We start from the raw sequence: 138,648 nt of genomic DNA on the forward strand, positions 1-138,648 counted from the left end.
GCGTCGATTCAAATGCTGCAACTAGTACAAGATCGTAATTCAAATGGTACATATTGAAAAATTAATATTGAAAACAAAAACATGACCAAACATGTAATGCAAAATTGATTTTTGAACCATGATAGTTTTAGACGATATCCTTACATTTTGATGTTGCGGGCGTACATATGAGCATGTTTAGCAGGGTGAGAATCACGCTGGACAATAATCTGCTAATGCAGCCATAAGATTCGAGAGTCTTATGGTTTTGTTGTTGTTCGAAAAATACCGAACTTATTTTAGAAAGTTTGTGTATATCGAACGGCATTGAAATCGTGGAAAATGATACTCTTGTTCTTCTGGCCAAACACAGTCGCCGCCGCCTTGCATTGGTTAATTTCGAATCTAAAGAAGTTGTGCGGTACATTCCACTCCCGGCTGGTCCAGACAACATAAGAAAGAGGAAGAACGGTGGTTAAACTTCAGACATATTTGTAGTCATAGACTTAGAAGCTGCCAATAATCAAGACAAGTGACGGGTTATTCGACGATATTAGAACTTGAGTCAAATATTATCTGTATTGTGTATTGATAAATGATATCATTAGTCAAACCTTGCATTATAGTTGATAAGTGAAGAAATAATCAAGAGTTTGACCGGTTCAAAAATCTTTCAAACTGACATTCATTTACTTTCTCATTCGGCTTAATAATCCCCTCTCTTCACACACCCACCTCTCACGACTAGAAATGGGTGTTATGACGTCAGGTATCCTGTGCCATGGCGTTTTATTACAGCCTTTGGTTTTATTAAGGTGTTTTTAAATTCAAGTTACTATTCAATCATTTTGAGTTATTCCAGTACCTAAACTGATCGTAACTAAAATTTCGTATTTTACTTTATTTGAAAGTGAAATGAAATCACAAACGGAATAGCCTCGGGCCTCATGTCGTCTAAATCCGGCCTTGCTTAGAAGATTATATGAACAATCAACTCACTTAACTTCAAGAAAATCAAAAGTCCAGAAAAAACATTAATAATTTGTGTATTAGTCGTTGGAATCAAGGATTAAGAACTGAGAAAGAGTGTGGGCATTCGATGAAAACGACACCAGACAACGGGTGGAAATCGAGTACGCATGTAAACAATCGAATGAGCGTGTGTTGAAGGCGCTAAGTAACTGGATGTGTAGTGCACAATGCTCTGCATACAGCGGTATAAATATTTGACATAATACGTAAACAAATAAAAAGTTCAAGAGATCAAACTGATATTAATCTTAATAATATAATATATTATAAATCATATTAATCAATCAATATTAAGCATAGATTGATATTTGATGAATCGTTTTTGGTACACATTGAATTGAATAATTTGTTCAAAAGTGATGCAAGAGAGCACACGATTTGGTGAATGTTACACATAGTAATTCTATTAAATGAAACGACAAAGAAATTGTAAATATTGGATGGCCAAAGCATAACTCCTAAGTTCCAGTTAAAATCAATTTTGGGCAAGCAAAAGATGAATCGGTGGTAAAAGAAAATTTGATATTCAAACGACATAAGTTTGTTGTACCAAATGTTTTGAGAAATGAATGCTAACACTAATGCACATGATGCATTACTTAGGTACACTAACATTGAAAACGCGAGCTCGTGAAATATTTTATTGGCTTGGAATGTCGCGCAAATTCAAGACGTTGTGACAAAATGTGCCTCATGTCAAAAATGCATGTCCAGTTAAAAAAAGACAATTTTGGCAAGCAAAAGTTGATCTAGTGGTACAAAGAACAATTGACATTTAAAGGATACAAACTTGTTATACCAAATTCTTTAGGAAATAAAATACCGAATGTCATATAGGGCCTATATATGTATCACCAAGATAATTTGAAATTGAAAACGAGTGCTTGTGAAATTTAAATTAGATGGCAAAGGGTAGTAGTATGTGAAACAAGATGGCGGACACCGGAACGTAGTATGTGTACCAAGTTAGGGTTTGGCTATGATTTCAGATACAAATGCTACTGGAGTCACTTGACTAATCCCCAAACTCGTAATAAAACTAGACTATTTCAGTTAGCATACATACTATTACAGCAAATTTTCAATACATATGTGATTAAACTAACAAACATGTGACTAAAGAGTAGTTTTCATGCTTAGAGACGAAATTTTGGTGACATATAATGTACCATATTATAAAGCAATTGGCAAAAGCAAATGATTTCGAACACGCAATATCGAGTCATTTTCTATATGCACATTGCACAGCTAGAGTAATTTTCTAATAGATTGCTTGAAACGACGAAAAATACTGAAAATCGATATTAGGCGCTGCTGAAATATCGAGATGCGATTGAGAGATTGAATTCATCACCGTCACAGCTTTTGTAGTATAAAAGATTGAGATCTATGGTGACAGTTTTTAAAAAATTACTGAAACCAGGAGTGCAACTGAATAAATATAAGAGTTTTCTAAACTAAAAGACATTTCTATGACAAAAGAGCAATAGCACATAGACGACACGGGTATATTAAAAATCAGAAAAAAAGAGGATGGAACATGGGAACTACCAAGATAAATCGAAAATGTGGGAAATGATAACTATGAAGTCTAAACAATTATAAATAATACAAGCTTGCATTGGTAAGCAAGAGAAAATCATTTTCAAATTCAAATAAAAAGAATAATCCCTCCTTCATATAAATGAAATCATGCAAGAGAGGTCTAATGTATCATAAGATAATCAACAAGACAATCCAGACAAATCATTAAAATATATCCGATACTGTACTGTTATTTTAGTACAAGAATCTTAGCTCCAAGGTACCAATATAAAAATTGAATGAAAATGACACGGTGTGCGCCAAACCCCCATCAAATACAGTAATAAATTCATGATGTGATAACAATAATAAACTAGAGAGCGATGCTCAAATATATGGACACGGAGACCACAGCAGTAGTCTACATTTCACGAGAAAAAATAACCTCTATAAATAATTTGTAATCATTTTCAAGAAGTCATCAAGAGGAAGTGAATAATAAATCTCATACAGCCTACGGGAAATTTAAAAGTAAATAAAAGTGATAGCCTTCTATGGAAAATTACAATGTTTAATCAAAGAAAATCTCGAAGCATTCGATCAAGAGAGAAACGAGAATAATTTTTGGGCTGAGTTTTTCGTGAGAAGCTAATATGATCCCAAATTAGTACCAATAGAATTAAGTATTGGAGGCTGGAACTAGCCTCATTCAGCTACGACGTTAAATATTGACCGGGAAATGTCGATAGGGTGCCATACAGCCAAGAATATGCCTATACCGCCAACCAAATATACATACCGGTATACTGCCAAGTCATATGCATATACAGCCAACTCAATATACAAATACAGCTATTAAAAGGATGTAGAAATACTGCCAGATTATTTCTTAAGAATACAATTTAGGTATATGCGGTTGCATCTACGAGTTATCAGCACGTTGAAAATCGTAAAAAACTCCAACGCGGCTAGTGATCGATACGGTATTAGCATATGGGGGTAAAGCTTTACCTTATTGTTGATTGCGCACAATAAGACAAAGAACTACCAGTGTGCGTAATATATGTTAACTATACAATAAGTATCAATCTATAATATCATAATAGCTCACAACATCTGGTCGTTGATAACAGGGGAGAAATGTGGTGGCTGAAAATCTCTCTTCATTGAACTATTCTTTGGCTACTGTCAATAAATTGTTCACAAACTAATAAAATTAACGCTTTATGAAAAATATACCGCATAAAACTGCCGGAACGCATATTTTTTGATAAATGCATAAAGATAGGTACCAATCTATGCTATCATAATAACCATCAACAGCTGATAACACACACAAGAAATGTGCTGACTGAAAATCCCTTTTCAGAGAACTATTCGTTGGCTATTAGCAATAAATTGGCATTATATTTCTCTCACGCATTATTTCTTTTAATGTTGGACGTGGAAAATCAAAAATTGAGAGTGAACAGTGGGTATCATATTTAAAAAATTTGTGCCTCATTTTAGAGTTAGACAATAGTTTGAGTGAGGGCAAACCAGTAACTAATTTGGCATTGGATAAAAATAACTTAAATCAAATGAGAAATAACCCTAATTGTTCTGACCAGTATACAATGAATATGGATAATCAATGCTAAAATATATTGACATCAAGATCGCGTATTAGGCCTTAGCTGACCACTGAGTTTGTTAACAAAAGATCGACATTGCTGAGCCCTGTCGTCCTATTAAACTAACCAAACGTGATTTTCAGGGTCTTAACACAAAATTTTGAAAACCATTTTTTATGACATCCACATTTCCATGATTTTTATTAATCAGGATTGCCGTAAATATAACCTATTTCATCATCACTTCCATGTTATCCTCTCCCCTCCCAGATAAATCCTATCCTAAAGGTGCTTTGTAAAACTAACCCAAAATATCTTTTTATTGACATTGGTAAAAAAAGATATGCTACCCGGAATCAAATTCATTTATGACTAGTGTTTGTGGTGAGATATGGACATAAATTTCACACCACTTGATCGTTAGATTTTATGAAAACTCTACAATTATTACAAAGCTAGTGCAGGATCATGATATCGAATGAATCTGTATCTATTATTTTACAGATATGGGTGCGACCATGGAATAGATGGATGGCAAAGTACAAGTTGCAACAAAACCACAGTGGCACAAGACCTCAGCTTGCGTGACTTGATAATACATCCTCAGTATCCATTTATTGATGCTTATCGTAATGACAAAGTAACTTGTGATTACTGTGGATTGGTGGAGATAAAGTGTCTATCGTGCTTGAACGAAAGCAACTTCAATACGACCCTATCAAGAAAAAAGATTTTGTTTCGGTGGGTCTGGTAGTGAAGGTTTCAGTCTAAAGTTGGACACCGATACTGCAACCAAATACAGTTGCCAATGAAACTTAGCAAGGCGTAATATTGCGACTTTGTGATCTGAAAAAAAAAATTTTTGATGGGTAGCAGGCTAGACGGTACAAATGGTATTCCTGGTACCAAATGTATCACACCCTTCACAGTAATTATAAATTATATTTAAAAAATAAAGCTCATCAAAAATGTATTTTTAAAAAACAATTGGTTTTATCTGCAGATACCAGGTTCATATTGAGATTGACCATTTCAATGCTAAATTTTCCTTAGTCAAAAGGCACACTTGATTCGCACAGATTTGTGAATGCGCACAGTACACCAATTTGTCTAATGTTTTGATTCAATAGGCAGGAGGTTGTGGATCGGTGCTGCTCAGGATGGAATATTTTTGCTTATAAATGCATATTACGTATTTCACATAAATCCATCGTGCTCAGATTCGACTGTTTTCAAGGTCTGAAGGCTGCAACTTCTTAATTTTCACGGTACACAAGAGAATTGTCAGTGTGGCATGCATGGCTGCAATCCTCTCGCATATAACTACCAGGGTGATCAGAGATGTGGTGGCGAGCGTATTCCTAGATGGCAAATTCAATTGAATTCTGGTTATTTTTTGCATGAGCACTGGCGTTAAACTTTAGTTATCTATTCAACTTTTCACACTTACTAATAGATTACCTGCTAACTAGGGAAACAATACCTTATGGCAATTGATGATCAATTCCTTACACCAGTCAAGTCTGCAAGTAGGCCTAGGTCTACCAATAACAGTAGTTTGTCATATGCTTTCCATTGAAATGAGGGAGCTTATGAATATTTGCAGAAATTGATAATGGCACATTATCACTCACCATCAACGAAGTTCTGTCCGCAAACAGTGAAACACAAGCGAGATGACTTCTGGACTTGTCACCAAGCTGTCCTGTCAATAGATCATATCCACATTGCGCGACGTTCCGGATCTTTTGAAAACTGTGGAATATAACTGAAGATCCATTTCGTTGTCTATACCAGGGCTACTCAACTGGCGGACGGCGGTCCAAATCCGGACCTTTCGACCATTTAATTTGGACCGCATCTGCTTGTTTATTTTGGCAGCATTAGCATGTTTTATAGTTTTAGATGATTTTGATACAATTTAAATATACAGCTATACAGTTTGTCGTACTGGTACCGATGTGCGATATTTGCGAGCCATTCATTGCCCTTGTATGTAATTAGGCTTCCCGCTGCTTGTCAGCAGGGAACCTATTGTATTCCTGTGTTTTGTTATTATTATTATTTATTTATTATTATTTATTTTTATTATTTTTTTTTCAAATTGGTCCTACAAACTTGAAATTCACCTCAAATGTGCAGAAGTTCTCAGCTAGCAATAAAATGCAAATTTTATGCATGACTGACCAAGCTTTCACGCTCCAGTGAGCAAAACGCGTTTTCAGTTTTTTTGCGATTTCTCAAAATTGATACATGCTATTGGGTTGAAATTCATAACAATGATTAATGGACATGTTCCGGATACGATCATTGAGGTGTATATAACTAGAGAGCGCATAGGAGCAAAATTTTTGTGCGGAATTGAAGGTCGCGGCGGCCATCTTGGTACGCGCGATTTTCTGCTTGCGGATGCAGTGAGTAGGTAGGATTTGCTGTGTCAGTGGTGCAAAATGTAAGATAATTTGAGGAAATTCATCGTTCTGCGCGTTGTAGTGGATTTTCACGCGATCGTTGGTGGTTTAGCCATTAACTTGGAAACGGATAACACAAAACGTGTATGCACATGAGTTGAAGAATCAAGTTTTAAAAGTCAGGTGGGTACGGTGCCTTACCGGTAGAATTTATATATGTGATTCGGTATAGATACCGGTAGTAATACCATGACACCTAATATACGGGAGCATGTTCTGTATATTAAGTCGGCTGAAATGCACGGTTTTGTCAGATTGCTGACATACCGGTACAGGTACCGTATTATTCACTAACTAGGTTGTGCTTGATTCTGATGTGTTTATACTTTATACATAATGCAATGGCAGTCTAGGTCTGAATCAATGAACAAGCTCAAATTGGAATCTGTTGAATAGACATTATTTGTTATGACTAATTTTGCTTTTGATTTAAAAATAAATTTTACCAGAGAAACAACATTCACCCATGTAAAAGCGAAATACCAGTAAGTCATCTAGCAAGCAATCTGAACCTAGTAAGCCATTTCCCTCCAAATTTGAATTATTAGATGGTTCTTGTTGTGTAGTAATCGCTCTTCTGTTTATCAAGCCTACAGTATCAGATGATTCGAAATTTTCAGAGGGAAACATTTTTATTGTCGCTAGAAGGCAATACGACAAAGACTTATCCCAATTTAGGCTTTCCGTATCAAAATATGTTGATAACAAAAATTCAGTTTTGATATCATATTCATGATTATATCGCATAAAAACAAGTAGTTGTGAGCATAACGCCACTGCCTTAAAAATCATTATCCATTTCGTCTCTACTTACATATGTGGACATGGGTTTTCTATACATGTTCAAATTAATACGAAAACAAGGAACAAACTTGGTGTGCAAGATCACTTGAGATAAATAAGTACATGTACGCTATTTTTGTTGAATGGCAGTGGCAGCTAATTTAAATGTCGTCTGAAGAGCACTATGCTATGTTATTCTAATGTTTTTTTTCCGGTTTGAAAATTTTGCGGTTTTGCAGATACTTCAGAGCAGCATAGGCTCCCAGCGGATAGAAGTTGAGAACCACTGGTTTAGTCATCTTGCTCTTTGAAGTTTTATCAGTAGCCCATAATATTGCTATATATTACGGCATTATTTTTACTACCTACCGTAATACCTTTTGCATTATGTTTGAAAAAATCTTAAACACCTGTATTGTTTTACATTTCAGTTCACCACTTCCTGACTTCACGCAAGCCCCAAGCTTGTCGTACTCCACCGTTGAAGCTGATATTCCAAAGTTGAGACTTGTGAACAGAAATATATTTCCCCTATCATCCATGACCATTCTTACAGCTGCGGTACAAGTCTTCACAGGTTTTTTGAAAGATTGGAAATAAAAACAGAACAACTAGAGACTGTCGGGAAAAAGCTGAAAGTCCCCAAGCAAAAGTCAGAGCGACTGTAAATAATGCTTCAAAACAACAGTGTTATAAAATCAATACAGGAAAAAAATTTAATCACCACTAGGAATGAAGAAGAACTTCTAGGCTGCAGTCCTGCGATTTTTAAACGAATACTTGATGGGCCCACCCACATAAAATTACTTTCCTGATTTGAAAGCATTTGGCCTTAATTTTAACTTTTATTCTGCTAATTCCTACCTATTTGTAAGGCATACATTTAATCTAGCTTATATCCTCCCATGTCAAATTTGGCACTTGAATTCCGAAATTTCAGCAGAGCCTGGGTTTACTTAGCTTAGTATGCCATATTCGCTTATTTCTCTTTTTACACGTACCTATAAATTTCAATTTCGCATATTTTTAGTAGGGGAAAGTGAAGAGGTATGGGCCACCAAACTTTGGAGGGCCACACCGCTTTGGCCCTTTGAACTAAATATTCACTTTTTTACCCACTGAATGTTTAACAAAACAGCTAACTATTCCCAGCATTGTTTTGGAGTTTTCAGAAGTAGTTTTGGAAAAAAATGTATTTTTCCACAAAAATGTAATTTACACAAAAAAAATTTATCATCTGAGGTATGGGCCAGGCAGTGTCAAGTATGGGCCACCATAAAAAAACTAGAACCCAGTGCTTATTGTGAAATACAATTTTACTCAATCCCAAACCCCATGAGTTAACACAGTTTCTACAATCAATAAAGCTGTTTTTTAAATAAGGCATAGGTAATATGTAACGAAATTATCATCAATCATAGAATAGCCAGTATTCATATATATCCTGGAAATTTGCAGCACAGCTTTGTCTCATTTGCATTCACAGTCCCCATAAATTTGTATGTCACTGCTCTGTCTCTAGTGAGTGCTGGATCTTTTAAACAGCGGACAAGATTATCCAAATCTATTTCAAAGATGTCACTTTCTGAGCTGTCTAACAATGCTACTGTTAAATCACTGTTGACGAATTATATGATTATTCCTGTCTTCCCGCTTTTTTACCTTGCTTTACTTTTTTTCTTAAATGCTTCTTATTAATTGAATTCTTTTCTATCTACCTTTGCAAGAGTTGTACTTTTGGACGGGGGCTTTTGGCAATGCCGTATAATTTCTGGGGAAACGACCATCCGTGATGATCCAGGCAGGTCATCTGATTTGTCAGGAGATATACATTACATTGCAGAAACATGAAAGAATGGCGAAAAATAAAGACATTCTTATTATACACTACATTTCCCTAGGTCACTATCCCCGTTCATATTATAGAATAGCCAGTATTCATATATATCCTGGAAATTTGCAGCACAGCTTTGTCTCATTTGCATTCACAGTCCCCATAAATTTGTATGTCACTGCTCTGTCTCTAGTGAGTGCTGGATCTTTTAAACAGCAGACAAGATTATCCAAATCTATTTCAAAGATGTCACTTTCTGAGCTGTCTAACAATGCTACTGTTAAATCACTGTTGACGAATTATATGATTATTCCTGTCTTCCCGCTTTTTTACCTTGCTTTACTTTTTTTCTTAAATGCTTCTTATTAATTGAATTCTTTTCTATCTACCTTTGCAAGAGTTGTACTTTTGGACGGGGGCTTTTGGCAATGCCGTATAATTTCTGGGGAAACGACCATCCGTGATGATCCAGGCAGGTCATCTGATTTGTCAGGAGATATACATTACATTGCAGAAACATGAAAGAATGGCGAAAAATAAAGACATTCTTATTATACACTACATTTCCCTAGGTCACTATCCCCGTTCATATTGATTAACACGACTACCGACATGGTATGGGCAGGCCCATACCTCAGCATCCAAAATGGCCCATACCTCAGACACCCTACCCGCCATGTTTTCAGACAAAATTTGATTACAAAAAAAATAAGCTGTTTCATTCAACACTCTCTTTAACAGGACCAAGACACAGGTTCCTAGGCCTTTGACAGATTTTATTAAAGAACCACAACTGATTGTGCTATCCCAAATATTCTAATTTTTCAAAAAAAAGCTTTTACTACAAGAAATCATTTAGTACCTCATAGCTGAGACACCTTGTAAGCTGCTGACCTGCAAATAACATGTGTTATTTGGTGGGACTTATGCAATAATCACACCAAGTTACAGATGATTGGGATATTTTAAAGCTGTTGAACTTGCAATGGCCCACACCTCAAGGTGGCCCATACCTCTCCACTCTTATGCCATAGTCGCTTATTTCTCTTTTTACACATCCCTATAAATTACAATTTCACATATTTTTAGTATTTGCTTATTTCTATTCTTTCACGTCCCTGTGAATTTCAATATTTTTAGTATGCCATTTTTGCTTATTTCTCTTTTTACACGTCCCTATAAATTTTAATTTTGCATATTTCTCTCATTACACGTCCCTATAAATTTCAATTTTGAGCATTTCAGCTGTCACGCTGCACAACTGGCAGCATGACAAAAATAGACCTATAAACCAAAAATCAATCAAGTTCGATATCTTACGTATTACTTAATTGAATATCTATTCAATTCTGTTTTTGCTAGAATTTACTATTAAACAGGACCTTAATTTAGAATATTCCGTATTATTGAATTTAAAACATCGGTCCAATTTGGCGGTTCAAGATTCTATAATACTCTCCTGATTGATTCACTAGGACAGTACTTTAGATTTATGGATTTAGATTTGAAAAAAGACTTAAAATTATCTACTCTAAGAAAACCCGGTGTATCTCAAATAGAACGAGAGCTTGCAAACTTTTTTTTAAGTTTTAATTGCATTACAAATTTTACAAAAAATAAACAATGCAGAAATGAATGTGCTTTGTGCTGTGTAGTGAAACTAGTAGAAAAGCTGGTTAATTGAAGAAACTGGAGACACTTCAGGAGTAGGCAAACAAATGACTCGATTCACTTCACACTTTCACCTATTAGTTAAAATATTAAAGCTGGAGGTAAAATGGCTTACTGGTATTTTGCTTTCACATGGATGAATGTTGTATTTCTGGTAACAGTTTCCAATTTGGGCTTATTCAAACCTAGACTGACATGGCATTAGGTATCAGGGTGGTCCAAGATTGGCAGCTCCGCGGGCCAAAAAATTACTTTTGCATTGTTCGCGGGCCAGAATGGTGCCAAAAACTTTGCTCGTTTAACTTCGCTAGTTGCCACAGAGGCTAACACTAGTCAATTCAGTTACATTAGTGATGCAAAAATATGTTAAAAGATTTTTTGGTTAATTTTATGACGAAACAACACGAAATGCGATTTTTTGATTCCTCACCGAATGCGACGCGGGCCACAGATAAAGGAGTGGCGGGTCACATGTAGCCCGCGGGCCTGGGCTTGGACCACCCTGGTATAGACCCATCAGTAGGTGTCATGGTATTACAACCATTATCTCTACCGATCACACATAAATTTTACTTGTATTTCACAAGCTAGACCAAATACAGCACCGTACCCACCTAGTTTCCAAAACTTGATTCTTCAACCTCTATGCATACACGTTTTGTGTTATCCTTTTCCAAGTTAATGGCTGAACCAACAACAATAGCGTGAAAATCCATTTCGACGCGCAGAACGATGAATTTCCTCAAATTATCTTACATTTTGCACCATCGGAACGGCAATTCCAACCAATGACATTAAACATTGTTTAATGTCATTGTTCCAACCCACTTACTGCATCCGCAAGCAGAAAGTCGCGCGTACCAAGATGGCCGCTGCCACCTTCAATTCGGCACAAAATCGCATACGTCTAGCGCCGCCAATGCGCACTCTAGTTATATACACCTCAATGGATACGATATGTCGGCGATACGCTCCAGTGAGCAATATAGGATTTTACATTTTCATCTTCTTCTCGAGAACGACACTACTTAGAGACTTGAAATTAACGTCACATGCAGATAATAAGTCCCCCATCATAAATTGCAAATTTTATGCATGACTGATCACGGCTTCACGCTCCAGTGCACATAGCATAATTTTCAGTTTTTTTCGCATATCTCAATTACTATTGAATATTAATAACTCAAACTTGGTATTTGAGGTCGGTTGATACACCACAACTTATGTTAGCCTTTTGGGGTAGCACTCCCGGTCACATGACTAAGTGACCTCGGCGATACGCTCCAGTGAGCAATATAGGATTTTACATTTTCATCTTCTTCTCGAGAACGACACTACTTAGAGACTTGAAATTTACATCACATGCAGATAATAAGTCCCCCATCATAAATTGCAAATTTTATGCATGACTGACCACGCTTTCACGCTCCAGTGAGCAAAACGCGTCTTCAGTTTTTTTTACGCGGGAAGCCTGTTAAAGCTGCACGCAGCTCTAGTTTAATATTGCATTTAAAGTTTCGTTTAATAAATGAAATAAATTTTCTGAAATGTCCGGACCCCCAGTAATTTTGAAGTTTTCCAAACGGACCTTTGGTGAAAACAGTTGAGCAGCCCTGGTCTATACTATACGTACAGCTAACGAAGCAATACGAAATAACCATTTTCAACAGCCAAACAAAACGGAAACGTATAATCCGACTTGTAACTGCACAGGAGCCAAATAGACGTTTTTGTTTTTTAGCCGTCCAGTAAACAAAGTCACGTGACCAGTGCAAGTCCTATATACACATACATATGGCATTGGCTGATTGTATACATTACTTGAGTGGCTGTATAAGTGTATTGTGCAGTCTGGTACTTCTGTAGTATGCGAACCAAGACGCCGAACACCGGAAAATAGTATGTGTACCAGGTTATGGTTAGGCCATAATTTTATTCCAATTTTCCTCAATTTAGTTCTATAACGAGTTCGGGGACTAACCAAGTGACTAGTAGTATTTGTACCTGAAATTATAGTCTTAACCTGGTACACATACTACGTTCCGCTGCCCTCCATCTTGGTTTACATACTACGGAAGTACCTGTAGTCTATATGAGTATGTACATTGCATTAGCTGTGTATGTACATTACTCGATTGGCCGTATATGTATATTAATTTGACTATATATGCATATTATATTGACTTTTGTATGTGCATAACTTCCACATGCCTTTGTGTGTATATTGAGTGACTATACATGCTTATGGTATTGAGAATATAGGCCAACATCACTTGAATGGCTGAGTATTTAGTAACAAAAAGTGCTGTAGCAACAAATACACCGCTTATAAGAAAAAAATATTCATGGACAATGGACAGAACATGCAGTGATTGTGACCGGAAAATTGTACACTTGTCCCGTTGCAATGGACCTTTCCCCGACCTTTGACCCTCGGAAAATTCTCCCTATACTTTACCATTGCAAAATTGTCAAGGCTATTTCGAGAGTGCTTTTGCGAGTTGGCGTCTGTAAAATGGGGTATGTGTTTCAAACCATCATTATGATTCATCGCATACAACAATCTGTTTTTTAAAAGTACCGGTAAAGAATCCTAATTTTTATTACTGCAATTAAATTAAAACTCCTAGAAAGACAGAGTGATCATTGAATTATCTGATTTTTATTTAAGTTCCCAAAACACAACTGAAAACTAACGAATAGAGTTCAAAAACGCGAAAACAAGGTAATGTTTACAATCACGCTTGAAAATCTGTCTGAGTGAGAAAAGTGTCTGAGCAGATGCGAAAAGGGGGCATTGTTACGTCACTTTTTGCATCTTGCTGATTGGCTAATGTCACGAAGTAAACAAGGAAGTTCATGCTCGGGGAAAGGTCCATTACTTGAAAAGCATGAAGTTGATAGAAGACCATATAATGGCTAGTTTTTCAATGAATTGGGAAAGCGAGAATTGTGGTCCAGGATACTGGAAATTTATCAACTTCTTATTATCGGATGAAAAATATAAAGAATCGATTCATCAGCTGATAGGGCAAACAATGAAAGATCATTCTCACGCATATGTTGAACCAAATACAATGTGGGATACTATGAAATGCATAATTAGGGGATCATTCAATATGCTTCAAGAGAGAAAAAAGAGAATCATAGAGCAAGAGATAATCTTGAAATAGGCATCAAAGATCTGGAAGACAAATCAGCAAAAACTAGCGAAGAAATAAACAGATTGAATAAAAGTAAAGAAAAATTTGAAACTATTATTGCACAATATGCCCAGGGAGCGATGGTTTGTAGCAGAGTTGAACATGCCGAATATGGGGGCAAATGCAATGCACATTTCTCAAGGAGAGAAAAATATAATGCGAATAAAAATGGTATTCCTCTTTTGCAGTAAAAGGGAGAACTAATTAAAGATCCACAAAAAAACAGCAAACATAGCCGCTGATTTTTATGGAAATTTATTAAATCCGACAGCTATTTCAAAGACAGAAGATATAGAAACATATTTAAACACTGTACAGATAACAAAACTTACCGAACAACAGACTAAGTGAGGGCTTATTAACTTTGGGAGAATGTGAACACGCACTAAGAGAAATGAAATCAAATACTAGTCCGGGGGAAGACGGGTTCACTGTTGAATTTTACAGACAATTCTGGGAACATCTCAAAGACGTACTACTTACTTAATGCTTACAACTACTCGGTGGAAACTGGCACAATGAGCAAATCACAATCTAGGGGAATTATAAAGCGGCTTCCAAAACAAGAACAGAATGGTTAAAGAAATTTTATCGAAAACTACAGACCCATTCATTACCTTATTGAACATTGACTATAAAATTACATCCAAGAGCATAGCAAACAGACTGAAAAATGTAATACAAAAATTGATTCATCATGATCAAAAATGTTTTATTAAAGGAAGATACATTGGGGAAAATGTAAGATTATTTCCATAACTTTCCACGTTAAGTTTGCTTTGCCAGCAGTACCTACAAATGACCTATTATTTAGATTAATAAGACATCAAGTCCAAAATGTACATTCTGTGAAAGGCATGTCGAAACTGTGTTACATTTATTTTATTTCTGTAAATTTGTGCAACAATTTTGGGAAATTTTTAATGCATAGCTAACCGTTGAATATGGGTTAAATCCTAATCTGACATATTGAGAAATTCTAATGGGGGTAGGGCAAAACCAAGGTATAAACTGTGTTTTACTAAGTGCAAGATACTATATTTATAAATGTAAACTACGTTATGAAAGGCCTCAAAACTAAATAAATAAATAAAAAACTCAAAGACTCTCTCAGTCAGTCGAGAACGGTTGTCATCAACGTGTGTCACAGTTTCGAAAGATTTTGCTACTGTGGTTGTGAATGAATCAGAAGACTCAGGGGTTCCGGATCGGTTGTTTATTGTACGGTAACTTCAATATATTACAAGCATATAACAGCCAAACAAAACATAACTGAAAACATGACCGACCGTCAGCCCAGCGGCCGGAGAAAGAGAACGAAAGACACAGTTTTTGCCTCGCACGTGGTGAGTGGTCAGTGTCCAAATCCGACAAAACAGCATTAATAAGGGTCAACCTAACAGTCTATAAACATGAAAAATATATATACACACAATATAACATGGCAGCATAAGTGAAAGAAAATCAAAGTTGGCACAAATGAAAGGGAACACACACTATAACGCAAAAAATTTAATCAGAGTCGCAATCTCTCGAGTTTAAGTCGCTTTCAAATGTAGCCAGAAGAATATAGCCCAGATTGTTTTCTTTCTGTGGCCACATGTCTTTCATCTCAGCAATTGGGGAAAATGTTCCCTCTCGGATTTACTCCCTCGCAGGGCTCCCGCTCCAATATGCAATGGTTACTTGCTCATACTGACCACACACAATGGGATTCTAACACTTCAGGGCTCCACTCCTGAAGTCAATATACTCAGTCCCACTTTCGAAAACCGGTCACAAAAGTCCAGCCAGCCTCAACCATCGCATGCAAATCAAGCTACCATCATTACTCAAAAGCTCACTCATGTGCCAAACACATTTTTCTACAGCAAGGGGGTGCAATTTCATTTCCCAAACTCTGCTGCAACTTGGAACACACAGTCTTTTCACTACTGGGCATTTTCGACCGGCTTATCGAGCTCACTTGTACGTGCATGCTCAAAACAATGTATGAAATATTCTTGTCAGCCATTACCACCCGGCTTCTCATCCCCGCAGTCAATCAGTGCAAAATAAATAAAAACGCATTACACAAGGTATTCAACCCGAAAGTCTTAACTTCAAAGAAATTTGTTTTTGACATCATTAATGGTCCATGATCTGCTACTGGCCAGGGTAGACTATACCGTGCATTCACCTCCACCGCCAAATGAAGACACAAGTCATGGTCCGGTTGAAAACAGTTCCAGAAGTTGACGTTTCCGGCACACAATTCCTCCATGCTGAGATTCGCTTCATTTTCTGACCTTCGAATTTGTTGTCAATGATTTCCGCCAAAACCGTCGCCGTGCTCGCCATTGACACAGTAACAGGATGTAATCCTGGCGTGCTCGCTATTGTCACAGTTTCAAAGGATGTTGGTTGCTACTGTGATTGTGGATGAATGAATTTAGTCTAAACGTGTCTCACGATAAATTAGGTTACGTAGTGAATATAATCTACTCCTCGAGCGTAGATTTTAAAATTAAATCATCGTCAAAAACGCCGTTTTGTCGCTATAATTCAATAAAGCGTCGCGGACCGGATCTAGCTCGCGGCCGTAGGTTGCCGATCCCTGGTCTGCGTGAACTACCTTACGTCGGGAAGTAGACCAGCAATCCTTTCGCGTGTGATTATCGCCCACGGGATTCAACGCACACAGAGTGCAGTAATCAAGTGCACGATGCGCCAGACGCCGAGCAAGTTTTGCGAAATCGACCCCCTATCGCCCACTTTGGGAATCACTGAATTCTAATCCATGGATAAAACCACGCACACATTGATAAAACAGACAAAGATATTCGCGTTGCGAGTTTCTGCAGCTACACACTCCAGTAGGGTCATTTGATATCGGTATACATTGCGCAGCGATAATCGACGACGGACCTGAGTAAAATTTTCAGACAGTAACCCTTTTTTCGAAAATCGATCTCGTCATACGAATTACGAAATAATAGAGAACAACGGGTTGTATTTAGTAAAGCTTCAAATTAAATTCGTCGTTTTCTATTATTTAATGCATTTGTTGCCAATGCCCGGAGAGTCAATGACCTCGGTTCTCGCTGTTCCATAGGCTAAAGCAGTGATTCCCAACAGGGAGCAAATAAATGGTAAGAGGCGATGGCGTTAATTTAGCATAAACCCCACCGATTTACCCCAATTTCAGTTAAAATATGAACAAGTTATGTTTTCCCAAATTTCTAACAAATACTTTTGTAGGAATCAAATTATATAACTTTAGCTTTTAGGAACATGTTGCGTCATTTTATTATCAAATCAAAATTCATTTACTCGGGATATTTTAACACAAATTAGAATAATTAAACTTAAGTTCCCATCCGTACGACGTACATAATTACCCATATAAGATAATTATAGCTTCTGTTTATATATATAACGAGAATCACAAGATTGCGTTTCCATTTCCAATATTCTTGACAAATCTTTCAATGGAAAGGTCGTCTATATAGAAGTTCTAAGATTGTATACTGTGTATCGTGTGAATTTATGAATACAATTGAATAAGGATTTTAACGTATATTCATTAACGTTTGCGCTGAGAGGTGAACTGAGAGGTCAGAGACGGTCCGCGAGTTTACAATATTCCTGGACATCCCACATATTTGCTGCAGGCGCATTTCGAGAGACAAGAATATCGACAATAGTCTTGAGTTAGGTTCCGTTCTGACCGGATTGTATACTATATATCTGTCTGTATTATGATTTTCACAGACTTGTATTGTATTGAATTTATCCTCATATAAATATTCAGTTTTTTTTTAATTTGGTACTAGAATGACTGACAAAAGACAATACGACAAAGCAATCGTTGAATAAACTAGACTGCAGAGCCCTTCAAACTTGGTCTCCCGATCCCAAGATGGGTCGCGAAGGTGCCCAATAGGTGTTAAAAATCTTCTTTGACACTGATGTAATGTTAACAAAATATCGATCAAATTTGAAACCAGTACTGAGACCCACCTTCGCCGAAATAGATCAGAGATTCTATCTTTTGTGCGAAAATAGCCACATCGGTCATATTAAAGGGATTATGCATGTTAATTTATTTTTTTTAAATATTATCTGTATTAATAAATTTTACTTTTTGGCCGTGCCAAGTGGGCCGTGATGAAAAAAGTTTGAAGAACACTGTGCTATAGAGCAGGGGTGGCCAACTTGCTTTCGTTCGCGATCGACTGAAATCTTCAACAAAACACCTCGCGATCGACTAATCGGTAATAAGGTCATAAACAAAAATGAATGAATACTGTATACCAAGATAACCGCACACACGCATACAAAAATTCCACCGCTGCTCGGTAATAATAAGCTTGGTTCTGCGGGCGCATTCTCAATGAAACTGCCTCAAAAATTTGCATTTTATATATTCCATTCAATTTGTTAATTTGAATATATAATTGTACCCGGAGTAAATGTTTCATTATTTATTTTAGATTTATTCAAATCATACAATTCAGATATAGGGCCTGTCTAATTTTTAGTCGTAAGAGTTTTCAATTCCTCCAAAAACCTTGAAAAATATCCATGTATTATTATCACAAACCTGCTCAAACTTCAGTATCTAATTTACAATTTTCTTCAAATCCACTTTTTTGCTTGCTTAGAATTCGAAAAAAATTGGGCATTCTGATGCCACTGCTACCGTTGCGAATAAAATTTATCACACATACTCTTGGAATGAGACAATAACTTTCGCATAGTGCAGAAATTATTGTAGGATCGTTTGCCAGTCAAGACACACGATATTCTGCAGATTCATTTCTAAACTTTGGCAGCAGTGAAACTTGCATTTATTACGTAATGTCGGTAATGATATGCTCTATCGGGCTTGTCCATACCAAATTACTGCATGTGTATATCGTATTTTGCGCATGTACAGTACTATATTCTTCCTGTTTAAAACATACAACAGGCGCTGTATTAAACCGGTTCAAGGCAATTTTTTGGGGTATGTTATTAAATTCACTCAACATCAGACGCGATCGACTCATCGAAACGTGGCGATCGACCGGTCGATCGCGATCGACTTGTTGGCCACCCCTGCTATAGAGCATACTAGTGCACAATGCGGTATACGGGATAATATAAAAGAGTTGGTAGATTGTGACTTTCTGTATAGCGCTGGGTTCATCCCGATCGACGTACTTAAATTTTGAGACCTCTAGGCTAGAGCGCCATCGATGATCCTAATTTTGAGACGAAGGGCAGGATACATCACCGCCATATTCTAGCACTGCAACAACAGTTTGAATTAATATACATAATGAAGTAGTCAGTTGTGCAAGAAATATTTTTTAATGTACACGTATATGTATACTGTATTAGGCTTGTCCATGGGACATCTTTTTCTGTCTCATCTCATCCCATAGCAATTTATGCCTGTCCAATCCCATCCCATGGGATTCCCATTGGAATACAATTCGATAAAAATTGTTATATTTAGGTTTAGCGTCTACTAAACAGGACTACATATACGAAGAGACATGCAAAGCAACAATATTTACTGACTTTGTTAACTTTGGATTCATAACTATTATACATGCGATCATCAGCCCCTTCCACAAGTATATTGTTAATGCTGAATATATTTTGCTCTTTATAACTAACAAGAGAGCTATACCCAAATATATGGACACGAAATTCATTACGAGTGTTTTATCATCATTTCCTAAAAAATCCTCCGTTATTTCTTGTCCCACGTTTCCCATGGACAAGCCTGGTATTATGTAAAAGTTGGCAAATAGAAAGATAGTTAGGTTGCATTTTAAACTTAACTCGAGTTTGTCCCAAATAGCCTATAATAGTCTCATCAATCTCTTATTAAAGACCAGATGCTACTGCATTGTCGACTTCATTCCGTCTCATATAAGTAAAATAAATAAATCATTGTTTTAAAAGCATGTGTCTAACAAAAGCTACTATGAAACACATTATTATAAGTATTGGGGGAACGATACATCCAATAATGAAGTCACGTCCAAACATCGGATCCAAACCAATTATCATTTCATTTATGGACTGATGTATATTGGAAGTGTTGAATCCTGATAGACCGACATACCCCGATAAATCTCCCGTAACCACTCCGTGACGTATCCTTTTTTCCACAGATTGCATTGCTCCTTGACTTATTACTTTTATAAATTTTTGTGGACTATGGATGATATGTGAGGATCCCGCGGCGTAAGAAACCATTCCCATCGTTGCCGTCCATGCTAAAAAGTCAATTAATACTTTATTAACGCAAACTCCGCTTGCATTCTTAAAAATTCAGTAAATATTAGAATACTGTACCGGTATTTACAGAAGAAGTAGTATCCAGCGTAATCACAGACTGCGCTATTTCAGTTATTCATCCTGATTTTAAGTTCATGAAATTTTCACATTTCCAAACATATGAAAACAGTCAAATGTAATTTACTTACTCGCGTTGACCAGCAAAATCAAGGCAATTTTTATGTGTCTTTGAGTTCTGAGCATTTGCTTCCGTGTTTTTGTTTCTCGACAAATTGTTAAAATAATTGGGATCATAAATGTCAAGCAGCTCACAATGGAAATCATCAGAAAAATGGCACAGAAAATAACAGAGCCTGATGACACTGAATCAAAGTAAATTAAGTTCGCTCATTATCAAGAAACATAACAAATAAATATTATAATAAATACCATTATATAACAAGTATTACCCAGTACCAGTAGCGACACTGAAGTTTGTGAGAGAATCGCTTGATTTCAATCTATGCGAAAATGAAATATCAGGAAATAATAATATTAACAAAAGAAACATGCTTGAATTTATAGACACGAAAGTCAAATGACTAAGATAGCCTATTATGCTATCTACTCATATATATACTTGTTATCTGATCATTCGAATACTCAAGTCGAAAATCACAAATCAAATCCGATAACGTAGCAATTCACGTCAATGCCCGTGTGGCCTCACTGTCTGTAGAAGAGGTGGCGGACTTATCGGAAATCGATGATGGAATGCTAACATTAAAAATCAAAAAAGTGTTAACGCGAAGTGAAATAAAACAGAAAGTTTTGGGTGAAATATCGGTTTCCGTAAGCCTCGGCAAAAATTAATCAAATAAATAACGTAGTCGCCTTCAATAAAATTTGATCCATAGATAACTCACTATTAACTTCCAATGATATACTCGTTAAGTCTCCGAATTTTACAGATAACTGGAAAAGCCCACAATGCAAGCATATTTTGCTTCCTCTGAGCTTCGAAACTATGTTGTTAAAACGTTCTTTCAAATCCTCATTGGAAACTTGCAAGGAATTGAGTTGTTCATGAATGGGGTCAAATGCAATGCATCCCTGAAAAAACGAAAATGGATGGTCTTGTTGTAAGTAACGGACTGTAATTAAATGGATGAGTGAAACAGACATGATTTCTTTAATAAAAACCTCTGTATTTATTTCCAGTACGGTCTAAAATACCATTCCATTAAAATGACTTCCTCAATAAAAACCTCTGCATTTATTACCAGTACGGTCTAAAGTACCATTGCATTAAAATGACTTCCTCATTAATGTGCGCACGGACTATGACATGTTTTCATATACACGCAGCATTATATATTACCATATGTTGCAGCAATTATTAGAAATTTTGAATGAAATAAAAGACACCACTATATAAAAATTACATATAAAAATAATAATATTAGGATGATAGATGCCCTGATTAGGTTACAAAAATATATAAATACTACTTAGCAGAGTTTTTAAATGTGGGGAAAAGCCACTGGGCGTCTGTAATTGAAATTATTTTGTAAACTCTTTTACGCTAATGTATATGTCGACGTATCATTTCATGTATACACAACCTTTCTAACATGCTTCGTTACGTGCAAACATAGAAGATTTATTAACTTACATTTATCCAATCCGTTGAAGACATGGCAAAAATCATTAGTAAACATGCTACCGATGTAAATGATACGGCAATAGTATATGATCTTTTAAATTTGTTCATATTTATCTCTGAACAACTTCCAACTACTATAGACATGTATATCATATGTATCTACAACAGTGTGTATATGATAAAGTAATGCAGCAAGTCACATACCAACATAAGTTTCCTAGTTTTGTACCCGTAACACAACAATATGACATCAATGGTATAAATTTTAATATATACGATACACGAATAAACGTAAATTTAAAATAATAAAACATTAATAATTCCTATACAGCAATATAACCGCCTTGATATTGCAAAGAGAGTGCAGTTACACTTGGATCATGCAATGATTTTAAAGTTATTAATTATCAAATCTCCAGGGATTCGATCTGTTTTGCTGAACGATCGCTGGACTCGGAATCCCCGAAGGCCAAACATCACAAAAATAGAAATGGTTTTGTCTGCACATGCGTATAAAGAACTTCAAAGTAATAGTGCGTATTTTCAACAGTCAGCGCTCGAGTTCATAACAGGTATACAAAAATACACGGTATCGGAGTTATGTGCGGTCCCATTCATCAAAATTTAACGGAATATGGAACTGCCTAGAAGGCTTATAAAAGAAAATGATTTAAGTGACTGAAATATCTGGTGTTTTGATGTTCACTTAGGTGTTACGCTTTTTTATTTGCACCGTTTTCTCATTAAAGTACGAATTTGGTGCTCGCCCTATTAAATAATCCGGAAACAATCTCCTACTCTATCTGAAAAGCACGTTTTGGTTTACAGTAACATATTGTAATTTTACCCCGTGTTTGGGATCATATTTCAAGTAAATGAATATTTATTCGCGGAAATTATGATACAATACGTTGCGCATGGGATTTCACTGGAAACGTTACCAGAATTCAGGCCAGTTCGAATACCAATAGTAGTATCATAAATTCATTTTCACAAAACTGATCTGACAAACGGCTTTTACCATTTTAAAAAAAGATCTGATGTTTCATTCAAAATCTGGTACGATAACAGTAAGTTAATGTAAAAAGTATAGTACTTTATTTTAATCAATACTAATGTTGTGAGTCGAATCATTCAGCATTTTATCTCACGTAGGAAAAGGGCGCATGAGTCATCAGTGTCACAGGACTTGGTACAGGTGACGGTACCAGTGAGTTACAATGGGTTCGCAAGTTTTGTTACCGTAAGTGCTGAGCATATCAAATTTCTAATAGTGAAGTGAAATTCATTTCATATACCAGTACCATCAAATTGCCCAACTTTGAACACATATTTTTTTTCTAAAAGCGCAGTATCAAGCATTATATGTGTAGACCTATTTGATAATAGCACCATCAAATTGACCAAATTCTAGTATATTGGCAATGTCAATCATTATAGCAAGTGCTGTGTGCTAACTTGTTCGAGTATTCGATAAAAGTTTCAAGTTATGTATTTGTTAATGACAATCATTATAGCAAGCACTGTTATGGTCTAATCTATTCCAGTATTCGACAAAAGATTCTAGTTTTGATACCACAAGTGTAGGTGCCGAAAATATCAAATGTCTGAGTCCATTTCGTTTTGGTCTTCGTGTCTATATATTTGAGAATACCTCTGCTGTTTGGTTAAGACTAGTATGCGTATGTAGGCTGGTGCCCGAGGCATTTGTTTTTGCGGTAGCCAGTAAAAAAATCCTTTTGAAATACTTACAAAAATATTTAATCCTATTTACATAAACTTGACCTATTCCAATTAAATTTTAAATGCAATGAATTGTATAAGGCCATTGCTTTAACTGGAAATGATTCGAAATTTTGGAAATTACACATCCACGAGTGAAGGAAATGATTGTGAATTACTACTACCATGTACTCTTGGTCGGTTAAATGTATTAAATGGAATATTGACCCAGATATCACGCACGGTCGCGAGGCAAAATATTTGATTTGATGTTGAACACGATGCCAGAGTCACACATGATCTACATAAAATGCCAAGAATTCAGAGTAGACTCGAGTAATCGTGGCCAATCACGCCAACGCAACAGAATTCTTGCCTCTTTGGTCATTTGTTTATAACACTGACGATTTACTGACAAATTTCCCAGATAAATTGAAACACAGGAAGTCATACAAATTGATATGTGTAGGCCGAACAGTGATAATGCGCAGTCCCATTGTGCCTCCCAGAATACTCTTGTAACACGATACGGCCGTCAATTCACATATTCGATTGCATACTCCTACTCATTTTCATGGCAAATCAACTGGCGTGTTGTATCACACATTTACTCCTTGATCCCTGTACAATAGTTTCAGCTGCTTTACCAAAAATGGCGAATGACTGTCAGCTATTTGATGAACATTGTTTTCACTTTTATAACACGCTTAGTTTTATAAATAATTCTGTGTATTGACAATTTCGTAGTGTGATTTGAAGTTCACTATTCAGCATTGATTGTATCAATAAAATGCATTTTTACGGTACGAACCAAAATGCACTATTAATCACAAAAAGGTGTGTTTAAACCAATTTATAAATTTCATGCTCCAGAATAATCTTAAACTTTTTAATGGACACCAAATACCACGGCTGGGGCAAATAAATTATGAATATTAATTTCCGGTGTGGACTCTTTATTGGGTTATCTTACTTGGGTACAACTCCGCAGTCGTACATAACGCAAAACAAATATTCCACATTGTTTGCTTAGAAAACGAACGAGTGACGTAGTCCTTACAACCGAACTGAGGAATGCGGTAAATAATCTTAAAACACTCTCGAGAATGGTACTTTCCGATAAGGATGTGCCAAGTCGGCCGTGAGAATTTCTCGTTATCTCACAGCGCGTCATTGCGCCATATTAAAGTAATAAATAAATTATCTACCAAAAGAGAATAGTGAAAACGCGTGCTCAAATTAACCCGCTACCCACATTTAATTTTTATCTTCGTACAAAGCCGGAGTTTGAGCCCACTCTGGCATTATGCATTATGCACCAATCATTAAATCTACGTCACAAGTTTAATGGAAAAAGGTAATTTGACAACATTGCGCTTTTGTACATTTAATTTGAATTATTCATTGTATCGTTCCGGAAAAATTGTTCTCTTGAAGAAACGTTCGCACGAACAATAGAGGGAATTTCCAAATCATACTAAGTGAGAATAATGTTTCACTCCGTCTTTTGTTGTAGTGAGTGGATAATGGCGCAATAATTTCTGCAATATCGAATGCTCGTAATAGAATGGTTCAAACTAAGCAATCAGGTTCATCGTTTTATTACAAATTTTGTCTTTCTCGAGTTACGAAGTTTTTTGATATGTTCGATTAATGATATGTTTTGTTAGGTAAGTCCACGGAAGGTTACGCTGACCATGGTAAAACTATGTAAGTGTTGTGAACTCTTAAATTCATTTTAGTAGTGTTTGATTAATGGGAAAGTGACCATACCAACTTGTAATTATCTGTGATAAGCAAATACCATGACATCCAAGAAAATGTTACCTGAACACACCACCACGTTACACCTGTGGAAAATACCACTAATTATTCACGTTTATGATAAAACTGTTCGAATAACATTTTGAGCGTGACAACGGCAATAGATGCGGCGTCAGGTCTGTTGAGGAAATACTTTTTATGACTATCCATCATGCGACCTTTATCATAACATTTTCGGCATATTTTTCCACCCACATATTCCGCTAGAAAAAAACACTGATTTTTGAGACGTGTAATAGAGCTTGATATTGTAGTATGAACAGCAAATATTTGCGATTGATTTCATTCCTCATAAAACATTGCTTTTGTGAATATCTATTAAAATTCAATACCTGATTATTCGAAGTTTCAGAACTGGATTGTATTCTGCTATCCCCTATTCACTTGATATTTATAGATATTTTCATTGTCTCTTGTAGTCATATCCAGTTACTATCACGCAGTGTTTGTTTGATTGAATATGAGAATTTCGTAATCAACACTTAAATTCATATTTGGTAAATATTAAAAAATCTCTAATTGTTCCATGGATGTGTGCATGCATTTCACTTATATTCGTAAGTGCTTAATATTACTAATATCACATAAATAATTGCAGCACGTAGTCGTATACATCTATACGAGACATTTTAAAACAATATATTATTTATACGTCACAGAAGATTAATTCATTTGGCAGCGACGACTTGAAGGAATTTGTTAAAGTATTCTAACGCGCAAAACATTACGCGTAACATCAGCCATATATATATATATGACGCCACCAATCGCGACGAATGTTTGTCGCATATTCTCAGGCGTGAAGGAGATGACTGAGTGCACTATGAGGCAAACGCAAATGCCACTTAACAAAAGTAACATATTCCATAAGCAAAATTTATTTGATGGTTACAGATACCAATTTACAAGCGCCGCTGATTCCATAAACAGTTTCAGTTTATGTTTCCGAACATACACAACGATAGAAACTACATTTAGAGCGGCCCACACACTAATGGCCGGGAGATGAGTTAACAAGGAAACAATCCAGTAAAATATTTTTCAGTTCAGATTCAATATTTTCACAACTTATACATTCTTCATACAGAATAAAAAATATTAGAATGAAAAAATGAACCTTTACGTCATAACAAAAATCGGCAACAGATTGAAATAATATCTGTTACTCAGTAAAATTTGAAACTTACATCGGAACTTTGAGCATTCAACATAACCTCCCTAGCCGCGGCAAATCTTGGAACAAATACAAAATTTAGTTCGTAAGTGAATCAAAATTGTGCAAGGATCGCCCGATATTTCCAACCGTTCAGCATATTTCAAGTTTGTAAGCTTGTCTCAAAACTAAAATAAAATTGGAAGAAGCAAAAAACGAATAAGGCAAAATTTAAAAAAGAATTAATATTGGTGTGAAAATATTATTCACTTAGAGTTCCATGGAGCTTGACCCGACATAAGGCTGTCTAAGTAGAGCCTGTTTTGCAACTCCAGTGAATATCGCGGATATGATGAAGAAAACCGCTGAAAGCCACCCCAGATAGAATGCGTATCCATACATTGGATCCATTCCGTCGAATATCGTACTCATCATTTTCTTCAGGCCTTCATCGAGGCCCAAACCATCAAGGCTGATATCTCTTTTCCCTCTTCCCCCTGGTAGTTGTTGTTGGAATACAGAACTCAAACTCTTACCCATGTTTGCCATGAACAGCAGAGGATTGTGAACAGTTTGAGCGGTTCCCCCTGTGTACGCGGCCATACCAATGATTGTGGACAGCGCTACAATAAAAAAGACCATATTATCTTAGGTGTAGGTATTTTATTGAAACCGCCACAACATCAGCTAGAATAGACTACTGTAAAAGAATATATTTTAAAATGCGCGAGGTGCTGAAGGCTTTGCGATTAACATTGGTAAATGAATACACGCTTTTATGTATATATTACCTGTCATCATGAGACATAAAAGCCCCAATCGAGTAAGTTTAGCCACTTTATTCTTGCTATCGTAAGAACCTTGCTCCCTGCTGATTGCAACTATCAGGATAATTCCACCAATCACTCCGAAAACAAGTGCTCCCACCAAATTTACAGCTCCGAACACGATGCTTCTTGACATGCTGGTAACTAAAAAGGATCAGAATTTTTACTTAAACTAAATATTACATTATTATTACGAGTATTTCAAATTTACGCAACTAGGCAAAACTTGTGTTGTGAATACTCAAAATAGTGGGTTCCGCTTAAAGCTAAATAAATGCCACTTACTGAATACTATTTACACATCTTATTAAAATAATGTTATAGCGTCCTCAGTTTTGCATGCACCTCGGAATTCCCAAATTTGGCAAAAGTATATTGTTGAATTTATTGGCCAATAATTCTCAAACTCACTGTTAATCCCCAGGTTCACGTTCATCAGATTTCCAGCTACCATTGTCAGTTTCAACAAACCATGATGTACACAAAGGTTCGTCCCTTTTACCATCTGCGTTCCGGAGTCAAATTGACGTTTTTGTTCCTCGGTCATAAATCCGCTGGACGCGTATTTTGTCGCTTTGAGAATGTTATCATATTTCATGCAGGCCTTCAAAATATTTTACATTTAGTAGTCACATGGTTAAGGGTGCAGAAAAGTGACTGAAACGTCTACACAATCTACCGAACTATTAATATTAATAAAAACTTACGACCATCCACGACGCTGAGGAAATTGCCACAATGAGCATAATACAACCCAAAGCAACGCAGGATATTGCAGAAACGTGAAATTTCTTCCAAGCCATGTTTGCTTCGAAGCAAAGTAGATACTGAAATAGCTATCGTTTACCCTGAAATTTATATGTGAAGTAGATGTGGTGTCAGATCTGTTGAGGAAGTAATTTTTATGACTATCCATAACGCGACCCTTGTCATAATATTTTCGGCATCATTTATCACCCACATATTCGGTAAAAAACATTGCAACACCTACAAATAACTGCGATTGATCTCTTTTCCTGAGTCATAAGACATTGGTTTTGTGAAGTAAAGTTGCGTAACTGGCTTGAATTATGCTATCCAACTCATATTTATAGCTATTTTGTTGTCCTTTGTAGTCATATTCGCTCACTATCATCGGATGTGTTTGGTTGAACAGGAGAAGTATGTGCACCAAGATGGCGCACAACCTGGTACACATACTATGTTTAGGTTGTGCGCCATCTTGGTGCACATACTTCGAGAACACCGAATTTTGTAATCAACAGTCAAATCCATATTTGCTACAGTATTAAAAAACCTCTAACGACATGTAGTTGTTCTATGAATATGTGCATACATTACACTTATTCATACGTGCCAAAGTGCTTATTAATATCACATAAATGCAACAAGTAATAGTATGCTAGAAATTTTTAAAACAATATATATACTATACGTCACAGAAGGCTAATTCATTTGACAGCGACGACCTGAGGGAGGTTGTCGAAGTCTGCTAATCCGCAAAACAATGCGCGTAACCTTAGCCATATATTTAATTTCTTTAACCTACATTCTTTAAAGTCATTGCTTTATTAACTCTAGCGATCGAGAGAATGTACACAGGCTACATAAACATATATGAGATCTTTTGAAAGTTTGCTGAAATGTCTCGAGATTATGTAGATTTTTCGTCAGTTTCTTATTATATTTTTTGATTGAATTTATTCAGATATATTTCATTTTGCAAATGCAAAAAGATGTCAATCGTAATGAGGAAGTAATCTGCATAACCATATCACAGTGACTCTTTAGGTGCGTCATTCCACCATGCACATATTAATTGCATCATACTGCAGCTACCGCAAATGACGCCACCAATCGTGAAGTACGAATGTTGGTCCCATATGCTCAGGTGTGAAGGAGCAGACCAATAAACTGACTGCACAATGGAGCAAACGCAAATGCCACTTAACAAAAGTAACATATTCCAAACGCGAAATTAAAATAAATTACTGATTACTGATCGACTGGATGGTCACAGATGCCTATTTACAAGCAAGCGTGACATGCACGCGCCGCTGATTCCATAAACGTTTTCAGCTTGCTTCTGAACATACACCACGAGAGGAAACTACATTTAGAGTAGCGCACACACTGATGGACGGGAGATGAGTTCACAAAGAAACAATCCAGTATAATATTTTTCAGTTCAGATTTAATATTTTCATAACAGAAACGTTCTTCACACAGAATGAAAAATACTACAATGGAAAAATGAACTATCACATCAGAACGAAAATCGGCGACAGATTAATATAATAATATCTGTCACTCAGTAAGATTCGAAACTTACATTAGAAACTGAGCATTCAACATAACATCTTTAGTCGCGGCAATCAAAATTGTGCCAGGTTCGCCCATCCTTCCAACCTCTCAACGTATTTCAAGTTTGTAAGCCTTGTCTCAAACATTAAAAAAATTGGGGGAAGAAGTAAAAAAAAAAATAAGGCAAAACTCAAAAAAGGATAAACATTGATGTGAAAAAATTATCCATTTAGAGTTTCACAGAGCTTGCCCCGGCATAAGGCTGTCTAAGTAGAGACTGCTTTGCAACTCCAGTGAAGATCGCGGATATCACGAGGAAAACCGCCGAAACCCATCCCAGATAGAATGCGTATCCATACATGGGATCCATTCCCTCGAACATCGTACTCATCATTTGCTTCATGTCTTCATCAAGGCCCAAACCATCAAGACTGATATCTCTTTTCCCTCTTCCCATTGGTAGTTGTTGTTGGAATACAGAACTCAAGCTCTGGCCCATGCTTGCCATGAACAGCAGAGGATTGTGAACAGCTTGAGCGGTTCCCCCTGTGTATGCGGCCATACCAATGACTGTGCAAATCCCTGCAATACAAAGTCCATATTACCCTGGGTTTGGGTATTTTATTGAAACCCCCAGAACATCAGCTAGAATAGATCTCTAGAAAAGCATTTATATGAATATGCGCGAGGTGCTGAAGGCTATTTCTTTTAATTTTGGTAAATGAATAAAATGCTTGCATGTGCTTATATTACCTGCAACCGTGAGAACTATCAGCCCTGATCGAGTACGTTGAGCTACTTTACTCTTGCCATCGTAAGAACCTTGCTCCCCGCCGATAGCAACGATCAGGATAATTCCACCAATCACTCCGAGAACAAGTGCTACCACCAAAATAAAAGCTCCGAACATGGTGCTTCTTGGCATGCTGGTAACTAAAAAAATCAGAATATTTTTTACCAAGACTAAATATTTACGAGATTATTTCAATTTAAGCAAATAGGCAACACTTGCCTAAAGCTAAATGATTACCACTTACTGAATATTATTTACGCGCAATGAAAATACAAACGCATCTTATTAAAATAAAGTTTTAGCGTCCTCAGTTCCGCATGCTCTTCGAAATTCCCAAATTTGGCAAAACAATATTGTTGAACTTAATAGCCAATGATTCTTAAAACTCACTGTCAATCCCCATGTTCACGTTCATAATATTTCCAGCTGCCATTGTCAGTTTTAACAAACCATGATGCACACAAAAGTCCGTTCCTTTTAGCATCTGCACTCCCAAGTCAAATTGATCTTTTTGTTCCTCGGTCATAGGTTCACTCGAAAAGCCTTTCATCGCTTTGAAAATGTTATCATATTTCATGCAGGCCTTCAAAAATTTTCACATTTAGCGGTTACAGGGTTAGGGGTGCAGAGAAGTAATTGAAAAGAAACGTCTAATAATAATAAAGTACTTACGACCATCCATGACGCTGAGGAAATTGCCACAATAAGCATAATACACCCCAAAGCAACGCAGGATATTGCACAAACGTGAAAAGTTTTCCAAGACATGTCCGCGATCGACTCTTCGAAGCAAAAGTAAATACTGAAATAGCTATCGTTTACCCTGAAGGTTATAAGTGGATGTTTTAACAATGCCGAACAATTTCTCATAAGCTGAAACTAAAACTTCAAAAGGGAAACAAAATAAAGTTGTCGCATTCAAAGGTCGAATATTGAAATAACATATCCCCAGTACTAACACGACGCGCCGCCAGATCAAAACAAGAGCTTCTCTGAATTTCAGTCGGCAATCAACAACGTCGACAAACTCTTTGCTGTGCGAAAAAAGCGAACGCCAGAACGAACGAAAACAACTGTCTGAGCGTCACGAGAGAATGATTTCTCTTCTTAAAGAGTTACGTTCATACCGAGCACGTGTTCGTAATAATTCGATGGACGTTTCTTTTTACACTCTTCACTCCACACTCTGACCGGAACCACGAAGTACCAATAGAATTAAATTTCGTCGCGCGTCTTGCGAAATATCGATACATTTTATACCTAAATTACATTAAGCGTCTTTCTCAGTCAGAAGGCCGCTTTAGCATAATGGTTATAAAAATTCAATATGCCCAGTTATAGGTCTTCAATTGATGGAGTATGTCAAATTTCTGGTGAATCTAGTAAATTTACAACAATATCTTCCAATGGGACATTTTTATGTTCTTCAGGAACGAAGTTCTGTTTCGCCTCACTGGACACGAAGTATACCAATGTATCGTTTTGTTGAATTGCTATTGTTTGTGTTCTCGTTGAGTTTGTTGTTGTTATTTTGAACAAATCTATTCTCCGCAACTAATGGACTGATGATTACAAATTTTCAGTTCTTAAAAGCGGGTGAAGGCAGCGATAGAAGGCTATTTATTACTTCTGTTGTATTTTCCAGTTTTCTCATAGTCCTGTGCAACTCAAGATCGGTTGCAAATTATAAGTACTGTATAACATTTATCATAGTCTACAAATCTTTCTGTCACTACAAGAAATTATGGGTACTCCTGAAGTATGCGCACCAAGATGTCGCATAACCTGAACCCTAACCTGGTACATAACCTGAGTTCAGGTTGTGCGCCTTCTTGGTGCGCATACATATGTCTATCCCTATTCAACCTTTGTTGCGGTCGTTTTTCAACAACGAAAAAACGCAAAGGCACCACAGCAATATATTGTGTGTCATAAAGAAGATTGGTATAAATATACAGACTCCTCTTTACCAGGGCCGGATCACGCCCGTTAAAGGACCTGAGCATCCTAAGATTTTAGTCCTTCATGTATAAAAATAATCATAATTAAACAAGTGTTCCATGCTATCTGAAATTAAAAAAATGAGTGAGGTTTAGTATTTATAACCGATCAAACACCATTTTTTGAAATAGTTCTCACGCCTACATATATTTATAGTGAGGTTTAAGACGATATTTGAGAAAGAAAAATAAGCAAAAATTTATTTCAACCGGGCCAATATTGAGGTCTGAAGCGTCTTACCAACTGAGAATGAATACATTAAACACTCAAGCTGAACACTGAAATACGTTTGTAGAATTGTGGAAAGTCCCCGCCCTTAATGCAAAACGAACGAAAACAACTGTCTGAGCGTCACGAGAGAATGATTTCTCTTCTTAAAGAGTTACGTTCATACCGAGCACGTGATCGTAAAAATTCGATGGACGTTTCTTTTTACACTCTTCACTCCGCACTCCGCCCGTAACCACGAAGTGCTAATAGAATGGAATTTCGTCGCGCGTCTTCCAAAATCGGTGGGGTATGTCAAATTTCTGGTGAATCTAGTAAATTTGCAACAACATCTTCCAATGGGACCCTTTTATGTTCTTCAGGAACAAAGTTCTATTTCGTCTTACTGGACACGAAGTATACCTATGTATCGTTTTGCTGAATTTCTATTGTTACTTATCGATCTTAAGATCGGTAAGTATGTTGATAGGTATTTGTCTGTTTGCTTGTTGGACACGTAGTGGACATAACGATCGTTTCAATATTATGTTGGTCTTGTTGTTGTTCTTTGAAACTTTTTGGACATCTAGTTGAAAATCTAAAAAAACGCTTTTCTCTTTCATTACTGGACCGATTGCTTCGAAATTTTTGCTGGTTAAAGATGGAATTTTTCTCCAGAAGGCTATTACTTTTATTTATTTCAAATATTTCTGTTAGCTCTGTGAGATTTGTTTTTGTTTGCTATGACGTCACCGAACGTTCTGCATACGCGTAGCCGACACTCCTCTTCTTTTTGATCACGTGCCATCGAACGTCGATGGTTCGCAACGAAGTCCTTAGGGTACTTTGCTACGATTTTCCCTTACGCCGATCGACGAAACGGTAAACCGTACTGTACTGCGAACAGACGTGTCCATATATTTGGGCGTAGCTCTCTTGTTTATCTGTCTGTCTGTCTGTTAGATTAAAATTTTGCATGTGCATTCATCATAGCTCGGATCAGAAGCCTATTAATTGAAGCCTATTGATTTTCGATGAATTATGTCGTATAATTAGCGAGTTATCAATTAAATAGTCATAGGACACACGGTGTCACTATGGAGTAAGAGCGCTGTTTTGGGGGATCCCCTAACCTTCGATCGATAAGTCTTCGGTATCCGACCAATATTCTCGTTGAGTTTATTGTTGTTATTGTGAACAAATCTATTCTCGGCAACTATTGGACTAATGATTACAAATTTTCAGTTCTTGAAAGCGGGTAAAGGCAGCGATAGAAGGCTAATCTTTAGGGCCGGACCATGCCCTTTGAAGGACCTGAGCATCCTAAGATTTTGGCCCCCAATATATAATAATAATAATAAAATTTCGCTTGAGAATAGCCCTTTTCTAACACCGATGTCGGAATTCATATTTGTTCAAATCACTGAATTTCAATGTGAAAATATTAACGTCAAGACGGTGCCAATATGAGAATGGCGTCCTTTGATTGGTATAAGAAGAATGGATTGTCTTGTCCAGTTAGGACCAAGCCAATGAGATGGGTCACGCTTTTTATCTAAACTTCGTACTTTAAGCTCTCGTTAAGTAGCCTGACTCCTCATTTGGAGAGACTTTTTGTGCCTTTATTTTAGTAAAAACACTCCTCTATTTTCAAGCGTTGGCCACGTGACTGCAGTGACGACCTCCAGAGCTGACTTAGCGCCACGTGATCCAGATTTTTTTTAGCTGGGTCCGAGAGTCCCAACTTAGACGGACTTAGTTGTCTTTGACAATAGCACCAGGCCCGCTCACGCTACGAGTAATAAAGTTAGTCAGATATAACGATTCATCATACAATGAGTGTAAATAAAGATGACCGAGGTAAACTGTGAGGAAACGTATTTCCTAACTCACAACGTGTCTGGTGTGTTTTTAAGTAATATCTGTCACGAAAGAATATAATTTGAAGCGACATTACAAAACCATACACGAAAAAGATACCTAAAATACCACGGGAAGCAATTTAAAAATAACTGGAAGCTTTATATATCTTCCTTCAACTGATTAGAACGTTAAACACTCATTTCTGAATATATTTAAAGCGAGTAAACTCGCGATGTTTTGATCATATTTGGGTTCTTCTCCCCGACTGTGGCCCGCGAGACACCCTCAAAAGTTTTGCGGTCTGACAACCCCGCAACCTTGGCCCACCCTGATCTACATGATATTTTTTGAAAAAAGTTCTCATGCCTACATATATTTATATTGAGGTTTAAGGCGATATTTGAAATAGAAAAATAAGCAAAAATTTATTTCAACCGGGCCAATATTGAGGTCTGAAGCGTCTGACCAATTACATTACCATTGGATTAAACACTGAAGCTAAACACTAAAATACGTCTATAGATATTTTTGGTGCACTTTTCCTAGGTGCCCCAAGCACGTGCTCTTGATTATCTAGTCGGATTTTTTTGTAGAAAGCCCTCTTCACTAATGCGAACTGTGAGCTTTGAGAAAAACGCTGTGTTTCAAAACTTACCGTACTCACGGTCAAAGCTGACGGGAATTAAACTTAATCTGGGTCGGTTTTGTGGTTGAAAATGAACGTGAGTGTGAATGCCCGCGGATGTGAATGTACGTGGCCGAGAATGTCCATAAGTGATAATATCCATTTGTGCCGACTGTAATCGACTCACTGTTAGAAAATAATGGGAAGTTGCCATGCTTAACAATAATTATAGATTTTTTTGCATTACATCTGACTCTGTTAAATTGTAGTAGCCACGGCCTGGAGTTACAGGGTCCAGGGTCCGCGTTATTTGGGTTTGTATGAGTTAGTATTTGTGATCAAGTAACTTTAATGTAGCTGTTCAATATTTTTGAATTTTCCATACGACTTTAATATAGTTATTTCCTATTGTATTACGTGTTCTTTATTTGTTCCACTGTTATATGAAGCTTTAGATGACTAGATCTTACATTCTGTTTTTCACTCGCTGTCATTGAGCTCAAATATTACGCCTTAACTTTTATATGTTATTTATCAATGTGCATCGACATACCACTGTGGTTATAACCCCGTTTTCGATGATCCCTTTTTTCGCGTGAAGAAATTTACGTTTTCCACAATCTAAACCCGACACGTATAAAAAATTGAATATATAATTCTGAAATTTTGGTACTGAAACGTATAGAGATAATTTTAATTCTGCATAAGAATCCTCATGAAATGAGACGTGTTACAGCATCATGTTGTTATGGTTCCATTACATTTGAACCCACGACAATTGCACCTGCATATTATTGCACTTATGGAGAAATTTCTTTGTTTTACGGATATTTAAACCCACACTGACCCTAAACCATGGGTTTTAGCACCCGCATATGGATTGAACCCGCGGATATACACATCGGTTCAAATGTACGGTCATTAACTCACATTATTAACCAACATCCCAATTCGAATTTTCAAAAACATCTAATTCATTCAATTCTAAGGCACACAAATATATTTTTTTATTCAATACACTATTCCTTCTACGACTCACATACGGCAATAAGTCTTGCATACCTAATTTTTTAAAACATGCCCTGATTTAAAATAACAATGGGATTTTATTTGTGCTTGAAAACAATGATTTCAATCTGTACTAATCAGTGTATTTCACATGTTTATTTATATTCATTCTGAAAAATTTTCTGGTCGGTCTATTTAAAAAATTAGGCTTGACTTTACTATAAAGTGGGTTTACAACCACAAAAGTATAAACGTAATTAAAATATGATTGGTGCATCTGACCACGATTTTCAGCGTCAACTGTTTCGACAGTCATTGTGTATCGCCATTTCCTTTTCACAAGTTGACATATGAGACGTCGGAGAAGTTAAGAGGGATAGTTTCAAATTGGCATAATCGATACAGGTTCGATGAAATATGCGTATCGGACAACGAAATTAAAATTGATTACCTAATTTCGTTATCGGTCAGGTTTTATATTATACATCAAATACAAACTTTCCTAATATGGATTGATTGTCCTGTACAAGCATTTATCTCTCCTAACATAAATATAAAAAAAAAAGCAATTAATCATATTTATTTTTGTTTGAATATGATATATAATTGTAACCTAATAATTTACTGTACTCAGTTATGGATTACCTGTACGCACGGAGGTTATAATCGTGGAAGGTCACGATTTAATTTAGCTGAAACGGAAATGTCATATTTTTATCTATATTTATGATATATATATCATCTGGCAAGCTACTATAGCATGATTACGGAATGACTTTGTGAGAATGTTTGTATGCGCTGATATAGTTAACGGCAGGTTATTTCACATTGCAAATGTTATAGAATTGAGATTATCATATTATTCAGCATTGTTACTATTTCGTTCCTATATTAGTTTTATGCATAAAGTTCTTTCAAAATAATTTGTTCTCGTCGATTTCACAGATAATTAAATACGTTTAGATGCGGTTTACATATACCAATTTTAATGTAATTCCTTTGTGAAATATAGATAGCGTAAGATGAATTTTGATAATGGAAACGATTCTAACGTTTTACCTGTTGAAAACGAATATGAGACCAACATCATGGACACTGATGATACATCAAATTATCAACAAGAAACAATGAACCAAAGTGAGCTGGAATATATCGTCGTTAAGTCTGTAAAAAACGTATTTTAGTTTCTCTATCTTGCATGCTGTTATCGAATGTGGAAAATGCCGGAGATAAAGTCCCAATCAGCTTATCATTCCACCTCGGTGTAATAATCTGAATATTCCGAGCACATCTTGAAGAATGACTATTCCAAATTCATCAAACCCACACATGTAAACAGCTTATCTCGTACGTACTTGGTTTCAGGCAAAAGTGTAACATACAAATACTATTGTCAACTTACAAAACCAGACTGTCTAACTACCACACCAAGGCCAATACGTAATACCTATTATAACTACTATCTACTATTAACTATTATAACTATTATCATCTTTTGCAGATCGTACAAAACCTCTATCGCCTCTCGGATGCGAAGTGAAAAAGAAGAAAAGATTCATCTGCGTCTTCACAATTTTCTTGCTGGTCGATATTCTCATCACTGCAATTTGCTTAGTATTTGTGATGCAGGTAGGATAAAAATCAAACATCGCTTACAAATCAATGTTGATTACAAAATTGTCTTTGGCTATATTTAATATAACGGAACGGATACAACCGAGGAGTTGACTATTAAATTGAACTCATCGAGTTTCGCATCGTTTATTAAATTTCTTACGTCCGTGACGCTACGGCCCCCATTTTCGTAGCTTTCACGATACACCAGCCCTTCAAACCTTCACTTTTAAAAGGCCCTATATTTCACTTTCATGTGATTGTGCTTTTGGCTGTGATCAAAAGTTTTCGAAACATAATAATATGTTGAATAAGCAATCGAGTTTACGTCTGTTCCGTTCCTGTTTATGATCAATATAATTATGCTATCGTAAACGTTATTGAGTAATATAATATTTATGTGCTTTTAGATTAGATATATATCCCTTATTGCACTTTTATACGTCTTCAGTAAACTGGGCTCAGAATAAAAGGAAAGCTATGATTCTCCAACTGAAACTCGAAAGTTTTCAAATTCCACTTTTTTGTATTTTTGTTAAGGCATGTGGCTTGTACCAAGTAAGTTGTTAAAAAAATATAGGATCAACTCACCAGCTATAGGATTTATCATATTACACGAAAAAAGTCCAATAAAACGACTCGAAAACGTTTTGTTTATCGATCTGTCTGTTGCTAAAATTATATTATATATGTTATTAGAACCAGAAAACAATTGACCGAAACTAATCGAAAATCAATAAATATCAGTGAATTTCGATCAAATACCGGTATCAGTCAACTTGCACCAGATTTTCCACAATGTGTGAACATGGTGGACTTGAAGGTGAATGTCTCGTCATATTTTGAAATAACTGTACTCTAAAAACACGAGTTCTTCCATAGATAGGCATCACCACCATATATGATTGTAAAAAACTCAACGGAAACAATTCAGTATGATTCCCGTAATATTTTATATGTATACCAAAATATCCAATCTCTAGCAGGTTGATCTTCGATATCATGTGTTTTGTTTATCACAGCAGGTGACCTGTAAAACATTTTTCAAGTATTTTTGGACACGCATACACCACTGATCATTGATTATTGGCGCCATTAATATAAATACATTATACCGTTTCCAATGGTTCAAGTGCTTTTCCACTTCGAAGTAAATGTGGTCAAGTCCATGATACTTGTCAATTATGTTGTATGATATGCGTTTCGATTCATTAGATTGATTGTACACCAAAATAGGTCATGTTAGATACTAATCGTCAATATATAATGTCAGCAAACAGTTATCCTCCAGACTTGTACCGCGGGTACACACATGAAAATATCCGAATGAGCCCAGTTATATATTTACTTAATTATTCTGAAACTAATTTTATATTCGTAATCAAAACTCACCCTCGATAGAAGGTATATTATCACATGGCCACCTCAACATGTATGGGATTATTACTAAGCATCGAATCCGTTTGTAAAGTTTGTAGTGACCTTCAGATCTTCTTGGTTCGGGGACTGTTTCCATTATTCAAGGGCGATGAAACATAATTTGATTTCTGTCTCTCATTTCTTCTACATAAACAATCATTCTCGTGATATTGCATAGTTGAAGAAATAATTAATATTATATATTTCAGGGGAAAGCGGGGGAAATTAATGAAGTTCGAGGTAATTATGGTTTTTGTGTATATAGGAAATAAACTAGACGAATCAAATTTTATTTTGAACTCCGCCCTGGTACACAGTGACAACAGGCAACTTCAAATGAGATTTAAACATGCAACAAAAAAGTACATACCTGACCAATCTCACCATAGAACATAGAATATAAGTGAAAACATACGATGGGATACTTCCTACTTGTGCGTAAATTTTACAAGAATAAACACCAGAACTGTTATTATAAAGTTCCTTCAAGGTCTTACATTGTCCTCCAAACGTAAAAATATAACACACGGGTGGTGTATGCATTTTATACTAAACCTAAACAGACATAATTAATCACAGAATGCAAAACAAGCCGATGAGAAATACTCCTTTCACACAAACTTAATTGACCAAAAATGTTTCCAGCGCTGAAACTTACCAATAAATGTAATGATTATTCAAATATTGTTTTATTCTTTCATGTTATTTAGATATTCTAAGGCTAAGCTGTTCATGCGAATAAAATACTAAACCTGCGAATTTTCATTTCCTATTTTTAATATTTTATTTTCGAATTGATTTATTTGTTTTTGCTTTCAAAAGGCACCTCATTGCTGTTATTAGAAACTATTCGCTCTACTTTTGCTTGGATTTCAATATAACATTAGCTATTCTGTTATCAGCAGATTACGCAGCCTATACAAACATATCAGAATTAAGAAGTGAACTTCCATCAGAATGGGGAAATATTTCTGATACGAAATTGCTCAACAAATTCGAAAGAATTTCTCATAAAATTGGTGGGTAGTCATTAATTTAAAAAATAAGTTTAGCTTGTGATATGTTTGCAAAGTGAAAATTGAGTCAGAATATATCTTTGATTGGTTTTTACAACTAGTGATGGCTTGTAGCTAATAAAAAGATTGTTTATATAATTTGATATTTAAATTTTGTTGATTGGATATAATATTGAAAATTGTAATCCATATGACTCCACTCACGGTTTTCAATTATTGCACACGCGCTAACAGAAAGTTACTATTTTACGCTTTTGCAACAGCTTTGGACAAATTGAGCAATTGCCTAGTTACCTGATTATAAATAGAGCACAACACCACCTCGAAAGAACAGAACTTGGTCTCTGCATTGTAGAGTTTGCACATCAAATATATGACTGAGTAGACTTGTACACGATAAATATCGACTGCTTTTGACATAAACTTATCACATAAAACACGGCCAGCGAAGGTGATTTGTGTGCGATGATATATAAATTATACGTGTTCAAAATGTAGTCGCTAAACAGCCTTATTCAATATTTTAGATCATAAGAGGAAAGTTCGTCTCGCCGGCGGAACAACAGAAAAAGAAGGGCGTGTGGAAATTTTGTACATGGGTGAATGGGGAACCGTTTGCGACGATACTTGGGGTACAAAAGAAGCTCAGGTTATCTGTGAAATGTTGGATTTCTCTGAGGCATTAGAGGCTCCGACAAACGCACGTTTTGGACCCGGAAGGGGTCGCATTTGGCTTGATCAAGTTAATTGCGGTGGAATAGAGACCAGTATTGGTGACTGTCTACACGAAAGTTGGGGACATCACAACTGTAGGCATGACGAGGACGCATCGGTCATTTGTGAATAAAAACTAACTCTTGATGAACCAAGTATTCTGTTTTCGATTTCGAAAAGACTGCCAGATTAAAAATAATTCTATCATATTTATTGCATGAAATCTTGTATTGCTGTTTCAGTTTCGGAATATCAGAACCCATATGCTCGTAGTGCCCAGAAATTTTGCGTTTCTGTGAAATAGGTTCTTGACACTGAGCATAACATTTCACGAAAAGTTCAACACAGAAAAACTCAGAACTATAAGACTACCAGTCTCAAAGGATGTGAATCAAGATGACGGACACCGGAACGTACGGTAGTATGTGAACCAGGTTAGGCTATATTTTCAGGTACAAATACTGCAGAAGTCACTTGGCTGGTTCCCGAACTCGTAATATAACTAAAATAAGAAGTATTGGAATAAAATTATGGCCTAACCCTAACCTTGTACACATACTACGTTCCGGTGTCCGGCATCTTGGTTCACGCACTTCGGGAGGATCGAAGCTCCAACTTCTGTAAGTGTTGAATTATCCTCCGATACATTAACGCAGCTAAACTCCACTGCGAATGCCAGCTTAATGTTCCATTGCGGTCCAAGAACATGTACACGACGTAAAAAAAGGTATTGCCCGATTTTGCATCGTGTCTCTATTTTATTGTGTTCTTTTGGCGGTTTTTGTTGGACGGGCACACTAGTACGTTTTTACCTTATTTATTAAATTATGCCAGTCCTCCAGGTCCTCTGCATTTTGTTTGTCCGTTTGTTGTTTTGTTTCTTTCAGAGTGACCAAAATAAATCGATTGATTGATTTACACACAACTACCCGCGTACCCGGTAGGAAATTCATTCTCGTTCGAAGCACTGTTCACCTATTCAGCCCACATTCAATATGCTTCCAATCATGAAACGCAAACATGCACTCAATAATTTATTCAAATTTTGCAAAACAAGGCAAATATAATCATGCAGACAGATGGCATAACACATATATGTAATATTCAAATGCTGCTAGCTAACATGGTGACAATGTTCAATAAAACCAAGTCAGGCAGACGCCGATCACAGCAAACAATTCGAGAGAAGAAATTCATAAAACTATAAGTTGCAATAATTCAATCTGAACAATAGGGTATCAGTTTGAAAGAAAATATGTCGAAATACATTACATAGAAACTAGTAATGATTTACTTTTATCAGTTTCAAGGTGAAATCTAAACATCCAAAAATAACTTTCCGTTACATTCCCTGGTGGGTTAAGGAGATCAGGGTTTTGACTTCTTTCTGCATTTAAAAAGTACATTAATTGGAGCAGATGGTTGAATAAAAATACTGTTCTATTCTACTGCGAATGTATTTAAGTTAAGAGTCAAACACACAACATTTGCAAGCCGGTAAACATTGATGCAAAATGAACGTTGTTCCAAAATGAAATTAGCCTCGCCCTTCATATAAAATTATATTGTTATGGGACGTGTTCGCTTGCTCGTTCGTTCAAAACCATTATCACAATTATGGCTTATAACCACAAATAATTTTGACCTCTTAAAAAAATTCGTGTAATGTACTTTTTCCAATACGTTGAGAATATGAAATCAAAACATTTGATGGCATAAGACAATAAGACAACAGTGCATTTAAAATCGGAGCCATTCAGTTAGAACTCAATAAATATGAAGAGAAATAATTGCCTAGTTAATATAATAATGCCAGAGTCTATTTTTAACCAAAAACAAAGTTTTTTATTCTGCTCCACCAACTGCCGCCTCCCCCCTTCAAGTTAGAGTTCGAATCAGATTTTTTATACTCTGTATCCTTTTCTTTTATAGTTTGATTTGAATCTTCTGGATCAGTTTCATCTTGAATTCTGGTTTGATAAGTTTCTGCATGAAACATAAAATTCATAAGAACCGTTTTTTTGTTTACACTAAAATATCCGAGGGATATCATATAGGCGAGCAATTTGGTGCAGCAGATATAATCATCTTATTCTACGTGAAAATGATTGGATGGAAGAGTCTGTCTCACAGAACTCATATATTGTGATTTACTGACTGATGTCATGTTAAAAAAAAAGAAATTTATTATCAGAAAAGAAAATCTGATACTGAAGTATGCCTAAGAAGTATTGCAGACGAATCAGGAGAGCCATTTTTTATCACGTAAGGAATTTGATCACATATACATTGAAATGCTAAATAGATTTAATCTTTACTGATTGTATATGCACGGGGACAATTTTTCTTTGGACTAAACTTCTATTAACATCACTAAATTTTTAAATTGATTGGATTTTTCTGTGAAAGCAATGGTTTTGTGTTACTACTACCTGAGGTACCATGTTTCCACAAAAATAAGACATACCCTGAAAATAAGACCTAGTGAATAACGCGACCTATTCATTTTTTTTGACCTAGTCAATAGCAAGAAATCTCTCCTACACGTTTTGAATGATTAATAATCTATGTTTTGCAGTTATTTTGAATAAAAACGTGTTATTTATAAGTAAATGGATATCGGCTCTCATCTTTTGTATGTTTGAAAATCTCGTAATTCTCTACTTTGTAATTTTATTTTAGTTAAATGAAATTTTAAGACATCCCCCGGAAATAGGCCCTGGTGCTATTTTTAGGAAACGCAGTATCTATGCTGGCATCACAAAAAAAGATTTCCAATTCGAAGCCAATTCTCATCCGCACCAGAGCTAAAATAAATTGGGTAGAAATGCAAGCTGGAAAATTCTGTTCTTCAAAACATAATAGTTTTTCTAGAAGTGACATTACTATATTACCGTACTAACTTTTTTTCCTCTTCTTTGTTCGTTCATCAGAACCTTCTTCGTAATCAATAGATTTGCTACCTCCATTTTTCTCTCCCGCAAATTCTCTAATTAATTCTTTTTGTCTTTCTGTCAATGTTCTAAAAAGTAAATTATTCATAGTTGAATAGGACTTATACAAACTCAAATAAAATTATGATAAAACAAGCATATCTGTGTTTTTTCAACAAGCTGTTTTCTTCCAAACAGACAAAGACAAGTTTATATTTTTGTTTTAAATATGTGTATTAAGTATTCAGCCGACAGACAAGTCAAAAAATACCAAATGAAACATGAATAAAATGTAGTGCTTATCATAAGATCTCAATTTGAGCTTCGAAAAATTTGGCATTACTGATACAAATTATTGTTTCAGGTTTTGGATAAATAAAAACCAATTTTGAAATATCAAGATGAAGCCAATATTGAATATTACAGGAAACTTCTAAATACTAAAGTTGTATGAAACAGACCCTATAACTCTTACTTTGGTGCCTCAATTTTGGCATGAACAAAATGATCCCCGAAACCGTAACTGTTTATCTTCTTTATGCCTTTTCCAGGATATTTAAAAGTATGATGAGAAGATGTTAACTCAGGAATCTTTAAAATATATAATAAAGTATTGGAACAAGTATTTGATAAAAAAATTCAGTGGGCCAATGCATCATATATAACAATCTCGTCAATCTGTACTATGAATTGAATTGATCCCTATATTATTTTATTCCATTCACTTAAATATTACTGAAAGAAGCACATGCTATTTTTTCAAGGGCCTGTCAAATACAAAATTGCAACATACTTTAACATTTATTTCACTGTGAATTCCTGGCACACAAACTGAGTCCCCAAGAATTGCTTGAGAAATTGAAATTTTAACATCTGAATGAACATCTGCTCCTTGACGACGAAATATAGGACTTGGGGCAACCTAAAAACAAATGAAACAATATCATTATGATTCAAACAAATGAAAATATCAATAATGCGGTATGTATATATATGACTGAAATTTACCGGCGCTGTGCACAATGATTCAACTATATTTACACCACAGGTTAAATATTTCTAGTTTAAACACACTGCTGTAGGCATTTATGTATGTCTGTGAGCCGAACTGTATATTCAGTCTTGTTTGGAACAACACCTCATGGAAAAACAACAGTTAACTTATAGATGAATATGACGATAAAAAAAATCTATAAAAACATTCAAACATACCCGAAATGTTATAAAAACTTCTCTTGTGCCAACCTGCATACGAACAGTTTGATTATTTTCAACTCCTAAAAAAAGATGTTAGTTACTGAGTTAGACTTAGAAAATTTGATTCTAATGCTGTGAATGCACTTGGAAAAATATAACCTCTGAAAACTATGCAAAATTTTTTAGCGCTCAAATATAATGTAATTCCTTATAATTCATTAACATCATTATACTCGCTTCAGACATATTTTGGTCAATAAAAAAATTTCTTCAACGATGGATGCTAAATCATGAAAGGTTTCAATAATCTAAAGCAGGATGTGCAACCTGCGGCCCACAAGGAAAACTTGTGTGGCCCGCGAAGAAGCGCCATTTTTTTAATGGCGTGCAGCCCGCGAGTTTTTAAAATAATCTAGTAGGCCTATGCGTGAGTAATTTTGATTCCTTTTGAGTTGCAATGCCTATACCTGAGCTTGTGCAAAGCGAACAACAAGATCAATAACCAAAATTTGATGTGCGTACTAGAGAGCAGCCGGCGGTTTTTATACAGTTTTTTGTATCTGGCTCTTGTGTATTAGAGGCTGCACACCAATGATCTACAGGATCAGCGTACTGCCAGGTAATGTTCATAATTTACTTTTATATTTAAGCGAATTTATAATGTTAATAATGATACTGTAGTTTTAAAAAAATAACCTGATTTCATAGTTTTGCCTATATTTTTATTTGTCTTCTACTAGTGAAATTAAATGACAAGCAATGGAAGAAAACAAAGAATGCGACATATATGCATTTCACAAAATATTATTTTACCAATCAATGTATGGAAATCTCTATTTACTTTATCAAAAGTAAAAACACAGCAGATTATACCTGCAGGAACAGGAACAGTGACTGTTTTAGTCTGCATTACTTGACCTTTGCTTTCACACATTCCACATGGGAAAGTGATTAGCTTTCCCGTTCCTCCACATTTTCGACAGGTAGACCGCATGACAAAAGGACCAGATACTACTTGTTCCTGGCAAATAAAATAAAATTATGTAGTGTAGTACAATTTTAATCCAATGACAATATTCGGTACTCCCGTAGTGTGTGTACCAGGTTAGGGTCAGACCATAATTTTGTTCCAATTTTCCTTATTTTAGTTCTATTATGAGTTTGGGGACTGTCTGTGTTAGCCAAGTGAATATACCCCCTGCCCATAGGCTTCCGTCCCTTTACACAACTTGATGTAATGTGGGCCAACAAAATTAGTTACCTTCATATTGGTACACACACTGGAGCACCCAATATTCAAATCACCAAGATATGGTTAACTATTGCAAATAAGTAGTCGCAAATAATTACTATCAAAAAATGTCTTATACCATGCCGGATCCACCACAATATCCGCATCTTGAAACTTTACTGCCTGGTTCATTTCCTTCTCCCTTACATCTTGGGCATGTATCCATTAATTTCAATGATATTGTTTTATTTGCACCACGAGCAGCTTCTGTGAACTTCAGATCCAATGTGACCTAAATTAAAATATTCTTATTAAAGCAGGCAGCAATACTTTAAAACTCTTTTCAAACAATCAACTTTTCAGCAGAATGCTAAAGTCTGTGAAGGCAATGCCATCAACACACAACAAAGAACTATAATTTGTATTATGAATGTATTCATGTTGCATTAAAGTCTAATTACGATTAAAGTTTTTTTGCTGAAAAAAAGAAAAGTTATATCTAAATATTTTGATAATATTAATATGCTCCAAATTTTTCGTTGAAGAAGCGAGCAAGAATAATTCACATAGAAAGTGACAATTCTTGAGACTTGTATTCCAATTATGTAGCCTATACCCGCTTTTCTGTATCGCAATATTACCTCAGTGGGAGCATATTCTCGAAACTCCTGAAACCCTGAACCTCCCTGCCCTCGACCAGTAAAATCACCAAATATTTTGCGGAAGAGTTCTTCTGGGTCGACATGCTGGCCACCGAATCCGCCACCTGGCCAACCCTGTTGCTGTCCTCCAAAACCAGTTGTACCTAATGTATCATATTGCCTCCTTTTGTTGTCATCACTGAGAATCTAAAATAAATAAAAACGAAATGGATAAGTTATCATTTTTTTGTAACATAATATTTGTATAGGCAACTGCTACTAGTATATTTGTAACATCACAAAAGTGGACCTAAAACATTCTCCACTATATAATGTGGTCAAATACATTTTTTTTCCAACATATTATCATTAGAAAATATATGCAGTACATCATTTCACAGTATCTTTTATATATCGAATTAAAGAAAGGAGCCAATGGTTCACACTTTCTTTCAAAGCAGATGTTACAGAATGGTATACAGCACATATATATTATGTGTTACCTCATATGCTTCTGCAACTTCTGCAAATTTTTGTTGGGTTTCCTTGTCTCCTTTGTTTGTGTCAGGATGATATTTTTTTGCTAACTGAAATATAGAAATATATGAGCATATTATCCATATTCATAAAACAAGAACAGTTACTTTGTCAGTGGTTCCCAACCAGGGACCCATTGCCCCAAAGGAGCTACAACACTATAAGTGCTAAAAACCTCTGAAAAAGGGCCACAAGGGATAGGTTGGGAACCCCCATATGCATTTAGAGCAGCGGTTCCCAAACTATGGGTCACAAAAGGAATCTTAGTGGGTCGTGAAAAGATGTAGAAAGCTTTGATTAATTATACTGGTTATTAGGATCGGTGGCGACTCGAATACGTGAATCTTCGAAAAAACAAAAGAAATTATATTGAATTTAAATTCTAATCTGTCAAAGTTTCCTTTTTTTACGATCTTCTCAAAAGAACAAAAATTTGCCACACAAAGAATGACCATGTGGCTTTTTTCTGCATAGCAGTTTTGTACTCTGTACAACACTTCTTACCGTGTTTCCCCGAAATTCAGACAGGATTTAGATTTATTTCCTTTTGAAGAATAACACTATGTTTTTTTTTGGAAGAGGTCTTTTGAGTTCATTTATCAAAAATAAAATTACATTGTAGAAAATCACGAGATTTTTTAATAAACATTATACAAAAACCGACATTCATTGTTTTTATTTGTATTTCCTATTTAAAAATCAAGTGACAAATATCATAATTGTGATTGTGACATCACACAATCTTGAATAGTGGTGCAATCTTCAACTTACCTTAGGTCATTGTACCTTTCCTCTCCCACACATTTTAAATTCATTTTAAGGGTTAAGTTTATTTAAAATCACTTTTAAAATTCAAATTAGGTCTTATTTTCAGGCCAGGTCTTATTTTCGAGGAAAACACGGCAGTTTTACGATGATTAGCCATTGCTGTGTTCTGTGTTATGTCATAAAAAAATTTAAATGGGTCGCCATAAGCTGTGGTAATAAATAGTGGGTCGCAACTCTGAAAAGTTTGGGAACCACTGATTTAGAGCATAAGTGGGTGAGGTTTTCGAACCTGGGACCAAAAATGTGACTATAAATTTACACTTTATAAACAATATTTACAGTGTTACAAAAGCAGAAGTGGAAAATAATAAGCCTCGTACCAAAACTAAATTTAATTGCAATTCAAACAAACTCATTGAGCTATTTTTTGGCTAAAACGTTAAAATTTTGTTTTAGTTTGGCTGTGGCAGCATCAGTTGGACCAGATTGAATTATCCAGCGAAGTTTGCCAATGTCAGATTTAGAGAAAATTACGGTATATGTTGGTTATACCTATTGCTGTTGCACAAAATTAAATATATTTCATATAATCCCATGCCTATCTCGTTGAATAAGGGTCTGTGCAAGTAGCCACTGATATGTGAGCGTTTTTGGAAAAAATCACCTACACACTTTATCACACCCTGGGTAAAGTTTGAATTCCATTCAATTCAGATATGCCAAAAATATGTTAATACAAACCTCATAATAAGCTTTCTTTATTTCTTTATGTGATGCATTTCGTGGTATATTTAATATTTTATAATAATCTTTTTGTGCGAGAATAGGAGAAGAAGTGTGGAAAGAACTTGAGTTTGGATTCACAACCATAAAACATGATTTTGTAGCACCTGAAAAAAATTCCAACATCTGACTTAATATACTAAAATAACCTTAATATACAGCTAGAGCAGGCCTGCACAACTCAAATTACCACGAGGGCCACAAGCATAAATCTGAAGTCCCGGCGGGCCGCAAACTTTGCCACATACATATTTCACAAGATGAACTACAAATCAAAATAATTTTGTAAAACACTTAAATTAAATGAACACTTTCATTACTGGGGAGCTTAAAAATATGAAGAATCTTATTTTCTTCATCTACCTTGAAAACCCACCCTTCATTTTCAATACTTCTTTTGTATTAGAATTAGGTATTGTGTGTTGCAGTATAAACTGACAGCAGAAAAATATTTTACTCGGGTTCAGTTTTGTAAAATCGTCCCAAATATATGTATGACAATTTATTTAGTCATATGTATCATTATTGGATATTTCCATTGTATGCTAGACTAGACAAACAATCCGTTTAGTAGCAATAGATTCTCCTGTGTTGTACTTTTTGACTGTTAAATTACAGATTTCTACAAAATCTGTTTTAATCCAATTTATTTGAAATTTTACAGTAAATAGCATTATGTTTTGTGCGAGAATTTCTGCACCATTCATAAAAAAGGTATTGTTTTTTAAGTTCAAAATTCGAATCAAAAGAAAACTTCAGTTTTATAAACTGCTAGTAAAAAATAATGGGGTTAATAATAGGTTGCTAATATGCACTAATGGGTGTGAGATTGTATACCGATATTGTTTTAATAAGCGTGATCCAGTCTGAATACTGAGATATCTAAATCAGGGTTTCCCAAACTGGGAAGCGAGGGATCGAGCGACGAATTTTAGGGGTCACGAAGGGCTCACCAATTTCACACAAAGTTCGATATTCATCGAAACTAGTGCAAAACATAAATCTCACGATTTTGAAATATGATCGGAGTAGCGGCGGGCTTGCATAACAATGCCGGCTTGAAGTGGCGTGTTTCCAAATCACCCGCGGGCCGCACAGAAGTATCAAGCGAGCCGCATGCGGCCCGCGGGCCGTATGTTGTGGAGGCCTGAGCTAGAGTCACAAGTAAATTTGTGATAGGAATGATTTTTTATTTAGCTGCCCAGATTTTAGGTTTATACAATTAACAAATGGTGAAGTTTCACATTTCAACACAGCATTGTCACTCAATTCATAATACTTCCTTTACAGATTTATCATAATACTTTTCGAAAGAAAACAGTCAAAAGTATGGCTACTACAGTCTGACAGTACGGTACTAAAATAAAATTGAAACAATCAATACAACCATTAATACAGTATTATGTGAAAAATATAATGAATGTAAAACAAAACTGACCAAGAATTTGTCTATTTATTGGTATGACTTTCATTGCTGTTCCAAATCCAGCTCCACTGGCAGTGCAAAGGCGAAATATCATTTTGCTTGATCTGAAGAATGACATTCTGAACTTGAACACAGACTATCTCTATAATGATTAGTATATAATATTCTGAAAAACATTCAAATATAGTTTTACATTAGATGTGTAGCATTAAAAATAGCAATGATTATACATAAACCGTTTTTTCATCATTATACTCTCCACATGCACACATGATCCAAACCTACGTCTATGTCCATGTGCGTACTACACAGCACGACAACGGTTGTGCGCAGTGGATTATGAGAGTGACGTCAGAAGTCTATAAATGCGCCTGCTGCGTTCCATGGACCTTTCCCCGAGCATCGACTTCCTTGTTTACTCCGTGACATTGGCCAATCAGCAAGATGCAAAAAGTGACGTAACAATGTTCCCTATTCGCATTCGCTCAGACACTTTTCTCACTCAGACAGATTTTCAAGCGTGGTCGTAAACATTACTTCGTTTCCGTGTTTTTGAACTCTATTCGTTAGTTTCAAGTTGTGTTTTTGATACTTAAATATAAATCAGATAATTCAATGATCACTTTGTCTTACTAGGAGTTTTAATTTATTTACAGTAATAAAACATTAGTGTAGAAATAGCTGTGATAGACTAGGCTAAAATTCTTTACCGGTACTTTCAAAAAACAGATCGTTGTATGCGACGAATCATAATGATGATTTGAAACACATTCTTCTTTTTACAGGCGCCAACTCGCAAAAGCACTCTTAAAATAGCCCCGAAAATTTTCAATGATAATGTATAGGAAAAAATTTTAGTGGTTCAAAGGTCGGGGAAAGATCCATTCAGTCACTTTGACAGTATTCAACCACGGAACCAAATGTCTTACATAATCGCCCTCCCTCAGCACTGATTCTTTCGGATTGTCTCCACGCTCTTAGAAGTATGGAATGTTTCATTAATTCATCTCACCATCTGGTTGCGCGAATAATTTATACACTTAATAATTTGAGAAAAGAAGGTAATAATGTCAAATACGTTTGGATGTACCGGGTACCCCGGTCAGGCGAAATGTTACAGAAATACATTTGTGTTAGTGTGCAGCAATGCTCTTGAATCAAATAGTACAGTCATCTTTATTCTTACCAGAGCATCCTTGCCTTACGTACACGCATACGGATCCACTTCCACATACCCCTAATGATAGTTGCGAAAATTATGTTTTAGTTTTGCCGCGGGACTCACATTAAATAGCATGTGACGGTTCCATTATCTTTGAACCCGCGTACATTTGAACCCGTACATCTGAACCCGTAATTTGAACCCAGAACAATTGCACCTGTATACTATTGCACCTATGGACATTTGCACCTACGGACATTTGAACCCATACATTTCCACCCATGGATTTTAGCACCCGCATATAGATTGAACCCGCGTACATTTGAACCCGTGTACGTTTGCACCCGCGTACATTTGAACCCATGTACATTTGCACCCGCGGACATTTGAACCCGTGTACGTTTGCACCCGCGGACATTTGAACCCATGTACATTTGCACCTGCGGACATTTGAACCCATGTACATTTGAACCCACGAACATTTGCACCCGCGGACATTTGAACCCATGTACATTTGAACCCACGAACATTTGCACCCGCGGACATTTGAACCCATGTATATTTCCACCCACAGACATTTGAACCCACGTATATTTGAACCCGCGTACATTTGAACCCACGGACATTTGAACCCGCGTATATTTGAACCAACGTATATTATATTTGAACTCGCGTACATTTGAACCCACGCACATTTTCACAAAAAATGTTTGCCCCAACAGCAATTTCCAGTCGCAAATAATTTTCATGTTACAGGCGCAAGCTCAATATATATTCTAAATTTCAACACTATTTCATTTGTAGTTAGTTTTGGTGTATATGCATTTACCCGCTTCTACGAAGCAAGCATTTTTGAGTGTCATTGTAGTCCCTAGTCCGAGGGATAAACGTCTCTTAACGATATAAACAACATTGTTCTGCCAAGGTCTTTTTTCTTTTGCTGTTTTTTTTACATTGACATTTGTAAATCCTTATCTCCTTCGTTAGCCGCGATCTCCAAAACAGACGATGACCTAGAAAGCGGTATTTCGTTGAAATACCTGAAACAAGGGCTAATACGGAACAAATATCTCACAGACCAATGAAGTCTTAAATGCGGGTCTTACTAAAACTAGCTTTACAGTAATATTTTTAGTGGTCAACTCCTATAAATTTGTTCTGAAATTATTGCACCGAAAACGCCTACTATGATATCCCGCCCAGCATGAGATTTGGGAGCTCTGTGGCCACTTCATGTTTTCTTGCTAGCATGTTTACAAAATTGTTATATGTATGCATACACGACCACGCTTTACTGTTGAAAATGAGTGTTGTCTCAAATCAGGTTTTGCCATTTTTCCTAAAATCAATCTATAAATTGAATACTATTGTCTGTATATAAATAAATAAACGCACAGATTCTTCGTTTCTAAGAAAATATGAAATTAAGATAATGAAACTATGTCATTTTTGTAACAACATGTTCATAGCCAAATGCCAGTTTTATTGAAGTATTGTTTCATTAGAATGTCAGAACAAAACTATACATAGAAATCGTAAGTCATGTAAATATGTTGAATATTCGAAAGTGAAGAAGTTTTAAAATCATTATCGTGGCCAAAAATGGTTTTTGCTGTTTACACTATTTAGAGTAAATCGAACATATTCAGCATATAGGGTCTGTTAAATATGATATTGCAATTTACAAACGACGTCATAGGTTACGGATTACATTTATTTTAATATCTCAATAAAGTTATCACTCACAAATTTGTGTCGAATGGGCGATCAATTTTGAGATAGAGTAGCTATGGACGTTTTACAAAATAGGAATTTATCAATTATGATACAATAGTTAAACAACAAATCAAAATAATGACGATAAACGAAATTTTACGATATCACGATCAAAGTTAAAATCAAATAGACTGCATTTGAGCTATTGAGTGGAGATACCTCAGCTTGTCGGTTTCAGTTCCATATCAAAAAACTTTAACTGACAACCTAACAGCAAGTTGTACATACTTTGATCTATGGTGGGCCGTAACTCCTACATGAGCATTTGCCGCAGTCAGTTTGTGGACCGCAATGTCTTTTCGTAGGCCATTCAGCAAACGCCATATACTCGGATGTTTGCATCGGAACATTCCTTGTAAGGCGTTGTGAAATCCTTCTACAGCGTTTGTTGTTCTTGGGGCCGAAGGCATCATTTCAATCTCTTTGGCATAGTTCCACAACCGAGGGGGAAATCTTGCTTCTCTTGGACGTGAACCCATTTGAGGTCCACGAATGTAGGTAGATTCAAATATTGCAAAAGTTGATTGCATTCGAGCGAATCTTCGAAGGTGTCGCAAAGCAAGGTGAAGACTTCGGCAACCTCGTTAATGGGAACAAAAGCCAGAGCTGCCAAACTTCTAATTTTCAGATTGAAAGAGGGTAAACATTCAAACTTCTCTTTTAATCCGATAGAACCAACTTTTCGAATTATAGCTTGTGACAGGTGAAAATAACATCCTTTAATATCGGCCAGAGGAAATTGTGCATGGAATGCATTGATAGCTGCTATTTCAAAATCAACAATGATTTTGGTGGGGTTAGCATTTGGGAAAATGATTTTCAACACTTCCCACATCTGAACGTATGTTTCATGTCGCTTGTCTCGTAATAGGAAATATACGCATGGTGGATAGAATGCGCCCACTTTACAGTGAATTGTATACAACAGGAAGAAAATACCGGGCACCACATCAAATGTACCGTCGCCAAGATATGTGTCACTATCTAGATGTGCAAGTAGTGATCGATCTCCAATGGCCATTATCCGATGACGATCCTCCGGGCCAGTGTCATGCAAAATGATATCTAAATATTCGCTCGGAATATCAAAGCTTGCACTTGTAGGATTCGTACGTGAAATTCGTAATTTTTCTGTCGCCTTACTCTGCGTATATTGACCTCCAGAGTCGACTTGCCTGGCAAGCGCATTAGTACATCTGTTGATCTATTATTCAATACTTCACCTAAAATATATCTTGTCGATGTATTTGATGGTGTTGATGCTGCTTCTTTTAATGTTGCACGGATGATCCCAACTTCAGTCTTAATGCTGTCGCCAGAATGACTGTGATATCCTAGTTCTTTTATTACATTTTCACCGATCGTAACAACAGTCGATTTACATCGAAATTTCCTAAACTGACGGCAGCGCCAATGAGTAGCATCTGAAACCCGATCATTTCGCTTACAATATTCGTGGCCTTTGTAAATCAGTAAGTCGTTTCCTCTTGTGGTCTTGGAAAATGTAGGCGCCATGTTTCCAACTTATTTTCGCAAAGGGACTTGTCATCTTCGCTGCTGCAACGTCCTGAAGAAACAGTTTGGAATTGTCTGCGAGGGAAAAAGGGCATTGATGCGAGGAAAAACTTTGCGCGGGATCGAACTATCTGCGAGGGAAAAAGGGCATTGATGCGAAGAAAAACTTTGCGCGGGATCGAACTAACACATCAATTAAAATCCTTGCTCGCGCTCTTCAAGAGTCGTCGACCGTTCAAAGCACAAAAAAAGCACAGGTGCAATTGTCATGGGTTCAAATGTACGTGGGTTCAAATGTAATGGAACCGTAGAAAATAGTTGTAATAAAGCCTTCGAGTATATAGTCGAGAATTCCATGGTAATATTGATTGTTTTCGCAACGTATGCATTTGGAGAAAGAATCCTAAGTGTACCTTCCAATCCTATATACCAGGGCTACTCAACTATTTTCACCAAAGGTCCGTTTACGAAACTTCAAAATTACTGGGGTCCGGACATTACAGAAAATTTATTTCATCAAATAAACGAAACTTCAAATTCAATATTGAATTAAATACAAGAGCAATGAATGGCTCGCAAATATGGACACAAATGTCGCACATCGGTACCAGTACGACAAACTGTACAGCTGTGTATTTAAATTGTATCAAAATCATTTAAAACTATAAAACGATGCTTATGCTGCTAAAATAAACAAGCAAACGCGGTCCAAATTTTATGGTCAAAAGGTCCGGATTCGGACCGCGGTCCGCCAGTTGAGTAGCCCTGCTATATACTATAGTATATAGCATGGAAGGATAAGGGTGTATATGTAAAGACGCTGATATCCGTAAATGCAAATGCCCATGGGTGTAGATGTTCATGGGTGCAAATGTCTGTGGGTACAATTGTACGCGGGTGTAAATGTATGTAGGTTCAAATGTCCGCGGGTGCAAATGTACATGGGTTCAAATGTCCGCGGGTGCAAATGTTCGTGGGTTCAAATGTACATGGGTTCAAATGTCCGCGGGTGCAAATGTACATGGGTTCAAATGTACGCGGGTGCAAACGTACACGGGTTCAAATGTCCGCGGGTGAAAATGTACATGGGTTCAAATGTACGCGGGTGCAAACGTACACGGGTTCAAATGTACGCGGGTTCAATCTGTATGCGGGTGCTAAAATCCATGGATGGAAATGTATGGTTTCAAATGTCCGTAGGTGCAAATGTCCATAGGTGCAATAGTATACAGGTGCAATTGTCCGGGGTTCAAATTACGGGTTCAGATGTACGGGTTCAAATGTACGTAGGTTCAAATGTGCTGTCACCGCATGTGACATATCTCGAATTATGTTTTTTGTGTGAAATATGGCGAATGTAAAGAATTCTTATGCTTTTATGAATACCGGTAGTACGATGTGGACATAAGGTATTTATAACATATTGACATAAAAATGACTGTTATTTCCTAACTTTTTAATATCGACTTGTACCTTTGATACTGCACACGGTAATTGGTGAGTCATATTATTGTTCCTAAGCCAACACCTATTTTCACTTTTGAGAGGAAAGGTTCACATAAATGAGTTATTCCTATTGTCACCGCAACATACATTGCCATTTGCCCTAGACTTATCTCCAACAACATAATTTTGAAAAAAAAAAATTAGCTTTCCAGAACGAGTAACTCAAATCCGTTAATGCCTGGGGATCAATGACTTCAAGTTGTATACATTTCACCTCTTCCATCGGAATGTTGAATGAACACATGAAAATTTTATATATATATCATGTGTGGACTGCTTGTATTCAATCAAATTGACAACCCGGGCGTAAATTCCTACTACCGATTAAATTATGCCCCAAACTCGTAACGGAGCGTAATACTACGTCAAAATTGCACGACAAACGAGAATGATATTTTTCCAAGCCAAAGAATATATATATATATATATATATATATATATATATATCTTATGCGAGGCAACGCTTGGAGAAAGGACGGGACTTTGAAGCAATGGACCTTTCCCCGAGCATCGACTTCCTTGTTTACTCCGTGACATTGGCCAATCAGCAAGGTGCAAAAAGTGACGTAACAATGCTCCCCTCTCGCATCAGCTCAGACACTTTTCTCACTCAGACAGATTTTCAAGCGTGGTCGTAAACATTGCCTCGTTTCCGCCATTTTGAACTATATTCATTAGTTTTCAGTTGTGTTTCGGAAACTTAAATATAAATCAGATAATTCAATGATTAATCTGTCTTCCTAGGAGTTTTAATTTAATTGCAGTAATAAAAAATTATTGTATAAATAGCTGTGATAGACTAGGCTAAAATTCTTTATCGGTACTTTTAAAAAACAGATTGTTGTATGCGATGAATCATAATGATGGTTTGAAACACATACCCCATTTTACAAGCGCCAACTCGCAAAAGCACTCTTAAAATAGCCCCGAAAATTTGGCAATGGTAAAGTATAGGAAGAATTGTTCGGGGGTCAAAGGTCGGGGAAAGTTCCATTGTTCTCGGTCTTTCATCACAGCGCGATATAATATGTGTCATTTGAACAAACACTTAAAAAAAGTTACGGGTTTTATTATAAATAGCTTGTTAGAGATCAGCGGGAAATATTTCCCGTGGGCCGCAAAAAAATCGTCCGGCGGCTCACATTATGCCATTTAAAGTTTGACATATGGAGAAATAATAACTGCTTATATATATATATATTGTTACAATTTTCATCTTGAAAAGCATAGTGTCTGATTAGATATTTTTATAAAGGTAACAAGCTTCTTGTATCTAATTGAGCATATATGCTATAGTATTCTGACACCAAATTGTCTTCGCGCACAGTAGGCCTACTACAAAGTGTGAACTTCCTCATTTTTTCAAATTTTTCAAACGCTTCATGTGATCCAGCACCATGTTAACGGGTATGAGGTCGAAAAGAAATATTATTATGCGATTGGGGGGGGGGGGAAATCAATTATATGGACTTCTATTTAAAAGCCGCAAAGGTGGAGATATTACGCGTCTTAAGGTGGTATAATCGCTATACCCCCTTTCTCCAATATATTATTCCTACGCTTCCAACTCGTCCTTCAAAAATTTGCATCCTCGTTACCGCATCTAAATAAATCTTCCATCCAGGCTTGATTGAAGCAAGAAACGATTGCATATAGGTATAGTAGATTCGTTGATTTTAAAAAAACTTTTAAATATATGAATTTGCAAATTTTGGATATAAATTGGGCATCAATCCCACAGGTTTTTTTTCAAATGCAGTGTTTCCAGTTTAGAAAATATTCCATATTCAAAAATATCATTTCAGAGCGTATTCTAAATAGTTAATTTTATATTCATCCGATCTCCATATTTTTGTAGTACCGTGTTTCCCCGAAAATAAGACTGGGTCTTATTATAATTTTTTTCTAAAAATTAACACTAGGGCTCATTTTCGGGGAATGTCTTATTGGACACGTTTAGTGGCCATAACGATAGTTTCAAAATTTTGTTGTTATTGTTATTTTCTTTCGTCATTATCATCAAAAAATCGCTTTTCTCTTCGAATACTGGACCAATTGCTTTGAAATTTTCAGTGGTTAAAGATAAAATTTTTCTCCAGAAGGCTATTACTTTTTTTTTCTCGCTATGACGTCATCAAAATTATTGCCATTGGGTGGCGCTATGTGTCCATATTTTTGAGCATAGCTCTCTTGTATTTTCATTTGTCAAAAACAAAATTACAAAGTAGAATAGCACGAGATTTTCAAATTTACAAAATATGAATCCATACTTATACATAACACGTTTTTATTCTAAACAAGAGAGCTACGCACAAATATATGGACACGTCAGACCAGAGCGAATCAGTCCTTACCGGTACCTTTGACGCTACCGGTACCCTCAAAAAAGTTCCAGTAGCAAGAATTTTGCAGAATCAAAACGTACAGCCAGTCATGACACTGACTAAAATCCGTGTTCCCATGGATAAAAAATAATACAGCAAAATTTTAGACGAAATATCAAATTTCATAGAATTCACGCAAAATTTTGAAATAAATAAAAGTAATAGCCTTCTAGCGAAAAAATTAATCTTTAACCACTGAAAATTTCAAAGCAATTGGTCCAGTATTCGAAGAGAAAAGCGACTTTTTAAAAACGTGTCAAAGAACAAGAACAAGAACAACAACATAATATTGAAACGATCGTTATGTCCACTACGTGTCCAATAACGGCAAAAGATTGTTATCAATCATTTAAAACGTGTAGAAGAGATTTCTTGCTATTGACCAGGTAAAAAAATTGCGTCGTTCATTAGGTCTTATTTTCAAGAGAGGGTTTTTATTAAAATCATTCTTAAAATTCAGCCTAGGTCTTATTCTCAGGGCAGGTCTTATTTTCGGGGAAACACGGTAGCAATGAGTGGCGATGCTACTTTTTATTCTAATTTTTGAAGTGGAAGTATTTATTTTTGAGAAAAAGTTTTTTGTTTTTCCTGTGGTTTTTACCTGGGTGCATCCTATTTTGCGGGAAGAGAACCCAAAGGTTGGTACCGCGACAAGGTTTCAGTCTCTGAGCTGCTATTTCTTATCGCATATCTGTAAGCTGCTGCTTTCACGGCATGAAGACTCTTCCTTGCACGAACCTTAATTACAAGCTGCATTAAATCTATTTCCCCTGAATCTGTATTGTTTTGAAAAATAATAACTAGTGTATTTATATACAACTACGTTATACACTTGCCAAAAAGTCTCAAACACAACATCGAACACAGTGTTTATCAAATTGCTGGACTAGAGCAATGAGCATGTATATATGCTCATTGACTAGAGTGATTACTACCGGAAAATATGACCTTTTGACTCGAAATGCGTTGGCGCACCGCGGTGTGAACAAGTTCAACACACTGCGTTTGCGTCTGCGTAGAAATCCTACGAAACGCATTGCGTTGGTGTGAATGGGCCTACGACGGGCAGCGTCGAACGGGAAATAGCCTATTGCGTACCGGTAGGGGTGATCAGTCGTTCTTCAGTTTTGGTGTTGATATTTTCAAAGGTATATTCAGGTAGTAGAGTTTAAGTGTCGGATTCCGTTGTTACCTGAAAGTTTCCATGGATGCCAGACAGTTGATTGGCCCTGGCAAGGGTCGTGGAAAGGGAAGAGGTCGATCCAATAGTGGTCAAATGGGAGGTTATGATGGAAGACGTGAGTACTGATAGACCTCTACCGGTATATATAAATATTATATACCCATATTTCTGGGGTCTCCTGAAGTACGCGCCGCAGGTACTTCAGTACTTATAGTTGGCCTGTCTCGACAATTTTTGCATATCTAATATTTAACCCCCACATGACTACGGCATCCGGAAATTACATCACTGCATCACCATCGCGTCATAGAGCTTTCTAAAGTCAGAAAGTATAGTTACGATCGTCCGAAATGGCATCTGTGTAGCGATCTCTCTTTTATCGCTGTATCGATATCGTTTCGATGAGAAATACGGTAGTCTAGCTTGCTCAACTTCGGATGATTGTCTGTGCAACCATCCGTATACTTTTGAGGGCCGTATTACGTCATTGCGACTTCGCAGTGATGTAATTTTTAGATGACGTAGTCATGTCTGCATGTGGGGGTTAGAAATTACACATGTAAATATTGTTGAGCCAGGCCAACTAGAAGTACCTGCGGCGCATACTTCAGGAGACCCTATTTCTGTATTTTGACTACCCCAAACTGCCAAAGTACTAGACCAGAAGAAGAATAGGTATGACATGAGCTATTGGTGTTGAATTTTTAAATGGATAAAAAAAATCAAAGAAGTTACCACATTCAGACATTCCAGCATTTTGATACGCACAGACGCTTGACTTTCTGACTGTGTTCTGATGTTATAGACAAAAGATTGATATAAAATTGTAATGTATATTAAGAGAATTTCATATTGCTGTATTGCTCTACATGCTGACATGCAAACATGTCACACAAGCGCAGAGACTCTGAAACATGTTGGCCTCACATAGTATGATAGTAGTTGATGAATTCAGGAATTTTTCTATTGATAATGAGTTAATGTATAACAGTATAAATTAACATACAAAATATTTTAACTTGGAAACTTATTTTTACAGATACTTCTTCTTCAATGTCCACTAATGCTAAAGCATCGGCGATCTTCGAAAACACAAGAATCCTACATGCACAGGTAGCCCATACAACATAAATGAATAAGTGATAATGATTAGAGAAATAGAGTTTGAATGTAAATAAATCCAGGGCTTGTTTACGTATTTTGCATATTGACTTTGATAAACTTTTATGAAGTTAAAATTATGTTAATTAATGCTTATGTTGATATTTCAGTTCTATATCCAGTGTTCAAAAAAATAGTCATATTTCTACTGCAATGTGGAGACATGTTAAAGTATCGCTTGTCTAGATCATCTTGAAACTTTTTGGATTTTTTTTATGTTTGTTTACTGAAATAATTCTCAATATGTTTATACTTCATGAATCATTTTGAGTGTTCTTTTTACTTTTTCAATTGCATTTGTTACTCCTAAAATTAATTTTGCTTCCAGGCATCTCAGCAGGCAATGAAAAATCAAGATATGTATGAATCTTCATCGGAAGAAGATGATTTAGACGAAGATCAGATTTTGTCACAATTGATGAAAAATTATAAAGGCATCAAATTAAATTACTTTAATATTATACTTAGAGCTGTAGCCAGTATTATGGTATTTAGTGAATGGTTTACCCCTTTTTACTGATCATTAATTTACATATAAGAATGAGCTGTTGTATGTCTATCATTTTTAATTTATGTTAATAAGAGTAAGAATATAACATAATTGTTTATCTTAATAAGGCTTTTCCTCAAATCATCAAAATCGCTAACTTTAATATTTATGTAAGAATAATTCTTTAAAAAAACTTAATTTTTATCTGTTACATGACTTGTGGCAAACTGTAAAAACTTGACAACCATTGATTTATCTGCTTTTGTTTTAGGTACATTGAATGGATCTGATGCAGATGATAATAATTCCATAAGTACCAGACAATACTTGTACGAAAGTTGTCAGTCTGGAGCAATAACATGTCTTGTTTGTATTTCAAGTGTAAAACGACAAGAAGCAGTAAGTAGCAGGGAACTTGAAGATTGTGATGATCTAATATTTTCAGATAAAATTAAAATTTGTATTGACTTAGTCAAGCATAGGTGGATGGGGATCTGATCAAAAAACTTTTTCTTTCATTTAGATTTGGAATTGCTATGGCTGTTTTGCAACATTTCACCTGAGTTGTATACAGAGGTGGATAAGAGAAGGTATAGCTAGGAAGAGTGTTTTATCTGATGAACATTTTCCTAATAAGGAGCATCCTTGGTATTGCCCCAAATGCAGGTAATGCTAATTACAATCGGTATATTTTTTAATGAAACATTTCCATATTTACTTCTAGTGAGGTTTTTACTGTTTGTGAGTCAACAAGGAATTTTTTGGGTTCAGCATTGCCGTTTCAAGTCATCACATTGTGGGTTTCAATGAGGTTTGAGCCCGATATATGGAACTTGCAGTACTCCCATAGTGTGTGTACCTGGTTAGGGTCAGGCAATAATTTTATTCCGATTTTCCTTATTCAAGTTCGGGGACTGTCTATGTTAGACAAGTGAATATACCCCCTGCCCATAGGTTTCAGTCCCCTCAAACAACTTGGTACAAAATAGACGAGCAAAATTAGTTACCTCCATAAAATTTGGTATTATTTGAAGTCTTACGAAAGGGACTGCCTGGCTGGATTATGCCTGACTCTGAGCAAGATTCAAAACAATTGATTGTTCAAATGCATTATTAATTCAGTTGTCACTTGTCAAGCACAAAACTGACTGCTATTTTATAGTTTTCCTATCTTGAATTTCCGTTTATCTAACATAATATTCTTATATCAAATGTAGGTTCGAGTACAAACAACATGAATGTCCGACTCGTTATATTTGTTATTGTGGAAAAGTTGAAGATCCACAATTCGATCCATGGTTGGTACCTCATTCATGTGGTGCAACATGTGAAAGGCTATTAAGGCCGACTTGTGGTCACAAATGTCTATTGCTTTGCCATCCAGGTAACTACTCAAAAGCTTGTGATGATCTGTTTTGAAAATAAAATTGTGATAATATGCTCCTTGCTCATACTATAGTGGGTGGCCGACCTACTTTCGACCACGGTCGATTAAAATCTTCAAAATAGCTCACGATCTACTGATCGGTAATACGTTCATAAAGAAAAAACAAATGGGTACTGAATATGTGAATCACTGCACAGTGCACACACACATATAAAAATTCCACCGTTTCCAATAAGCTCTGTGTGTGCATTCTTAATGGAATCGACACAAAATTAGTATTTTATATACTGTATGTTTATATTGTATTTTGCGCATGTACACAACGGCTTCAAGGCAATTTTTTTGGGTTATGTTATTAAATCCACTCAATAGACGCGATCGACATCATAATTTTTTTTATACTACTGATAATCACAAATCCAAGTTCCAACTTATTTCATTGTGATTCATTATGTGCATATATGTGATGAGCATGCATCAAAAGTATATAGACCACTGAGAATAATTATAAAAGGTGTTTTTCAGAATAAAATAAAATTCAAATTATTTGAGACTAAAATTTCAGTTCATTTCTATAATGTATTTACTTTTAATTGATTTATTATGTAAATACATGGCTTAGTGCAAAAATAATAGTGTTATTTAAACATTCGTGTAATCTATCCAAGGTCCGTGTCCTCCTTGCCCCAAAATGGTCAAGACAAGTTGCTATTGTGGGAAGAAACCTCAAACTGTAAGAAGGTGCGGAGCTGCTTCATGGTCTTGTGGGCAACAATGTACCAAACTGCTGAGCTGTGGAAAACATAATTGCAAGGTGTGTTTTGGAAGAAATATTCCTAAATGCTGCAAGTAGACCTTGATGTAAATCTGAAATCTCTGCTCGTTTGGAGCCTTGTTCATAGTAATTATGAGAAATTTCTTCTTCGTTTTAATAAAAAAAGTTGTATAGTTTGTTATATACAGAAGAAAATTTATTCAATGCAGATTCATGTACCCTTACTCTAAAGATAGATCTGATCTTTAAGGAGACGACTGAAGTGCCTGAAATTAATGAAACTATAAGAAATTATACCGTTAGATAGCGCACTAGTAAATAGGCTACCGTTTGATGCGTTAAGTTGAAGAAGTTCAGGTTCAGGTCACCATTTGCAAACCAATGTGTGGTATAGTTATAAATAAGTGTACAGTTGAATCTTAAATCCGAGCATTTTTCTTGATAAGGATAATTGCCATGAAGGCATTTGCGCAACTTGTCCACACACAAGTCTTCAATCTTGTACTTGCGGGAAACACAAAGAGGAAAGACCTTGCTCTGATCCTAGGTGGAAATGCTCTGATGAATGCAATAAACTACTTTCATGTGGAATTCACAAATGTGATAAGGTTTGTATGCGAGTTTATTATTTCAGGCTTTTTAATTCATTAACTGTATATGAATTGCATCCAGATGATTACATCGTATTTCGGTATTTTTTTTTCAATGTTCAGTGAATTCGAACTGGTAATCGATCTAGATTCAAACAGTTATTCTATTAAAATTTTTCTTCATTTTGATTAATCCATTGATTGACTTTACAAATTACAATCATGTTAATTCTTTGTAGTTATTTCTGTTGTTACTTCTTGTAGCATTCCTGTTTCTATATTGTCGGTAAAACATCATTATTTTTTTTCTAGGTCTGCCATACTGGAAATTGTGGGAATTGCCCTAGGTCAGGCTGGAGGACATGTCCCTGTGGTAAAAGCAATACCAACGATCTTCCATGTTCAGAGGATGTTCCTACATGCAATGATACATGTGGCAAAAGTCGTGGATGCTACGGAGGACACAAATGTACACGAAGATGCCATTATGGCAGTTGCGGACCTGTAATTATTTTTCTCAACTAATTGAATCATTGTGTTCGCTTTGTAAACAGTCTCTCAAATCTCTTTAGTGTTCGGTTGTCATTGAAAAGCAATGCAGATGTGGGAAGAGAAAAAAAGAAATGCCTTGTCATAAAGAATTCACATGTGACATGAAATGTCAAAAAATGAGAGATTGTGGAAATCATCAATGCAAAAGAAAGGTACAAATTTCTAGAACGTGTTTGCAAATGTAGTTTAATGAAAATAACAATCCTATTAGACCCAGATGTTCTAGAATTTGTTTTCATTGAATATCATTCATGATTGGACAATGTTCAATTGATGACCTTCATTTCTCTCAGATATACTCTTAATACACCCCAAGTTTAAACTTCTCTATTATATTATAAAATGATTTAATAACCTTTTTTCTCTCTCAACCTCAAATTTAAACTGAATTTCAATTATATGGGACTTCTACTAGAAATCAGCATAGAAGCAGTTATCCATAATGGTATGTTAAAGTATATCACTTCAATAATTTTATATATACCATTTATACCAAACTGGGCACATCACTCGTGACGCCATGCTGTATGTTTTCAATTGGAATAAACTTCAAACATAAGAACAATATCCCGGAAATATTTTTCAGTGTTGTGAGGGTGATTGTCCAAGATGTGAACAAGTTTGTGGACGTATGTTACAATGCAAACGACACAAGTGTCAGTCAAATTGTCACCGAGGTCCTTGCTATCCATGCATTTTAACATCTCGTGTCACGTGCAATTGTGGCAGTACAGGGATTACTGTTGTATGTGGCAAGGAAAAAACAACAAAACCGCCAAGGTACTACTACTACTCATATAAAATAATATGCAGTAATATGCAAACTTAACATAAATAATGTGCCAGAATAGACCTGGGCTTCATAAGCAGCGTCTGCCTCCTTATCATACAATAGCCTATAAGGTTACCAATATAAACAATGAATAATTGTGAATTCGTCCTACTGGCACTGATATTTACATGCCTCTTTATCATACAATATAACGGTTACCAATATAATTAATGAATAATTGTGAATTCGTCATACTGGCACTGATAAATTTTTAGTGTTTTCATTGTGTTTCCCGGTAACGTATTATTCTTTATGTGTTGTATAGTTATGTTTCATACTTTTTAAAGCCTTTTATAAAATATCACAAAAATAATTATTGTATATTGTGGAAAATTCTGTGATATAAAGCCTTCGGGGTGGGGAGGGAACCTTGTTAAATTTATAAGATCATCATAGGCCATTTTACGCAGATATATCGTCTGACAATTCTATTTTTCATTGCACTAATCAATTCTCTTACTTATTTTTAGGTGTAAGAAACCGTGTAAGATTCCATCATCTTGCCATCACCCCACAAGACGACCACATAACTGTCATTTTGGTCCGTGCAAAAGATGTACGCAGGTAATTGCATTTGCATGTTTGATCTAAATAAAGCAGTGGACATGCAGAATTAAAGGTATATTTTTGCATTAGTTTGAAAAATATTTGCATATACCGGTATATATATTTATATTGCACATAATTCAATTGCAATATTTTGAGACTTTAGTTATAATTGCATTATACATTTTCCTGACAATGATTAGATCACATATATATATTTATTATTTTCATTCTGTCTCTTTTTTCCATCTACTCCTCCATACATTCGATTATTTTGATCTTTTTTCGAAATACTGGTAATTGTTGGAATTGTTCTTGGAATGATTTGAAATATCTTACCAGTTGATCTTCACTATCAACATGTGAAAAAATCTACTTGCATTTCTAGGTTTGCAGTATTGTGATGAAATGTGGACATTCCTGCCCTGCTGATTGCCACGATGAAGTTTTAGTGAAAAATGAGGTAATTTCGGCATTTCAAAGGTCATTTTAGAGAGTGAATTGTTGATAGTAATATAATTTCATGGTCTGTTTTTTTAAGCAGGTCAAAGCAGCCGGACCGTGGGAATTGCCTTATCAATCTGAAACAACTATTAAGTGCATACCTTGTCCTCCTTGTAAGTCTCCTGTTCCCAAAGTTTGTCTCGGAGATCATGAAAGGTCTAATTTGCCATGTTTCGAAGCAAGGAGGTATTGCTGTGGCCGGAAATGTGGTCGTCTCTTAAAATGTGGAAATCATACATGTTCTCTCTTATGTCACACAGTGGAGGGTTCCTTAGATCAGAAAATGGTAAGATGTTATTCTCAAAATCAATTATAATAACTATCAGCAACAATCATACTTACATTGTCATTCAGACGTTATACATATCCAATTTTTTTTATCATTTTTCAATTTTCCAGTTGGAACTTTTATAAAAACATTTTTACATTTTTTGCAGGCTGGTAAGAATTGTGCTGCATGTGAAGAGCCATGTACAAAACCTCGGCCAGAAGGCTGCATTCACTCGTGTTCACAGCCTTGTCATTCTAACCCCTGTGAACCTTGTAAAAAACGTATCAGAAAAAGATGTCACTGTGGCCTTGTTATATTACATCACCTTTGCAGGTTTATTTTTGTTAATAAGTTAACATGATAAAATTCTGTCATTCACTTACTTTTATGGAGTGTGGAAAGTGTTTGGCAAACATTGTTTTTTGGGTACTCCTGTAGTATGTGTACCAGGTGAGGGTTAAGCTATAATTCTATTATGATTTTTCCTAATTTAGTTCTACTAGGAGTCTGGGACAGTCTGTGTTAGCCAAGTGAATATACCCCCTGCCCATAGGCTTCGGTCCCTTTCACAACCTCATATAATGTAGGCGAACTAAATTACTTACCCCATATAGGTATACATACTTCTGGAGCACCGTTTTTTGTTTGAATCATGATCACAACTAAAGATTTCCACTCAGTGGCCTGGTTTTCAACTTTGTAGCAAAGAAATATGATTGCACTCAAAATGTTGAACAAAACTTCAGCGTAACTGAAAGGGGATTCTATCCAGAAATATAGGAATCACCTGTCAAAGCTTTCAATACAATAAACAAGTTATTCTAACGAAGCAAAAACGATTATTTTAAAATCAGTGGTGAACAATTTAATTCGTCTATTTTATATCACTATTTTATCATATGGTATAGGAAACAACTTTCATTTTTCAAGGAGTACCTATTTGCCCGAGTTAGCTGAACTAAAATATGTTATTGTAATTTTCTCATTGCATTTTTAATATATCTTTTTTCTTTGCAGTGAATGGACAGCTGCCGATGACCTTACGAAACTTGAGATTGAGTCTTGTGGCAATAACTGTCCCAAACCATTATCATGCGATCATTATTGCACAAAGCTCTGCCACCCAGGACCTTGCCCTGGTCCAGAAACATGTACCAAGAAAATGATTATCAAATGTCCGTGCAAACGAAGAAAAAAGGTTTATTTTTAGATTCACATTACGATAAATCAAAATTTTTGTGAAGAAAGATTTTTTAACCTGAAGCCATCTTAAAACTGACAATCTTTCTTTTTTGTTCCTTTTCTTTTTCATTTGTAAATAATTCACAGCAACGCAGTGCACAACTTTCTTCCACTTCTAACAAAAGTGCTGCATTGACAAATGTTTTGTGTTATGGTCGTATGGTTGGGAAGCGATTGTTCATTCTGGCTATAAAAGATGATGATGTGACAGCATCGTAAACATTTATATCGCTTATTGTACTTCAATGGAGCTTGACAATATTAACAATTTAATTCCTTATGATTTGGTTTCTGCGAGACTAACTACTTATGCTTCTTCTATGTTTTTGTGCCGGTGGATCCGTATGCATATAATACAAAGATGCTGTAGCAAGAGTAAGGATAACTATCCTAATAACAATAATATGTTGTGTTTTGGTGTTATAGTTGCAAAATTTTGCTGAGTTTCATATTTTTAAAAATGTGGAAGAAATAACAACTCGTAAAAAAATGTGACTATCATTGATGAAATAATTGCAATGATCTTTACAAAAAAAGTTGCTGTATAATAACCATATAGTTTTCATACTGAATTAAGCTCAATTGTTGAGGTATATGTTATAATACCACTCAGAACATGATCGACTTTTTCATTTGATTATAAAATCTATTGACTGGTCTTCTTGATATTTTGGTGACAGATGTTTTCTTTTTCAGGATTTTGTTTGTCCAGAAGTTCGAAATGGAGCAAAAGTGGAATGTGATTCAGTGTGTGAAGAAATAAAAGCAAAGTCAAATGCGGTATTTTTAACTAAAGATTTTGTTTAAGCATTTATTTGTAAATAAATGAGGAATCTGGATCGAAACAACTGAGGTCGAGGTGCAGAGCTTCTGTTTTAATCAAACCTGGGGTTGTGTGTCTAGCATTATATTTGAGTTGTGGTAGTATATACCCCCATTTATTCATTGTTGTTTGTTGATCTAGGTCGGTGTTGCTAGTATCTTCTATCTCAATTTTATCATTTTCAATTACATAGGTACCCGCTATGTTTTTGAAAACTCCAGCTGAATTTGTCACTTGCATGCGTCACTAGAAACGACGTCGTTTTAGGTCAATATTTTAAATCTTCGTTTTCGGGTCAGCGTATAGTCTACCCAATTATGAAAAGTATGATATAATCAATCTCCCATATCTTATTTGTCTGCTTACATTTCTGTGGTGTTTGGGACATTTTTTATTTATAATACTTGCGCGTTAAGTACAATTTTGAATAATTTTTGTAGGAAAAGGAGGAGAAATTGAGACAAAAAAAAGATGAAGAGGCCAGAATTCGGCAAATAGAATTAGAGAAATTCGATCGAAGAATGCAAAAAACCTCAAAATCTCGCAGACGAAGAAAGTTGTCTGATCAAGTCGATGATGATAGCAACTCATCTATCATTAGAAACAAATATTTTCAAATACCGATGTTCCTCATTGTGATATCTGTTTTAGTTGCTTTTGCATATAATCTAGTTTTGCAATCCAAATGATTTTCATTGTGTATTACTCAAATCGCTAACTTGCATAGCGCAAACTTCTAAATTCTTTCAATCAATCAAACCTAACATAGGGTCAATCTACATAAAGTACATCAGCAGATGATGTCTGGTGACAAAGTAACAAGAAATATGTTTTATTTAGTGTTGTATTTTCTTTTCTCTGAAGTCAATTTATGTGTTATTTGAAGTTTAGTTCGTTGTATTGTTAATATATGGTGTTCACTATTTATCATAAAAGTGTAGTGTATTTCACGTGTGAATGGGGTGGCAATATAAATGCCCAAGGCTTAGCTGCCTCTGTATTTCATCTGGGAGAACTGAAACTGGCCAATTTTATACGCATTTGTATTTCTTGAATACCATCTAACTACCCTATAGAAGACGCATTTGCTTGAGCAGTTAGGAAGGCTATAACCTGTCCTTCGCATCATATCAACAAACATTTCAGTTTTCTTTCTGGAATGGTATGGAAATATGAGATAGATTTTGTATCCATCCCAGGTATGATTAAACTTATTCGTTACAGAAGCAGACCAACGGTCTATTTGGACCACCCTAGAAGATACCAGGGAGTCGAGGAATCCTCTGGTAGACGAGGTTCCCCCATAGCACGATGCTTTATGTAGAGCAAAATTTGGTTATTCTCATAGACAGTATTATTTATCACTTTGTATGTGTACCAAGTTAGGCCATAATGTTATTCCCGTTTTTTTTTATTTTAGTTCTATTACGAGTTCGGGAACTGTCTGTTTTAGCCAAGTGAATATACCCCTGCCCATAGGTTTCATTCCTATTACGCAACTTGATGTAAAGTAGGCGAACCATTGGAACAAAATTAGTTACCTCAGAATGGCACATTGGTACCCATACTTCTGGAGCGCCCATTTTTTCATGAAGACCTGAGCGGCCATTTTTTCATGAAGACCTAAGGATTGCAGTAGTGTTGCCATTCTGACGCCAATACCATAAAATTACTGTGATCTCTCAAAAAGAACCTATGACAGACCGCATGTTAAAAAAATTGTAGGTTTCACGGCAACTAGAAAAACAATTGCTGTCGATCAGGTGCAAACTAGGTATGTTTAAACTTATTGTTTTCTCTGTGTACAGATCGAATAACCTTTTCGGCTGCCTCATATTTGTATACACGCCCACAAACTCTCCCAATTACGACTGACCAAATATAAAATCTATGTAGGACCTACAAACCGGTTTTTCAGATTCAAAAAGCTTCCCCTACAATAAAAAGTGAATCAATCAGAACCAATTATCTCATTTTATCAACGAATAAAAACAACCAGAAAGTAACTGCTTGAATGACGAATGGGGTATAATAGTCCATTAGCCAATTATGAATGCAGTACACTCCCTGATATTGAAAACAAAAAATGAAAATATTGTTACAATATGTACATAAAAATATTATAATGGTCAGATGACGATATTAAAATATTGTTTAGAGAAAACAAAAGAAACTTTAGTAATAAAAACAAGGAACATGAGCTTTTGTTATTCTTACATTGACAACTGAATGTTTTCATTTATTTTTCACCAAAGAAATATGGAGGGGGGGAGGGTCATTTTTAAACAAAATGGCAGTAGTAATTAATTGCAATAAAATATACCCAACTGATGGTGTATATGGTACTTAACGATTCAAATTGATTGCGAAACTTCAGTTAGCAAACAAATAGGTTTGATAAGATGTCATCACTTCCGGAAATTAACTGCAGTAAAATGACTGGGACTGGTCGGTTTTTCTTCATCAGGAACAAACAGAACCAACAACAATTCAAAATACAGAGTGTTCATCAATTTAGCTACAATTTCAAATTTTTTATAAAGCCAATTCTCAATATATGTTAACCAGGGTTGTTTTAAATTTAATCATTGCTCATTTATGTATTTTTAACTGCATTTAATGCTCCGGTAATGCCTGGCGGTGTCGATAAATTTCCTTCGCAATTTAAAGGTTTCATGAACACTCTGTATATTGGTATTGCTAAACACAAGAATGGATATTATACCTAGAATCTTTCACTTGTCAGAAAATTTTCTGTACAGTATATTTTGCAGAGAAAGTAGTTTTGTTTTTCACATTTTTCATTCACGAAATGGATAGAGGGATAGCAATTATATGTATTAAGAGATGCGCTATACCCTAATTTGAAAAATATGTTTACATATATATGTATATAAATAAAAAAAAACATGGTATATCGGGGTAAAAAATTAATGAAATGGAAATACACTGTACATACTTTTATGTACATCAAAAATGATACACAGTACATTTAACAAAAAAAGAAATTAACATTTCAACCATGTAATGAAATTGTGTTTTAAAAATAAATGACAAAAAAATTTCTAACACATTGTATTCCAGGGAAAATGTGTAAATTTACATGTATTCCAAAGATTTAGACCAAGTATGACCTGTTGATACTTCTTGAAATTTGAGAGTCCATCATAACAAACAAGAAAAACTAAATGTTGCATTTAAATTTATGATAGGATGATGGAATCATTTTCATATTATGGTTCAAAACAACTTGAATAATAAATTCTTGTAAATATTTCGCCTTGAATTTTTTGCAAATTGAAATCAATGGATAAGTAATCATATTTTTTTAAAGATTGGTAAGGTGTAAATTGTTGAAATAAGTTATCCTTATTTCAAATATGCCAACAGAATTGAAGGAATAACACAAATAAAATACATGTCACATTATATCCATTTGGTTTCGGTTGAAAAAACCCTAGGCAATCATCATCAAAAATTGGTCAATGACCACAAACAAATGTTTAATAATAACAGTGTCATGAATGTCACAGTGAGAAATTCATCATCTGATCATCCCTGGTCAATAAAGTGGCAAAAAAGAGCCTCGAAACCAATGCTCTGCCAAGCATGATCAGATGGCGAAGTCCTGGCTGATATATTTGACATTCTGAAACTTTTATCGATTGATTGCATTCACCATTTTTCTTCTGCTCATGGTTTACAATCATAAACCGATGTGTAAAAGTAACCTGCATTGAAATGCCGATTTCAAACAGGTGCAGAAACCACAGGTGCAGGTGACATGGATGGTGTACTATTTGTAACATCAACCTCCATCCCACTACTGCAGTCAGAGTTCTGCCTTTCGATTTGTGAGGGCATATCTTCACAAAGGTTCAACTCGAAATTTGCAAGTTTCGCTGCAGCACATTTTTCACAGACATAATCCAACTCTCTTGCTTCTTCAGGAGATACTGAAACACAGACACAGTGGAACCATCCCTCACATCCTCCATCACATTGTAACCAATCGACTTCTTCCCCGGTTGGTTGTTGGCAAAACACTGAGCCACCAGTAGCTTCTTTAACGGCACAAAATGCATATTCATCGTCATCAAAAGCAACAAAAGTATCAAGAACGCTTTGCTTTCCTTCACTTTTTCTCTTCTTCTTCTTTTCATGTTTTTTATTGTCTTTTCCGGAGAATGGAGTCCCATCGGTGGAATTACGCTGTTTCTTTTTCCTTTTCTCAGCAAAGTTAGTTATGGCTACTTCCTCTTTCTTTTTCCGTTTTCTGTCGGCTTCTTTGTCAAGACCGTTAGATTTGAGTATTGTTTGGCTAGCTTCTGATTCACACAATTCTAAAAATTTTTCATCATTAATAGGTTGACTTGCCTGCAATATTTTCCATATCTGCTGAGTTTCATCCAAAGAAACTTCCAGCAAATCTCCTTCCATCATCAACTCTTCCAGTATCGTTTTCATCTCATCTGGGAGATCAATAAGAGGACCTTTTAAAATTTCCTCAGTTTCCTTTCTGAGTTCTTTTACTTCTAAAGAAGGTTCATCAACTACTTCAGCTGAAGCAACATCCTCTTTGGTGGAAGTAATATCTTCAGAATGAACTGGATGAGGTGGTGTTTGTTCAGACTTTTCTTCTTTTGAAGTTTGTTCGTAATCAGAAACTGCAATTGGTTGTTCAATAGCATTATCTTTTTTGTGATTATCATCAACCTTATCCATGTCTTTTATGGATGGCTCATCAGTAGTGCTGGTAATAACCGCTTTCACTTCAGTATCCGGTTGATGCGACGGATTGTTTTCTATTTTTGAAGCTGGATTAGTGCTCTCTACTTCAGCATTGACTTGAGATTGGTGATGATTTGAAGCACATGCTATCATTGCCAAAACTTCTGCTGCCTCCATTACATCTTCTTGTTCAGTATCTGTCTTTGATGCAGCAGATAGAAGAGCATCAACACCTGAGGAATCTACAGTCCTTGTCTCTTCCTGTGGACATGATTTTCGAAGAACACTATCAATTGTATCATTAATTGATTCAATTGAAGACATTCTTCTAGCAGTGGCAGATAAAGCTATTTCCGAGTTGTGTCCGTTTGTGAGGGAAATTTTAGGGACATCGGTTGAAATCTTTTTTTCTTGTTCCTGCCATAATTTTTCATTTTCTTTCATCTTCTTGTTTAGTTTTTTTATTATTGCTGCATACTCAGGGGCTTTTAAAATATCCCTTGCACGATCCTGCCAACTCATTGCACGTTCTGTCAAACACTGTAAAGCCTCACCTTCACGAATCCGAACAGGCAATTTCTGGAGTTGAAGCAAAAGAGATAAAATAACCTCTAACCGTGGTCTCCTTGAGCGATGACATAAAGGACATAAAAATTTTAGCTCATAGACCTGTTGTACTTTGCTTTTTTCTTTATTGAATTTAATCGGTGGCACACAAGAAGTATGAAACCAGTCATGACAGAGTTCACATTGAAGCATGAACCCGGATGATGGACGTTTGCAAACACAGTACGAGTCGTTTTCAGATTTGACTTCAATATTTGTAGGTGTTATTGTGCTCTTTCTATTGTTCCGCGATCTCATATCTTTCATGACTTCTAGTTCTTTTTCTTCCATGTCCTTGAACTTTGCTACTACCTCAGCTGGGTCAATAGGATTTTTTATATCAAAATTATCCGTTTTGGCCCATTTTTCAATCATTTGTTGCTGCTCTGTCTGTGCATCTTTGATTTTTCTTCGCATTGCTTTCAAGTTAGTCTGACCCCTATTTTCTGCAGAACGAGGACTCAATACTTCAAACAAAGAGAATATTGTGTTTTTCTTTAGGAAAGCTCGACAAGTTCTCTCTTTCCATTCTTGTGCTGCTTCAACTTGTGTGTTTAAAATTGGTAACTGAGACAGTTTGACTTCCATAGAATTTGCTTGTAGAAGGAGAGCTTCCAAAACCTCAAGATATGGATAGTAATCCTGATTATGAATGGTATGCAACTTTTTCTCCCAAATGTTTGCTTTTTCAACCACTTCCTGTAGCTCAGCACAATGTATAAGTTGCACTGGAACATTTTGGGACTCGGATGTGATAACTTCTGCTGTTTTTAGACTGCCTTTTTCCTTCATTTCGAGAAAGCTTTTAGCCTTATCCTCCCATGCTTCTGAAAGATTGAGAAGTTCCTGCAACTCAGCCATTGCACGTTCAACAGCAGGCCTAGGTGACACAGACACTCCAGAATCTATCAACTTCCTTAATTGCTCCAATGTTATCAATGATGGTGGAGGATCACAATCATTTATTTCATCGTCCAAAAGGAGACAAGATCTGACTTCTTCTAACCACTTTGCTTGTTGTAGTGCGTGGTGTAGTAACGTCACCTGTGGAAGTTCCAGATCAAAATCTAGTGAATCCTCTATCAAAACAGCAATGTTATGACTGCAAGGTTCTTCCTCTTGCAGAATAATTTCAGTTTGAGTAACAAATTTTTCAATTCGCTTTATATAATCAGAAACCTGATCCAAGTTTGGAATTGTGCATGGTAAACCTAATAGTTGTAGATAAAAAGCCCTTATTTCTTCCAGCGTCAATAAACAAGTATTTGGATGAGTTATAATACCAGCTGTGGAATGAATTTCTTTTTGCCTAGTCCTGTGCTTTCTAACCACAACAAGCTGTTGGGCAACTCGTGAACACTTTTCGGCTTCCCGTACAGCTGACTGCAATTGATGCAGCAAATCATTTTCTGGAAATTTCCCTTGCACAGCTTCTTCAAGCAATTCTTTCAATTCGTGTAATGTATACTTGTTTTCAAATCTTGAAAACGCATCGCCTAATTTTGTAGTCCATGTATCAAAAGACTCCGCTCGCAATTTCATCTTATGAAGCAATGGAGGTAATTCATCCAATGTGTATCTATATCGAAGTATAAATTTACTTGGATCACAAGTGCTGCAGAGCCTGTTGACATGGAACGTACAGACAAGGTGATCTGGTCTACATGGGCATGTAATTGCGGACAAAAAGCATGCTGTTTTGCAGATGAAACACTGACGTTCATCATCGGGTACAACCTCAAAAGCTTCCCTTTCAGCTTGACATACACCAAGCTCATGAAGTTTCTTTCTTGCTTCTCTTTCCTCTTGCAGCATAGCAAGCATATCTCTGTAAACAGCAGCTGCAAGTTGAACATCTAAAACGTCAGGATTATTGGCGACTTTACATAAAATTTCTTCGTGTGAAAACACACATGCTCTTTTTACTGCGCGATAGTGAGCAACAGATTGTCTGCCAATAGGTATCCAATCAGCTGGACAAAAGTTCACGGCTTCTGCAAAGTTATATCCCTGATTAAAACCTGCATGATATGCCCTGGGGAAGGTAACAATGAATTCACCCGCACATTGGTTAGTTCGGACAACTCGCACACCATTGTTCATCAGAGTTGAAGGATTGATAGTGGTTACAAGATGATGCATAACATCAGGGTGGTTCTTGAATAGGTCAGGTGCGGTATTTTGCATTACTTCTTCCAGTTTGATTGCATCTTCTCTTGGAACACCATACCAAGTCTTTGGTTCTCCCCAGTGAAGATAATTGATAGAATATGTCCAATGATCTTCAATGTGCCAACAAAAAGCAGAGAAGCACATACCGACATAAACCCATGGTATTTTCATTCCTGACATGTCACCAGTCATATAACTTAGTAATGATTGTTTCGCAACTGGTAGATTGTTTAAATTCCATCCACTTTTTGCATAATCCTCTTCTTCAGCAGAAAGTGGATGTTTCTCTTTGTCGCACATTCTAGGAAATCCACTTCCGTGATTAAGAACATGAATATCGGCGCCATACTCCACTGCAACATCCTCTTCTATTGATCCAATTAATCTCCAGAATTCTCTTTCAACCAACTCAGTGGGGATCATGTGAACAGGTTTTGTAAAATATTCTGACTTAAAAGCATCAGCCATTTCTCCAAAACTTTGTAGTGTGTATTGCTTTCTTGCTTGTTCAAAACCATAAGCGTCTATGACTTTGTTGCATTCTTTAGACAAGCATTTTGGACATCGCCAATCCCCTTTGGGAACTTGGTTCAATGGTGGAATCAGACAGTAGGTATGGTAACTGTCATCACATCCATCACAGAGTAAAAGTTGAGTGTCATTGTGATCCTTCAGACAAACTTTACAATTACCCATTGTATCAAGAATGGAGTATGGGAGCTGTTCTGAACCCTTCTTTCGTGTGTTTATTGAGGTTGTGTCAACTGTTGCGGTAGGAATTGCAGTTTCTGGCTTTATCTTAGTTTCTATTTCCCCGTTGTAATCCATCAAATCAAATATATTTTTGCAATCCTCATTCTTCGGTTCTATTTTGATAGTAGCGGGTGCAGGTTCACTTTTAATTTCTTTTTTATTTGCCTCTTCTGATTTTATTCGATTTCTTCTCTTAGCAATTAATCCCAGGCCTACCATTTTTGGGCCTGCACCAAAAAGCTGCAATTTGGCAAGTTCTTTGTTATTTGATACGTCTACAACAAGAGATGGATCATCTATAGTTCTTCTTTTATTTTTCTGGCGGGCAGCTTCACTTTCATCTTCTTGCTCTCTCTGTGGTTTTACCTTGCTATTCCCTCCATATCTTCCTGAAAAACTTGGAAGTGGTTTCCCAGAGCCATCAAGGCTCTCAAGAAGAACGCCAGAAACCATTATGTCATATGGATACAGCAATCTTTCATAATGTTGTTTTATTGTTGCAGAAAAATTTTTTGCAACTCCTAACTTTACACATGCGGCATTCCATTGGCGGTTCTTGCAGACTTCTTCAAATCCCCCCAATTTCCTTACGGTCTCATGGAGACCATACAAATCTAAAGGAGAGCCGGCAATGTGTGGCAGTCTGAATGTAGTACCCTGTAATTCCCAAAACTTAGCTACTTTCTGAATGAATTGAAGTCGAATCCGAGTTTGAATACCTAATTCATTAAGTCTCTGTATTCTCGGTGTAAATTTGAAATTTTCTACGTCAATAGCAAATGGGGGTTGCCAATAAGGTGGAGGCCGTATTTTACAAATGCCTGCTTTTTCTGCTATAGGTCTGATCTTAGCAATGTATCCAAGTGGATGAGCAAATTCTTCTTCGTTTGGCTCAAAAACTGGAGCCTCTGGAGGAGGAAAGAATTCATCATCAAACATATTGAATTTTTACATACAGCAGCTTATTAAGATCTTTAAATATGAAAACAAAATTCAGAAAAATTAATATGGATCTAATTAGATAGAATATACATATTCATCCCGGGGGAGAGGAAAGTACAGCCTAATCATATGGCGAAGCATGGCCTCTCATTAAGTTACCAGTCCATGTCGGGATGGGATTAGTTAGCCAGTTATTAGTTTTCGGAAGCAAGGACTTGATGGTGGAGGAGGCAGTAACCGACCAGCGGTTATATGAACACCCTATGGCGGCGAGGAGTCCGGAAACCGTTTGCACATAACTAACCCTGCATGAGATCGGAACCCACGAACAGTAATCAGAGGTGCGGTGACAAGCATATTCCTAACACTTAGCATGATGCGCCACACCGCCGAGCCGGGAAGAGATATTTCAATTTCCTTAGCATGTCAATTGAAAAACAAAATCATTTGGTTGAGTTGTAATTCTGTTGTGTATTTGCACAATCTTGTACATAAATTAAGAATTTGATCACATTGAGAAGATATCAAAATGCTTTACTAAAAATTTAAATTGTCAATACATCATTTGCATTGAATATCATGTACCGGTAGGCTTACCGGTAAATAGTTTTATGTTTTTGTATATTTCCATGAGACAACTTCGCTTTGAATAAAGCCGGAAAAATATTCAACCATCACTGTCATCAAATATTCTTACAACTTCAATTTATTGGAACAAAGATTATTCAATTTAGTGATATTTAAAAATGATCATTCATCCTGATATGTTGATTTGGCTAACTAGCAGAAGCCTAAATAAGGAGCTTACAAAGTGGGACAAGGTATCTGATCCAATCACAGAAATACTTTTTTCATCTGTAGTTTATTAATTTTTATGTGTTGACATGATTCGGGTTGTAAACATTCCATTTTACACCAAATTTTAGTAAATTTGACAAGAATTACCAAGATGGAATTGGTACACCAGTCATGAGGAAAGCAAATTTTTATTAAAATCAACGAACTCCTGAATTTGTTTGATTAAGATTATAATTGACTAATATTACGAATGATTATGCCTAAACTCAACCCAATTCTAAACTCAAAATTTCAAAGTACTGAAGTATAAGGGTGGTCTGTGTTTATCATCCTTCATGCTGGTTAATATTATAAAAATGTTTTACTTTTGCACTGCTGAGGCAGGTATTTAAGAGCAAATTTCATACTAGATAATAAGGAAGCAACAATTTCAGTATATACAGCTAAACGAAGGCGATAAATTCAGAAATCTCAGTACCCCGTATAGCATTTTTACGCTTCCTTAACGACTGACTGAACGGCGTCGGAAAATCGTAGATGAATTTAAATACACATCACACAGTCACAACATCGCCGTATATAAAGGATCTCACGAGAGAACGCGCACAATCAGATTGCATACCTTTTAAACTTAAACATTCCAAAAACTTTATTTAATTCAACACAAAATTGTTGCGCGAAATGCAAAAAATCCAAACAGTTTTTAGATTCTCGCACACACAGACATATCGCCAAAATTGGATCTACTACATTATTATTTCTACGCTGATTTTCATACCAGGAAAAATCTGCCGAACGGTTATTTAATCCATGGCAAAAATATAACTTAAAATTATTCTAACTAAAATAAATTACCACACAGAAAGGAAAAATATTAGACGCACAAGACCCTGAGCACAATCCGTCGCCATTTTCGCTACGTGACCACTTGGTGTCCGTAAACACAAAGAAGAAAAAGGGCAATGACGCATTAAGATGAGAAAAAAGTTATTTCAGCAGAAAATAGAAAAAATGCAACCCGGCAAATTGTAATTATGTACGAATTTTGCATTTGCTCTGTTCTTTCCAGGGGCGTATATTGAGGGGTTCGATTGTGTGCTTTTTTATTATTCTGGGTTTAGCGCTGACAAATCGAAGACAAACAATACAATGCCTTACGCCAATCAGCCTACAATCGCAATCACGGAACTTACGAAAGACAATGTGAAATTTGTTATTGAAGATACAGATCTCAGTGTTGCAAATTCACTCCGCCGGGTATTTATTGCAGAGGTGAGAATTTCTGATACCGGTAACCGAGAGGAACAGGATGGAGAACCCGGAGAGTTGGCTAAACCAAAGTTGGGTTCGCAGGTTCGAATCCCATGCAGGGATGGTTATGTGCGAGAGGATTGCTGGACTCCTCGCCGTCGTTGGGTGGTTCACGTAACCGCTGGTCGGTTACGACTTCCTCCACCACCAAGTCCATGCTTCCGAAAACAAACAATATAACTAATCCCATACCCGACTTGGAATGGTAACCGGACGAGAGGCCGTGGTTCGCCATATGGATAAGCCGTCTTTTCGGTTTTCCTCTCCCCCGGGATAAATATGTAAATCCTATCCTATCCTAAACTTGATATGAGTTTTGAACATGCCACATAAATGCACTAACGTGATGTAGGCAATTCAATATGAAAAAGCTGTCTTATCGACTATCCTCTCCCCCTGGATAAATTTTGAAGTCCTATCTTGTTGTAACATAGAACGACTTAGAGATACCGTACTCCGACACAGTCTTTAAGGGTATACCGGTACCCTAGCTGCTGAATTACCTTATTTTTTTATTGCCCATATCGGAAGCCGTGGAGCCACCCTTTTCTGGCGAGGAGTCTAGAAATCCTCTTGCACATAATTATCTCCCACAGGATAATCAGAGGTGCGGTGGCGAGCGAATTTCTAATACTTAGCACAATAAATCACATTGTCTAGTCATACCCGACACTCGCTTTCTATTTGCTTCCATGGCCATTACAGTCGTCAACTCCTAAGCTATCCCAGAGTCATCCTCAACTTTTAACCTTTGCACATTTTAATAACTCATTCATTAATAACTTCATTCTTCTACCTGTACGCATGCATGAAATACAAATGTCTATAAGCATGGCATAGACTCAACAATAAAGATTACTAGAGTTCATGTTTCAATCTTATGAACTGGACTATCGGTGAATTAAAAAGTAGTGAAGTGTTATCCATTCTAATATTCTATATGAGACATGTTTCTTTGAAAAATTGTTTGTTTGTTGTGACTGCCCGCCTCACATTACTCTATTTAAATATATTTTAAGGTTCCCACACTTGCGATTGACTGGATTCAAATTGAGGAAAATTCTTCAGTATTGAATGATGAGTTTTTATCACATAGGATTGGATTGATTCCATTAACATCCGATGAGATAGTGGACAAAATTCAGGTAAATAGCAATAAGTAAAATTCAACCAAGCATATTTGAACGGGACCTATAGCCAGCCCATGCGATTAGGTCATTTTGTCTGTTCTCTATCTCTCATTGTTCCTCATTCTATGTATCATACCTGGTTAGTTGATGTACTACGGTAATTAATACATAAGATTATTCAAACCAAAGTGATCATTTTTTATTTTACTGAAGAACGTATTTATCCTGATTTCAGTACTCAAGAGATTGTATGTGCGATGAATTCTGCCCAGAATGTTCAGTGGAATTTTATCTCGATGTCAAATGTACAAGTGAAAGCACGCGACAAGTTACTACTCGTGATTTAATATCCATGAATCCAAAGGTAAAATGGTATTCTTGAAATCAAAATTATCCATTAGATGCTATTTTTTTATTTTATTTATTCTGCAGTTTCATGAGAAATACACATTTATTTATTATGGAATGAACAAACACTATCTGACTTTTCTACCCAATGTCTCGGTCATAATCATATCCAAATATTTTTTTCCAGTTTAAAACATTCCCATTATTTTGCTGGCTAATAGTGATTGCATAAAACATAAACATTTTGTGTAACAAATGAATTGAATGCCGTTTGCATGTTAAACTAAGGTTGTTCCAGTTACATCGAGAAGTAGAGGAGACGAGGTTGAAAATTATGGAGAACAAGATGACATACTGATTGTTAAATTAAGAAAAGGACAATGCCTAAAATTCAAAGCTTATGCTAAAAAGGGATTTGGTAAGCGGGTTTCTTAATGTCTGTCTACTGTATAATGCTTTCGATGAGAAACATTCGTTGGATAAATGAAACTTCAATATAAATATAGGAAAGGAACATGCTAAATGGCAAACAGTTTGTGCATGTGCTTTCGAATATGACCCAGATAACGCACTTCGTCACACAACTTATCCAAAACCCGAAGAATGGCCTAGGAGCGAACACAGTGATCTCACAGATGATGATGATAGACATCAAGCAGAGTAAGTTGTCGTGGCTTGGTTTTATTAAAACCACAATGAGCTACAGTAGCCATTAAATTTATTTTTGTTCAGATTTGATCCGAATGGCAAAGCAAACAAATTTTTCGTCAATGTGGAATCTACAGGAGCCATAAAACCAGAGAACATCATTCTGTCAGGGCTCTCTGTTCTTAAGAAAAAGCTCAGTGACCTCCAAACACAGCTAAGCCATGAACTGCAGCAAGATGGACTAACTATCGCATGATGATGCTGAGAAACGATCTTTTGGTCATAAAGTACCACCACCTTCTGCATCACTAGTTTGTCTGGCTTCAGGTGGATCTACATAGTTGAACATTTTAGGACCAATTTTTTCCAGATGATTTCTGCCACGTTGTCGCCAGAGTTTTTGACACATTTGTAATTTGATACATCGTCTGGCTGAACAGTTGTTGCACATCCTGTACCCATCTACAACTTTCCACTGCTCTTGTTTTAATTCTGGTGCAAGGACATTTTCGTTCTCGGGATTTTCCAATCGTTTGAAGATGATGAGTTCACCATTACTTTTTAAATGTGTCCCACCTATGTCCTCTTTAGTTGGGAGGCCATTTGGAAATTGAATTGGATGAATTCTGAAAATTTGATGGTACTTAGCAAGTTAGCATACGACAATAGTCTGTATTATTTGGCCTTCCTAATTGAATTTACCACCACGAGAACTGAGCAAAATCATAATACCTGATTAAATGTTTGACCTGCCAAAGTTTCTCATTATTATTTGCTGTGTTCATCTGCACTGAAATGTCATTTACCTGTGAAGAAAGAATAATAAAATATTAGGAATACTATTTATCTTATTGTAGTTGTTCAGGATTTTATGGATTTAAATACCAAATAAATTCAGACCAAAGTTAATTTGTAGCAATTGCAATACACCACTTATTGATGTCGGTTAAGGACTTTATTTTAATACCTTGTACAAACCCATATCCTTCATTGCTTCTTTCTCCCAGTATGGGCGAAACTTCAGCTTGTGTATCTGTGTAACCATCCACAACTTTGGTGGTTCATCGAGTGGGTAGTCTGGATACATGTCAGTCCCTTTTTCAAACCTATGTATGGGTGGATATGTGAATCATCCATAGTTTTTTTTTAACTTAATCATGATCAGTATTTCTACAGAATAAAAAGCTTCCTCTAAACACCTTGTTACACGCTATCATAGTTTGCATATGCTAGTTCACTCACCCCAATCTTTGCGCAGTTTCATCAATAGATGGTAGCCGTTCAGGATAATGATTCCTTCCCATCCTTGGCACTTTATTTAGACAACTTGACTTCTGGATCAAGCGCCTGCATGTCACCAATAACGAGTGGGCACTTAGCATAATGTAAAAGAATACTGACTATGACAACTTGATGAAAATGATATATGAAGCAAAATAGGTAAGTTTGGCAGTGTAACATATAATGCAGAAAATGAAAAAAATACGGAACACATTATGTGATAATATGCATTTATTCACAATTATAATTTAAGCGTTATCGAGACCTTGAATGGATGAAAACAGGTTTTCCCTAACTAACACTATCAGGATGAATTTTCTGGAAACATGGAAGTAGCATCTGTATTAAATAAAGTGAATGCGATATAGAATTTGTAGTTGTGTGCAAAATTAGAACAATTGACAACGAATAAGGTAGAAAAAAGTTGTTTTACAGCAGCAGGGTATTATTCTACATCGTCCAACACTTTGCTGATACAAAAGCGAGTGAACAATGATTTTTAGAAAAGATAAGCAGTGGTTTAAAACATTTGATAAAGAAAAATCGCCTGTATAAAATACTGTTGCGAATTGTACATACAACAATGAAAGTAACAAATGGCACAATGAATAATAATGCTGAAGGTAAGTTCCCAATATACAGAACAGAAAAATTACAAGATCTGTGCAAGAATATAAAATATCTCATGTTAGCAAATACATGCAGCACCAACAGCTGTTATCAAAAAAAAGTTATTTTCAGTAATAATATCTCACATGGGAGATATTTTTACGCCTGAGCAGTCTAATTTTATTAGTTTGGAATGATAATTTGTCAGATTTATTTTCAATATCTTCTTTAATAAGACCATGTTTCAGGGATGCATTGTAAAGTAATACTATCAAATTTCAGCACAGGGTAAGAAGATTGAAAATAAAGTTTAGGACTCCAGAAATGTGTCTCTAAGAACATCCATGCCAATAATATTCACATTAGGTCTAAGAAGATTGAAAATAAAGTTTAGGACTCCAGAAATGTGTCTCTAAGAACATCCATGCCAATAATATTCACATTAGGTCTCAGTCCTCAGCACTTTTTTGATGTGTTAATTCCAGTATACGAATCTGATCTGTGATTTGACTTTGGGCCCCATCTCCTCCCGGAGTCTGGTGCAATTCTATCAGTTCTTGACGACTGTCCATTTCGTCAGTATCATCTACATCAAACTGCTTGTGTGATGGAGCATACACTGAGAGTACCAGGAAAACATAAATATTCCATAACCCATAAACTCCTGTGAAAAAGGCAGAGTTAACCTCAACACGATGATCTCCAAAATCCAACATTCCATCATATTTTTGTGAAAGTATGTAAAACACAATTGTAAGGGCAGCAGTAGATATTGAAAGTATCATAAGGAGTCTAAACCTGAAGACGACTGTCTTGAAATTGTTCGCTTGTATAGAAGTAATGAATCTCTGCTTGTATGACATTATGCGAAAAACTTTAACAACCATGTAGCACAGCAGTAGAAAATAAATGCAACCAGCTACACTGGCAACCACAATGAGAATCATTGCAAAGTTGTGGTGCGTCCAAACTGTGGAACAAGGATTCACCAACTGCATCCCACGTTCAGCAATATCAAAAGCTAACAGAGCAAACAGAGAAATAAAAATAGCACTCAAATGAAAACGATATGTTGAAAGCTTGTTGCGTTGTGAAGGATTCACCATATGTTCTCCCGTAAATATAATCCAAAAACCAAGCAGGATACCATAAAAGAAGCCCTGGCGAATATCTGTGAAGAATAGCATCCAGGGAGCTTCTATAAATATCGAAATCAATTCAATAGGTATATTCAAGAATAGGATTGAAATTCCCAAAGAGAATATGGCTTTTTCAATCAGTAGAGGTTTTCTTTCAAGAAGTTTGATTCTTCTCCAGAACCAGATTACTGGGAATATCATTAAGACCGTCATAACTGACTTGAGACTTGTCCACACCTGAGTAAAGCCACCATTTTGATGTATTGCAATCACAGACATTTCTTTTGCATTGCCGAACTGATTGTACATACCACCATCTTCAGTAACGTCAACCGGCAAACGAAGGTTGATCAGATAACGTTTATGTGGAATTGAGCCCAACTGAAACAGGTGCAGCAACTCACAATCATACTCATAATCTTCATGTTCTTCATCAAAATCATGATTGAAATTACATTCAAGTATGCGATCTTCTTCACATCTTGCCAAGGTTTTCCACGCCAATTTATCTCTTCTAACCGCAGAACTGTCCTCATTACTGTACAATATATGAATATCCAAACGCATCGGTGCATGTGAAACATAAGGATTATTAGTTTTATATGTTATTTTCACTTGAAGTAGGGCAAGTAGGTATTGAAACCATGGTGTCATTGTCATAATTCCAAGATTCCTCGGAATATGTGCTATAAGAACAAGATCGCTAGGATCTAATCCTGTAACTTTGACGCCTTGAAGATCTGTAACTGGGTCACAATTCTGCCTAGTGACAACACCAGACTTGTTTCCTTCGGGTATACAATTTGTCATAATGTGTTCTTGAGCACGAGCTGGAGGAGGAGCAATTAAACCACCAATCAGAAAAAATATGATTTGCACAACCAGAAGGAACATAAATAACATCACAAGCTTTCGGGTTGAAAGAATTTCAATAACTTTTCCCGCCATATTCAGTGTGTCTTTTGGAAACTGGTTTCAAAACTGGTTTTAAAAATCTTAACTAATTATTTGCTGTGTAATTGAAATTGTTCAAAAACGCAAGGTCAAACAATAAACCTGCAATCTATTTAAGGTTAAAAATCACTATTGCCAGTACAATGCCAGATTGCTGTATTGTACATAAGTATAAGTTTATTTCGATTCCATAATCAGCATAACAATAAAATGATTGGTAAAAATGTAAAATAAAAACTGATTACAAAATCAGGAGAGCAAACAAAACCTTAGATAAGGTTCAAAACGTACACAATGTATATAAGATGGAGGGTTTTGCCAAGAAGAAGCGGTACGTGTTCACTCACCTAAAATAATTGAAATATTTCACGCACGCTCCCACACACACAACCATACAGAAGTTATAAAGTAAGAAGACAAGATAAATTACATACTGCAGTACTGGTAGTCAAAAAAATAATAATATATAAAAATTACCTGCCACACCATATTAATAAATTCATAATGTTGGCCACTGCCGAATTGATAGATTTTATAAATGGGAGTGAACAGTAAAGATAAACTTTTCTGAAAAATATATTGCCAAGCTGATCAGAGTCAATTGCCAAAAATTCCCAACCAAAGTTGTCAGAATTGCAAGTGCAGTTTTAAGTATTCTGTGGCGTCTGCAGCTGCCGCAAAACCATAGCGGTATTTCCATACCGTGGCTGCCATGGGGGGAGCTGACTTGGATGACCGTATGGTCGTATCGCTCCCTCCAGTCTTTACCATAAACAGTGTTTATTTATTTGTATTTATGCTTTCATATTTATATTTGTTTTGGTTCCATTACATTTGAACCCATGACAATTGCACCTGTATGCTATTGCACCTATGGAATTTTTTTTGTTTCACGGATAGTTAAACCCATACTAACCCTAACCCATGGGTTTTAGCACCCGCATATAGATTGAACCCGTGGATATACGCATGGGTTCAAATGTACATGGGTTCAAATGTACGGTCACCATTTGTTTTAGTTGACGAATCAATAAATCTCTCAATCTCTCTCTGCTACGGCCAAACCTATGGCGACCAATGATGGCAACCATTGAGGTTATATACACCTCAATGATGGCGACTGACTTTTTAGCTGCCACGAACCAATGACGAGCTGCCATTACCGCGGCAGCAAATTAAAACCAATGGCAGGTAAACTTTTGCTGCCGTAACCACGACAGGCGGACCGTGAAGCCAGGGCTGTCCCATATCCCAGATAGCACAACTACGTTGGGCCAACGTTATAATCCGCCGGCAACCGTTGTACGCGGTTTTACAACCATTTACCATGGTAAGGCCATGATTGGCATTCAACGAAACACGCTATTACGCGATGAAATGGGCGCGCGATTCGAATATAGCACATGAGGTCGCCATTCATTTTGGCGGTACTGTATTTCGTAATCGATATCCTGTTGCGAGGTTTTTGCCGTGGATGGGACAGTGAAATTGAACTTTTAATGCTGTCATAGTATGAATGGCGAAAGTAGAGATAGTTGTAACGTGTAAGTTAATCTCATGGTACCGGTACAGTACCCTAAGTGCGTTGTCAGATCACGGTTCATAAGGGTGATACGGTACCGGTACCATACCGGTAAAAGTTACATAGTTATCCCTGGACACCGTAGGTACCGGTAACGACAGAACGAGATGAGGTACCGGTACGGTAGGTACCGTACTTGGTCTTTTGGCATTTTTTGTTAAACTTTCTGAGGTTGCCATCTCTTATTTACCAGTATTCGTTATCGAGTACCGGTAGTCTACCGGTAGGCTATTGGTCCTTCATCCCTAGATATGATTTTTTATATTTACTTTATTTGTCTAAGTGCAAACATTTCCGCAGCCCAATTTAATCCAGTAATCTGAATAGTTGCACATTTGTGAACCTTCTGTCTGATGATTTCAACAAATCTAAATACAGATCTCAATTGGCTGAAATTTAAAATATGTTTTAACAATTGCCACAATCAAACTGAAACTAAAATTTGATGTTTTTTGGGTGAAGAATAGCTCAAGGATTATTGTTTTCCCTTTTTGTTTTTATAACACTTTAAATAAAATTTTTTTTTTAAAGTATAACTTTTTACGCCACACATGCGAGATGCGACATGGCCCGCCAGTCTAGGTGCGCAAAATTTTTGCGCGCGGTCCGAGAACTTTGCCCAACCCTGCTCTAGTTCATATTTTCAGCTTTGTTGAGAAATAAATTACTGATTTCTGAATAATATCTATTTTGTTTTAAAATTCAATAGAATTATATTGGGTATATATTAATATGATTTATTTCCAGTATATAGGCCTATGCTATGTAAGCTTACCCAACCAACCTTAATTAAGTGTTATTATATTTTAAAGTGAATTGGAAAGTAGACCGCTAGCAAAAAAGATTCGGGCGACTGGGCGAAGCCCATCTCTGTACAATGACTGCCAAGTGTGCATGCAACTGTGCAATGCCCAGCGACTCTAAAAGCATGAAGTATTGTACGACACATCCTTTACAAATATTTGGACATATTTTGTGTAATATCCATTTTTTTCCGTTCATTCTAAATAATTATTACCGATTAGATATTCTGTCAAGTGTCAATATTACCATTGTAAGTTTAATGATATATACCAATTTTATAATAGGCCCTATGACAATGGACTGGAAAATTCACCTGCTTCAATTCCCTCTTTCACGCAATCATACACTGTGTCATTTCAAGCATCTCAATGTTTCAATGCGGACAATGCCCAAAACAGGTGTTTTTGTTTTATAGTTTGATAGTAGCTCCTTGCATATCTGTGCCATAAAATATTGCACAATACTGCTAGATATATCGGTTGAATAATTACCTAGTACAACATCATGTGGTTAATACAGTATTTTCCGGCGAATAAGTCGCCTTTCTAGACCCAAATTTTTGGCCTGATTTTGGGGGGGGGTCGTCTTATTAGGCGAGTATGATCATTTTCATTTTTTTTGTCGCCTTATTATTGAATCCGGGAAATAAAATATCTTCGGCGATAGCATCCCCCACGTCCTCATCTGGTTAGTTTAAATAAATCGACATTCTCGTGCTGCGAATCTGGAATTTCAATGCTGTGATTATCATATATGCATTATCATATATGGATTGAATATTACGCTACAAGAAAAAGTCATTGAAGGCTATTTTAACCAATGCGCAAACGCGGCGACCGCTCGAAAGGCATTGCATGGTAATTTAAGATTCCCGACGCTGATGCGATTTTACTACCCCGACTTATTAACCGGTTATATGCAAAAACCCATTTTTCAGGCTTAAAAACAGGCCTCGTCTTATTCGCCGGAAAATACGGTAATTAATATTAATGAAAAATTTATATTCTGGTAATTAGTATAGGCCATTCGTTCACGTTTATCATCTGAAAGACAATCACGTACTATACATTGGGTAACACTAACTTGATTTTCAGAGATCAAGCCATGCTCCAATCCAGTCCATGGCAAAATTGTTGGGACAGGCGGTAGAAACTCTTATGCTACAAGCTACGGCATCTGCAACTTTCCACTGATTATAGTGTGGACTCGGACATTTGTCTGATTACATTTTGATCCAGAATACATTCAAGGATGAAAAAATGGCTCGTAAGTTAAATATTTTTATAGGCTGATTACGGACACTTTATGGCGGTGGTTCCCAAACTTTTTTTTCCGCGACCCCAATTTTTGTAAAATCACAGACTACAGATACTTGCGACCCTACAACGAGAAAACATTAAAAATCAATTTATTCTATTCTGAATATTCTATTTAATCATTCTGATGAAAATCGACTGTAAGTTTGCGGGGCGTTGGTGTAACATGGTTGTACTTAACTGTTTAGTTCAGTGGTTCCCAACCTTTTTACCCCAGCGGCCAGCGGGCAAGCAAAATTAATTTAAAAGAGTTCGCTGACCGGTAACACATGCCATCGTATGAAGACCACGATGTAAAAATCTCTGAGATTCAGAATATTTGTTTAGTTTTAGTACAATGTTAAAATATTGCAGATTACTCCATAATTAATTCGAAAGCTAAACAGAACATGAAAGTAAAATAGGTGAAAATACCTTTGGTGGGTCTCATCTTATTGAGTGCCTTTTATTTTTTGTCGTTTTGTTTTTCGCTTCGAAATTATGTATGAAATACAATATGCCCCATATTTTCGCTTTGAAGATTATTTAAATGTCTAAATACGATCCGATTGCAATATTAAAATTGTTCACTTTTATACGAATGCAATGTGGACAAAACACATATGTGTATATTTTAGAGTAGATACTCGCGATAATTAACATAGAGCTTTTGCAACGGATGGAAACCTTTTCATTAAATGTATTCTCATAATTGTGCTTATTTACTCATTCCAGATAGGATATTTGTCAAGTCTCGGAGGTTGCTCCAAGAAAGACTGGATTGGAGAATCATGAGCTCAGTTATAACAAATTTACTCGCCCGCTCTTTCAACTGTGCAGGACGCGGTGGATAAGAAGGAGTGAGTGGGACGCCCTTAGTTTCTGCTATTAAAGGTATGTAATATGTTTATCATATTGTACCACCATCTTTCTCTGCTCTGCTACCCTCTTCTATTTTATAAGTACAAGATTATTTTGACTCCAAATCAGCTTAAGATAATTCATAAGGGAAATGAACAAAAATTGATTAAATAGAATCTGACAATCTGGAGTGAAAACAAAACCTTAATTGAGATTAAAGCGTAAAGAATATAAGGTTTTGCCAAAAAGATGCCTATCGTGTTCATGAATTAAATTAAGTTACACACACACAACAACAACAACAGAGATATAATAAAATAAAAACAGGCGAGAAAATTTAGATAAGTTGGGTAGTAAACAAAATGTACTTGCCAGTTGCCACACCATTCATTTTTATCATTATGATTGTCAAATTGAATAATGATTTTGTAAACAACTGTGAACAGTAAAGAAATTGAATGTAGATTTTGTATACAAAAGTGAACAGTATAGAAAAATATTTATTAAGGAGATATCGCCAAGCTGATTATGGTTAGTCAATTGCCAAATTGCCAATCCAATGTTGCCAGAGTTTGGTGCATAATGGGGAACAGTGGTTTTCGAACTTATTTGTATCATCGCTCCCTTACGGTACTTTTTACATTATCATCCCCCCCCCCCCCCCCTAGCACAACAGCAAATGATGAAGTTACAATTAAATTTATTGTAAATCAATTAAACAAATAGACTAATCATGGTGCATGATGTTTCTAATAAGATAGATGAATTTCAACAAGGAATATTCCAAGACATTTTAGTCAGATAAAATCTCAAATCATCATTATTCCCTCCAACAAATATTCCCCTCAAAACATTGTCTACGCCCCCCTTGCGGAATCAAGAATTTCTGTATTTCTTAATTATTATCGTCTTGTCAATGTAAGCTTCACTCACACATTTGCGACTGCAGAATCTTGGCTTAAGATTCCTACTCTGAAAATTTGTTGGGATGCAGTCATTCAGACTAGGCTTTGAACTCTGGTGCTGTAATTTGCTAATACTGCAATTTAACACAGAATTTTTATATTTTTCAGCTCTGGATGATCTGGCAACGAATTCTGATTAATTTTATTACATGTATACATATTTGTAAAATAAAGACATTTTGTTATCTTTTGTATTTTATTATATAAATAATGTTAGATTAGTGGGAAATTTCTATGTAGTATAGATCCATACCCTGTCTGTACAACACATCGCCTAACTTGGCCCGACCATATACTACGATTGTATTACAACGTGTCGCCTACGTAGGCCCGGCCATATGTCACAATTGTGTTACAACGTATCGCCCACATTGGACCGGCCATATTTCATGATTGTGTTACAACGTATCGCCTACGTTGGCCCGACCGTTTGCCACGGTTGCATTACAGCGAAAGGACCGACGTTGGCCCAGCGGCCAAATCTTCGCTGGAACATGGTTGTTCGCCATTATTGGGCCGGTGGTTCGAACAACGTTCGGCCATGGTTGTTCCGACGTAGTTGTGCTATCTGGGATGGTGATAAATATTGGGTAAGTTGGAACGTTTTTCTCATGGATAAAGCTTTGATACAAACAAATAACTAACTAATCCCATACCCGACATGGAATGGTAATGTAACCGGACGAGGGGCCATGGTTCGCCATATGATTAAGCTGTCTTATCGACTTTCCTCTCCCTCGTGATCAATATGTAAATTCTTATCCTCTTATCCCTTTTTTTAAGACAGAGAAAATCCACGCTTTCATATTGGGTTTTTCCCATTCGCCATCTATGTTTCATAGTCGATACATCATCCTCTTATGAAAATGATGTACAAATAACATACTTTCAATAATTTTCAGAGTATGGTATTGCATATAAACTTACATCATGATTGACCCATATAAAAGATCATCCATGTGCTCATATAACAATAATTCATTTCTTTCGGTTGCTTTTAGTAAATTTAAAATCCCTAACAGGCTACACTTGAAAATTGAACGCATACTCCTTTAATTTTATCTATCATCATATTCCAAATTGTTGATTTTACGCATATTATTGTGATTAATTTTGATTTGCATCCCGAATCGTTTGCTATAATGGTATTTTGATTAATATCTATGCAACACCATTGCCAAAAATCAATAGACCAGTCACATTCTAAAAATAATGACACACAGTTTCTTCAACATTATTTTCGCATAAGACACACATTCCTGGTTCATCAATGAACCAGTGTTTTATTTTGTCTCCAGTGGGCAACCCATTATGAATTAACTTCCAACATAACTCTTTATATTTGTTTCCAATATTTGTTTTCCATATTTTATTCCAATTAATCGCCTTAGTTTTAGATGAAATTTATTAAAGATGTATTCCTTATGGTTTTTCAAAAATGTATCATTTTTCTTACTTTGTAAAATCCTGTAAATTTGATTAGTGGTTAAGTCTTTCGACCCATTGTACCTATCAATTAATATTCTTGTTTGACCAAATTCCCTATTCCTTGATAAAATCTCTCTCCATTCTGTTGGAAGTGCTTCCCATATTTGCCGTAATTCATTTTCGCACTTATTTATCAAGCAGTTTTTTCTTGAAGTACTTATTGCAGAGATTTCTAGTTGGGGGTACACTCTTTTGGAAATATCATATATTGTTTTGCCAAAGATATCACTAACAGTAATTATTTTTGCCTGAATCCAATTTGATTTAGCAGTTATTTCAATGTTATTTCTATCTAATATTAGAGGATATTGTGCCAAATTACTTCCTGTGATATTTCTGCTATATTTTGTGTTCCTCCTATTCTTATGTTCAAAACTAATTCTTATACAAGCAGTGTGGTCGCGGTGTATGGATCTTTCTCCGACCTTTGACCCCCTTTACCATTGCAAATTTTCGGGGCTCATTTTAAAAAGAGGTTTCGCGAGTTGGTGCCTGTAAAATGGAATATTTCGTATTTGTTTCAAACCATCATTATGATTCATTGCATACAACAATCTGTTTTTTAAAAGTACGGTAAAGAATTTTTGCCTAGTCTATCACAGCTATTTCTGCACTAATTTTTTATTACTGCAATTACATGAAAACTCCTAAGAAGACAGATTGATCATTGAATTACCTGATTTATATTTAAATTTCCGAAACACAACTGAAAACTAACGAATAGAGTTCAAAAACGCGAAAACGAGGTAATGTTTACGACCACGCCTGAAAATCTGTCTGAGTGGGAAAAGTGTCTGAGCGGATGCGAAAAAGGAACATTGTTACGCCGCATTTTGCATCTTGCTGATTGGTCAATGTCACGAAGTAAACAAGGAAGTCGATGCTTGGGGGAAAGGTCCATTACAACTGAAAGATATCTATCTTTCTGAAATTGCCAAATTTAGGTATCGCTTCGAAAATCATATGCTTCTCCCATCTCTTTTACTGAAGTTTCAACCATCCATAGCCATGCCACAAGGAGTGTTACAGTAAAGACTTATTTCATCCCTCGATGCTCATTTTTATTAACAATAAATCAGAGGACATTCTAATTTGGGAAAAATTCCGTCTAATATTAAAGAAAACTCATTTGCAACATTCAGTGAGAGAATAAAAATTCATCTACTTGATGGCTATGGATAAATGAGAAAAAGACTAGGTTTATTTCCTTACGTATTCAAGTTATATTATAATTGTATTGCTGCTATGCCCATTTATAACATATGCTATATACTCTATAATAATAATTTCCCATTATTTTGTCACTAGTGCCCAATCAAAAATGTATTTGTTTTTGGTGTTCATCTTATTGAACACGTCAGTGTACATAATGATCGTTTCAATATTATGTTGTTGTTCTTGTTAGTATTCTTCTCTTTCGTCATGATGAAATCGCATTTCTTTTTGAATACTGTACCAATCGCTTTGAAATTTTCAGAAAATATTAAAAAAGGTACTTTGGGTGTCGTTGCTCGATAACCAGCTTTGGTTCCCCACGACTTCCCTTCTCCAGTAAAACTGTGTAGGCATACATTATCACTTTTACGTAATTTGTGCTTGTGATATATTTTTTTGAGTTTTTACGGGTTGGAAAAAATAAACTTGGCTTGCGTGTAATTTGTCAGTTTTCAGTTGTGTTTCTAAAAATTAGTTGTAAATGAAATTTGGCTAAAAATAGCTATAAGTAAGTGTGAACGGACGCGGTTGCATATTTTATTAAAAAAAATGGTTTTGAGCATGTAATTCGGCTTGTAAGTGTTAACTCTGTCATCACGTGACTTTGTTACTGGACGGCAATAAATCAAAAACGTCCATTTGGCTCCAGTCAGTTGCAAGTCGGATTATACGTTTCCATTTTGTTTGGCTGTTGAAAATGGTTATTTCGTATTGTTCCGTTGGCTGTACGTATAGTATAGACAACGAAATGGATCTTCAGTTATATTCCACTGATTTCAAAAGATCCGGAACATCGCGCAGTGTGGATATCATCTATCGCCTATCGGCAGAACTACTTGGTGTCAAGTCCAGAAGCCATCTTACTTGTGTTTCACTGTTTGCGGACAGCACTTCGTTGATGGTGAGTGATAATGTGGTGATAGTGTGCCGTTATCAATTTCTTTAAATATTCACAAGCTCCCTCATTTCAATGGAAAGCAGATGACAAACTACTGTTTTTAGTAGGCCTTGGCGTGCGCCTACTTGCAGTTGCAGACTTGACTTGTGTAAGACAGTAAGGAATTAATAATCAATTGCTATAAGGTATTGTTTCCCTAATTAGCAGGTAATCTATTAGTAAGTGTGAAAGGTTGAATGGATAACTAAAGTTTAACACCAGTGGTCATGCAAAAAATAACCAAATTCAATTGAATTCGCCATCTAGGAATACGCTCGCCACCGCATCTCTGATCGCCCTGGTAGTTTCACAGGTTTCAATCTCTACTTCCAACGAGGGTTGGCTGTACATATAGTATAGACAACGAAATGGATCTTCAGTTATATTCCACTGATTTCAAAAGATCCGGAACATCGCGCAATGTGGATATCATCTATCGCCTATCGGCAGAACTACTTGGTGTCAAGTCCAGAAGCCATCTTACTAGTGTTTCACTGTTTGCGGACAGCACTTCGTTGATGGTGAGTGATAATGTGGTGATAGTGTGCCGTTATCAATTTCTTTAAATATTCACAAGCTCCCTCATTTCAATGGAAAGCAGATGACAAACTACTGTTATTAGTAGGCATTGGCGTGGGCCTACTTGCGGTTGCAGACTTGACTTGTGTAAGACAGTAAGGAATTAATAATCAATTGCTATAAGGTATTGTTTCCCTAATTAGCAGGTAATCTATTAGTAAGTGTGAAAGGTTGAATAGATAACTAAAGTTTAACGCCAGTGCTCATGCAAAAAATAACCAGAATTCAATTGCATTCGCCATCTAGGAATACGCTTGCCACCGCATCCCTGATCACCCTGGTCGTTTCACAGGTTTCAATCTCTACTCCCAATGAGGGTGTTTCACATGACCGCTGATCGGTTATGACCATTCCCCACCATCCAAGTCCATGCTTCTGAAAACAAATAACTGCCACCCCCCCCAAAATGCTTTTTATTGTGATTGGTAAAAAAGATATGCTACCCGGAATCAAATTTCACACTCCTTGATCGTTAGATTTTAAGAAAACTCTTATCTGTATCCATTATCTTACAGATATGGGTGCGACCATGGAATAGATGGATGGCAAAGTATAAGTTGCAAAAAGACCACAGTGGCACAAGACCTCAGCTTGCGTGACTTCATAATACATCCTCAGTATCCATTTATTGATGCTTATCGTAATGACAAAGTAACTTGTGATTACTGTGGATTGGTGGAGATAATGTGTCCATTGTGCTTTAACGAAAGCAACATCAAGACGATCCTATCAAGAAAAAAAAAATTGTTTCGGTGGGTCTGGTAGTGAAGGTTTCAGTCTAACGTTGGATACCGATACTACAGCCAGATACAGTTGCCAATGGAACTTAGCGAGGCGTAATATTGCGACTTTGTGATCTGAAAGGAAATTTTGATGTGTAGCCGGCTGGCCGTAACATTTTGTTTAAAGAATATTATGAGATATGACTTAAGAGTCTAAACTTTCATTCGAGAGGGGTGTAACCCAAGCTATTTTGCAAATGGTATTCATGGTACCAAATGTATCACACACTTTACAGTAATTATAAATTATATTTGAAAAATAAAGCACATTAGAAATGTATTTTTAAAAAACAATTGGTTTTATCTGCAGATACTAGGTTGATATTGAGCTAACTTTTCTTTAGTCAAAAGGCACACTTGATTCGCAAAGATTTGTGAATGCGCACAGTACACCAATTTGTCTAATGTTTTGATTCAATAGGCAGGAGGTTGTGAATCGGTGCTGCTCAGGACGGGATATTTTTGCCACTAAATGCATATTACGTGTTTCACATGAATCCATCGTGCTCAAATTCGACTGTTTTCAAGGTCTGAAGGCTCCAACAGCCTTGTTTTATGGGTACACAAGAGAATTTTCAGTGTGGCATGCATGGGTCAGTTGGAGTCACTAACCTCAAGATATCTATAAGCAAGGATAAGATAACCTGGAAGTATCATTTCATAATTTAGAGCAAAAAATGTATCTGCCTCCACAGCCCTTTCAAATGGAAGATATGATGCCTCGGGGGTAATTTTTATCAAATATTTTACAGTATTATGGTTCTAGTGAAAAGGGGTGTAGGCGGCTTTTTTAAAGTGTGGTAGGTCTAGTCGAAAGACACATTAAATGTTTATGCTAACAACTGCAAACTAATATTGCAACGCATACAAGTTAACAGAATTTGTTGAAATGGTCCTGCCTTTTGCCTTTCTTTAAAATCCCCCTTTTTCTAACTATTCTCTTCCTCTCTGGGGATAGCGAAAATTCAAATATCGATGGGACATATGGGCAGCTGATAATGGGTTATCTTCCCTTTTTCCTGAAAATAAATTAAACACTAATCATCATTTGACAGTGCCAAGTTTGTGTATCAGATCAGTAATAAATTACCTGCTAACTAACAAAACGAGAATATCGGTTGGAAACCGAAGACTTATCGATCGATAGTTAGGGGATCCCCCAAAACAGAAACTGCAGTTTCGATTCATCCGCTCTTGTAACTTGCGCACTGCGCATCGCACACACACACTCGGCGGGTTTCAAAATTCTCTCGCTTTACAAAAATCTAGATCACTATATCAATAATTGATTGATAACTCGCTAATTATACGACATAATTCGCCCAAAATCAATAGGCCTCTGGTCCGAGATAAGATGAATGCACATGCAAAATCTGGAGCAGATTCAATCTCGCTTTCGTGAGATATCGCGTGCATCTAACAGACACACACACAGACACACAGACAGACATACAGACAAATACCTATCAATATACTTACCGATCTTAAGATCGATAAGTAACAATCAGACAACACCTTCTGACCATTAATGAAGATTTCTTTTAATTTAAAGCGCAACTATGCATACCAATGTGGGTAGTTATTAGGATGGAATTTATCTGTGGTTGGGGACAGATTGCAAGGTGCAACATCGTACGATTACCATTCTATGTCGGGATTAGTTAACCAGTTATTTGTTTTAGAAGCATGGACTTGATGGTGGGGGATGTCGTAATCGACCAGCGGTCGTGTGAACCACCCTCAGTGGAAGGAGAGCTGCAATCCCCTTCCACATAACTATCCCCGCATGGGATTTGAAACTCCCAGAGGGATCAGAGATGCGGTGGCGAGCGTATTCTTAGATGGAGAATTCATTTGAATTCTGGTTATTTTTTGCATAACCACAGGCGTTAAACTTTAGTTATCTATTCAACTTTTCACACTTACTAATAGATTACCTGCTAACTAGGGAAAAATACCTTTTGGCAATTATTGATTAATACCTTACACGAGTCAAATCTGCACGTAGGCCTACTAATAACAGTAGTTTGTCGTCTGCTTTCCATTGAAATGAGGAAGCTTATGAATATTTAAAAAAATTAATACCGGCACATTATGACTCACCATCAACGAAGTGCTGTCCGCAAACAGTGAAACACAAGTGAGATGGCTTCTGGACTTGACACCAAGCAGTCCTGCCAATAGATGATATCCACATTGCGCGACGTTCCGGATCTTTTGAAAACAGTGGAATATACCTGAAAATCCATTTCGTTGTCTATACTATACGTACAGCCAGCGGAACAATACGAAATAGGCATTTTCAACAGCCAAACAAAACGGAAACGTATAATCCGACTTTCAACTGACAGGAGCCAAATGGACGTTTTCATTTAATTGCCGTCTAGTAAACAAGGTCACGTGACCCGTGCAAGTCCTCTATAGCAGGGGTGTCAAACTCGTGAGTTTTCAAGGGCCGCATTGCATTTTGGGAATTGTGCAAAGGGCCGCAAACAGCTTTTGATATATTATGATAATGTATACTTAACTTAATAGCATATTTTTAGATATGTGTAGTTTGTGACATATATTGTGATGCAATTAAATAACCGAATAAAGTTTTGGTATTTTCTAAAATTTCAAATGGCATTTACATATTAATTTCTTGGTATTTTACTATTATTGCAAATTTCTTTATTATAAAAATCCAAGTTTTTTTTAAATCCAACTACCCGAAACATTTTTGAACAAAGATTTGATAAAAAAAAATAATACATAATAAAAATGACTCAACCTAAATATATACCCCTAAAATACTAACGAATAAACTCAATGTTTTTCATTACATATGTCCTGACGTTTGGCATCTCTTTTGTACCACCAGCTTACTAATATCGGGCTGAAATGATTTTACAATACCAACTCTAATTAACGGGGTCACATGATTATCGGTTATACTGTTAACAAAAGTAATGACTGACTTTTCGGACCATACATTTCCCACCACATTGCCTACCATTGGCACCACGTGGCATATGACCGCTTGGGTTATGATTTATATATATTGACTTTTAGTAACTAGGTAGTTGTTTAATTATAATAATATATATATAAACACATAAAAATATTCTATTCCAAGTTGATCTTCAAATTTGTCATATTGACTGCTGAGCTTATTCTGATATTGTCTACTTATATTGTATTCTTTCATTGTGCTGATAGAAATGCGCCAAATTGAACAATGTGCTTTAGAATTTTAAAAAATACAGAAATTTTGCAACCCCCTTTTTTGAAAATGCTACTTTATTCGTGTTCTTTTTTGCTAGCTTGAAGTGTATCCATAATTGGGTCAAATTGAAAACAAACAAAAAAATTAATTTTTCAAAACTACTTTCTGTAAATTGTCCTTTTTTTGTGTGAATAATAAATTAGATGAAAAAAAAACTTACAAAATATTACAATTATTGTTAAGCGTTCGAGGGCCGCATTGGAAATTCTCTGGGGCCGCATGCGGCCCGCGGGCCGCATGTTTGACACCCCTGCTCTATAGCCATTGAGGTGTATATAACTAGAGTGCGCATTGGCGGCTCTAGACGTTTGCGATTTTGTATAGCTCTGATTACATATTTACGCTCTGATACATCTGCAAAATTTAGTTTTAGGTTCATAGGTCAGAATTTTTTGTTTTGTTTACAACTGATGGTGCAATCATTCTTCTACACGGGCCGCTCAGTTACGAGCTTATTGATTTTTTGAGGCTTCCAGTAAAAGGAACCGTAAGTCTGTAAGTAGTCAACATGACCTGTGCCGTACCGGTAATTGCTGAATTGCCGTGTTCTAAATACAGAAATAGGCTATACGGTACCGGTACCGGTCTGGAATAGACTGATAGACGAATAGGTACCGGTACCAGTCCATCTTTTCAGATGCATGGAAATTACCGTATCGTTTGGTCATAGAATAAACACTTGCCACTCGCTCCAGCGCTCTTGGATGTACCGTACCTACTACGGTACCGGTATATCTTAGAAAATTCGCTCAGAAACAGAGTGGAAGTGGTGACTCCTCTACGGCCCATGGGCCGGGGCCACGGCCCATCGAAATGGGCCTCGGCCCATCAAGTTGTGTGAAGGGATAAAATAATGAATACTAATAAATTTGTAAATCCTACCCACTCCCCGAACTCATAATAGAACTATAACTGTATAATGTGAAATATATGAACAAAATTTTGTCCTAACCCTAACCTGGTACACATACTTTCAGACTTTAGGTGTATCCTTTTCTGTAGCTTGGTATTTTGCTTTATTTTTATGTATAGGCTTATTGTAAGAAAAAGGTTTGGTGGCATCACACGATTTTTTTTTGGTTCGAATATTGACAATTTTGTAAAAATTGAAAATTTTGGTAAGATAGATGAATTTTTCTGATGGGCCGCGACCCATAGCTTGATGGGCCACGGCCCATGTGGCCCAATTAGATGGGCCGTGGCCTTGGCCCATAGAGGAGTCACCACCCCTGTAGCAGAAACAGTCGGTGCGACACAGTTCTGCAACTTAATTTTTGCAATATTCAGATATTATTCTGTTATTTGTTGTAAACCGACTAAACATAAAATGAAAAGATATAAAAAATCAGAGAACTCAATCTCCTGATCTCTGCTTAATGTTTTTTAGCTTTTTTTATTTCAAGTTCAAATTAGTATACTGTGTCATCGGAAAGCCAGATCTGTCTATTGGCATTGCTGTAATGAGAATAAACACTTACAATACCAGAATAGACTACTGCAATATCCTGATATCTGAATATACAGATATAGGCTACAGTACCTGTAGACTATACAATATCGGTAACCGGATTAGAGGTCATTGAATGCCATATGACAGTACAGCAGTATGATTAGGCCGTCTTAACGACTTTCCTCTTCCCCAGGCTAAATATGAAAATCGTCAATGCGCACATCTTATGTAATTCATCATTGAATTTCCAAAGAAACTTAATATATGACATTCGCCTCAGATTCCATACATATCCCATTCATATTGATCTGTGTATAATAATTGAATATTTGAGGTGTTATTTGATTTTTACGAGCTTGCTTTCAAATCCATGCCAAGACTGAAAAATACCGCTGCTTGTTTTGAGTGATTGAGCTAATAATAGTTATAAAGCTATAGCTTGTGCTTTTGAGGTGAACACTAGTACGGTATCCACCACCATGGTTTGCCCACTTTCTAATCTAACAATGAAAATGGTGATAAATAAGCTGTTTTCACTGATATATCTTTGTGTATGTATAATTCTGCCGGATAAAGTTTTTATATAATCTAATGATAAGTACAGTTTACAGGACTACATTTGTGTAAGCAGCAGGTAGACTATATGAAACAATGATTGTTCGGGTTCTTCCATTAGTATCTAATATCAGTGCCAGACACTTTTGTGGTGTGAAAAATGTTGTATCATCAAAATCAAGCCTATCTGCTATGCGATGTGTTCTTCAAGATACAGGTTCATCTACAAAGTTTGTCACAAGAACATTTACCACAGCACAGAAGTTGGGAGCGAGGGGCGGAAGAGCTTCTTTTGTATCTCAGAAGGTTTCTGTTGGGGGAACTACTGCCATTACTGTGGGGCAGCTTGGACTAGCTGGAGCATCTGCATTAGGAATCGGAGCTCTATGTTACTATGGCCTGGGTTTAGGAAATGAAGCAGGCATTATTGATAAGGCAGCAATGTGGCCAAAATATGTTCGGGATAGAGTTAAAGATACATATTTATACTTTGGGGCGTCACTTGGAGCTACTGCTGCAACAGCTTTAGCCATAGCTAAAAATCCTACAGCTATGAGAATTGTTTCAAGTAATGGAATCATGGCAATGGTACTATCCATTGGTGCAATGATCGGTACATCAGTAATATGTCGAAGCATTGCATATGAGCCAGGGTTTGGTTCAAAACAGCTTGCATGGCTATTGCACACTGCGGTAGTAGGTGCTGTCATTGCACCAATCACTATTCTTGGTGGCCCACTCCTGATGAGGGCTGCTTGGTACACTGCTGGAGTTGTTGGTGGTTTGTCCACAGTGGCAATGTGTGCACCTAGTGAAAAATTTCTTACAATGGGTGGTCCTTTAGCTGCAGGACTTGGTGTCGTATTTGTTGCTAGCTTGGGATCTGCATTTTTTCCACCCACAGGAGCACTGGGAATGAGTTTGTACTCCATATCTGTTTATGGTGGCTTGGTATTGTTTGGAGCATTCTTACTGTATGACACACAAAAAATTGTCAAAGCAGCAGAATCCCATCCAAATTATGCAGCCAGACCTTTTGATCCTGTGAACGCATCAATGAGTATATATATGGATGCCATAAACATTTTTATTCGAATTGCAATGATGTTAGCAGGTGGTAACAGAAAGAAATAAACAGATGTAATATTTTGTACATTATTATATACTACATCAAACTTTGCGCATTTTGACGTTTATATCTAGAGTTAAGCTGAGTGTTTCTGGACATCAATAAAAAATGATAATGATCTTAATTTAAAACATTAGTTGTCTGTGTTCAACAAATATAATATATCAACGAAAATTTACTAGAATTTAATTCTTTAACCCAGATATGATATGGTTACATTTGGTGTGCTTTTCAACATTGATACTAAGGTTATCACCAGCTTATCTGTATCGGACAGAGCCTTGGCTGTTTTATATTGAAAATGATAATTTATTCCAAACTCTCCTTAAGTCGTGGTTCCTAACTAGGGGACCACATTATACTAGGGCACAAATCAAGTTTAATGCATTTTTGTCTGCATAGGCTTTACTAGAATTTAATTCTTTAACCCAGATATGATATGGTTACATTTGGTGTGCTTTTCAACATTGATACTAAGGGCATTACCAGCTTATCTGTATCGGACAGAGCCTTGGCTGTTTTATATTGAAAATGATAATTTATTCCAAACTCTCCTTAAGTCGTGGTTCCTAACTAGGGGACCACATAATACTAGGGCACAAATCAAGTTTAATGCATTTTTGTCTGCATAGGCTACTTTTCACTTAAAACGAAATTCCCTGTTCTCCGTAGTTTCATTACCTTGAAATATTATTTCAAGTCACAGTGTGTTTGGATCTTATGCATGGATTGCATGATCGACGGATTCAGAATAACAATATAAATACCTCTGTGCTCTGTGAATTCTAAACTTTGTAAATGTTTGTGTATTAAATGTGAACATTTTGACCTTCGGTTTGTTTTTATTATATACAATGAACAGTGGTAAAAAGTACATTTGAGTTTTTTGGAATGCTGAACACGCGTCAGGATGGGGTCCAATAAGCGGGAACCACTGCCCTCTGGAATAAAAGTGACAAGGCAGGACGCAAATACTAGAAACATGCCAATACTTCATTCGAATCAGGTTCAAAACACGAGACTTAAGAATACTCTATATTGCATGACATGACATTCCCTCTGAACGAATTTCGGTCTTAGGGCTGTGGAGATATAATAGCGAATACTGCGACCATAGAATATCGTGTTTAGTTTTTATAAGAATAATATCACATTTTTTTCACAGGCTCTAAATGAGATATTCATTTTATAATGAATATCGTATTTTTATTCTTAATTTAAGATGGCCCCGCGCAGCGGCGACGATAAACTTCGGAAGAAATGTAGCACATTGCGATCGTACTTAATTTTTTATTGTATTTTCGTTAGTAACCGAGAATAGCGCGGCATTTTTCTTTTCTTGCAATTTACATTGTCCAAAAGTGTGTTTTGGAATGAACTTCCAGCTACGCATTTGGAACCAAATTTATGTTTGTAAATAATTGTGCGCATCGTCAGGAACTTCGATTTTGCCTTAAATTTCAATCATATCACACATGCCGTCCATAACTGATGTAATATAGCAGGGGCGGTCAACACGTCGATCGCCACATCTCGAGTGGTCGATCGCGTCTGATGTTGAGTGCATTTAATAAAATACCCCAAAAAATAGCCGTGGACCAGTTTCATGCAGCACCTGTTGTATTTTTTAAAACAGGTCGAGCAGAGGAATGTGCATGCGCAAAATACGACATACACAACACATACGGTATTTGAGTCTGCATGGGCAAGCCCGATAGAGCATATTATTACGTAACTAATGCAAGTTTCGCCGCTGCCAAGGTTTAGAAATGAACGTGCCGAATAACGTGTGTCTTGACTGAGAAACGATCCTACAATAACTTCTGCAATATGCGAAAGTAATTGTCTCCAAGCAGTGGCGAAGCAAGACTCTCGTGGGCCCCCCCCCCCGCAAAATATTTCGTGGAAATGACCTTAAAAATTCTCGGACATAAGCTAAAACAACGCTTTTTTTATTTCGTCAAAAAGCATAACATGTCGCTCTTAAAAGGCAATGGTAACCTAAAATTTGCCGTTTATTTTGGTTACTTTAATTTTTTTCATACGTGCTTCTCTTCTGCCCTTTTTCTGCGTTTCTGTGCGCCACTGAGAGGTTTTGCTTTCGACATCATTCTGACAGCCTTCGTAATTTTGCCGGTGCTATCAAACCAGAGAATGGCTCTGATCAAACCACTAGACGCCGATAATCGATGACTCCCTGGCATTGCTACGTAACAAAACGATTTGAGCAGAACTAACATCAACTTTAACCCTTTCCGTGTGTCTGGTTGAGCTTTTGTTCTGGACCTTGATTGGAAAAATTGAGTGAAACTCTTTATAAAAAGGAGTTCAAAATATATTCATATTTTAGCTCTATAGAATGTGTTATTATCAGATCCTACTTCTCGAATATTTATCCGACACGAACGGCACGGGGATAAACTATATGAAATGAGTCATTGAATACGTTGATACTGGATGTTCCCTTGTTCAAGACCTTGATTGGAGAAATTGGGTGAAACGCTTCATGTAAGGGGTTCAAAATATATTCATAATTTCTCTGGACTTTCAATGGTCGACAATCCGGGTATGTTGAACGGGAAGAAATTTACATAAATAAATAATTGTATAAATCACTATTCTGTTAATTACTTGAAAATATTTGTATTCGATTGTTATTCAAATCGAATAAATTTACTTCACAGTTTTGCGTGTGTATAATTTTAACCTGGTGTTACAGAAGTATTGTCTATTGTCGACGACCATAAAGTAAGTGGTGAAGTACATGGACAAGGATTAAGCTTGAATACTTACTTGGAAGACATCCAAATACCGGTTTATTACAATCTTCTCTCTCACAGCAACATTTGCAGATGGTTCCCGGAATTTTAGGATTGCATTGGTATGTATGCTTTCCTTTAGCATTCTGATATAAATGAATTTCTTAGTACTACTCCTTTCTGCAGGAGAAAAATCCTAATTTGATTGTATGATGGATATTCAAAAGAACATATAAATTCAAATAAATATACTGAACAGAAAACCCTGATGCTAAAGAAAAAAATTGAGACAAAACACTCTGGTAGCCCGTTTTCTTAAACATATTGAAAAGAGTAAGAGCAAGAAATATATCACAAAAGGCGACCATAGGAGACGAGAGTGAAGTGAAAAATAGTTATGTGCGTCAATGAAAAGATTGGACCTCTAGTCGTAAAATATTCATTAAATGCATAATGTAAAGAATTTATAAAAATTAAGACTAATTATGAACTAGGTATTCTGTGAAATGCGCTGAGAGAAGCAATGTATATTTTATTTATTACCTAGAACATTTTGCTGAAGGAAATTTGATTCAATGCCATAGAAAACATCTTACCTGAAATTCCTTATTGTCGTAATCAAGGTCTTGTTTGCATCTTTTTGTGATTCTGATTGGTGGAATTAAAGTCACCTTGATTTCGGAGTAGCACCCGCCCTTATAAAAAAACACAGATTGTATAAAGTGAGTACTCTAAACTAACAGGCTTATAATTATCGAAACGAATAATCTATATATGGAAGCAACGACTAAAATTAGAATTAAAATTCGTGTTGAAGCGTCCATAAAACATACTAGCATATAATCGTAATCATTCGTGACGTGCCTTTGTATCAAAGCATATATTAAAGTTGTGGTAGTGACTGAAACTCATCGATATTCAGATCAAATTTCATCACAAAAAGATAATTCAAACAGTTTTGTTGCATTGTACAACTAACTAACTCAAAGCAATTATTTTGGCAACTCTGGCACAAGATTGCATTAAAAGGGATATTTTATGAAGAATAAAATAAACATCTTGAAGTGGTAAGTCACAAATTAATTTGTCAAAATGATGTGAACTGAATATTCCTGTTTACCTGTTTACTGACGTTAAACGCAAATTTATCGCTAAGGCTTTTGGGATTAATTCAGCATTTGGGCGTTTTAATTATATTGCACAAGGTCCATCGTGAAACTAGTAAAATTTGTCTGATAGATTCGAATGAAACTGAATGATATACCTCTTTGCAACACTCGTGCGTTTAGGCCGAAACGCTGATGTCATATCCAATATATTTATTCAGAACTCCATATGTTATTATGTAGATATTTTGAATAAAACTGCGTCATATACGAATCAATGTAGAGAAGGGTCCGTCAACTGTGGACCGTTTGTCATATGCGACCCGTAAACAATTTTTTTTCGAACGTTCCTTTCGAAAGTGTTCATAACGGGAATTTTATTTAAGCATTGTTTAAAATCTATTGAAGTGATATATTCAACAAACTTGTTGGCTGAATTTAAAGCTTTGGCCATCAAGCCCACAATGAATCAACACCATCCTTCACATAGATGAAAAGTAAATCAGAACATATTTTTTCTGTTGATTCTCAGCATAAACATACTTAATTGAAAAGAAAGTTTGTATTATAAAAGAAACCTGATATCAACGACGTATCTGTTATGTTATATAGGTTACCTTATTTCTTAATATGATTTACGCCAACAACAACCAAATAATTTGCGTCAAAAACTGTGATAAATTGTTTTTTATCATATCTATTCAAAATAGACAATCACGGCTCGTCACGGTCCTGTTTATCTGAATGGGCAGCAAAAAAATATATTGTGAGACCAATAGAATTATTCAAAAAATTTGAAATATATACTTTGACAAAATTACTTACATTCTCGCCATCGCATTCCACACTTTGTCCTCTATCAATGCAATCGTCATTCGACAAAGCTTTGTCACATTTCCAACATCTAACAGCTGTAAGACGGAAATAGAAAGTAAACCTATTATAATTTACCCTTTACTGTGGCCTTATCTATCTACTTACCCTTATCTATCTGAACATTTCAACTCTTTCACAGTTTTTTGCAAGTTTCATCTGATAAATAAATAAAATCATTGTTTAAAATAATTCAACACAAATCAGTATGCATAAAATAAACATTATAATAAAGTACGATTTGGTTCAAATTTGTCGTTTAAATCCTATTCATCGAGCAAGCCAAAGGCAACAATTGCAATCCAATAAATATAATCGAATCGGTTCCAAAGACAAATCTATAGTAAAGTGATAAACCAATCTTTGAGCTTGCGATAAGTTGTCCTAGGAGAATGACTGTTTAATAATAATCTAAGCTCAAGATTGAATTGATTTTGGATTTGCTTCCATAAAACCATCATTAGTTATACAGAACGTAACTTCTGTAATAATTTGCATCAGTGACTTCTTACAGATAAATGGATTTGGTATTGTGTATCAGCGGATAACCCAATTATTATTAAGTCTGTTTTACAAGTTGAGAAAAAAGAGTATTTTCTTTATCGAAAATATGTGTTTTTACCCGATCTTTTTTCCCATTTATAAATTGAGAAGCAGAATAACTAATTGTGCGATGATTGTAATGACATGTCAGACTTCGTCGTATTATATCACCGCAAGACATAAACAATATATATTTTACTTTCATGCCATTAAGCTCTACACTTCAAATTATTCTTCCCATCTGTTAATAATCATATTTCCTGCAAATTATCTAGAAGATATGAAATAATACTGTTCAGTCTACAAACAGGCCACTGTCGTTTGAACTATTATTATCTTCATAAGATCGGATTCCACGATAATGGACTTTGTGACACTTGCTTGGAAAACGGAACCGTCGAACATTCAAAATCACATTGTCCCCGCCATGACTTCCCAAGATCATTTTCAATTAATCATTGTAAAGAACTGAATAAATGCCTCGTTAATCTTATTAACTTACTAACAAATCTCAGAATTCAATCTTTTGTTATAGAATACGTCCTCATAACGGGTCGAAGCATTTGAACACCTAACGCGTAATATCATAGTTCTGGTGCACTAAACTAAGCCAGTTAGAAGCACCAATAAAATAATAATAATCTAATCAAATTGTCAATAATTCTGTATCCTTGAGTTTGTATGCTGTTCCTATGCGACAAATTATGGATGAATTTGGTTCATGGAATAGAGATTGAATTTTATGTTAAAACTTCAATAATCGACTCAAAGCCAGTGCTGGATATGGTACAGTACAATTGTCAGAGCGGCATGTAATCTTTAACCTTGATGAACAGACCATATCATGCTGCATGGTCGCACATTAGATAAATTAATGCTCTCAACATGTAGTAGAACAGCAATACCTCAACAACATAATAATAATTCATAGCGAAATTTTATGTACCTAAGTATACCCAAAGATGAATCAAATTCCCCTGAGTGTATCAACTCCAGGGACCGCACAGTATAATATTTTGAAACCTAGTTATTGACTAACATAATAGTTTTTAATCAACTTGGCAACTATTTATAAATCATTGACAAAGGAGTAAAGTACATCACATTCGTGTATGGGAAAAATAAAATAGCTTGACAGACTTTGTGTATGTATATTATTGCTTTAGCGCAAGGTATTTATGCAATTTCGCTGACATGATTTGTAAAACTGAATGTGACGAAACTGACGATCAAGTTGGAACCACTCTTACGCCAATGGACTATTTTTGTATAAAAAGTGTGGCAAGTTCACTTGTTTTTTTAACAGAACCGAGTCCATACAGTTTCCGATTCCAAAATTTGCCCGCATGTTAACAGTAATTTGAATTTTTTGGTATGTCATCTTTGACGTAGCATAATAAAGTGTTAAATGAACTCAAATCTAGTTTAACAAGGTTCTTGATCCAGGACGAAATGGTGCAAAATAAGGAGTTGACGATCCCATCAATAGACGAATACGAAGAACAATAATGTTTCGTTTTCAGACAGATGATCATGATCAATTATAGATGATGACATAATTTAGAATACGAACTCCTTCTTTTACTCAACAAAATTGAATAATTGCAGCATGCTGATATTATAAGCATTTGACGCCAAACTAGCCAGATTGCTTTTAGGATAATTGCGGCAAGGACGAGTTCCATTGTTCCCAGTAAAATAAACCGTGAAACCCGTTGAGTTTAATGTCTTTCTGTTTCGTATTTAAATAAACCACAATCGTTAAATTCTTGCCAAGCCTGGAATAATCCTATTTCAGCAAATTGTACTTGATGAATAATAGATGTTTAATTGTTCCCAGGAAAGGAAACCTTAAAACCGTTACATCGAGCCTGGAATATTTGCGATATTACTTTTTTATGCGTACGAGTGCAATGTCTTTTTGTTTCGTATTCAACTGAACGATACTCGTTAAATTCCTGCCAAGCCTGAAATAATCCGATTGCAGCCATTGGTAATTGTTGATTAATAGATGTTAAATGTAAACAATGTACTTGAATTGTCATCAACTTAAAATGCCATAACTTGAAATGGTACTCCCGTTGTATGTGCAACAAGATGGCGGACACCGGAACGTAGTATGTGTTTAAGGTTAGGCCATAATTTCAGGTACAAATACTACGGGAGTCACTTGGCTAGTCTCCGAACTTGTAATAGAAATAGAGTGAAAAAAATTAGCCGTAGGTGGAGAGGATTAACTTAAATTGGATATGATTTAATGGCTTTTTCAATGAATGTAATATTTTGTGTCCGTTTCAGTCAGAAAGTTATAATATAGAATGAACACGCCATCAGCATTCGGCTTATTTTACCCATCAAATCTTGACACACAAAAAGAGTTTGTGTTGGGACGAATGCTATACTATACTTACTTTACGAAGAATTGATTTTTAGTCATTTAAATTGATCTGATGCGGTTTTATTCTACTTTCACCGGAGGCAATAAAACGTTTATTCCGTGACGTAATCGCGATGGTGGGCGTGAATGACTGGGAATTTCTCAATTTGTACCAAGTGGACTGTTATTTTCTCACTTGGTACGAAGAAATTAAAGGACTCAATCTTATAGCATAGAATGAACGGCAAAACACGATTATTTGTAACGATATCTAATATGTAATTATGAATCTCTAAATAACGAATTACAGAGTCGCAATTTATAGCTCTTCAACCCACATACAGGAACATAGGAGATATATTATGATAAAGTGTCAGTAATATAGAAGGTATAGAAAAAAAATTGGTATTTCTTTAAGACCATTATTCTTGATACACTTTAGATGAATTCTTAAATTTCATCATTGCAATTTAGTCAGTCTTCATAAATATTGCTGAAGTTCTGCCCGATGTTCACTCTAGTAAAGTCAGCTGACATAAAGAAAAATCAAAATACTATTAACATGCGGGTCAATTTCGTAATCGGAAACTGTATGGCTCGATTCTGATCCGAAAACAAATGAATTAGCCCCAATTTTTATACAAAAAAAAAAAAAAAAATACTTTGGCGTAAGAATGGTTCCAACTTAAATCGTCCCATTCAGTTTTACAAATCATGTCAGTAAATTTTCAAATTAAAATCAATTGCGCTAAAGCGAAAATATACATATACAAAGGCTATCAAGTTATTTTATATGTCCCATGCACGAATGTGAGGTACTTTACTTTTTTGTCTTTTATTTATAAATAGTTGCTAGGTCGATGAAAAATATTATGTTGGTCAAATACTACTTTTCAAAATATGCATTATACTGTGCGGTCCCTGGAGGTGATACACCCGAGAAAAATTTGATTCATCTCTGGGTGTACTTGATCTATTGTTGTTCTACTACATGTTGAGATCATTAATTGTCTTATTTTATCTAATGTACTACCATGCAACCTGTGACTTGATTATCAAGATTAAAGATTACATTCTGACAACTGTGCTGCTGTACTGTCGTTCTGACAATTGTACTGCACGGGGGCACGATAGATGATATGAGATGATAGAGCCAAAATAGTTGTCAGAAAAGTTAATAAAATCATTAAATGATCACTATGAATCGTGATTGAAAAATGTTATTCGGCACTGGCTCTTGAATCGGTTATAACAGTTTTAGGATAAAATGGAATCTCTATTTTATGGACAAAATCACCCATAATTTGCCGCATAAAAACAGAATATCAAATGTTAAGATTTATATAAAAATTAATACCAAATAGAGCAAGATTTCAAATTCATACAGGATTATTGTCAATTTGACTAGATGGCATAAAAGGAAAATATTATTTGTGTCTTACGGTGATATGATACGACGAAGTCTGACATCGCATTGAAGTCATCACGCAACTAGTTATTGTGCTTCTCACTTTATAAAAAATCGGTTAAAAGACTCGTTCTACATGATTCTCAAATTTTACCAATAAAACCATCAACGTTGATCGGTAAATGGTCTCAAAACGACTCAAATTAAAATGAGGTATATTTTAACCACAGTCTTTCAATGAAGAAGATATTCTTTTTCACAAATTGCAAAACAGTTCCAATGTTAACTTTGGGGTGAAATTACCTAATATTCAAATCAATAGAAACATGTCAATATGTCAAGCAAGATACACTAATAAAATAGGAATGCATTTACTTTTCATGCATAATTTTGGAGTAATATTTTAATCTACATCATGTTTAGGAGAAAGATTGATTTGAAAAAGAAGTTATTTGATAAAAATGACACAAGGTGGCTGATTTTGTTTTTCTGATCTTCTTTTAGGCGGCGATTACCTCATCTTGTTTTTCTACTTCCCTACCCAGAAAACGAAAGTTTCTTTTTCTACTTCTCTCCCCACAAAACGACAGTTTCTTTTTTCTTATCAATTGATTGAATTGTTATTTTATTTTTTATATGATAGAATTATCTCCTTCCTCGTATAAAATAGTGGTGCACATACTGCACTGCACATATTGACTTTTCGGAAAGTTGAAACTATCTTCTGTTTACTTCACAGTATCTACTCAACAGTGTAAACTGATAAAATGTTGAAATCCACATTGACGTTACTTGTGCTTGTTTTTTGTAGTGTCGACATTTCAAAAGGTGAGATATTATTACTTTAATACTTCTTTCCAACATGCCGTGTCGTGTCTATACGCCTTTATTTTCCGCCTGTTTTTTGGACGAGAACCGAATACTGACCCACATGTATAAAAATTCTGCTATCCGCTGATACACAATACCAAATTCATCTATATGTAAGAAGTCACTGATGTAAATTATTACGAAAGTTACATTATGTATAACTAAAGATGTCGTATGAAAGCAAATCCAAAATTAATTCTAGATATTTGTGCAATAGGTCATATTGTTAATAATATGACACGTAAGCGGATTGCTCACCATCTTGAGCTTAGATTAATACTGGACAGTGATTAGTTTGTAATTCTCCTTGGACATAAATATCTCAAGCTTAAAGATTGGTTTATCAACTTACTATAGATTTGTCTTTGGAACCGATTTGATTATATTTATTGGATTGTAATTGTGATTTTTATCAGGTGGAACTTGCAAAAAACCGTTAAAGAATTAAAATGTTCAGATAGATCACAGTAAATCATAATAAGTTTCCTTTCTATTTCCGTCTTACAGCCTTTCGATGTTGGAAATGTGACAACGCTTTGACGTTTGAAGATTGCACCAACAGAGGACAAAGTGTAGAATGCGATGGCGAGAATGTGAGTGTTTTTATCAAAGTATATATTTTAAAATTTTTAAATATTTCCATTGTTCTCACAATCTATTTTTTTGCTGTCCATTCGGATAACCGGGGCCGTGATTGTTCATTTTGATTATATATGCTAAAATATTATCACAGTATTTGACGCAAATTATTTAGTTGTTGTTGGCGCAAATAATATTAGAAATTAAGGCAACAGATATATCAAGATAAAGTCGTTGAGATTTATTTCATAATACAAACTTTTTTGTATCAGTTAAGTATATTGATCTTGAGAACTAACAGAAAAAATATTTCCAATCTCTGTTTCTCTTCTATTATAAGGTCGTTGATGTTTATTTTATGATACAAACTTTTTTGTATCAATTAAGTACGTTAATCTTGAAAATTAACAGGAAAAATATTTCCAACCTCTGTTTCACTTTTATTTCAACATCAGTGGTCGGCAAACTGTTTGTACTGTTGTACTAAGTATACTCGTTTTCAGTAGTGCACGGGCCGCATTAATTCCCGCCTATAAATAAACAATCACCACATTCTTCAACCACAAACTTCCCGTCTCACCAGAAACTCCTATTCTCCTATTGTGTTCAACGCCGGTCTCAATGAGACGTGTATTTAGCCGTTTCTCATTTAATATCATAAATATATATTATTTTTATTTACTTTTCATCAATGTGAAGGATTATGTTAATTCATTGTTATGGGCTTGATGACCAAAGCTTTAGAATTAACTGACAAGTTGGTTGGTTATATCACTCAAATAGATTTTCAATAATGCTCACAAAAATATTTTCGAGAAAATTTGTTTGCGGGTCGCATAAGACTGACGGTCCACAGTTTGACGGACCCTACTTTCCATTGATTTGTATATGACGCGGTTTTATTCACAATATCTACATAATAACATTTCAAATAAACATTTGCGATATGACATATCGGCCTAAACGCACGAGTTTTGCAAAGATGTATACCATTCAGTTTCATTAGAATATATCAGACAAATTTTACTCGTTTCACGATGGACCACGATGTTTTGTGGACAATCAAAACTTATTTTAACTTTAGTCGTTGCCTCCATATATAGATTATTCGTTTAGATAATTATAAGGCCTGTTGCCTTGGAGTACTCGTAAAATTTGTGTTCTTTAAAAGGGCGGGTGCTTCACCGAAATCAGATTTAACGTGGGTTTCATTCCACCAATCAGACTCACAACAAGATGCAAACAAGGCAATGAATGCAGCAAAAACGAATATCGGGTAAGATGTTTTTCATGAATTTAAATAAAATTTTCGTGTTAGCAAAATATTATAGGTATTAACAAAATAACACGTTTATTCTCTCAACGCATTTCACAGATTACCTATTTCATATTTAGTTTTAATTTTGTTTAAATTCATTAGATTATTCATTTAATTTCAATTTAAATAAAATAAAGTCAAACTCGACCTCTTTTCCATGAGTTTTGTTATGGTAATTAATATCTAGTAGCTACGCTTTATTTATTTGCACACCAGGTAATGTATCAACACAATGCCATTGAATTATGAAGCCCTAATCCTCGCAAAATTTCGACAAGCTATGAACACCAGAATTGATGATCACAATAACCTTACAGTGGACTTCAGCCATAATAATTAAGATCGAGACCGAGGTGCTACCCAACTCTATTTGCCCTGAGGCTTGGGATACAACTCAATTAAATATTCAAAATTATTATTGTGATAACTGAGTAATATATGCGAGTATCCGTAAAAACCTGAATATTTAACGACCATTCGTCAGTTCTTTTCATAAATACGATTGGCTTGCAAACGCACACAACTACTTTTTACATCAATTCTGCCTCCCATGGCCGGCCTTTTGTGATGTATTTCTTTTTCTCACTCTTTTCAATATGTTTAAGAAAACGGACCACTAGGGTGTTTTTTTTAACAGCAGTTTTTTTCCGTTCAGTATAAATGATAAAATATATGTGCTTTTAAATATCCATCATACAATCAAATTAGAAAGGAGTAGTACTAAAAATTGATTTTTAACAGAATGTTAAAGAATGCAAGTCTAGAAACCCGATCTGCAGATGTTGCTGCGTGGGAGAAGATTGTAATAAACCGGAATTGTGATGTTTTCCAAGTAAGTATTCAAGCTTAATTCTTGTCCGTGTACTTCACCACTCACTTTATCGTCAACAATAGACGATATTTCTGGTTAAATTATACACTCGCAGAACTGTAAATTAAATTTAACCGATTTGAGAACAATCGAATACAAGTATTATCATGTAATTAACAGAATAGTGTTTTATAACTTCATTCATTTATGTAATTATCTTCTAGTTCAGCATACCCGGATTGTCGACCATTGAAATTTGAGAAAATATGAATATATTTTAAACCCCTTTTTATGAAGCGTTTCACCCAATTTCTCCAATTAGGTTCTTGATCAAATGTTCATCTAGTATCAACGTATTTAATGGCTTGAATCATAGGTTATCCCAGTGCCGACCTTGTCGGATAAATACTTTCGAGAAGTAGGGCCTGCTAATAACACATTCTATAGAGCTAAAATATGAATATATATTTAACTCCTTTTTATAAAGCGTTTCACCCAATTTTTTTCAACCAAGGTCCTGAACAAAAGATCAACCAGACAAAAGAAACTATCGGAATCTCTACTGTCTCGATATGGATCAAATAAATTTATATCTTTCAAAAATAAAAACTGAGTATAATAACTAATATTCGAGTGATTTAGTATGCAAAGATATGATACAAACGATTTGCTTATTTTCCCGGAATGTGCTCTGCCAGCCCTTTCACGGTGCCATAGTCGCTACGTACATACAATAAACCATAATACATACATAAAAGCGGACTACAGGTTGAGAATTTGTTAAGCAATGCATTGTTCATGTTGCCAATGTTTTATGTCAAAAAATAAAAGAGGCATTTGCAAAAAGAGGCCCGTCAAGATAGACGGTTCTTGCCGTGTTGAATGAGCTTTGGAATTATATAGCAGAAACTTTAATTGCAAAAGCGGGAAAGTTTTCATCATATTGCTTGGCGCTTGAAAAAAGTACTGACATCAAGGTCACTGCTAATCATGCGGGGAGTTAATGATGATTTTGAAAAAGAGCCCTCAGCCATCGTCCCAATTAAGGGCATGACTACAGGCATTATTTGTGGGGAGCTGCGATTAAAATGATCAAGCGTTTTGGCTTGTTTTTGGCACAACTTTCGGGCATACGATGATAGGGACATTCAATTCTTGGGAAACAAAAGTTTCATTGTTTGAATAATTGTGTAAAAGTTTGGCGTGAAGGTATTTTTTTTTTATTAACTCGTAGTCAGTGTAGCAATACTAAAACACTACCATGTTTAGATGCCCGCGCACGTGAAAGTAAAGTAAATGTGGCCCTTTGTTCAAAAGAATTGGACGACCCTGATGTAGACCCTCGATGCCAGCAGCAGGCCAGATAGTCACGGGGAAACCCGCAAGCAGTTCAAAGATGTTCAAGTAAAAATAATAAAAAGATGAAGATACAAAAGCAGCGACCCCAAATTAGGATTATATAGAAGCAGTGGTCGTGCCCACCACAACCAGTCAGCCAGTCATAAATAAAGATGTACTATAATTAAATATACATAAAAAATATATCCATGGATATCAAGCCAGTAATCACACAAAGTTACTGCTAGTTCCATGCGACATTACATTAAAATGATTCAATTGCTGCAAAATCTGTGTTAAGATATATTCATTGTTCTGAAATCAATTATTTTGTTGTTTCAAATTATTCACATATAACATTCCTCTATTCCATTCAGAATTTCAATTTCGAGGGATAAAAATCTTCAGCAGAATTGAATTCTTTGCCTGAAGATGTAGCACGCATCTAAGTTTCAGAATTAACTTACAAATAACTCGCCCACAATTGCTTTGTTTCGAGCGTGTTACAGCTTTTTAACTGATCGTGGGCCGGAAGAGTTCGTTGCAGCATTCGATTGTGGTATCGATACTCAAATCAGGGAAGAAGAATCACACGCCGTCTTATCGGTCGATATCTCTTACGAGTAATATTTATAAAGTTATTGGAACGAATGGTGGCTAACAGATTGAAATGGTTAAATGCGAAGAATATTATCAGTCACTAATCACAATCTGGTTTCAAGTCGAATAGATCAACATTGGACAATATTATTAGTCTGCACGATGATATATACAAGGCTCTTTCAAGCAAGCGACAGGATATTGCGGTGTTTATTGATATTGAAAAAGCTTACGATATGGTTTGGCGTGAAGGACTAGTTTATAAACTTCATAATCTTGGTAAAAAGATTCGAATCTTAAATAAAATCATTATTATCAAACCAGTCTTTCCAAGTACGGGTTGATCTACTTATTCTAACAGTTCTAAATCAGAAAATGGGATCGTTCAAGGGAGCGTAACAAGTCCATTGCTATTTACAATCATGATAAATGATATTCAAAAAACATTCCTTGACATCCAGAACATTTGATTATGATTGGGCCATTCGCTAATGATTGATTTAAAAATTAACGAACTTGTATCGGATATGCAGCGGTCATTAATGAATCAAACTAGATAGCGATCGGAGACCGTCAACTTTTCGATCTTCAGCATGTAACCGCTACACATCGCAGACAGGGCATTGTTACGCACACAATAGTTCGCAGCGACGAAAGTTAGGGGATCTCCTAAAACAGAAACTGCAGTTTTGATTTCTTCGCTCTGACTTAATAGCGACACCGCGTGTCCCATTACTAATTATTCAATAACTTGCCAATTATACGACATAATTCATCAAAAATCAATAGGCTTCTGTTCCGAGATATGATGAATGCACATGCAATTTGGAGCAGATTCACACTCGCTTTCGTGAGATATCGCGTAACATACGAAAGTGTCTAACACAAAAACAGACAAATACCTATCAACATACTTACCGATCAAGATAGATAAGTAATCAGTTCATTGTGTCATGCATCGGGATCTAACATATAGGTGACGAAATCGCGTGCTGTATTATTTACAAGATCACGTGCGTCTCCACCATTACATCCCTACATTGATGGACAAGACTTGTCAGTTAAATCCCAATATATATATCTTGGCGTTCAATTCGACAATAAGTAGGCGTACAAAGATCATGCAGAACATGTAACACACAAATGTGAACAAAGTTTAATTAAGTTGAGATTTTTGACGGGCACAACATGTTGAGCTTTCAAAAAAATATTGCTTAAATTATACCGGGCCCTGATACGTTCAATAATTGAATATGGGTTGGAAGCATATTATTTTGCACCAAAGTATGTAATTAGGAAAATATAACTGATACAAAATAAATCTCTTCGTATTTGCTGTGGGGCTTTGCCCATCACGCCGATCTGCTGCCAAATCTGCTGTTCCAAATCTCCAACATGCTAACCACATCGGGTATTTTGGGCTGAAATCGGTTAATTGTGTGCCAACTCTTCAGTTACCGCTTTGGGAAATGGAATTCCAGATACTTAATTATCGAATGCTGATATTATTTCGAAAACAGATCCGTTAGTTATAAGTGAATAAGCATGTGATGAATATATTACAAAGAGGTTCGGTCAGTACTTATTAATTTATACGAATGGATCAAAGACGGATACTAAATCTTATATTTTAAAGTATATTTATATGACGTCTTCAAAACTTTTACACCTGACAAAGTGTAAAGTTCGTTAACAACCAAACTTTGTGCCATGTACATGGCATTGCTTTGGATAGTTTTGCATCGGCCATCACATGTTTTGATTTTAACTGATTGTCTGGGCCTTTTACAGAAATTAAGCGAAATTTTCAGAGCTCCAAAAGTATGTGTAGTATGTGTACCAAAATAGGGGTATCTAATTTTTTTCGCCTATTTTACATGGGCAGGGGTATATTCACTTCGCTAATACAGACAGTCCCCGAAGTCGTAATTGAACTCAAATGAGGAAAATCGGAATAAAATTATGGCCTAAACCTAATCTGGTGCACATACTCCGGGAGTACCAAATTTTCTGTGGATCATATGTTGTTTTTTTTAAATTACAACTATTCTACTCTAGTTTCTAGTATATACTCTCTCTAGTCTCGAGCAATATCCACATACTTTGATCATCAAGTAACTATGGTGCAACAATAGCGTTCTTGTTAGTTGCATAACAATGACTAAAGTGACCCAACAACTGAAAATATTTCTGTTTTTCTATTTACTGCGCTGTGACTAATCCTCCTGTTTAATGAACTGGCCTACTTGAAGTTTGAATGAGACACGGTGGTTTAAGAATATTTATAATGACGCATCAACATGCTGAAAGCAAGAAATGATCCCCCCCCCCCCAAAAAAAAAAAAAAACGCGGAACCCCTAAGGAACCCTATAAACTCACGGAACCCCACTGCAAGTATTACGGAACCCTAGGGTTCCGCGGAACTACTGTTGAAGAGCACTGGTTTAGTATCCACAGATAGATTTTTTTATAAACATATATTTATTTAAAAAAAAGTCAGCGATAGAGAAGCCCGAACCGACCCGAACGTAATGATTGACTTTTCAATCCGAAGATTTAAAGATCGATAAGTAATATTTCATGGCGAAAAGTTATGTAACTAAGTACACCCAAAGATGAGTCAAATTCCTCCTGAGTGTATCATCTCCAGGGACCGCACAGTATAATATTTTGAAACGTAGTAATCAACTAACATAATATTTTTTAATCAACTTGGCAACTATTTATAAGTAATTGACAAAGAAGTAAAGTACCTCCAATTCGTGTATGGGAAAAATAAAATAGCTTGACAGGCTTTGTGTATGTATATTATTGCTTTGGCGCAAAGTATTTATGCAATTTCGCTGACATGATTTGTAAAACTGAATGCGACGATCAAGTTGGGACCACTCTTACGCCAATGGACTATTTTTGTATCAAAAGTGGGGCAAGTTCACTTGTTTTTGGATCAGTTTCCGATTCCAAAATTTGCCCGCATGTTAACAGTAATTTGAATATTTTGGTATGTCATCTTCTGTCATCATCTGACGTGGCATAATAAAGTGTTAAATGAACTCGAATCTAGTTTAACAAGGTTTAACAAGGGACGATCCCATCAATAGACGAATACGAAGAACAATAATGTTTCGTTTTCAGACAGATGATCATGCGAATTATAGATGATGACATAATTTAGAATACGGACTCCTCCTTTTACACAACAAAATTAAATAATTGCAGCATGCTGATATTATAAGCATTTGATGCCAAACTAGCAAGATTGCTTTTAGGATAATTGCGGCAAGGACGAGTTTTATTGTTTCAAGTAAAATAAGCTTTGAAACCGTTACATCGAATTCGTTGAGTTTAATGTCTTTCTGTTTCGTGTTTAATTAAACCACAATCGTTAAATTCTTGCCAAGCCTGGAATAATCCTATTTCAGCAATTGGTACTTGATGATTAATAGATGTTTAATTGTTCCCAGGAAAGGAAAGCTTAAAACCGTTACATCGAGCCTGGGATATTTGCGATATTACTTCCTTATGCGTACGATTGCATGTCTTTTTGTTTCGTATTCAACTGAACGATAATCGTTAGATTCCTGCCAAGCCTGAAATAATCCTATTGCAGCCATTGGTATTTGTTGAATATTAGATGTTAAATGTAAACAATGTACTTGCTTTGTCATCCACTTAAAATACCATAACTTGAAATGGTACTCCCGTTGTTTGTGCGACAAGATGGCGGACACCGGAACGTAGTATGTGTATCAGGTTAGGATTAGGCCATAATTTCAGGTACAAATACTACGGGAGTCACTTGGCTAGTCTCCGAACTTGTAATAGTAATAAAATGAGGACAATTGGAATAACATTATGGCCTAACCCTAACCTGGTACACATACTATGTTCAGGTGTCCGCCATCTTGTTGCACATACTACGGGAGCGCCCTTGAAATATGCAAAACCGAATATATATACCCTTTGTCAAAAAGTTATTTTTACTGTTGTTTCCTTGTTAACTCGGGGTATAGCCTTAGGTGGAGAGGATTAAATTAAATATGATTTAATGGCTTTTTCATGAATATAATATTTTGTGCCGGTTTTAGTCAGAAAGTTATAATATAAAATGCACACGCCATTCGGACATGCTTATTTTACCCATCAAATCTTAAAGCTCAAAAAGAGTTTGTGTTGGGACGAATGCCATACTAAACTTACTTTACGAAGAATTGCTTCTTAGTCATTTAAATTGATCTGATGCGGTTCTTTTCTACTTTCACCGGAGGCACTAAAACGTTTGTTCCGTGACGTAATCGCGATGGTGGGCGTGAATGACTGGGAATTTCTCAATTTGTACGTAGTATAACGGGTCTTTTCTCACTTGGTACTGAGAAATGGGAAACAACATCTTTCAAATTAAAGGACTCAATCATATAGCATATAGAATAAAAGGCAAAACACGATTATTTGCAACGATATCCAATATGTAATTATAAATCTGTAAATAACGAATTACAGAGTCGCAATTTATATCTCTTCGATCCACATACGAGAACATAGGAGATATATTATGATAAAGTGTCAGTAGTATAGAAGTTATTGAAGAAATTTTTTTTATTTCTTCAGGACCATTATTCTTGATACACTTTAGATAAATTCTAAAATTTCATCATTGCAATTTAGTTGGTCTTCATAAATCTTGCTGAAGTTGTGCCCGATGTTTACTCTAGTAAAGTCAGCTGACATACCGAAAAATCAAAATACTATTAACATGCGGGTCAATTTCGTATTCGGAAACTGTATGGCTCAATTCTGATCCGAAAACAAATAAACTTGCCCCACTTTTTATACAAAAAAAAAAGATAAAAAATCTGTTGTTGAAAGAATGGTTCCAACTTAATCGTCGCATTCGGTTTTACAAATCATGTCAGTAAAATCTCTAAACTAAAATCCATTGCGCTAAAGCGAAATTATACATATACAAAGGCTATCAAGTTATTTTATATGCCCCATGCACGAATGTGAGGTACTTTACTCTTTTGTTTATTATTTATAAATAATTGCTAGGTCGATGAAAAATATTATGTTGGTCAAATACTACTTTTCAAAATATGCATCATCTTTGGGTGTACTTGAACTATTGTTGTTCTACTACATGTTGAGAGCATTAATTGTCTTATTTTATCTAATGTTCGACCATGTAACCTGTGGCGTGATTATCAAGATTAAAGATTACATTCTGACAACTGTGCTGCTGTACTGTCGTTTTGCACGTTTTGCACGGGGGGCACGAAAAACATTATGTTGGTCAAATAATACTACATGTTGAGAGCATTAATTGTCTTATTTTATCTAATGTTCGACCATGTAACCTGTGACGTGATTATCAAGATTAAAGATTACATTCTGACAACTGTGCTGCTGTACTGTCGTTTTGCACGTTTTGCACGGGGGGCACGAAAAATATTATGTTGGTCAAATAATACTACATGTTGAGAGCATTAATTGTCTTATTTTATCTAATGTTCGACCATGTAACCTGTGACGTGATTATCAAGATTAAAGATTACATTCTGACAACAGTGCTGCTGTACTGTCGTTTTGCCAATTGTACTGCACGGGGGGCACGATAGATGATATGAGATGATAGAGTTAAAATAATTGTCAAAAAAGTTAATGAAATCATTAAATGATCACTATGGATCGTGATTGAAAAATGTTATTCGACACTGGCTCTTGATTCGGGTATAACAGTTTTAGGATAAAATGGAATCTCTATTTTATGGACAAAATCACCCATAATTTGCCGCATAAAAACAGAATATCAAATGTTAAGATTTATATAAAAATATATACCAAATAGAGCAAGATATCAAATTGATACAGGATTATTGTCAATTTGACTAGATGGCATAAAAGGAAAATATTATTTGTGTCTTACGGTGATATGATACGACGAAGTCTGACATCGCATTGCAATCATCACGCAATTAGTTATTGTGCTTCTCTCTTTGTAATAAAATCGGTTAAAAGACTCGTTCTACATGATTCTTAAATTTTACCAATAAACCTTCAACGTTGATGGGTAAATGGTCTCAAAACGACTCAAATTGAAATGAGTTTTATTTTAACCACAGTCGTTCAATGAAGAAGATATTCTTTTTCACAACTTGCAAAACAGTTCCAATGTTAACTTTGGGGTGAAATTTCCTGATATTTAAAATCAATATAAACATGTCAATATGTCAAGCAAGATACACCAATAAAATAGGAATGCATTTACTTTTCATGCATAATTTTGGAGTAATATTTTAATCTAGACATCATGTTTAGGAGAAGGATTGACATGAAATCTAAGTTATTTGATAAAAATGACACAATGTGGCTGATTTTCTTCTTCTGATCTTCTTTTAGGCAGCGATTACCTCATCTTGTTTTTCTACTTCCCCTCCCCATAAAACAAAAGTTTCTTTTTTACTTCTCTCCTCACAAAACGAAAGTTTGTTTCTACTTCCCTCCCACTAAACGAAAGTTTTGATTTTCTATTTTCCTCTTCACAAAACGAAAGTTTATTTTTTCTTATCAATTGATTGAATTTTTATTTTTTTTTATATAATGAAATTATCTCCTTATTCGTATAAAATAGTGGTGCACATACTGTACTGCACATAGTGACTTTTCAGCAAGCTGAAACTATCTTCTGTTCTTCAGACTATCTACTCAACAGTGTAAACTGATAAAATGTTGAAATCCACATTGACGTTATTTGTGCTTTTTATTTGTAGTGTCGACATTTCAAAAGGTGAGATATTATTACTTTAATACTTCCTACAAACATGCCGTGTCGTGTTTATACGCCTCTGTTTTCTGACTGGTTTTTGGACGAGAACCGAATACTGACCCACGTGTATAATAATTCTGTTATCCGCTGATACGCAATACCAAATCCATTTATCTGTAAGAAGTCACTGATGTAAATTACTACGAAAATGACATTATGTATAACTAAAGATGTCTTATGAAAGCAAATCCAAAATTAATTCTATTCACGCAATAGGTCATATTGTCAATAATATGACACGTAAGCGGATTGCTCTTCATCTTGAGCTTAGATTATTACTAGACAGTGATTAGTTTGTAATTCTCCTAGAACATAAATATCTCAAGCTCAGAGATTGGTTTATCAACTTACCATAGATTTGTGTTCGGAACCGATTTGATTATATTTATTGGATTGTAATAGTGATTTTTATCAGATGGAACTTGCAAAAAACCGTTAAAAAATTAAAATGTTCAGATAGATCACAGTAAATCATAATAAGTTTCCTTCCTATTTCCGTCTTACAGCCTTTCGATGTTGGAAATGTGACAACGCTTTGACGTTTGAAGATTGCACCAACAGAGGACAAAGTGTAGAATGCGATGGCGAGAATGTGAGTGTTTTTATCAAAATATATATTTTAAAATTTTTGAATAATTCCATTGTTCTCACAATATATTTTTATCGCTGTCCATTCGGATAAACGGGGCCGTGATTGTCCATTTTGATTATATATGCTATATGCTAAAACATTATCACAGTATTTGACGCAAATTATTTGGTTGTTGTTGGCGCAAATAATATTAGAAAAAAAGAGGCAACAGATCTATCAAGATAAAGTCGTTGAGATTTATTTCATAATACAACCTTTTTTGTATCAACTAAGTACATTGATCTTGAGAACTAACAGAAAAAATATTTTCAACCTCTGTTTCACTTTTATTTCAACATCAGTGGTCGACAAACTGTTTGTACTGTTGTACTAAGTATACTCGTTTTCAGTAGCGTGCGGGCCGCATTGATTCCCGCCTATAAATAAACAATCACCACATTTCAAACTTCCCGACTCACCAGAAACTCCTATTCTCCTATTGTGTTCGAAGCCGGTCTCAATGAAACGTTTATTTAGCCGTTTCTCATTTATTATCACAAATATATATTGTTTTTATATACTTTTCATCAATGTGAAGGATTATGTTAATTCATTGTTATGGGCTTGATGACCAAAGCTATAGAATTAACTGACAAGTTTGTTGGTTATATCACTCAAATAGATTTTCAATAATGCTCAAAAAAATATTTTGGAAAAGTTTGTTTGCGGGTTGCATAAGACTGACGGTCCACAGTTTGACGGACCCTACTTTACATTGATTTGTATATGACGCGGTTTTATTCAAAATATCTACATAATAACATTTCAAATAAACATTTGCGATATGACATTTCGGCCTAAACGCACGAGTGTTGCAAAGAGGTATACCATTCAGTTTCATTAGAATATATCAGACAAGTTTACTCGTTTCACGATGGACCACGATGTTTTGTGAACGCCTCAAAACGTATATTTAATTTTAGTCATTGCCTCCATATATAAATTATTTGTTCAGATAATTATAAGCCTGTTGCCTTGAAGTACTCGTAAAATTTGTGTTCTTTAAAAGGGCGGGTGCTTCACCGAAATCAGATTTAACGTGGGTTTAATTCCACCAATCAGACTCACAACAAGATGCAAACAAGGCAATGAATGCAGCAAAAACGAATATCGGGTAAGATGTTTTTCATGACATTAAATAAAATTTTTGTGTCAACAAAATATTATAGGTATTAACAAAATAACACGTTTTTTCTCTCAACGCATTTCACAGATTACCTATTTCATAATTAGTTTTAATTTTGTTTAAATTCATTACATTATGCATTTAATTTCAATTTAAATAAAATAAACTCAAACTCGACATCTTTTCTATGAGTTTTGTCATGATAATTAATATCTAGTAGCTACACTTTATTTTATTGCATACCAGGCAATGTATCAACACAATGCCATTGAATTATGAAGCCCTAATTCTCGCAAAATTTCGACAAGCTTAATTGAGATCGAGACCGAGGTGCTACCAACTCTATTTGTCCTGATGCTTGGGATACAACTCAATTAAATATTCAAAATTATTATCGTAATAACTGAGTAATATAATTATGCAAGTATCCATACAAACCTGAATATTTAACGATCATTCGTCCGTCCTTTTCATAAACCCGATTGGCTTGCAAACGCACACAACTACTTTTTACTTCAATTCTGCCACCTATGGCCGGCCTTTTGTGATATATTTCTTGTTCTTACTCTTTTCAATATGCTTAAGAAAACGGACCACTAGGGCGTTTTTTCTCATTTTGTTTTCTTTAACAGCTGTGTTTTCCGTTCAATATAAATGATAAAATATACGTGCTTTTAAATATTCATCATACAATCAAATTAGGAAGGAGTAGTACTAAAAAATTGATTTTTAACAGAATGTAAAAGATTGCAAGTCTAGAAACCCGATCTGCAGATGTTGCTGCGTGGGAGAAGATTGTAATAAACCGGAATTGCGAATTGCCAAGTAAGTATTCAAGCTTAATTCTTGTCCGTGTACTTCACCACTCACTTTATGGTCAACAATAGACGATATTTCTGTAACACCTGGTTAAATTATAACTCGCAAAACTGTAAAGTAAATTTAATCGATTTCGGAACAATCGAATACAAGTATTTTCATGTAATTAACAGAATAGTGATTTATAACTTTATTTATTCATGTAAATATCTTCTAGTTCAGCATACCCGGATTGTCGACCATTGAAATTCCGAGAAAATATGAATATATTTTAAACCCCTTTTTATAAATCGTTCCACCCAATCTCTCCAATCAAAGTCTTGAACAATTGATCATCTAGTATCAACGTATTTAATGGCTTGATTCATAGGTTATCCCAGTGCCGTCCGTGTCGGATAAATACTTTCGAGAAGTAGAACCTGCTAATAACACATTCCATAGAGCTAAAATATTAATATATATTTAACTCCTTTTTATAAAGCGTTTCACCCAATTTTTTTAATCAAGGTCCTGAACAAAAGATCAACCAGACAAAAGAAACTATTTAAAGGAACCGGAATCTCTACTGTTTCGATAAGGATCAAATAAATTTATATCTTCCAAAAATAAAAATTGAGTATAACATATAACTATTATTCGAGTGATTTAGTATGCAAAGATGTCATACAAACGATTAGCTTCTTCCTGTGGAATGCGCTCTGCCAGCCCTTTCAAGGTGCCATAGTCGCTACGTACATACAATAAACCATAATACATACATAAAAGCGAGCTACAGGTTGAGAATTCGTTAAGCAATGTATTGTTACTTATCGATCTTTAGATCGGTAAGTAAGTTGATGGGTATTTGTCTGTTTGTCTGTCTGTTTGTCTGTTAGATGCACGCGATATCTCACGAAAGCGTGGTTAAATCTGCTCCAAATTTTGCATGTGCATTCATCATATCACGGACCAAAAGCCTATGGATGAATTATGTCGTATAATTAGAGAGTTTTTAATTAATTAGTGATGGGACACGCGGTGTCACTATAGAGTCATGAATTGAACCCGCAGTTTCGATCGATAAGTCTTCGGTCTCCGAACGATATTCTCGTTCATGTATTGTCACAAAATAAAAGAGGCGTTTGCAAAAATAGGCCCGTCTAGACAGACGGTTCTTGTCGTGTTGAAATGGCTTGGGATTTCTATAGCAAAAACTTTAAGTGCTAAAGCGGGAAAGTTTCCATCATATTGCTTAGCGCTTGAAAAAAGTAATGACATCAAGTCTACTGCTAATCATGCAGAAAGTTAATGATGATTTTGAAATTACCAAAAAGCCTTCAGCCATCGTCCCAATTAAGGGCATCACTACAAGCATTATTTGTGGGGATCTGCGATGAAAATGAAAAAGCGTCTTGGCTTGTTTTTGGCACAACTTTCGGGAATAACGATGATGGGGACATTCAATGGTTGGAAAACAAAAGTTTTATTGTTAATAATTGTGCTAATAATTGTGTGAGAGTTTGGCGTGAGGGTATTGTTTGTTTTTTCATTAACTTGTAGTCATTGTAGCAATACTAAAACGCTACCATGTTAAATGGCCCGCGCACTTGAAAATAAATTAAATGTGGCCTTCGGTCAAAAGAGTTGGACGACCCTGATGTAGACCCTCGATGCCAGCAGCAGGCCAGACAGTTACGGGGAAAAAAGTTCAATGGCTCAAGAGACCTGACGCAAGCAGAAAATGTATCGATACCAGCAGTCGGTCAAAAAAAAAAGCTGTAGTGAAATAAGGAGAGTGGAAATCAGCGAGCAGAAGGGAAGAGGTTAGGAAGGAGTAAAGTGGAATGCAAAATAAGTAGAAATCAGCGACCCCGTACCTTGGTAGTTTACGTAGAAATAATTAAAATGTTGGAGTGAACAGAACGAGAAAAAAGTAAGCAATCACACACTGTCCGTAGAAATAAACTCGCAGCAGTTCAAGTAAAATAATAAAAACATATTTAAAGATGCTTGAGAGAAATACAAAAAGCTTATAAAATGATGTTAAAGATGCTTGAGTTAAAATACAAATCCATGATACAGCCCGCAAGCAGTTCAAAAATGTTCAAGTTAAATAATAAAAAGATGAAGATACAAAAGCAGCGACCCCAAATTAGGATTATATAGAAGCAGCGGCTGTACCCACCACAACCAGCCAGCCAGTCATAAATAAAAATGTACTCTATTAGATATACATAAAGAATATAGCCATGGATATCAAGCCAGTAATCACACAAAGTTACTGCTAGTTCCATGCGACATTACATTAAAATAGTTCATTTGCTGCGAAATCTGTGTCAATATATATGTTGTTCTGAAATCATTTATTTTGTTGTTTCAAATTATTTACATATAACATTCCTCTATTCCATTCAGACTTTTGATTTCGAGGGATAAAAAACTTCAACAGAATTGAATTCTGTGCTTGAAGATGTAGCACGCATCTTAGTTCCATAATTAACTTACAAATAACTCGCCCACAATTGCTTTTTTCAAGCGTGTTACAGCTTTTTAACTGATCGTGGTCCGAAGGGCGCGTGTAGAGGTCGTTGCAGCATTCGATTGTGGTACCGATACTCAAATCAGGGAAGAAGAATAACACTCCGTCATGGTGGCTAACAGATTGAAATGGTAATTTGCGAGGTTTAATATAAGTCACCAAACACAATCTGGTTTCAGGTCGAATAGATCAGCATTGGACAATATTATCAGTCAGCACGAGGATCTTTCAAGCAAGCGACACGTTATTGCAGTGTTTATTGATATTGAAAAAGCTTACGATATGTTTTGGCGTGAAGGACTAATTTATAAACTTCATAATCTTGGAATAAAGGGTCGAATCTTATCTTAAATAAAGTCATTTTCATCAAACCAGTCTCTACAAGTATGGGTTGGATCTAATTATTCTAAAAATATTCCTTGACATCCAGAACATTTGATTATGATTGCGCCATTTGCTGATGATTGGTTTAAAAATCAACGAACTTGTATCGGATATGCAAATGTCATTAATAAATCAAACTAGATAGCGATTGTCGACTTTTCGATCTTCCGCATGTAACCGCTACACATCGCAGACAGGGCATTGTTACGCACCCAATAGTTCGCACCGACAAAAGTTACTTGATCCCCCCAAAACAGAAACTGCAGTTTTGATTTCCTCGCTCTTACTGAATAGCGACGCCGCGTGTCCCATTACTAATGAATTAATAACTCGCTAATTATACGGCATAATTCATCCCAAATCAATAGGCTCCTGTTCCGAGATATGATGAATGCAGATGCAATTTGGAGCAGATTCAACCTCGCTTTCGTGAGATATCGCGTAACATACGAAAGTGTCTAACAGACATACAGACAAATACTTATCAACATACTTTCCGATCAAGATAGTAATCAGTTCATTGTGTCATGCATCGGGATCTAACATATCGGTGACAAAATCGCGTGCTGTATTGTTTAAAAGATCACGTGCGCCTCCACCATTACATCCATACATTGGTGGACAGGACTTGTCAGTTAAACTCCAATATATATACCTTGGCGTTATATTCGACAACAAGAGAGCTATGCTCAAATATATGGACACGTAGAGTCATATAATTTTGATGACGTCAAAGCAAAAAAAAAAGTAATAGCCTTCTGGAGAAAATTTTTATCTTTAACCACTAAAAATTTCAAAGCAATTGGTCCAGTATTCGAAGAGAAAAGCGACTTTTTAAAAACGTGTCAAGCGGTACTGAGTTAGCAGTCAGGCAGCATCTTACCTGTACACTGTAGGCCATATACGGTAATTGATCACAGAACAGTTGTTCCCTTGCAAATTTTATGTTGTTTACACTTTAGGACAGATAATTGATCACAGAACAATTCTTCCCTTTCAAATTTTATGTTGTTTCCAGTAGACTCTCATCAAAATAAACAAATATAGTAGGCTACAAGTGCTACAACGCTTGCATTACTGCACTGGTAGGACCGTGAAAGAATAAGTTACGGTAATTTCATTGTGGTAAGACACCGGTACCGGCACCAGTACCAGTATCGTACTTACGTACTGAGCTACCAGTACCGGTTAGCAGTCAGCCAGCATCTTACCTGTACACTGTAGGACATATACGGTAATTGATCACAGAACAGTTGTTCCCTTGCAAATTTTATGTTGTTTACACTTTAGGACAGATAATTGATCACAGAACAATTCTTCCCTTTCAAATTTTATGTTGTTTCCAGTAGACTCTCATCAAAATAAACAAATATAGTAGGCTACAAGTGCTACAACGCTTGCATTACTGCACTGGTAGGACCGTGAAAGAATAAGTTACGGTAATTTCATTGTGGTAAGACACCGGCACCAGTACCAGTATCGTACTTACGTACTGAGCTACCAGTACCGAACCTGTAGGTCTGATATTCCGTTCCGCATACGATAGGCTATAAAACTTGCATTGCAGCATTAGTAATACCGCGGAAGGAATAAGTCAATTTCACTGCGTTACGGTACCGGTATGGCAACTTACCAGTACCGACCTACAGTAGCTGTAGTACTGAGCAAGACAATCGATCGCGAAACCGCTTGAAATAAGTGTAAAACAGTGTTCCCATGAGTAAAAATAAATACCACGAAATTTTGTATGAAATATCATATCTCATAGGATTCATATAAAATTTAAGAATAAACAAAAGTAATAGCCTTCTAGCGAAAAAATTAATCTTTAACCACTGAAAATTTCAAAGCAATTGGTCCAGTATTCGAAGAGAAAAGCGACTTTTTAAAAACGTGTCAAAGAACAAGAACAAGAACAACAACAACATAATATTGAAACGATCGTTATGTCCACTACGTGTCCAATAAGTAGGCGTACAAAGCTCATGCAGAACATGTAACACACAAATATGATAAAAGTTCAAATCTATTGAGATTTTTGACGGGCACAACAACATGTTGAGCTTTCAAAAAATATTGCTTAAATTTTACCGGGTCCTAATACGTTCATAATTGAATATGGGTTGGAGGCCTATCATTTTGCGCCAAAGTATGTAATTAGAAAAATATAACTGATACAAAATAAATATCTTCGTATTTGCTGTGGCGCTTTGCCCATCACGCCGATCTGCTGCCTAAACGTTACCTGAAAAGAGATTCCGCTCATATTTTGTCAGCAACAGTCTTGCATGAGATATAAAACCAAAATTTTATCAATTACGCGATATCCGAGAACCAACATAATAGAACAAACATAGCACGAGCTTTATCCAAAGTCACCCTTGTTCCAAACCTCCAACATGCTAACCACATCGAATGTTTTAAGCAAATTTCGGTTAATTGTGTACCAACTCGTCAGTTACCGCCTTGGAAAATGAAACTTCCAGATACTGATTTATCGCATGCTGATATTATTTCGAAAACAGATCCGTTAGTTATAAGTAAATAGGCATGTGATGAATATATTACAAAGAATTTCGGTCAGTTCTTATTAATGGCATTGCTTTAGATAGTATTGCATCGGCCATCACATGTTTTGATTTTCACCGATTGTCTGGGCGTTTTACAGGAATAAGCGAAATTTTCAGAGCTCCATAAGTATGTGTACCAATATTGGGGTATTTAACTTTTTTTCGCCTATTTTACATGGGCAGGGGAATATTCACTTGGCTAACACAGACAGTCCCCAAAGTCGTAATAGAACTAAAATGAGGAAAATCGGAAAAAAATTATGGCCTAAACCTAATCTGGTGCACATACACATAGTACCAAAGTACCAACTTTTCTATGTGAATCATACGTTTTTTACAACTATTCTATCTTCTTTCAGGAGGCAAAATATTCTAGTAAATTTCGCATGCATCCCAGGTAGAGGTAAGATCGGGCTCCAAAATTCCAACCCGACCCGAACCGCGGCCATGGGTATTAAACCCGACTCGACCCGAGCCCAACTAATTAACTGGATTCGCAGGCCCGACCCGTCAGGGGACCGTGGGTATTAAACCCGACACGAGCCCGACCAATTAATTGGATTTGCAGGTCCGACCCGACCCGAGCCTGCCTAATTAACCGGATTTGCAGGCCAGACCCCACCCGAGCTCGCCTAATTAACTGGATTTGCAGTCCCGACCCGACCCGAGCCCGCCTAATTAACTGGATTTGCAGGCCCGACCCGAGCCCGCCTAATTAACTGGATTTGCAGGCCCGACCTGACCCGAGCCCGCCTAATTAACTGGATTTGCAGGCCCGACCCGACCCGAGCCCGCCTAATTAATTGGATTTGCAGGCCTGACCCGACCCGAGCCTGCCTAATTAACTGGATTTGCAGGCCCGACTCGACCCGAGGCCGCCTCATTAACTGGATTTGCAGGTCCGACCTCACCAGTGCTCGCCTAATTAACTGGATTTGCAGGGCCAAACCCGACCCGGGCCCGCCTAATTAACTGGATTTGCAGGCCCGACCCGACCCAAGCCCGTCTAATTAACTAGATTTGCAGGCCCGACCCGACCCAAGCCCGTCTAATTACCTGGATGTGCAGGCCCGACCCCACCCGAGGCCGCCTCATTAACTGAATTTGCAGGCCCGACCTCACCCGAGCCCGCCTAATTAACTGGATGTGCAAGCACGACCCCACCCGAGGCCGCCTAATTAACTGGATTTGCAGTCCCGACCCGACCCGGGCCCGCCTAATTAACTGGATTTGCAGGCCCGACCCGAGCCCGCCTAATTAACTGGATTTGCAGGCCCGACCTGACCCGAGCCCGCCTAATTAACTGGATTTGCAGACCCGACCCGACCCGAGCCCGCCTAATTAATTGGATTTGCAGGCCTGATCCGACCCGAGCCGGCCTAATTAACTGAATTTGCAGGCCCGACCCGACCCGAGGCCGCCTCATTAACTGGATTTGCAGGCCCGACCTCACCCGTGCTCGCCTAATTAACTGGATTTGCAGGGCCAAACCAGACCCGGGCCCGCCTAATTACCTGGATTTGCAGGCCCGAACCGACCCAAGCCCGTCTAATTAACTAGATTTGCAGGCCCGACCCTACCCAAGCCCGTCTAATTAACTGGATGTGCAGGCCCGACCCCACCCGAAGCCGCCTCATTAACTGGATTTGCAGGCCCGACCCGAGCCCGCCTAATTAACTGGATTTGCAGGCCCGACCCGACCCAAGCCCGTCTAATTAACTGGATGTGCAGACCCGACCCCACCCGAAGCCGCCTCATTAACTGGATTTGCAGGCCCGACCCGAGCCCGCCTAATTAACTGGATTTGCAGGCCCGACCTGACCCGAGCCCGCCTAATTAACTGGATTTGCAGGCCCGACCCGACCCGAGCCCGCCTAATTAATTGGATTTGCAGGCCTGACCCGACCCGAGCCCGCCTAATTAACTGGATTTGCAGGCCCGACCCGACCCGAGGCCGCCTCATTAACTGGATTTGCAGGCCCGACCTCACCCGTGCTCGCCTAATTAACTGGATTTGCAGGGCCAAACCCGACCCGGGTCCGCCTAATTAACTGGATTTGCAGGCCCGACCCGACCCAAGCCCGTCTAATTAACTAGATTTGCAGGCCCGACCCGACCCAAGCCCGTCTAATTAACTGGATGTGCAGCACGACTCAACAGGGGCCCGTGCGTATTAAACCCGATCCAGACCCGACCAATTAATTGGATTTGCAGGCCCGACCCGACCCGAGCCCGCGTAACTAACTTGATGTGCAGGCCCGACCCGACAGGGGCCCGTGGTTATTAAACCCGACCCGAGACCGACCAATTAATTGGATATGCTGGCCCGAACCGAGCCCGCTTAATTAACTGGATGTGCAGGCCCAAGCCTGACTAATTAACTGGATGTGCAGGCCCGACCCGAGCCGGGTATAGTAAAGTATAGGAAGAATATTTTTGGTCTTCAAAGGTCGGGGAAAGGCTCATCACAGCTTCTTTTCTGTTTTATTTAAATATTTTTTTTATAACAAGTATTCCTTTGTTTAGTATTCACACATACATTTTTTTTATAAACATATATACATTTAAAAAAAAGTCAGCCATAGAGAAGCCCGACCCGACCCGAACGTAATGATTGACATTTCAGGTCCGACCCGACCCGAAAGTAATGATTAATATTTCAGGCCCGACCCGACCCGAGCCCGCATAATTAACTGGATTTGCAGGCCCGACCCGAGCCCGCCTAATTAACTGGATGTGCAGCCCCGACTCAACAGAGGCCCGTGGGTTTTAAACCCAACCCGAGCCCGACCAATTAATTGGATTTGCAGGCCCGACCCGACCCGAGCCCGCCTAATTAACTGGATGTGCAGGCCCGACCCGACAAGGGCCCGTGGGTATTAATCCCGACCCGAGCCCGACCAATTAATTGGTATCCAGGCCCGACCCGAGCCCGACTAATTCACTGGATGTGCAGGCCCGACCCGAGCCGGGTATAGTAAAGTATAGGAAGAATATTTTTGTTAATCAAAGGTCGGGGAAAGGTCCATTACAGCTTCTTCTCTGTTTTATTCAAATTATTCTTTTTATAACAAGTATTCCTTTGTTTAGTATCCACACATACATTTTTTTTAAACATATATTTATTTCAAAAAAAGTTAGCGATAGAGAAGCCCGAACCGACCCGAACGTAATGATTGACATTTCAGGTCCGACCCATTGTCGGGTCGGGTCGTGCTCGGGCTCAAGATCTTAGCTCAAATCTCAGGACATGTTGGAATTGCTGGCAACGAAAAAGCAGAATAACTAGCAAAAGGAGCAACAATGCAAGAAAATAGTGTAACATCAGTCATCAAGCTATTGAAAATCGAGGCAAAGTCAGTTATCAATGCAAAGTGCGCCATGGAACGGAATAACTATTATATCACACTAGAAAAAGCTCAACATTTCAGATTATCTTTCCCATCTGTTAAAGATCATATTCCTGTAAATTATCTAGAATATGTGAAATAACCTTGTTCAAACAGGCCACTGTTGAATACCCAACGCGTGGTTTCATAGTCATGGTGCGCAAAACTACGCCAGGTATAAGCACCATTAAATATTAATAATACCCAAATAGAAATGTCATCACCATGTTTGAACGACATTGAAATCGAAACATCATCATAATGGGATGCCCAGTACCCTACAATTATTTTTATTTCAAGATTGAGCTTGATTTATGGTGTTGTTCCATGTCAACCTGTGTTATTATGATGGAAATTGAGTATCTCTTTCTAAAAAGCGAAGTCATTTGCTGTTGTCTGAGTTTTCTGCTTGTTTACGTATGGATGGGGATAACGAATCCGATTTGATTACTGAAAAATCAGATAACTCATCTTGAACAACTAGCATTTTATTATGTCTACACTTGCAATCTAATTAATCGGCGCTGGAGATTTTTGTCTGTAACAGTCAGGGACACTAGATTCGGATAGTTATTTTCATCGTGCAAGAATCAATGAAAAACAATAAACACTCATAAAAGTAGCAAAATAGAATACATTGAATCTAGCATTTGATGAGAAGTCGTGAAAGAATCGGCGATTCATTCAGTCCAGTGATTTCCCGCACCCCCTTCTCTGGTGGGCGAAAACGATACAGAAGTGGGCGAAAAGGCAGAAGGGGGCGATAGGGGGGCGATTTCGCAAAACTTGTTATTGTTCGACGGCTGGCGCATCGTGCACTTGATTACTGTACTCTGTGGCTCTGCTTGCATTCGCAGGTTTTGAGAGGATTTCTGGACTCCTCCCCGCCGTACGGTAGTTCGCGTATCCCAGGGGTCGTTAACGTACGGCCTGCGGGCCAGATCCGGCCAGCGGAGTAAAATAATCCGGCCCGCCACGCTTCACTGAATTATAGCGACAAACCGTGGTTTCGACGATGAATTAATTTTATAATCTACGCTAGTGGAGTAAATTTTTTTTTCACGTAACAGAATTTATCGTGAGACACGTTTAGACTAAATTAAAACCTAACAATTTAGTGAACAGCTACTCGTTTAAATATCTTACAATTTAATTATAATTAGACAAATGGCAACACGCGGTAAAGTTGATTGTGAGTGCAGGGTTTCAATAGCGGAGAAAATATTCAAATAAAGCTCCTAGAGATGCAATGCAATGAGGAAATAAATTTTCCCATTCTGTTCGAAAGATGCATCACTGCTAAATTTTTATAAAAATAGATCTCCTAAAAAAAATCTCTAACAAAATTTGACAAACCATGCGAAAGAATTTACTTCTATGTTTGTAAATACATACGAGGTGCGGCTAAAATGAAACGGGACTGACGTCACAGATTGCGCAACACGATTAACCATCTGTAATCAACACTTTTCAGTGTGGCGTAACATGTGTTCTTTGTTTAACGGCTGTTTTGGCACAATATCGCAACTATTTTTGCTTTTCAGAATCCATAAGTGAATGTGATAAATTGCTTGTTGAAAAAAAATGCTGTGCGAGGTCTGATTGAGTTTTTTGGTGATATGGGGTTCAATTGCAGAATGACGATTGAGCAAAGAATTAACATTAAATTTTGGGTCAAACTTGGAAAAATGCATGTCAACTCGGCATGCATTCAATCGTTGAGCTTTCTGCTCCTCAGTCAACTCAAGAGCCTTTGGCATCATTTTGGCACACACCTTTCGCATTCCCAAAGTGTCAACCAAAATGATGCGGACCGTTTCTTTGTCCATCCCAACTTCTTTGACAATGACGCGAATTGTTAAGCGACGGTCACTGCGAACCAACTGCCGAACCTTTTTGATGTTGGTATCAGTTGTGGAAGTGCAGGGCCTCCCTTTGGATCATTCTCAAACATCTTCCCTGCCTTCCACAAATCACTTGTGCCATTTAAAAAAACTCTTGTTATGGACATGGAAAAATCTCCATAAACATCACGCAACATCTTCAAAGTCTCATTCGCCGTTTTTCCGAGTTTGACACAAAATTTAATGTTAATTCTTCGCTCAATCGTCATTCTGCAATTGAACCCCCTATC

General features: G+C 36.2%; 14 protein-coding genes and 2 long non-coding RNA genes across 27 annotated transcripts; 8 read left to right on the forward strand and 8 right to left on the reverse strand.

Annotated features, from left to right (window-relative positions):
* Positions 1–1,009: 1,009 nt before the first annotated feature.
* LOC144432009 (uncharacterized) lies at positions 1,010–6,090 on the reverse strand. The gene is made up of 2 exons (XR_013480348.1): positions 5,783–6,090; positions 1,010–5,509 (listed from the first exon to the last, which is right to left on the reverse strand). It is a non-coding gene; the product is annotated as an uncharacterized LOC144432009 (long non-coding RNA).
* Positions 6,091–19,450: 13,360 nt separating this feature from the next.
* Positions 19,451–23,043, reverse strand: LOC120341057 (uncharacterized). 2 transcript variants are annotated; one of them, XR_013480341.1, is made up of 5 exons: positions 22,044–23,043; positions 21,295–21,481; positions 20,839–20,889; positions 20,578–20,751; positions 19,451–20,367 (listed from the first exon to the last, which is right to left on the reverse strand). XR_013480341.1 is itself a non-coding variant. In XM_039409487.2 (4 exons), the coding sequence occupies exons 1-4, from the start codon at positions 22,185–22,187 to the stop codon at positions 20,036–20,038; spliced, it is 837 nt and encodes a 278-aa protein (XP_039265421.2). In that variant the 5' UTR covers positions 22,188–23,039; the 3' UTR covers positions 19,451–20,035. The 2 variants fall into 2 exon arrangements, 1 of the variants encoding a protein (XP_039265421.2); XM_039409487.2 differs by lacking the exon at positions 20,839–20,889 and having other exon boundaries at positions 22,044–23,039.
* A 3,572-nt stretch (positions 23,044–26,615) lies between these two features.
* LOC120341223 (uncharacterized) lies at positions 26,616–28,661 on the reverse strand. Its single transcript, XM_078120282.1, has 4 exons — positions 28,268–28,661; positions 27,972–28,164; positions 27,525–27,704; positions 26,616–27,356 (listed from the first exon to the last, which is right to left on the reverse strand). Exons 1-4 carry the CDS (start codon positions 28,361–28,363, stop codon positions 27,004–27,006), a joined length of 822 nt encoding a protein of 273 aa, XP_077976408.1. The 5' UTR covers positions 28,364–28,661; the 3' UTR covers positions 26,616–27,003.
* A 1,073-nt stretch (positions 28,662–29,734) lies between these two features.
* LOC120341055 (uncharacterized) lies at positions 29,735–31,482 on the reverse strand. Its single transcript, XM_039409485.2, has 4 exons — positions 31,330–31,482; positions 31,048–31,240; positions 30,618–30,797; positions 29,735–30,446 (listed from the first exon to the last, which is right to left on the reverse strand). Exons 1-4 carry the CDS (start codon positions 31,423–31,425, stop codon positions 30,094–30,096), a joined length of 822 nt encoding a protein of 273 aa, XP_039265419.2. The 5' UTR covers positions 31,426–31,482; the 3' UTR covers positions 29,735–30,093.
* Positions 31,483–37,332: 5,850 nt separating this feature from the next.
* Positions 37,333–42,017, forward strand: LOC120341061 (uncharacterized). The gene is made up of 5 exons (XM_039409492.2): positions 37,333–37,498; positions 37,863–37,990; positions 39,604–39,634; positions 40,297–40,413; positions 40,938–42,017. The coding sequence occupies exons 1-5, from the start codon at positions 37,384–37,386 to the stop codon at positions 41,255–41,257; spliced, it is 711 nt and encodes a 236-aa protein (XP_039265426.2). The 5' UTR covers positions 37,333–37,383; the 3' UTR covers positions 41,258–42,017.
* A 128-nt stretch (positions 42,018–42,145) lies between these two features.
* On the reverse strand, positions 42,146–50,810 carry LOC120341044 (dnaJ homolog subfamily A member 3, mitochondrial-like). 4 transcript variants are annotated; one of them, XM_078119933.1, is made up of 12 exons: positions 50,653–50,810; positions 49,173–49,321; positions 47,630–47,713; positions 47,127–47,333; positions 46,625–46,777; positions 46,128–46,275; positions 45,270–45,334; positions 44,851–44,979; positions 44,533–44,648; positions 44,028–44,146; positions 43,248–43,281; positions 42,146–43,115 (listed from the first exon to the last, which is right to left on the reverse strand). In XM_078119933.1, exons 1-12 carry the CDS (start codon positions 50,756–50,758, stop codon positions 42,950–42,952), a joined length of 1,476 nt encoding a protein of 491 aa, XP_077976059.1. In that variant the 5' UTR covers positions 50,759–50,810; the 3' UTR covers positions 42,146–42,949. The 4 variants fall into 4 exon arrangements, with proteins under 4 accessions (XP_077976059.1, XP_039265404.2, XP_039265408.2 ...); XM_039409470.2 differs by lacking the exon at positions 43,248–43,281 and having other exon boundaries at positions 42,146–43,110; XM_039409474.2 differs by lacking the exon at positions 43,248–43,281 and having other exon boundaries at positions 42,972–43,110; positions 44,019–44,146.
* Positions 50,811–59,954: 9,144 nt separating this feature from the next.
* Positions 59,955–70,274, forward strand: LOC120341034 (NF-X1-type zinc finger protein NFXL1-like). 3 transcript variants are annotated; one of them, XM_078119951.1, is made up of 18 exons: positions 59,955–60,281; positions 61,206–61,279; positions 61,656–61,761; positions 62,089–62,216; positions 62,341–62,483; positions 63,035–63,201; positions 63,873–64,018; positions 64,426–64,587; positions 64,882–65,073; positions 65,142–65,273; positions 65,708–65,901; positions 66,424–66,517; positions 66,888–66,962; positions 67,041–67,289; positions 67,441–67,607; positions 68,292–68,472; positions 69,213–69,296; positions 69,780–70,274. In XM_078119951.1, exons 1-18 carry the CDS (start codon positions 60,188–60,190, stop codon positions 70,026–70,028), a joined length of 2,637 nt encoding a protein of 878 aa, XP_077976077.1. In that variant the 5' UTR covers positions 59,955–60,187; the 3' UTR covers positions 70,029–70,274. The 3 variants fall into 3 exon arrangements, with proteins under 3 accessions (XP_077976077.1, XP_077976078.1, XP_077976079.1); XM_078119952.1 differs by having other exon boundaries at positions 59,956–60,281; positions 67,044–67,289; XM_078119953.1 differs by lacking the exon at positions 59,955–60,281 and adding an exon at positions 60,767–60,841.
* Positions 70,275–71,294: 1,020 nt separating this feature from the next.
* Positions 71,295–78,590, reverse strand: LOC120341028 (lysine-specific demethylase 5A-like). The gene has a single exon (XM_039409449.2). The coding sequence runs from the start codon at positions 78,538–78,540 to the stop codon at positions 73,090–73,092; it is 5,451 nt and encodes a 1,816-aa protein (XP_039265383.2). The 5' UTR covers positions 78,541–78,590; the 3' UTR covers positions 71,295–73,089.
* A 1,746-nt stretch (positions 78,591–80,336) lies between these two features.
* LOC120341058 (DNA-directed RNA polymerase II subunit RPB3-like) lies at positions 80,337–83,687 on the forward strand. The gene is made up of 6 exons (XM_039409489.2): positions 80,337–80,613; positions 81,672–81,797; positions 82,018–82,146; positions 82,419–82,548; positions 82,637–82,790; positions 82,863–83,687. The coding sequence occupies exons 1-6, from the start codon at positions 80,491–80,493 to the stop codon at positions 83,032–83,034; spliced, it is 834 nt and encodes a 277-aa protein (XP_039265423.1). The 5' UTR covers positions 80,337–80,490; the 3' UTR covers positions 83,035–83,687.
* LOC120341062 (uncharacterized) lies at positions 82,185–85,094 on the reverse strand. The gene is made up of 4 exons (XM_039409495.2): positions 84,021–85,094; positions 83,746–83,884; positions 83,511–83,584; positions 82,185–83,404 (listed from the first exon to the last, which is right to left on the reverse strand). The coding sequence occupies exons 1-4, from the start codon at positions 84,158–84,160 to the stop codon at positions 83,059–83,061; spliced, it is 699 nt and encodes a 232-aa protein (XP_039265429.2). The 5' UTR covers positions 84,161–85,094; the 3' UTR covers positions 82,185–83,058.
* On the reverse strand, positions 84,188–86,836 carry LOC120341040 (protein wntless homolog). The gene is made up of 2 exons (XM_078119794.1): positions 85,075–86,836; positions 84,188–84,976 (listed from the first exon to the last, which is right to left on the reverse strand). Exon 1 carries the CDS (start codon positions 86,753–86,755, stop codon positions 85,118–85,120), a length of 1,638 nt encoding a protein of 545 aa, XP_077975920.1. The 5' UTR covers positions 86,756–86,836; the 3' UTR covers positions 84,188–84,976; positions 85,075–85,117.
* Positions 86,837–88,218: 1,382 nt separating this feature from the next.
* On the forward strand, positions 88,219–92,493 carry LOC144431949 (uncharacterized). Of its 5 annotated transcripts, none has more exons than XR_013480296.1 (5): positions 88,219–88,305; positions 89,432–89,545; positions 90,242–90,413; positions 91,178–91,336; positions 92,377–92,493. It is a non-coding gene; the product is annotated as an uncharacterized LOC144431949 (long non-coding RNA). The 5 variants fall into 5 exon arrangements; XR_013480297.1 differs by lacking the exon at positions 88,219–88,305 and adding an exon at positions 88,339–88,455; XR_013480299.1 differs by lacking the exon at positions 88,219–88,305 and adding an exon at positions 88,926–89,281.
* A 3,104-nt stretch (positions 92,494–95,597) lies between these two features.
* On the forward strand, positions 95,598–97,756 carry LOC144431911 (uncharacterized). Of its 2 annotated transcripts, XM_078119672.1 has the most exons (3): positions 95,598–95,872; positions 96,214–96,429; positions 97,003–97,756. In XM_078119672.1, the coding sequence occupies exons 1-3, from the start codon at positions 95,669–95,671 to the stop codon at positions 97,084–97,086; spliced, it is 504 nt and encodes a 167-aa protein (XP_077975798.1). In that variant the 5' UTR covers positions 95,598–95,668; the 3' UTR covers positions 97,087–97,756. The 2 variants fall into 2 exon arrangements, with proteins under 2 accessions (XP_077975798.1, XP_077975799.1); XM_078119673.1 differs by lacking the exon at positions 96,214–96,429.
* Positions 97,757–101,912: 4,156 nt separating this feature from the next.
* LOC120341052 (growth hormone-inducible transmembrane protein-like) lies at positions 101,913–104,545 on the forward strand. Its single transcript, XM_039409482.2, has one exon. The coding sequence runs from the start codon at positions 102,639–102,641 to the stop codon at positions 103,674–103,676; it is 1,038 nt and encodes a 345-aa protein (XP_039265416.2). The 5' UTR covers positions 101,913–102,638; the 3' UTR covers positions 103,677–104,545.
* An 8,862-nt stretch (positions 104,546–113,407) lies between these two features.
* LOC120341071 (uncharacterized) lies at positions 113,408–117,165 on the forward strand. The gene is made up of 5 exons (XM_078120271.1): positions 113,408–113,565; positions 114,115–114,200; positions 115,358–115,462; positions 116,246–116,336; positions 116,830–117,165. The coding sequence occupies exons 2-5, from the start codon at positions 114,190–114,192 to the stop codon at positions 116,926–116,928; spliced, it is 306 nt and encodes a 101-aa protein (XP_077976397.1). The 5' UTR covers positions 113,408–113,565; positions 114,115–114,189; the 3' UTR covers positions 116,929–117,165.
* A 7,734-nt stretch (positions 117,166–124,899) lies between these two features.
* LOC120341220 (ly6/PLAUR domain-containing protein 6B-like) lies at positions 124,900–127,663 on the forward strand. Its single transcript, XM_039409695.2, has 4 exons — positions 124,900–125,038; positions 125,584–125,669; positions 126,718–126,822; positions 127,571–127,663. Exons 1-4 carry the CDS (start codon positions 124,978–124,980, stop codon positions 127,661–127,663), a joined length of 345 nt encoding a protein of 114 aa, XP_039265629.2. The 5' UTR covers positions 124,900–124,977.
* The last annotated feature ends 10,985 nt before the right edge of the window (positions 127,664–138,648 follow it).

Source organism: Styela clava, chromosome 14, assembly GCF_964204865.1.
Source record: "Styela clava chromosome 14, kaStyClav1.hap1.2, whole genome shotgun sequence".
Taxonomy (NCBI): domain Eukaryota; kingdom Metazoa; phylum Chordata; class Ascidiacea; order Stolidobranchia; family Styelidae; genus Styela; species Styela clava.

Coding starts and splice junctions, on each gene's coding strand:
- LOC120341057 (XM_039409487.2), bottom strand. CDS start 22,187: ATGATATACATGTCTATAGTAGTTGGAAGTTGTTCAGAGATAAATATG. Junction 21,482..22,043: donor CTTCAACGGATTGGATAAAT/GTAAGTTAATAA, acceptor TCGTTTTTTCAG/GGATGCATTGCATTTGACCC. Junction 20,752..21,294: donor TATATCATTGGAAGTTAATA/GTGAGTTATCTA, acceptor ACTTTGATTCAG/TGTCATCAGGCTCTGTTATT.
- LOC120341223 (XM_078120282.1), bottom strand. CDS start 28,363: ATGGCTTGGAAGAAATTTCACGTTTCTGCAATATCCTGCGTTGCTTTG. Junction 28,165..28,267: donor CCTCAGCGTCGTGGATGGTC/GTAAGTTTTTAT, acceptor AATATTTTGAAG/GCCTGCATGAAATATGATAA. Junction 27,705..27,971: donor CGTGAACCTGGGGATTAACA/GTGAGTTTGAGA, acceptor GATCCTTTTTAG/TTACCAGCATGTCAAGAAGC.
- LOC120341055 (XM_039409485.2), bottom strand. CDS start 31,425: ATGTCTTGGAAAACTTTTCACGTTTGTGCAATATCCTGCGTTGCTTTG. Junction 31,241..31,329: donor CCTCAGCGTCATGGATGGTC/GTAAGTACTTTA, acceptor AAATTTTTGAAG/GCCTGCATGAAATATGATAA. Junction 30,798..31,047: donor CGTGAACATGGGGATTGACA/GTGAGTTTTAAG, acceptor TGATTTTTTTAG/TTACCAGCATGCCAAGAAGC.
- LOC120341061 (XM_039409492.2), top strand. CDS start 37,384: ATGAATTTTGATAATGGAAACGATTCTAACGTTTTACCTGTTGAAAAC. Junction 37,991..39,603: donor GCTTAGTATTTGTGATGCAG/GTAGGATAAAAA, acceptor TATATATTTCAG/GGGAAAGCGGGGGAAATTAA. Junction 40,414..40,937: donor AAGAATTTCTCATAAAATTG/GTGGGTAGTCAT, acceptor TCAATATTTTAG/ATCATAAGAGGAAAGTTCGT.
- LOC120341044 (XM_078119933.1), bottom strand. CDS start 50,758: ATGTCATTCTTCAGATCAAGCAAAATGATATTTCGCCTTTGCACTGCC. Junction 49,322..50,652: donor AATAAATAGACAAATTCTTG/GTCAGTTTTGTT, acceptor AATTTTTTTCAG/GTGCTACAAAATCATGTTTT. Junction 44,147..44,532: donor GCCAAAATTGAGGCACCAAA/GTAAGAGTTATA, acceptor TTTACTTTTTAG/AACATTGACAGAAAGACAAA.
- LOC120341034 (XM_078119951.1), top strand. CDS start 60,188: ATGGATGCCAGACAGTTGATTGGCCCTGGCAAGGGTCGTGGAAAGGGA. Junction 61,280..61,655: donor CAAGAATCCTACATGCACAG/GTAGCCCATACA, acceptor TTTTGCTTCCAG/GCATCTCAGCAGGCAATGAA. Junction 62,484..63,034: donor TGGTATTGCCCCAAATGCAG/GTAATGCTAATT, acceptor TATCAAATGTAG/GTTCGAGTACAAACAACATG.
- LOC120341028 (XM_039409449.2), bottom strand. CDS start 78,540: ATGTTTGATGATGAATTCTTTCCTCCTCCAGAGGCTCCAGTTTTTGAG.
- LOC120341058 (XM_039409489.2), top strand. CDS start 80,491: ATGCCTTACGCCAATCAGCCTACAATCGCAATCACGGAACTTACGAAA. Junction 80,614..81,671: donor GCCGGGTATTTATTGCAGAG/GTGAGAATTTCT, acceptor ATATATTTTAAG/GTTCCCACACTTGCGATTGA. Junction 82,147..82,418: donor TAATATCCATGAATCCAAAG/GTAAAATGGTAT, acceptor TGTTAAACTAAG/GTTGTTCCAGTTACATCGAG.
- LOC120341062 (XM_039409495.2), bottom strand. CDS start 84,160: ATGCTAAGTGCCCACTCGTTATTGGTGACATGCAGGCGCTTGATCCAG. Junction 83,885..84,020: donor GAAACTGCGCAAAGATTGGG/GTGAGTGAACTA, acceptor ACCCATACATAG/GTTTGAAAAAGGGACTGACA. Junction 83,405..83,510: donor CAGGTCAAACATTTAATCAG/GTATTATGATTT, acceptor TCAAATTTTCAG/AATTCATCCAATTCAATTTC.
- LOC120341040 (XM_078119794.1), bottom strand. CDS start 86,755: ATGGCGGGAAAAGTTATTGAAATTCTTTCAACCCGAAAGCTTGTGATG.
- LOC144431911 (XM_078119672.1), top strand. CDS start 95,669: ATGGTTATTTCGTATTGTTCCGTTGGCTGTACGTATAGTATAGACAAC. Junction 95,873..96,213: donor CGGACAGCACTTCGTTGATG/GTGAGTGATAAT, acceptor TCGCCCTGGTAG/TTTCACAGGTTTCAATCTCT. Junction 96,430..97,002: donor CGGACAGCACTTCGTTGATG/GTGAGTGATAAT, acceptor ATTATCTTACAG/ATATGGGTGCGACCATGGAA.
- LOC120341052 (XM_039409482.2), top strand. CDS start 102,639: ATGATTGTTCGGGTTCTTCCATTAGTATCTAATATCAGTGCCAGACAC.
- LOC120341071 (XM_078120271.1), top strand. Junction 115,463..116,245: donor GCAGCAAAAACGAATATCGG/GTAAGATGTTTT, acceptor GATTTTTAACAG/AATGTTAAAGAATGCAAGTC. Junction 116,337..116,829: donor GGAATTGTGATGTTTTCCAA/GTAAGTATTCAA, acceptor TTTTCAACCAAG/GTCCTGAACAAAAGATCAAC.
- LOC120341220 (XM_039409695.2), top strand. CDS start 124,978: ATGTTGAAATCCACATTGACGTTATTTGTGCTTTTTATTTGTAGTGTC. Junction 125,670..126,717: donor TAGAATGCGATGGCGAGAAT/GTGAGTGTTTTT, acceptor GTTCTTTAAAAG/GGCGGGTGCTTCACCGAAAT. Junction 126,823..127,570: donor GCAGCAAAAACGAATATCGG/GTAAGATGTTTT, acceptor GATTTTTAACAG/AATGTAAAAGATTGCAAGTC.